At 47.8% G+C, this 144,179-nt stretch overlaps 2 protein-coding genes across 2 annotated transcripts; both read left to right on the top strand.

Moving 5' to 3' along the window:
• Positions 1 to 62,179: 62,179 nt before the first annotated feature.
• Positions 62,180 to 71,787, top strand: LOC119457880 (sodium-dependent proline transporter). The gene is made up of 5 exons (XM_049671425.1): positions 62,180 to 62,439; positions 67,367 to 67,871; positions 68,599 to 69,287; positions 70,790 to 70,840; positions 71,128 to 71,787. Exons 1-5 carry the CDS (start codon positions 62,188 to 62,190, stop codon positions 71,785 to 71,787), a joined length of 2,157 nt encoding a protein of 718 aa, XP_049527382.1. The 5' UTR covers positions 62,180 to 62,187.
• An 11,717-nt stretch (positions 71,788 to 83,504) lies between these two features.
• Positions 83,505 to 136,318, top strand: LOC119457879 (dihydrolipoyllysine-residue succinyltransferase component of 2-oxoglutarate dehydrogenase complex, mitochondrial). Its single transcript, XM_037719639.2, has 18 exons — positions 83,505 to 83,604; positions 87,730 to 87,763; positions 96,895 to 96,937; positions 104,846 to 104,913; positions 105,028 to 105,102; positions 108,065 to 108,120; positions 110,070 to 110,181; positions 112,523 to 112,687; positions 115,906 to 115,961; positions 119,679 to 119,787; positions 121,639 to 121,782; positions 122,720 to 122,829; positions 125,417 to 125,514; positions 126,444 to 126,574; positions 127,525 to 127,592; positions 130,038 to 130,289; positions 131,416 to 131,611; positions 135,874 to 136,318. Exons 1-17 carry the CDS (start codon positions 83,515 to 83,517, stop codon positions 131,548 to 131,550), a joined length of 1,746 nt encoding a protein of 581 aa, XP_037575567.1. The 5' UTR covers positions 83,505 to 83,514; the 3' UTR covers positions 131,551 to 131,611; positions 135,874 to 136,318.
• Positions 136,319 to 144,179: the final 7,861 nt, after the last annotated feature.

Genomic DNA, 144,179 nt, shown 5'->3' with positions numbered 1-144,179 from the left:
TATATACACTAACACAGTGATTTCCCTGAAGCCTTCCGTCTAGTCCGGTGATCTTCAAGTAGTTAAAACCCGCCGTTGTTGCTATTGATGCTACCGTACGGTCACACATTGCGGACAAAATATTTCCTTCGGGCAATGTTCGCCTGCCAATGCCTGCTAGCGTCGAAGCCAGCGTCTTCCGCTGTGATGCGTAGAGAGGGCAGTCGCAAAACAGATGTTGGAGAGTCTCAGACACTTGGCAGCGTTCACAGTTCGGGCTGTCCGTACGGCCAATAAGATGTGTATAGCGTTGAGTGAAGGCGACAGCCATGCGAATCCGGTTAAGCATGCTTGCTTGGCATCGCTTGACTTTAGCCGGGAGGCGAAAAGTCCTGCCACAGTCTATTTCCCGCAGGCGCCTGTACCGATGGTCTGGTTGAGCCAAGAAATGTGCTGTGCAATCTCGCATGACTGTAGTCAACGAAGAGTTTACATCGCTTCGCGAGTAAGGAACCTTTACGTCGACGGCTGTAGTAATAGCGGTTCTTGCTGCCGCATCAGTTAGATCGTTGCTGGCTAAGCCGCAGTGACCAGGAAGGCAAATTGAGTGACTGTTCCTCTGAGCAAGATCAAATATTTGTAGGCTGTCTAACGTCTAGCATGTAGTACGGGCCTCTCCTCGAGAGAGAATCGATAGCTGGCAGAGCTGATCTTGCATCAGAAAGAATAGTCTAAGAGAAGTTTATTTCGACAAAGACATACAATGTGCACTTGGCTTCAAGTACAAGAAAACATTCAACTGCTAACGACACTGACGCATACAATCAAAAGGACACATTATGAAAAAAGGAACACACTAAGGTTGCATACAAGTCGGGCAGGTGTTCTGACCTGCCAGAGGTTAATGTGTTAGTACGGCAACAGCTGCGCGGTAATGCGCCCATTTCGACGCTTTATAAAACGTGTTCCCCGTTTCCGCAGGAACTGGTCTTCGTTTAGAGAGATCAAGTCTACGCACGCGGCGTAGTAACGGGTACGTAGCTCGCTTCGGCTGCCCCTGCAGTGCCGCCGACCCTCGCCGGCGCCGCAACGCAAATGCACCCATGCACCACAAGACAACATCGAAGAGAACTCGGGCTGTGTTCTTGATTGTATGCGTACGTGGAACATTCGCCACAACGCGAACGATAAAATTTTTGCAACTGTGTAGTTAGTTCGAGCGTACTGAATTGACGGCGTCGATTGAAAGCATCTTACAGAGTTCCTAAGGCTACTCTAGTTGTCTTAAGGCTTCTCATCCGAAGGCTGCTTTAACGTTCCTGCGTAGCACTGGGCGCAAGAAGCATGGCAGAGACACATATCGACGGCATCGGTCCTTTAACCGAAAAACCTCAGCCGAACCAACCTTGAGTTGTTATCGTTGATAGCAATATAGCGTGTGGAACATAAGACGCGCGCTGCAGATTTCATTCACGTACGCGCCCCACATCCACCACGGTGAACTTTTCTTCGCCATTAGGATGTGTTGTATCCAAGGAAGTTGTGTCACAAGACGTGCTATACGTTCTTCACGTAGTCTAGAAGCGCGCCCTAACACCACAGTACCATGACGCACATGAGGTGAATTTCGGCGACGAACGCGTCTGCCTGCAACCTCTATGTGTCTTCGTTTTGGCTAGACTCCCTGCACCAGTTCAGAGAGTGCATCACTTTTGTATTCGCTTTTTTTAAAGACGATAGTCTTTCTTGGGGAACTTAAACGCTGTAAATTTGGTCTGTCTGTCTGTCTGTCTTTCAGTTTGTCTGTCAGTCAACCGATTCAGCCACCCGGCCAAAGTTGGACCACTTGCTTACCGCCCACACTACTTAAACTGGTACGGCTGTTCATACTTGTGAACGTTATCGATCACAGAGTAAATATTACGCATATCTGAGGCGCAACATCACTAGGTAAGTATTAGGAGGTGTGTTCCTTTAATAGAAAATACATAGATACGTAACTCTAAAGACCCTAGTTTCTTAAGCTGCGCTGAAAATGCCATGCTATGCGCGCCGACGAACGACGTCTGCCACGAAGGGAGGGAACCCTCTGCACAAGCTCGTGTTTCCCCGACAGCGCGCCGACGAACACATGGCATGCCAGCAGTGATAATGCGGTAAAATGAAATCTGTTCAAACAAACCTCCATTGCATTTATCATGCCAGGACGGAAATGGTACGAGAACAGCATCACGGGTGGCCGCGGATCAGACCAGCACTCATGTAGTACGGCCGGCAGAAGACTATCGTCTTTCGACGACATTTGCAGCGAAGCACGCAGATACGCGGCCATTTTTTTTAACAGCGGAGTTGTATGCCCACCCTCCCATCGATATTGAAGCGAAAGCTTCATTACGCTACCTCGGGCAGCCGTCGGCGACTCAACAGTATTCACCTTGAGAGCTAGACGTCAAAACACGGGAGAGCATTAAGGCGCGTTTATAGTCCGACGTGGCGTGAAGCAGAGGTAGAATACCCGGCCTCTAATCTGAAGGTCGTAAGTTCGAATCCTACTCCAGTCCACCACATTTTCAGGCATGGAGTGGAGTGGTGCCTGACACCTGCAAGAAAAAAAAATATATATCGCCGAGAGCTAGTGGGGCTATACTAGTTCAGGTGCAACCAAACTAGGAAGGCCCACTAAGCTTCATCAAAGTCACTCCCTCACCAGAACAGGAATTGGCCTCCCTGGTGCAGTATTCGGCCACTGCCTCCCTCATGACTCCGACAATTAACCCATGGCCCTCAGTTCCCAGTGGCTGCGGAGCACCTGACCAAGGCGGCGGTCAGACCTGCTACGTGGCAGAGGGTGCTAAGAATCTCTGGGTCAAGACAGGCCGCCAATGGAAACTGAACCTGGCAACGTTCAACACGCGCACCCTCTCGAGTGAGGCTAGCTTAGCAGGACTATTTGAGGAATTATCAGGCATTTCCTGGGATATTATTGGCCTTAGTGAGGTATAGAAGAACTGGTGAGGCTTACACAGTGCTGACTAACGGCCACGTCCTCTGCTACAGAGGTCTTCCAGATAAGAAAGAATCCGGGGTAGGATTTCTAGTGCATAACAACATAGCAGGCAACATTGATGAATTCTACAGCATTAATGAGAGGGTAGCAGTCGTCGTAATAAAGCTGAATAGGAGGTACAAAATGAAGGTAGTACAAGCCTATGCCCCAACCTCTAGTCACGATGATGAAGAAATAGAACAGTTTTATAAAGATGTTGAACTAGCAATTAGAAAGGTGCAAACTCAGTATACTTTAGTCATGGGCGACCTCAATGCTAAAGTGGGGAAAAAGCAGGTTGGTCAGCAAGCAATTGGCAACTACGGCATTAATTCTAGGAATGCAAGAGGAGAGATGTTAGTAGAATTCGCGGAAAGGAATAGACTCCGAATAATGAATACCTTCTTCAGGAAGCGCAGCAACAGGAAGTGGACCAGGAAAAGCCCTAATGGAGAAACAAGGAATGAAATAGATTTCATACTCTCTGCCGATCCAAGCATAGTGCAGGATGTAGAAGTGTTAGGTAAGGTTAAGTGTAGTGACCATAGGTTAGTGAGGTCTAGGATTTCTCTCAATTTGAAGAGAGAGAGTGTGTGAAATTAGTCAAGAGGAAACAGGCCAACCTAGAGGCAGTAAGGGTAAAATCAGACCATTCAGGCTGGTGCTTGCAAACAAATATGCAGCTTTAGAAAAGGAAGATAAAGACAACATAGAGGTAATGAATGAAACCGTAACTAGGTTGATCTAAGAAGCAGCAATTGAAGTGGGAGGTAGGGCACCAAGGCAACCAGTAGGTGAGCTCTCCCAAGAAACAAAGGACCTAATAAAGAAACGACAGAAGATGAAAATGTCCAACTCAAGAGATCAGATAGAATTCGCTGAACTGTCAAAACTAATCAACAAGAAAAAAGTAAGGGATATTCGAAATTATAACGTGAGAAAGATTGAGGAAGCCGTAAAATACGGACGCAGCATTAAATCAGTAAGAAGAAAGCTTGGCATAGGACAAGGCAAGATGTATGCACTGAAAGATAAGCATGGTAATATCATCAGCAACTTCGATGACATAGTAAAAGCAGCAGAAGAATTCTATACTGACCTGCACAGTGCCCAAAAACCAAGCTACTTTCATTTAAAATAGGGATGAACCGGATACAGAGGCTCCTTCTATAACTAGCGCTGAAGTTAGAAGGGCCTTGAAAGACATGACCAGGGGAAAAGCTGCTGGAGAAGATGGAATAACAGTAGATTTAATCAAAGATGGAGGAGATATCATGCTTGAAAAGCTTGCGGCCCTTTATACGCAATGCCTCACAACTTCATGTGTGCCAGAGAGCTGGAAGAACGCCAACATTATGCTAATCCATAAGAAGGGAGACGTTAAAGAACTGAAGAATTATAGACCCATTAGCTTGCTTTCAGTATTGTATAAAATATTCACCAAGATAATTTCCAATAGAATCAGGGCAACACTTGACTTCAGCCAACCAAGAGAGCAGGCTGGTTTCAGTAAGGGATATTCTACGATGGATCATATCCATGTCATAAATCAGGTAATCGAGAAATCTGCGGAGTACAATCAACCTCTCTACATGGCTTTCATAGATTATGAAAAGGCATTTGATTCAGTAGAGATACCAGCAGTCATAGAGGCATTGCGTAATGAAGGAGTACAGGAGGCATACGTGAATATCTTAGCAAACATCTACAAGGATTCCACAGCTACCTTGGTTCTCCTCAAGAAAAGTAAAAAGTTACCTATCAAGAAAGGGGTCAGGCAAGGAGACACAATCTCTCCAATGCTATTCACTGCATGCTTAGAAGAAGTATTCAAGCTCTTAGACTGGGAAGGCTTAGGAGTGAGGATCAACGGCGAATATCTCAGCAACCTTCGGTTTGCAGATGACATTGTCCTATTCAGCAACAATGGAGACGAATTACAACAAATGATTGAGGACCTTAATCGAGAAAGTGTTAGAACTGAATTGAAGATGAATATGCAGAAGACAAATATATTGTTCAATAGCCTGGCAAGGGAACAAGAATTCAAGATCGCCAGTCAGCCTCTAGAGTCTGTAAAGGAGTACGTTTATCTAGGTCAATTACTCACAGGGGACCCTGATCACGAGAAAGAAATTTACAGAAGAATAAAATTGGGTTGGAGTGCATACGGCAGGCATTACCAAATCCTGACTGGAAGCTTACCACTGTCGTTGAAAAGAAAAGTGTACAATTATCGCATTCTACCAGTGCTAACATATGGGGCAGAAACTTGGAGGTTAACAAAGAAGCTCGAGAACAAATTAAGGACCGCACAAAGAGCGATGGAACGAAAAATCTTAGGACTAACGTTAAGAGACAAGAAGAGAGCGGTGTGGATCAGAGAACAAACGGGGATAGCCGATATTCTAGTTGACATTAAGCGGAAGAAATGGAGCTGGGCAGGCCATGTAATACGTAGGATGGACCATTAGGATTACAGAATCGATACCTGCTCGTACGTTCTATCCCTAGCGGGAAAAGGGGTGAACTAGACCAGGCGTGCTGGAGCAGGGAGATCTGTGCATGTCTGTAGTTCAGTAAGTCGTGTCATTGTCATCGTGGTGCATGTGTCCATGCGAGCTTCGTGGCGTAGTGGTTAGCGCCGCGCGTTCGGAAGCGAGGGGTCCCTGGTTCGATTCCGCGCAACGGCCACAACTTTCGGAATTTTTTTTCATAAAAGTAGACGTGGCTACCTACTACTACGACGACGACTACTACTACTACTACATACTACAGAGGAGGGACAGACCCACACCCTAAGGAGCTTCGCCCCTAAAAGTCTACGCACGGGGCGTAGTAACGGGTGCACAGCTCGCCTTGGCTGCCCCTGCAGTGCCGCCGATCCTCGCCGGCGCCCCAACACAAATGCACCCGTGCACCACACGACAACATCGAAGAGAACTCGTGGCTGTGTTCTTGATTGTAGGCGTACGTGGAACATTCGCCACAACATGAACGACCAAGTTTTTGGTACTGTGTAGTTCGAGCGAACTGAAATGACGGCGTCGAGTGAAAGCATGTTACAGAGTCCCTAAGGCTACTCTAGTTGTCTTAAGGCTTCTCATCCGAAGGCTGCTTATACGTTCCTGCGTAGCACTGAGCGCACGCAGCATGGCAGAGACACACATCGACGGCATTGGTCCTTTAACCAAAAAACCTCGGCCGAACCAACCTTGAGTTGTTATCTTTGATAGCAGTATAGCGTGTGGACGATAAGACACGCGCTGCATATTTCATTGACGTACGCGCCCCTCATCCACCACGGTGAACTTTTGTTCGCCATTAGGACATGTTGTATCCAAGGAAGTTGCGTTACAACACGTGCTATACGTTCTTGACGTAGTCTAGAAGCGCGCCCCAACACCACAGTACCATGACGCACATGCAGCGAATTTCGGCGACGAACGCATCTGCCTTTGACCTCTGTGTGTCCTCGTTTTGGCAACACTCTCTGCACCAGTTCAGAGAGTGCATCCCTCTTCGCTTTTATTGCGATAGCAATTATATGGACACTCAAAAGCAGATTTCTGCCGTCGCCGTCGCCGTCGCCGTGAGGTTCCGTATGACGTCAATGGAGATGAAATCGTGACCGCGCGCCGCTGAACGCTGTATGTGCGAGTGAAAGGGAGCGAGGGACGCGCTCTTTCACGGGGAGTGAACGCACGGCGGAGAACAAACGCGCGTTCTGCGCCGTGCTTCCTTAAGGGCTGCAAAAGTAGGCGTCTCTTTCCTCCTTTACAATCACCATATATGTAGAGCAAACGCGCCTTCTTCCGATGCGCGAGAGGCCGTGGGGGGGGGGGGGGGAAGGGGGAGGGAAGGGAGGCGACGTTTAGCTGCGGCACCAAGTGCCTATTTATATCAGAGGCTCCGGCAACAGTCACCAACGCCGCACGCATTTTGAGCGAACGCGGGCAAAACGCCGACGGCGTCGACAACAGTTCTGCGCGTTGCCGGTGCTGCTGCATGTCCAAGTTTATACAGCTGATAAAGCTAACATCATTACTCTGTATAGCTCTCTACAAATTTGCTATCGCAATTGATGCTTCACCTTTCAGGTGAAACTGCGACAACTTTTTTTTAGCAGCGGAGCTGTATGCCTACCCTCCCATAGATATTGAAGCGAAAGCTTCATTACGATACCTCGGGTAGCCGTCGGCGACTCAACAGTATTCAACTTGAGAGCTAGAGGTTAAACCACAGGGAAGCATTAAGGCGCGTTTATAGTCCGACGTTACCGGTGTGCGTGCGTGCGTGCGTGCGTGCGTGCGTGCGTGCGTGCGTGTGTGCGTGTGTGTGTGTGTGTGTGTGTGTGTGTGTGTGTGTGTGTGTGTGTGTGTGTGTGTGTGTGTGTGTGTGTGTGTGTGTGTGTGTGTGTGTGTGTGTGTGTGTGTGTGTGTGTGTGCGCGTGTGTGTGTGTGTGTGCGTGCGTGCATGTGTGTGTGTGTGTGTGTGTGTGCGTGCGTGCGTGCGGGCGAGCGTCATCAGACGCCGGGTGCGTCGAAGCGCATAGCCCGCGCGTCCGGTGAACTATAGCCGCTGTTGTTCTCGCCAACGTGACATAACGTGTGCGCGCGTTCACGCTACGTCGGACTATATTTAGGCCTTTACGGAGCCCTGAAAGGAGACATTGTCGCTGTTGCCCGAGTAGAGTTGGGCCCGGCTGCGAGTTGCAACCAAGTCTCACTACTTCAGTGATGGCCGCAGTGTCTTCATAGGCATAAAAATGATGAACAAACACTGTATTCATTGCAAACATGTCTGTATATCAATGCAAAACCACACCTCGGCCACAGCTCGACAATGGGCGTAGCCAGGGCAGTGAAGGTTTCGCTATCTAAACCGCACCAATTTTTGCCTCGCCGGCACCACAACACAAATGCACCCATGCACCACAAGACACCATTGAAGAGAACTCGCGGCTGTGTTCTTGATTGTAGGCGTACGTGGAACATTCGCCACAACATGAACGACAAAGTTTTTGCAACTGTGTAGTTCGAGCGAACTGAAATGACGGCGTCGAGTGAAAGCATGTTACAGAGTCCCTAAGGCTACTGTAGTTGTCTTAAGGCTTCTCATCCGAAGGCTGCTTTAACGTTCCTGCGTAGCACTGAGTGCAAGCAGCATGGCAGAGACACACATCGACTGCATCGGTCCTTTAACCGAAAAAACCTCGGCCGAACCAACCTTGAGTTGTTATCTTTGATAGCAATATAGAGTGTGGACCATAAGACACGCGCTGCATATTTCATTGACGTACGCTGCCCCTCAGCCACCATTGTACAGTGTAACCGTGGTGAACTTTTGTTCGCCATTAGGACGTGTTGTATCCAAGGAAGTGGTATCACAAGACGTGCTATACGTTTTAAATGCGAATGCATTTCTTAGTCGGAGCATGTCAGGCGTCTGTCGGTGTCCGTGCGCCGGCAGGTGTTATCTCTCTGCTCTCACTCCCTCTCCCATAGCAACAGCTGCGGGCTCGTGCGCTTATCCTCGCCCCTAGCAACCGGAGCAAGTGCTGCGGGCGGAGTAGCGGAGAGAGTGGAGAGGAGGAGCGCGCTCTGGCGTGTGAGGGCGCTCGCATCGCGGGAACTCGGCGGAGCTCCCGCGTGTGTGGAGAGCGTGTAGGAGAGGGTAGGTGCAGTGCTTCGCCGCTCCTTCTCTCGCCATTCGCTCTCTCTCCTCCCTGCGCCCCACTCTCCCATTCGCTCGCTCGCACGTATATATAAATGGAGTGAAGCGCGCGCCTCACTCGCGATCGACCGTTCGCTGGCTGGGCGCCTCTCAAGGCGATGGCACAAGTCGGGGAAGGCGAATGTCTGACGGCAACGGTACCCCTAGCCAGAAGTGTAATACAATCCAACCCGAGCATTACACCTCTCGCTGGAGGTGGCGTCACTGCAGTAGCTTCAACGTCATCATCAACCGGTGGAGAAGAAGCGGAAGACAAGGCTGCGAAGCGATGAGCGCGTGATGCCGAACGCAAGCGAGCTGCCGATACCGAACTCCGTGCTCGGGAAGCCGCTGCGAAACGCCAACGCCGAGCCGAAGATCCGGAAATGTGTTCTCGATACGCCGTTGTGAGACGTCAACGGCGAGCCGAGAACGCTGAAGTTCGTGTTCGAGACGCGGCGGAGAAACGTCAACGGCGAGCCGCCGATCCTCGAGTGAAGCGGCGCGAGGCCGAGTCCAAGCGGAAACGACGACAGGCTGATCCCGCTGCCGCCCGCGCTCACGATCGCGCCACGCAAGCGGCGGCGCGCGCTCGGCAGTGTACGCAGCCGGACGCCCGTTTCAAGCGCGACTTCGAGGACCACAGCTTTGGTCACAGCTGCAAGGTTTGCGATCGATTGTGGTTCGACAACAATCTGAGCGCGATAGGGAACATCAAGAAGGACTGATGGCGAACAGGTGCTGATAAATGTGTAAATAAATGGTTACGGTACAAATCCTCGTCTCGTCATTAATTTACGCCATTAAAATTACTACGCCGTGTACTCTCGGCGCAAGAAATGCATTCGCATTTCCTCACGATTCCCTTCGGGGAGGTGGGGGGTCTTTTTATTGCGATAGCAATTATATGGACACTTCAACCGGATTTCTGCCGTCCGCGTGAGGTTCCCTATAGATAAAATCTTCGCCGTATGCCCGAGCGGAAGCGTGCGGGGACGCGCGCTATCACGGAGAGCAAACGCACTTAATCTCCCACGCGCAAGCAAGGAAGCGGGAAGCCAACGCCGGATGGAGCGGGGGGGGGGGGGGGGCGCACTTCTACTCTGCCAACAACCGCGCTCGTCGCTCGCTCGCACCGTCTCTTATCTCCCCACGGCTCTGACCTTTATGCGCCGTGCATTCGCCGTTCAGTTTCCGTTGAAGCGATAGACCGCACGTACCTTCGCCGCAGCGGCGTATGGGCTTGCTGCCAGCGTTTTGACAGTCGTTATCTGCAGTCATTCAGTGTGATCTATTCATGTTTGTTTGTGCGCGCTCACACCACGCTTGTTCATTCAGTTAGTAATAGTCGGGCCACATTTTCCAACGCACGCTACACATGCAATGATGCCCGGATCGGCAGTGCAGCGCTACAGGTGTCTCCCTTCGCACGCGCTGTCCACGGGAAGCGCTTCTCATCAACACCACCGTTTCACACGCGCCTTCTCGTGGTCATCGATTCTCTCTTCATGTCGGTCTACTTACGCCGCAGCACACCTGCTTACTTAATCAGCTCATGTTTACTACAATTCATATTGCTACCAAAGCCGCTCACCTTACTTCGTATGACATTGCTGTGTTGCTATCGCATGCATTGCTTCGCCCTTAGGGCGAAACTGTGACAATTTTTTTTCCTTTCAGCAACGCCAACGGCTCGTTTCTTTTAAAGACAAAAGACCGTTTATGGTCCCCCCCCCCCCCCCTCCGCTCAGGCTGGTGTGTCCTAAGAAGTTGCACGCAGCTACTCAGCAGGAACGACAGTGCGCTGTAAAACGCTCATGCTGGCAGTGGAACATCAAAAGGGGCCCACGTACCACTACGAAAACGATTGCGCGGAGCACTAGGGTGCGTCGACTTAGTCTCTTTGTCGTTCCAGTGTCTGTGTCGTTTTCTCAACGCTCTACTAAAACCGTCTAAAGAAAACGGCTACGTTTACGAAGCGACAGGCAAGTGGGGCGTCGCAATGGGCATTCAGCGAGCTTCTGTGGGAACAATTTTGCCCTGCTTCTACAGACATTTCATGTGCACCGCTGTCTGGAATCGTTCCACAGGAAACGTCCTGCGGCGGTGGTTAATTTCGCCTATCTCTCTTCGGCACCACTGCAGATGCTTAGCGTCTCACGCTTATGTTCAAGGAGCCGCAAGTTGCCGCATACCGGCAGGCAGCCGTGGCCGCTTACAAGGAAACACCGCTTACAAGAGATGCCAAAGGTCCCGCGTTCCGTGCATTGGGGGCAGGTTAAGGATATCCCCTGGTGGTCGAAATGAATCCGGAGTTCCCCCACTACGGCGTGCCTCATAATCAAATCGTCGTTTTTGGCACATAATACCGCAGAATTTGAGCATCGAGGCAGGAAGTGCTCTGGGTGCGCTGAGGCGAGGGGAGAAGGCGCTACAACCATAACGGTGTCGACGACGCACCGCCAAATGGACGAACGCGCGAAACGCGCCGAGCAGTCGACAATGCTTGCACGCTCCTAATCGTCTCGAAAATAAACGTGCAGCGAAGGTGTCCGCAATGTACTTGGAACTTTCTCAACAGGCACTGCACTCTGCAGGCACCGCAGCGACACTAGCTCAGCGAGGGCAGCCAAATGGAAAAGACCTTGTATATTCGTCGTCGGCTATATATACTCCCCCGCTTCAGACATCAGACGCAACGCTGTGGAGGCTAGAGAGAACTTTTAGAGCGAGGATTCGTTGCCGAGTTGCGGGCACCTTTTCGTGCGTATCTGGCCTCCAACGCCGAATGCATTTAACGAGATGGCGCCATCTAGAAACGGTGTAGCCAATAAGTAGTTTACGAATTTAAAGTTTCAAGCTGTAGAGTTTCGTGCAATAATTACTATAGTGAACTGTGCGCAAAGCTAACAATTTAACAGATAAAGTACCAGGCCAGCACAAACTTACCAAAGAGGGAGAGAGTGAGCTTAATGAAAGCTGAAGATGTCCGCCCATGCTATTTGCAGGGCTCACTACTTCAGACGAAGTATTTGAGATGACATGAAGAGGAAAAGAGAACAGGAGGAGAAGACAAAAGCGAAAAAAAAAGAGTTGGATAAATAAACAAATCTATAAACCCTTCGAAAACTCAGTTTATGCTTTTTCATACACATAAACGCGTCATCGCGCCCGCGCCACCACTCGTCTTACAAACTCATGTTCTCTCACCTGCACATGAAGTTGTCTTCCTTGGCGTCAAACTGGACCCCCAACTTAAGTTTAACTTGCATGCTGACATGGTGTCAAAAAAAATTGCCTTTGGAATAAGAGTACTAATTCTAACACGTTCATATTTTCCACAAAACGTAAGAACTTCACTTTATTACGCATTTATTCATTGTCACTTGCAATACTGCATCTCAGTTTGGGGAAACACATATTGCTCGCACATAATACATCTGCAACATTTACAAAATCAAGCCTTGAGGATCATCAATTTCTCCAGTTACATGTCACATGCAGTACTAATTTTCAGTACCCTAAAATACTACCATTACGTTACATGCTCCAGCTCAAATTGGTTTTACTAATATACCGCACACTAAATCATGAAATCATTTTAGATACATTTAATAGGCCTGCTCTTACCAACACTAACAATACGAGATTTTCCGCTAACAACAATTTTTTACTCCCTCGAATAAACACTAATTATGGAATGTTTACTGCTCTTTTTACGGCCATTAAATACTGGAACAAACTACCCCCCCATATTAAAGCCTGCCGCACAACATTAACATTCAAGAGAGATACGAAGAAATATTACTAACGACACTACTGGCCACAGACTCATTACTATGAGTCTATATTGTATACAGAATTATTTTCCAGTTTTCAATGTTTTTGTATTTATCTAATGTATTGATTCCTTTTATTTATTTTTATTCTGTATCTTCCTTTGCCTTCTTTTTTTTCTCCTTCTCTTTAGTTGTTTTATATTTTTTTTGTCACATAGTCTATATAACACTTGTACTTTGCGTATTGTGAGCATATATTTGTTTCTAATTATCTGTTAAATTAACCTCGTGTTCTTTGATATGTGTCATTCCTATGTTTCCATAACGTGTCAATTTATTTATCTATTCATACGCTGTATGTATTTAATTTGCCTATATTTTGAACTTCAATTATTGTAAGCACCTTTCTTGTATTTGATTATTTGCTTCACTAACTTTGTGTATTCTTATGTCTGTTGCTGTTATGTTGCCATAATGTATTAATTATTGCATTGTTAAATTACTAATAGGAGGTCCCCCTGACAGTTCTTGTAACTCCGGGACCTCCTTCTGTACTAATGATGAATGATGAAAAAAAAGCCTATATGACTAACATAAGCTTAAGGAATGTCTGGGAGACCTGGGGCGGCTTGCACGAACATTTAACAAAAATAAATAATAAAGATCTTAATAACGAGTCATTAAGCGCTCGCTATATCACCGCCGCTTTGCACCTAGCCCTGTGAATGCTCTCACTTTCATCGTATACCTCGATACACCATCTCGGTGTATCCGGCGTCCACCAGTTGCGCGAAAATAGCTAGCATCCATACGTTCCGAGTATCGCGTTTCGATCGCCATGCACTACACATTTCTAGAAAAGTGTCGACAAACTCCTCAGCCATATCGTCGTTACGACCTGCCGTGCGCGATAAACCGGATTTTGTGTCAAAAATGGTCTAACGCCGCCAGAAATGAGTGCACTATTTGGTCATGTAGCGCCACCCAGGTGACATACCAACCGTTTGCGCAAGATACTTCGTCCAGAACTATGGAGGCGAATTCGTCTACTTCGTTCGTCGTCCGCTAAGCATCCTAACTTGACCAATTACGCACTTAATTACAGTTGCAAGGCATTGCGGTGTATACACGGTTTCTCTGGGGTACTCGCCAAAGAATGGTTACGCATTAATTAAGACGATGAAAATGAAGGAATGATAACGCCGATGCGCTTGTGAAAGACAGAGGCACAAGTAGGTAAAGAAATCCACCCAAATCAACTGTTCTCCGGTCAATAATTCGCCTTCCCACTGCAACTGGAGCCAAATGAAATAACGGCGTCTAGTTAGGGCTATGGTTTACGGCCCCCAAAGCTGCTCTGGCCCTCTGCAGGCTTCCCATCCAAAGGCTGCTATAAAATCCCTACGAAGTGCAGAGTGCAAGTAACATTGCAAAGGCACATATCAACTGAATCGGTCCTTTAAGCAAAAAAATGTGGTTGATCCCTCTTATATAGGAATCGGTATAGAACACGAAAGTGAAACGTGTCTTCACAGAAGTAGTGTAATGTTTATTGCACATTGATATATAATGTCTATTGGTGTTTTGTGGCTAAAGCGCCCTTAGGCGTTGATGCACCCACGCTGACGCCTGGTGGCACGTCTCCTCCATCACGACTACCAACGTCGATGACCATGAGCAACCGTCGTGCATATGGAAGCTGCACTACGCTGCACACGCTAGCACAACGCGAAAGACGAAGCACGTAACTGACACACTAATACAACGCGCAAGACAAAGCACGTAACTGAATCGTCACCGAGTCAAATCAGCGCGTACAGCGCGTCGTAATTGCAGCCTCCGCGATCAACTTCAGAAACATTTTCAGAGCTAATTGCGGAGGCCACGCTCCGCTGTGCTGAGTACGGTGAACGCCACCTAGGTGGCGTTGGTAGTGCTTCTTGATGCCAGCGTCCCTTCGAATGCTGGCATCGAGGCGTCGTAGTGCTGAGACCACCGAAGCGTTCACTGTCGGTGCGCGTTAGTGTCATAATGCAGTACTTCTCTTTTCTGCTCGTAGGCGGCGGCACCGCCCCGAGCAAGAGCGCGGGTACACGGAGGAGTGCTAGATATATAAGGCGCGTCTGTGTAGCTCTCTGCAAATGCGTTTGTGGCGCAATGGGTTAAACGCTCGGCGATCTATCGTCGCGGACCGAGAGGTCGTGGGTTCGATTCCCAAACTTTGCTTGTTTGTGGAACTTTTTCTTCTGGTTTCTTTCTTGGTATTATGTTCGTGTACATTGTAAGAACGTGATTCCGTATTTCCGTAGGACGTATTTCCGTCTTGGTGGACCCCGGCATAAAACACTTTCGTGTTAAAAAGATACTGCTGAAACTCCCTAGTGTGACTTGTCAGATAATGCGCAAGCATTATTTCCAGTCGCTCGTCTTACACTGGGGCAGCGAATGATTGATTGAGTGGCCGAGTTAGGCACACCGCGGCTCACTCAGTCAACGATGACGCAATGTGCTGCAAGTACTGCAATGACCTGTTGGAATTACATAATTGGTGAACCTAATAAGTCGGCATTATTCTTATTGGGCGAAATTATTATGACCGTAATTAATCTGAATTAGGGTTAAGTAATGTAATATGAATCAATTTTTATTACCCTTATTAATGTTTATTGGCCTTAAATAATGTAACCTTAATTAACCTTACTTAGGCTTCTGTTATCTTAATTACCCTTAATTAATCCTGATTCACCTTCACTTCATGTTAATAAATGGTCATTCGGATTTAATCATCTTAAGTGCCCTAAATAATCTTGACTATGTTTAATTAATCTAACCTTGATTACGTTTGATTAGACTGATTGATTAGTTTATTATTTATTTATTAGGCTTCCTTAACCCTCATTATTACTAAAGAGTATTGTTTAGGCTTAACTAATTTTATTTTAGATAAGCGTAGTTACCTTAATCACTTTAATACCTCTTCAGTACTCAGTATATATAGTCATAATCGTTAATCTCAGTAGTCATACGTAGTCATAAGACATTCTCATATAGGACTCCATGCATACCTATGGAATACATCGTGTCAGGCTTACAGACAGGCGGACGGACGGATGGACATATTTCTGAGTTAAGTAGCCCTAGAATGCGTACGCATTAAAAGTTCCGAAACAACCAACCCTGGGTTGATATCTTTGCAAGCAATAGCTTGCAAATATTACGCCAAAAGACGCGCTGCATATTTCAATGACGGACGCCCGCGCCTTATCCGGAACTGTGCAATACCAAAGCAGCAAGTTGCTATAGAGTCCCTAGGTTTTCTCAGCAAAAGATATCTAGGGACTTTAGCTGCAACAAAGTGCGGAATAATACAATGCTTTGCATTAATATTGGAATAATGGTGCTGATCATATCAAAGATAGTTCATCAGCGATAGTGGACCTTGCAAGGTGCCCAATCGCAGCTGAGGGACGCGTTCGTCTCTCAAATATGCAGCGCGTCTCATGTCGTGATCAATAACTAATCAATCAGACTAATCAAACGTAATTAAGGTTAAAATATTTGAACCTAATCAGGGTTAATTAACGGTTCTTAATATTACTAAGGCTAATGACGATTGATCAAATTAAATTAGGGCTAATGCGGATTTTAAAATTGTGGGGTTTTACGTGCCAAAACCACCATCTGGTTATGAGGCGCGCCGTAGTGGGGGAGTCCGGATTAATTTTGCCCACCTGGAGCTGTTTAAAGGAACACTAAAGTAAAACAATAAGTCCCCTTGGACTGATAATGTATTCCACGAAAACTCTGCTATCGTTAACTATACTGCAATAGCTCAATGATTAGAAGAGAAAATGAAGGTCAAAATTATTTTTTTTTTTGTTAATATCGCGTGGAAACCCCAACGTCAGCACTTCAGTGCGACGTCACGACTTCTGAAGTAATTTTTCATATTTGGGCCACATTGGCTCAGTAAAAGTTCGCGAAACTTGCCATATTCAGTCTTGGGCTCTTTTAGACTACAATGTAGTCAATCTTTACCGCTAAAGAATTACCCGGGGCCTAGAAGACGCTGTCAAAATCCATGGCGTCACGCTGAGCTGGTGCAGGAACTTCAAGGTTCAAAACTTCAACCCAAATTAAGATTAATTACGGTTATATTAAATTGGCGCAATAAGATTAACTCCGACTTATTAGGTTCACCAATTGGGCAATTGCAACAGGTCATTGCAATACTTGCAGTACATTGCGTCATCCTTGACTCAGTGAGCCGCAGCGCGCGTAACTCGGCCACTCGGCATTCGTTGCCAGAGTGCAAAAGGAGCGACGAGAAACAATGCTTACGCATTATCCGAGAAGTCCCACTAGGGAGTTTCTGTGGTGTTTTCTTGTTTTTTTATTTATTTTCCTTAAAGGACTGATTCAGTAGATATGTGAATCTGAAATGCTGCTGGCACTCCGCGCTTTGCAGTGATTTTATAGCAGCCTTTGGATGAGAAGCCTGCAGAGATCCAGAGCAGCTTTGGGGGCCGTACACCATAGCCTTAACTCGGCGCCGTTCTTTCAATTGGCTCCACTGGCAGTGCAAGCACTTTGCAGAAAAAGTCAATATCAAGCAGACGCAATTTACTATTTTGTTTGCCCATCTGTTCTGTTTATATCAAGTACGATGTATTGCATGTGTGGTAGGTTATATTGTACTCTACGGTCATACAGCAGTTGTACGCGTGCCTACGGGTAGATAAATTAACTTGTCAACAGGAGATCTGAGATGATCATTTTATTGCGATAGCAATTATATGGACACTCAAAAGCAGATTTCTGCCGTCGGCGTCGCCGTCGCCGTCGCCGTCGCCGTGAGGTTCCGTATGACGTCAATGGAGATGAAATCGTGGCCGCGCGCCGCCGAACGCTGTATGTGCGAGTTGAAAAGGGCGCGAGGGACGCGCTCTTTCACGGGAGTGAACGCACGGCGGAGAACAACGCGCGTTCTGCGCCGTGCTTCCTTAAGGGCTGCAGAAGTAGGCGTCTCTTTCCTCCTTTACAATTGATCACCATATATGTAGAGCAAACGCGCCTTCTTCCGATGCGCGAGAGGCCGTGGGGGAGGGGGGGGGAAAGGGGGAGGGGAAGGGAGGCGACGTTTAGCTGCGGCACCCCAAGTGCCTATTTATATCAGAGGCTCCGGCAACAGTCACCAACGCCGCACGCATTTTGTGCGAACGCGGGCAAAACGCCGGACGGCGTCGACAACAGTTCTGCGTGTTGCGGTGCTGCTGCATGTCCAAGTTTATAGAGCTGATAAAGCTACTATCATTACTCCGTATAGCTCTCTACAAATTTGCTATCGCAATTGATGCTTCGCCTTTCAGGTGAAACTGCGACAACTTTTTTTATAGACCAGATGAAACGATGAGGTAGGCAGAAAGAGATCACCCCCCCCCCCCTCCCCTTCGTCTCCCTCTGGAGCGTTAAAGGATAAGTGAGAGTCGGGTGCTTGAGTCGTGACTTGAGTGCTTGAGGCGGGTCGTGTGGACAATCTCAGTGTTACGGCGATGGCGGTCGTCCACAGAATGGGCGGGGGAAATGCGGTAATTCACGGCAGACATTTGTTCTGTGACGGTGTACGGGCCGATGTAGCGATACAGAAACTTCTCACACAGGTCGCGAGTTCAAATGGGGATCCATAAGAACTGCGTCGCCCGGGCGGAACGATACCACACGTCGTTCCTCGTCGAAGCTAAGCTTTCCAGTTGCCTGGGCGGCGTCCGTGTTGGCGCGGGCGACACGACGACAGTATAGTGTCGACTCGTGAAACAAACTCTTCTAGAAGGGACGCCGTACTAAACGGGGCCGCAGAGAAGAAGGTAACGTCGAACACTGAAGTAGAATTCCGCCCATGGACGAGAGAGAAATGGTCTGCATCCAGTTGCGCGTTGAACGGCGGATTTGTACTCAAACGTAACAAAAGGAGAAGGATATCTGAGTTAGTGCGGTTCGGGGCGTATATACATCGAAATCATGTCGCATAAAGTTTGTTGAAAGTGCTTAGTCAGACGATTGGTCTGAGGATGGTACGTAGATGATGTTTTGCGTATGGTACTGGATGAAAGAAACACGTCATCGAGAATGCAGGAGAGAAACGTGTTTGCCACGATCGCTCAAGAGCACACCAGGAGCTCCGTGTCGGAAAAAAAAACTTGGAGGACGCTAAAGCTTCGCCTTTAAAAGTGGAACGCGATAGAATTTGAAGATCCCCGACTTCTTCTCACGCTTCTTTTATTATTTCAGTCTTACAAGATTTAACATAAAAGGCATGCGCTGTCGGTGTTTTGTTTCATGACATTTGTTTGCGGGCTGTCATTCTCAAAATTCAGAGGAATAACTTTGTCAAGAATGTAAGACAAGGTATGAAACTTTAGTGACAGAATGGTGTGGCAATATAATCCGCATATACCGCATGCCATATAGCGAGACGTCGCATACGCATATACCAAAATATAACTTTATTGCAATAGCAATTATATGGACACTCCAAAGCAGATTTCTGCCGTCGGCGTCGCCGTCGCCGTGAGGTTCCGTATGACGTCAACGGCGATGAAATCGTCGCCGCACTCCGGACGCTGTATGTGCAAGTGAAAGGGCGCGAGGGACGCGCGCTTTTACAGGGAGCAAACGCACGTCGGAGAGCAAACGCGCGTTCTGCGCCGTGCTCCCTGAAGGGGTGCAGAATTAAGCGTCTCTTTTCCTCCTTTTCATATTTAGAGAGCAAACGCAACTTTTTCCGTCGCGCGAAAGCCTGTGGGGGGACGGGAGGGCGGCAGGGGAGGCGACGTTTAGCTGCGGCACCAAATACGTATTTATATAAAAACGCCGCGCGCGTTCGGTGCGAACGCAGGCAAAACGTCGATGGCGTCGACAACAGTTCTGCGCGTTGCTGGTGCTGCTGCATAAGCAAGTTTATACAGCTGATAAAGCTACTATCCTTACTCCGTATAGCTCTCTACTAATTTGCTATCGCAATTGGTGCTTCGCCTTTCGGGTGAAACTGCGACAATGTTTTTCTCTAACGGGCAATGCTGCCGACGCCGACACTGGATTTTCTGCGAAACGGGGCCCTTAACGCTATCGCGTTAAAATGATGGAACGTAGGGCGATTTCAGAGGCAGTGCCTGATTGTAGAGAAGCAGTCTTAGCGCAGCGTGTCTTATGGTCGATATCAGTGACAAACCAGTGATTGCCAGTGGGCGTTTTCGAGAGTGGGTCATCCAAATAAGTGCCGACGAACTTAAATTGAGTATACGGGCGCGGAATAGGCTGTAGCAGCCCTGCGGGAGCGGTGGTTGAACGTTCCCGGTGCCCGCAGGGCTCACGAGAAGAGGCTTATTTAGTGACGCTGGCAGAGAGGCCAGGCCAGAAGCAGGGAGACCTGACACGGTCGCAGGTTTTGTGAAAGTCCGAGGGCCCAGCAGTTGCGTCGTCATGAAAGGCTTTTCAGACATTGAGACGGAGGGAACGAGGAAGGACGGGGACCCATCGATTGCCTGAGCGCTGGTAAATGTACCGGTATAAGGCGCCACTGCGAAGCCAGAATCGAGCAAGTTGGCGTCGCAAGCGACTGTCTGGCAAACGCTTTCAGCCACTGAGCTTCTCTATAAGGGAGCGGCAATACAAGTAGTTGCGTTGATGCGAGATAAATTCATTTGGCCTACATGAAGAGAAAGCGTCAATCTGGGCTAAGAAGCTGCTATCCAGAGTAGTCGCATATCGTCTAAGTAGTGGTGGAGAAGCCGTGGACGGAGGCAAAGGAGGCGATGGTAGTGGACAGCGGGAGAGATCATCTGCGACTTGAAGTTTCTTGTCAATTTCATAACTCCTCTAAACGGAGAATCCGGCGTCCGGGGCGACCGGTCAACTTCATTAATGACGACGGCCAACACAGAGCAGGGTGGTCAGTCACGATGGAGATATGGCTGCCGTTTACTTATGGACGGAGTTTTCAAATGGACCAAATGATGGCAAGACATTCATGTTCGGTTATGGTGTAACTTCGTGCTGCAGAAGAAAGGGTGCTTTTGGCGTGCGCTACCACTCGTTCTTCAACTGCGGCATTATGCAGTTAAGAACTGCGTCGACGCCGGGTCCACTGAAATCAGTGTGAACTATGGTCACAGGTGTTCTCATCAATGTGACCCAGGATAAGCTGTTACGTGAGGCCTTGCTTTAATGTTCCAAAAGCTGCGTGGGAGTCATCAGACGACATGAAGGAAGTGCCGGGAGTCAGAAGGCTGTAAAGAGGGGCCGGAATAGTCGTGGAGTCGTGTGACGGAAGTACGACGCTAGGTCACGAAAACTTCGAAGCTCTTTTTGGTTGCATGGTTCGATGCCAAATCGATGCCAATTCGCGCATACCGCCTTTGACTACGTCGGGCCCACTACGAATAGGAAGAGAGTACAATTGCAAGATTACATCATAGGACCCCCACTAGCTGCAACCTTGGGGAAAATGGGGGTTACAACCCTTCCCCTCCACTCCGTTGGTGCACCACTAGTTCTTGTAAACCTAGACAAAACACTGAACGTAAGTGGAGCAACAAAAAAGCGCATCTCTCTAAGTGTTCCAACCTATCGCCTAAACAGACCGTGGAAAGTCCATCAAAGAGTGCTTTACGGAATCGTCTGGAAAGTGTTTATTACGTGTTAGATTTATTCATTTATCGGCAAGTGAAAGCAAGCAACGCGACAAATGTAAAACAAGAATGGAAAAAAAAACAAAAGAACGGTAAAGCAATGTTCCGTAAAAAAAAACACTGCGGTGAACACGCCTCCACGACGGGAAAGCCCCCCGTTCCCAGACAGCCGTCTGGACCGCCTTCAGACACACCGAGGTGCCGCGAAGAACTGGGCCGCCAAGCAAGGCGATGTAAAAAGAAACCAAACCCGATAGACTCCTCCTCTTCCTTATTTCGCCTCAGGCGCCGAAGCCTACAGCACGCCCACTAAAGACAGAGCGTGAGAAGACTAAAGTGAGGGAAGAAAAAGAAGCTCAGGAGGAAAAAAAAAGGTTTCCCGAGAACAAACAAGGCGCAAGAACTGCCAAGTAAAAAATAGGGGGGAGGAGAATGCGACCACCATTTGCTCCCCAAACGACGTCAATAATGGGGAAAATACCACAGAAGCAGTCAGAAAAAAAGGAGCCGATCGTCTCAGCGTTCGCGATAAAGAGAGCGCGAACACACAAAAATATGAAAAAGGTAACTAAGGAAGAAACAGGAAAGAACTGCCTCCTCTTCCCGATTTGGGAGAATAAGGAGGTGGCTGGGATTGAGGGGGCGGTTCGCGAAGCGACAGACAGCGGCGGGAGAGCGTAGAAGAAGCAAAGAGATTGAGAGAGAGCGAGATGGTGCGAGTAGCAAAAGGAAGAAGAAAGAAAAGTAACCAAGGAAATCAGGGACGTTCCCTCAAGAGGCCGTCAGGAGGAGGGAAAATGGGCGGGAGAGGGAGGAGAAGATGAAAGGCTTCCTTCGCCTCGGCCTTCTCCTTGAGGCCGTCTCAAGGACGGCCCAAGGTCGAAGCGGAGACGACGCCGGCTCTGCGAGTCGCCGCCTCGTTTGCTCGGAGTGGATGGCGGTGGCAGCCCGATCGATAGGAAGCCCCTCCGGGTTTCTCCTTCCCAAGCAAAGAGCCTTGGTTTTTTTATGTCTCTGTTTTTCTTTCTTATGATGTTTTCACGCTGCTGCGGCCGCTTTGATGGGGTGGAAATCACCGTCTCCCTGTCTTTTCTTTTTCTTTCTTCCTTACTGTTGGTGGGTTTTTTTCTTCTTCTTTTCTTCTTTTGGTCTCCTTTTCCTTTATTTCGGTCTTGCGCCGTTTGGGGTAATGGTAGGAGACCCGGTAACCTCTATTCGTGGAAACGATTGCCTTCTTTTTTTTCGGCAGCTGCTTCTGTTTTTTATCTGACGCTCTTTCTTGTCTATCTCGTCTTGTAGTTCGATGAAGACAAAGTACGTGCCGATTTCGTACTCTTCGCTTGCTCCACTATCCTCTTCTAACACTTTTCTTTTTGCTGATTGAAAGGAAATGTTCTTCAATGATGTATTCTTCGCAGAATGCCTGAAGCGTAAGATCTCATCAGCTCACATGGGCGTTAAGGGAAAGAATATGTCGAGAAAATCTTTGCCTGTAAAGCTTGCTTTGCTACACGTTTATGAGACTTGTGGCAAAGCCTTATTTAGGCGTAAGATTTGTAGGTTGACATGGCTTGTGATAAAGCGAAAAATCAGGCTCATAAGTGTAACGGGAAAGGCTATTTGACACGCCTTCAAGAAAGAATACCTCTATCGCGAGACATATAAAGATGCGGTTCGGGTAAACCATTCAGTTTGATGAGGAAAGGGTCGTTTCATCATACACCCGTAAGTCACGAACTTGAAGCACCAAGTATTATTCTACTTCCATGGTGAAAAAAGAAAATGAATGAAGAAACCAATAGTGAAACACAATCTTCACGTGTTCAAGGGATAAATTTTATTGAGATCAGCATTGTTGGGCTACTTAACGCAGCAGCGTATGATTTGCGAGCATCCGGATATCTAAACGTTTTCGCCAACCTCTTCAATCATAAACAAATTCTAAAATTTATCCCGGGTGAGCCGGATCGAACCCAAATCACGCTGGCCTCGATGCCATCAGCCAGATGCTTCAGCGAGCTGAGCAACTAATGTGCTGGTTAAGTGCTACTCTTCACTAAACCTCCTTCACTCCAACTTGGGTCACTGTGTACGTGCCACTGGAAGTGTCGCCAGTGAGGGAGAAAAAAAACAGTGTTCGCACGCACCGGCGCACCACGCATCTCGAAGGCAACGTGCGGACTTCTCGAGAGTGCCACTAAATTGCACAGCGTTTTCAAGGGAAGCGCGAGAGAGAAGCCCGGCTGTAGTACACGCCGAATAAATGACGAGTTTCTCAGCGCTCACACGCACCGGCGCGCCATGCATCTCGGAGGGCACGCGCGAGCTTCGCGGGGGCGCCACTGGATGGCGCGGCGAGTCTATGCGGAAGCGCGAGAGAGGAGTCTGGCTGTAGTACACGGCATACGCACCAGCGCGCCACCTGTGCAATCTTGGAGGCCCCGCACACATCGCGCGTACTTGGCGGCGGCGCTGCTGGGTGACGCAACTTGCCCTGAGGGAAGCGCAAGAGGGGGTTCTATGCGCAGTACACGCGTTCTAGATAATGATGCGCGCTTCGTGGTGGCGATACACTGCGTCTCTATACTGCTTCATTGAAAATCGCATTACCGTCGACAGTAATTGTAGGATGGGTTCAGTCGGAATTGATTTACTAATTTGAGATAAATTTCTTGAAACTACGAATTTGACAGTGAACATAGGGAATTGTGTTCACAGAAATCTAGCGCGGTGTTTCGTGCTTTCGCGTTTGCTATGTCAACAAACAGTGCAACTCGTGATAAAAGGTTTGCCTGAAAAGCGTGCTTCGCCACAGATTGAGTGCAAATGTGGCGAAGCCTTCTTTTTTTATATATCGTAAGTAAGCGGGTTGACATAGGCGGTAATTAAGCAAAACAAACAAGGTTACATTAACGAGATGGCAGACAGACAGACAGACAAAGAACTTTAATGGAGGTCCTGAGAAGCTCTGTTGCCCCCTCTCAGGGAGGCGACGAAGCCGCGGGCCGCACCCACGTCGGGACGGGGAGACCAAGCTCCAGCGCCGCATCGTGGGCTCTCTGGACAGCCCAACGAGATGGCAAAGTAGAAAAATACTTAGAATGTTACTGCAGCAGATGAAATACAGGCGTAGAAAGAAGGTGACGACAAAATGTCCATTAATGAGCGGACCCTGGTGGGGCAAAATTGCACCTCATAACAAACGCTAAGCCATAAACCAGAAAAAAAATGAAAGGCTAAACTTAATTCGAAGTGAAAAAACACCGCATATCCACGGGGTGAATGATGATGAGTGGGCGAAGCTCCGGAGGGAATCATCGGTAAACCGTGAATCTTCCGTGTAATTCGCCCAGTCTCGCCGCACCAAATCGAACGATTGACTTCCACCAATGACACGCGCCATATGTGACGTCATTCCTATTTTATAACAGCGCCCTTCATTATAATTGCACCATCTCCCGCTTAAGGGGACGCTAGCACAAACGCGTTAGAAACGTGCAGTACTCTAAGGGGAAGAGGCCACAGCGTCTTACGCAGCCGTTTACACATGCCGGAACGTGCACCGCGTTTGCCGACGCCATCAGCGTTTATGAATACGGGGGTAAGGCGGAGAGGCCACAGCGTCTTACACCAGCTTCTTGCACGGGCCGTAACGCGCTAACACAAACGCATTAGAAACGCGCAGTCTTTCGTTAATGTTGGGTATTTATTGCCATCGTGGTGCACGTGTCTATGTGCGCTTCGTGGCGTAGTGGTTAGCGCCACGCGTTCAGAAGCGAGGGGTCCCTGGTTCGATTCCGCTACGGCCACAACTCTCGGAATTTTTTTTCTCATAAAAGTAGACGTGGCTACCTACTACGACGACTACTACTACTACAGAGGAGGGACAGACCCACACCCTAAGGAGCTTCGCCCCTAAAAACAAACCACCCACGACGGTCGCTCAGTAGTCTTGGCATTTAGCTGCTCAATGTGAGGTCGCGTGTTTGATTACCTACATGGGTGGCTGTATTCCTACTTAGGTGGCGTACGAGAAACAATCCTGTCCCAAATTCGACTGAATTTCAAAGAACCGCAGCCTCCCTACTTCGGCTTCTTTCACGGCCCTTGTTTCGCGATGGGGCGTTAAATCAATCAATCAACCGAGCAATCAATCCTATATATATATATATATATATATATATATATATATGTGTGTGTGTGTGTGTGTGTGTGGACGGACCGACGGACAGATAGATAGACAGACAGATAAATAGATAGATAGATAGATAGATAGATAGATAGATAGATAGATAGATAGATAGTCTACCACTCTCTATCTAGCTATTCTATGCGTGAACTTGTTCATCTACGTTATTCTGTCTCTCATCCATCTTTATCTATCTATCATCATCTATGTTCCCCTTGGTACAACAGGCAGAAAGTGCGAGGCAGTACCTAATCTAAGACGGAACAGTAGGCACTACCTAAGCGTTACAAGACCACGCTTGGCTTTTGAAGTGCCGTAGCAAACACCAACAAGGCGCAACGAGGCTGCATAGTTTCCGTCACGTCTCTAGGTTAACAACTGAGTCGCGGCCCCCGCGTTAGGTTCGCTGAAAGATAAAGAGAAGGGGGGAGAAAGAAAAAGAGCTATGTCTGCTTCGCGAAAGTTAATCATTACGCCGGTCCCCCCCCCCCCCCCCCATCTACTGGGAGTCTCTTGATGCCTCTGGCTAACCTATGAGACGTGGGGAGAGCTTTCTGGAACGCCAGTCATCAAAAGTGAAAGTCGGTACAGCTGCGGATTTAAGAGCTAAAAAGAGGCAAAAACAGACCGAGCGAAAGGCCCTCGGATAAGCCGGAATGGGTGCACGCTGGGGAGATGAGCCCACGGTGAGGGAGGAAAAAGAAGGAGGAGGAGGAGAGTAAATGGGGTGGCCAACCACGCAAACAACGAGCAGGCCCGCATACACACCCTGCAAACAAGCCAACGAAGACGGACTCGCCAGCGAGCTGTGCACAATAAATAAAAAAAAAGACAGAAGACCGAAGACAGAAAATGAAGAAACAGTAAGCGCCTACAAAGCACACAGAATCGTCCGTCGCGGTAGACCATCGCAGAAGTCACCGTATACGAAAAAAGCCCCACGTCGGGAACGTGAGCTGGAACGTTTTGATCTTCCTATTTTTTTATATTTTTTTTCCTGTATCTCCGCACGTCGTCCTATTTCTCTTCCCTGAAGCTACTCCTCCTCTGAGTGCCGTCTTTTCGTACATTTCTTTTTTTTTTCCTAACTCATTGCCTGTCTGTCTTTTTTTTTTTTTATGGTTCCTTACTTCACCTCATACGTTCTCCTTTCGGCGAAGCCCTACGCCGCCTCTTGTGACTTCTTTTTCTCCGGATCACGTACGTACGTACCGTACGTATCTACGTACGTACTTACGTATAGGTGGCGTGGCCCCCTCAGAACTGCGGTGTCCGCGCGACGCCGGCGCTACTTTCACTAATTACTAGAGCGAGAAAAAAAAAAAGCTGCGCTCGTTTATACGGCACACAACATCGCGGAAACGACTCGGCCGCCACCGGCTCCGGCGTCGTTGCAAACAAAATGAAACGGCGAAGTAGAAGAAGAAGAAGAAGAAGGGGACCTCGCCAGGGCCAATCAGAAGAAAGCGCGGCGGATCGCCACATATAAGCGGCCTCCTGTCCAAGGTAAACTCGCAACGCTACCTTTTGAGGCCGAGGTGGGCGGAGAACACGTACTAAGCAGAGAGAGTTAGGTAGGCCAGTGCAGAAAAACACACAAACTCGGTTTCGGGTTGGAGAAAAAGATGGAACGGGAGAACGAGCAAGAAGCAACGATGAGTAGAGAAACGTTCGTTACTTTCTTCTTGGCTACTTTATGGCACCTTTCTTCTTTTCTTTCTTTCGCTATACTTGTTTTTCGTTTTATCTCTCGAACTAGGAGACGTTACCTGGCTCGGCTTTCAGCTCAGGTAGGTGTAGTTAGACGACGCAAATTACTAGGATAAAGAAGGTGGGGGCTGGGAGTTGCTTAGTCGGGGAAAATACGTCCGTACGTGGATTTTGGGCTCGAGCTAAAAAAAAAAGGGGGGGGGGGGAAACAAATAGGGGGCTGACGAGGAGAACTGCGTATGAAACGGCCAGGCGTGCTTCTTCGGTCTAATTTGTTTCTTATCTCCGATCTTTTGCCCAACACTCCCCCGCGCAGCTCTCCTTCTCTCCGCTTCTCGCTTTCTATACACCTCTCTCTCTCTCTCTCGTCTTTCCAAGCTGCTGGCCTGACTCACGAGAACGAAAAAAAAAATTTTTTTGTCGGCGAATTGCGGCCGCCGCCACCGCCGTTGCTACGTGATCGCGAAGAAAGCGAAAACAGCCCCGGCGCAGCTAATGCGAGAGGCCCATAAAGCTTCGCAGCAAGCAGAGGCAAAACAAATTAATCCGGAAAGGAGACAAGAGCGAAACAAGTATCATAACGAGGAGAAAGCTTTTGCGCCGTTAGGGCATAAAAAGAAGAGAATAAGAGAGAGAGACGGTGGCAGCAATTATCACGTTCGCTCGGCTCTTGGGGCAGGCCACAGCTGCCGGATGGCGGAATTATTCGTCCCAACCAGGCAACGGGTTTTTGCTTAGGGTATCTCTACGTACGTTGAGGCAGTGTTGTTGTTTTTTTTTTCGTATACGTATATAGGAAAGGACAAACGGTATTGCAATAACTTGGAAATGCGATGATGTTCATGTTCATTTATTTTATTTGCCAAAATATATTTTCCTTTACTTTTTTCTTTCTTTGCAATGCAAAGAATCAAAGTCTTGTTCCCGCAGTCCCCACTCTGTACTCAGCAGTTTTGGTGCTTACTAGAGCGTAAAAGAGACTTCTCTTCGTTTTTCTCATCGTGATGTGCAGATTTTCATCACTCGCGGCATCTGTGAGTGCCGGAATCGGCGTGTCGTCGTTAGGAAAGTGCCAGCGAAGAATCAACTACGCCGGCAACGTGAGCACGGCGTCCGACCTCACGCTTTCTGAAACATGGTTACAGCGCTCAACGACGAAGGCGCAAATACGAGATGCACCAGGCGCCGGGAAAGGCAATAAATAAACAACAACCACACAGGGCGGACGTGCTTATGCCTTGCTCTTCCCGAGTGCTGTAACTTTGTTTCACGATGCCGGCAACCATGTAGCCAAGCTTTAAGCAACAGTACAGCAATCCTAACGCTGCTTTCTTATTAATACATTGCTCTTAAGTTGCCTTGCGGGCGTTTTCGATGGAGCACTAATGGAAACATCGATGATTGCAGTCAACTGACCAAGTCTTGTGGAAATAATCGGGGAAGAAAGAGGTATTGGCCCAGCGCTTTGCTGTTGACGTTTATAGGCACGTTGTAATTTGCTCGAACCTTTCATGCTGCTTTGCGATACGCTATACTTTTAATGACCAACAGGATATCACCGCTGATGCGAACATCACCCTCGAATTAAAGCAGAGCCCCACCTCACGATTACTGTCGACGGTAATGCGTTAGCATTGAATCAATAGAGCGACACAACGAAGTTCTACGGTCGAAACGAGTTACGCATGAGGCGTGTACTACAGCGAGACTGCTCTTTCGTGGTTTCCTAAGAACAGTGGCGCCATCTAGAGCCACCGCCACGAAGCCTAGGCATGGCCTCCGAAATGCACGGCACGCCGGCGCGCGCGATAGCTGAGAAACGCCTCATATGACAACAGGGCTCCAAAGACTCTCGCGCGTCTTTCTGGACACGCTGCGCCAACTAGTGGCGCTGCCGAGAAGTCCGCGCGTGGCCTCTGAGACGAGAAGCTTGGCACGCCGGTGCCTGCGAACGCTGAGAATGGTTCTCTCACTTGGCCGCACGCTCGGTGGCCCAATTGGGTCACTCAGTGACCCAATTTGGTGAGAGGTTCATTGAAATGCGGCACATACCCGGTGCGTTTGTGGCGCAGCCCGCTAATGTGTCGGGTTGCTGCAGTTCTCGAGGAACCCTTGCGACGTGGGCTTGTTTCCGCTCACATCGGAGAAACTTAAGGGATCTTTTTCGTCACTGTCGAGGCGGCACATTCACAGTGGCCCACACGCCTATAGTTACCCAAGTTGACGTAAAAGACGTTTGTTGGAGACCAGCACAGACCGAATGTCACATACCCCAGTGCTCGAAGTTGGCGTCAAGGAGTTTCTTCGAACAGTGGTTCCTATATCCAGTCCCGAGTCGACAGAGAGCCATGTCGGCGAGAAAGAGGTTCGTTGGAGAGCGGCACGCATGTACAAAGTACTACATACTCATTGACCCAAGTTGGTCCGACGGTTGGTTTCGAATCTTGTTCCCTCAGCACAGCTGTCCGATGCGCTAACCATTCGACCACGGATTATCCAGTGATGAAGGTAGGCGGGAAAATGGTTAGATACAAACATACAAACAGAGAATAGATAGATAGATAGATAGATAGATAGATAGATAGATTAGATAGATAGATAGATAGATAGATAGATAGATAGATAGATAGATAGATAGATAGATAGATAGATAGATAGATAGATAGATAGATAGATAGATAGATAGATAGATAGATAGATAGATAGATAGATAGATAGATAGATAGATAGATAGATAGATAGATAGATAGATAGATAGATAGATAGATAGATAGATAGATAGATAGATAGATCCCGGAAAGTACGTGAAGCACCCAAAGAATGCTAGCGCATTAAAACAAACAAGAGGCGGGTGTTACACAGTGAAAAGCCAGATGAAGATTCCAGTCAGTCAGTCAGTCAGTCAGTCATGTCTTGTCTTGTCTGTCTGTCTGTCAAAGTACAACCACAAGGAGCAGGCAGGGTGCATATTTACGCCTCTAAAACGATAGTCGAGCGTAAGGCCAGAGTCGGGTAAGGCCTTTCATTCGTGCCGTCTACGGGCCGTTATTCCCCGCTCCGCGCGTGGATCTATCAGCGAGAATCAAACTGTTCAGTCACCGCACTGGACAAATTACGATCCCTGTACACATAGCTAAACCAGGGAACACGGGAAAAGACTAGCCAAAAACACAGTTACGGGCTACACATTTGCACACACAAACACACACGCGCGCGCGCGCGCCAACATTCGATTCTACCGCTGTTCCGCGGACGTTGCGCTGGCTGCACGAATGCATATAAGCACGACGCTGCTCGCTCGCTTTGAGATCCAGGGGCTGTTTCTGTAGCATGCGGCAGCGAGCAGCCGGGCCATTTACTAATGAACCGAAATCGGCTCTGTTTCTCAGACGAAATAAAAAGAAAACGGAGCAAGAAAGAAGCTCGTCCCGAAAAAGAAAAGGAGTTCCACGTGCGGAGCCATTTCGTGGCGGCGCCGCCGACGGGCGAAGAAACAGAAAACAAAAAGGAAGAACTAGATGGGACCGAAAGAAAGAGACAACGACGAAGGCTGGCGAGGAGGAGGGGTCGATTTCTCCTTCTAGAAATCAATAAGGCTTGAGGAAAGGAATGAAGAAAGAAAGAAGGTAGGAAAGAGAGAGAGAGGAGGAACTCGCCTCCTTTAGCGCTCCGCCCATTTTCCTGTCCGCCGCCAGCTGCGCCGTACGCAGATATGCGAGAGAATAAAAAAAAAAAAGAATGAAACGAACGGGACGACGTAAGCGTGACAAAAGGAGCGTAACGAATTGCCCGTAAGCAGCGCGAACGGAAACAAGGAGGGAAAGAAAACGAAGAGAAGAATTTAAAAAAAGAAAGAAAGCTCGTTCGCGTCGCCGAGGGCACAGCCTTGGCGACGCCGTTGTATCGGGAGCAAGCAAGCACGGACTGCGCCTGTCGTCTACCGGCCGGGCCTGGGTCGACCGAGTCGCAGAGTCGCGCTCCGTTAGCCCTAAACGTGACATCTCGGCGAATGAGGTGGTGAGGGGGTGGCCAGTGCTACATTGGCCGGAGCGGGCGCACGTGGGCTAAGAACTGCGAGGCTAATAGGCGCAAGGCGCCCTCTCGGTTTCTTTCTTTTTCTTTTCTTTATTTTTGCGGTTGCGACACACAGTGCAGATTCGAGCGAGACGTGGACAGCGAAGTTCGGAGAAAGGGTCGAAGAACGGAAACAACTGCCCCCGTTGAAACGACGGTACACGCCGAAACGACGAAACGGCGGGAAGAGCGAAGTCGAACGATGGGGGTTGGGAGAGGGCGTTGAATAACTGATTAGCGCCGGCGTTTAGCCGCGAAGAAACAAAGAGCAGTGCGGTGAAACTGCTTCGGCGGTGGAAGGATGAAGGGAGATAGCGCGTGCGTTTGTTGGTTGGGGTGCGCGGCTGGTTCTTGCGGGGTCGAAGTGAGCTGAACTGGGACGGCGACAAAAAAATATATATATAATAAGGTCAACCTATAGTAGGAAGCGGGGAAGAGAGGGAGGGGTGGAGAAGGCGAGAAGTGAAGGCAAGGAGTCCAGCGTGGCAGACCGAGACGGAGATAATGGAAGTAAGGCGCCTCATTTAGTAGATGGGCGGGCGCAAATTAGACGCCACGCCGGCGATGCAGAGAAGACGCCGCCGAACCGACCGCCGACGCATTATCCGTCGCCTGTAAGCGCTCGCCTGTTATCTGTGATGCGGCTTGGGGTTCACGTTCTGCGCGCAGGTACAGGTGCCCCCGAGACGTTTCCTTTTTTTTTTCTTCCTTCTTTTTTTTTTTTTTTTTTTTTTGACTGAAGTCGTCGCTGTCACGTGTTCGACCTCTCGGCGTCGGAGACCGCGGAGTTTCCGAACGCGAGACCGTGCTGTATGTTCACTACTTGACACGTAAGTCTCGCCTGCCGAACACCATGTGCGCAATGAAGAGGTTCGTCAAACATGAAAGTATTAGTGCAGAAACAGAATAAGAACGAAGCTTGCGGTACGAAACAGGTGGACACGCGCAACGTCTCGTACGTGACCAGGATGGAAGTTTTGTACCAGTTAGTTCGACATTATAGTGACGGTAAAGCAGCACCATAGACATGGGCAGGAAGGAACATCTTACAACCGGACAGCTGTGTCACACTGCGTGTTTTACGCCTTCCTTTCCATCCATGTGCTTCGCTCTCCTTTATTGTGCCTAAGTGCATGTTGTTGTTTCACGAGGTAACTGCCTCCCTCTTCGCACCAGTGACTTCTTCCTCGACTTGCCCTTACTCCGGTTTCAGAATGATGAACGGCCAAGCTCAATTTACAAAGAGTACACAGCATATGACCTTACATATCCCATAAAGGGCTTTCATGTCCCTTTGCTTTATTGTTTCTACATTTCAAATGAAGGCGTAAATGACTTCCCATTTACTTCAATGTCGCTTTCTTGTCGTGACTAACAAAAAATCGAGCCTCTCGGATCCTCTCGGTGTCTTCGCACAAAGGGCAGCCTGTACGTATTTTATCTGTGTATGAGACATCATGTGTGGCATTTGTGTTTTGTCATTGTAATCGTCGTTCTCTACGCTTTATACGCCTAGGTACTCCGTCCTCTAATCACACGTGGTTGAATGACAAGACGAACCCCACCCCACCAACTGCATTGTCGATTCCGCTTTTACCATGATAGCATTAAGGGCCCCGTGTCGCAGAAAATCCGGCGTTGGCGTCGGTGTCGGCGTCAGTGTCCGCGGCCAAGATAATCGTGCCGAACCAAACCCGACCACACAGGCCCTCCGCGTGGCGCAGAGGCGCTGGTCAAGTAACTGAATTTCTCAAAGTAAAATTTGTCACAAAAATCGTAAAGTACGACTTAACCACAACCAACAGGTATGCGATAGCGTCGGATTGTAATTTGAATATACGAGAAAACTTAAATCGGTTACGCGGAAACTCAAACACAAACCCCTTTTCCAGCTTTCTACCATTCATAAGTGGCGCGCCCCGGTCGGTGTTCCTTGCAAAAACACCATTCAGATGGCGCTCGCCTCCTCGGCAGCGGCGGGCCGAGGCGAAGGTGCAGAAAAACTAAAGTCGCAGTTGCCGGGAAGCTGCACAGTCAGGGATCATTGAATCTTATCGCGTTCCACTCTTAAAGGCGAAGCCTTAAGCATCCTCCAAATGTTCTCTTCCAAATATGACGCCTGTACTTTTTTCCAATGTTTGTCTCCTGGTGCCCGCTGAAAACACAAGCACATGCGCACGCATGCGCACATCAAGGGTTAATGATGTCGGTTGGGAACGGGTAGGAAGGGGCATTACGGCGTCGACGCCCAAGAGGAAGAAGCGCTTAACGCGACGCGCCCCAGAGACCGCGGCCGCGCATGCTGATGCGCGAATGCGCGCCGCTCCAAAACGTCTTATTACCGCCGCTCGCCGCGACCATGCCAAAGCCCCCGCAGGACGATTTCTTTATTCCCTGTTCTTTCATTGTTTCTCGCCCACGCAGTCGGTGGTGCGAGCTCGTTCTCTCGCAGGTCTGCTCCTCGGCATACGCGCGACGGTTCGGTTGCAATAATGTGGCGCGCCGGGAGCACACGGTAGCACCGGGCGCGCTGCGACGGCGCCAGCGTTAATAACGGTCGCCCGCGCGGCTTCCCCTAATTTAATGAAGGCAACCCCGGAGAGAGAAGCCTCCCCCAGTCCCCAAGAGCGGCGCAAGGTGACCACGCCCTGGCCGCAACTGACCCCTTCGACCCCCTCCCCCCTTCCCACCGCACCCCCTTTCTCTCCTCACGGCCAACTCTGTCCTCTCAGTCCACGTGTTCTACCACGTTTGCGAGGTAGACGCCCTCTTGGTCACTATATACCCCGAGCACTTCGTCTCTCGTGCTTCGCGTTTCTCATATCGCGGTGGTTGCGCTTTCCGTTGACTGACCGGTAGCTCGGTTAAATCATAAAGCAGGCGTCATAAAGCAGGCCTTGACATGAGTCATCGAAGGTTCCAGAGTAATCCCTGGTGCCCGCGTGTCTTGGAGAAAGTACTACACAATTCGCGTCGCTCATACAATCAGATTACATAAGCGTCGGTGACAACATGCCTTCCTGCTATGGATTGTAGGTGGTTCTCTTGCTGGACTATGAGGTTGTCCCTTTGCGACCGAAACGGCTAGCGACTTCTCGGACGCCCGTGCGATATAGCACGACGCCAATGAGCTGTCTGAACAATCTATACTCACGTGACTGCTGAAGCTCACTTTCCGTGGTACGACAGAGCGCGAGATGAACTTCGGACGACAGAGTGCGGAGGCTTGTATTGACCGCGTGGTCGTCATCATTCTTCATTCCTGGCTTTCTTGTTGAAATTTTAGACGTAACAGAAGAGACCTCATTGGTTGTGTTCCGCTGAATCAGATTTCGATGCGATTCCTCTTACGGAAATTCGACGATTATGTTGAACATGTATTGTTAGTTCTCGACTCCTGTTCTCCTGACAGCTTTCCACAATATTCTGAAGTGAAAGTCAGCTAAAAACTGCAACCCTTCAGTAATAAGTGTGTAAACTTCAAAAAGTTTCTATTGTGAAATATCTAGCTTTCTTTGTGAGGCTGATGGAGATGGATACTTATGAGGTGAGGCCGTGCGAATAGCTGAACGGCCTCATCTCATAAGTACCCATCAGCAGAGAGAAAATAAGTTAATGAATATGCGCCTAAAACTACGCAGTGTGAGCAGACATTTGAGAGTTACAGAGATTTTCGCTCTGACAAATTTGCTATGTTACAGCGATAGCTGTCGAGCGTAATTTAGCCAAATTTCGTAGCGTCTGTCGCCACTATCACTTTCATGTCATTATAGATACGAACCAAGGTTGCTGTTTTAGCATGTGTGTAATGCTAGAGCGATAATGCTAGAGCGATAGCTCTTAGAGCTAATTTAGCCAAATTTCACAGCTTCTCTCTCCGGCATCACTACTGCGTGTCAAATTTCACGCTTACTTTGCCGAAGGAGTTTTATGTCAGTGGATACCAACGATTTTTTTTTGTTGCGGCATTTTCTGCAGTGTTACAGCGATAGCTCTTAAGCCCACTTTTGCCCAATTTTGTTGTGTCAGTCTCAGTTATCACTACCGCGTTTATGATTATCATGTTTCCTTGGCTGAAAAGTCGTATGTCGTTACATACCAACAAACGCTTTTGTTTTGGAATGTTTTCAACGTTACAGCGATAGCTGTCAAGCCTACTCTAGCCAGATTTTGTGACATTGGTCGCGGGCGTCATTCGGCATTCTGGCGCAGTTCCGCAGTACTGATTTAACATATTCGGCGTCCCTGCGCTTCGAGGTGTCGATTGATTCGGCCACGCCCTGGCGATATGCTAACCTCCAGGTTAGCTCACATAGGGATACAGCCCCGAAAGGCACTGGTCCTGAGATCAATCCTCGGATAAGGATGAAAGTTTCTTCAATGCTGAGCTTTCTTTCTCAGAAACGCACACTTATTTCCTCCGTGACGAATTTCCAAAGCTCGACTCTCAGATGGATGACGTTTCACCTTTACACCATCCTCTTTATCATCATCATGTTTCGGTAGCCAAGGGAGTCATATGACATCGATAACAACGAAGGTTTTGGCATGGCGGCTATGCCACAGCGATAGCCGTTAAGCGTACTTTAGCCAAATTAACATTAAACTTTATCCCACTCGCTCACCTCTTTTCATTCGCGCAACGTTTTGTTGGGGCACTTAAACAACATCGTCGGGCGCCAAACGTTTGTGTCCACGTGTGTTGCTATGGCGCGATAAACTCCCCAAGCAGAAAGCAAACGCGATCTCCGCTCGAGAAGCGGCTGGCGCCGGGTCTCTTTCGGACGGGGCGTGGCTGGCGCGACGTGCGCAATCTTGGGATGGACGTGGAGGTCGTAAAAAAAGGCGCGCGCGGCCCCCAAAGAGGCCTCCGGCCGGCTTAGAAAGGAGGAGGAGTGGGTGGTCGAGTGGGCGAAGGTATACGCACGCCGCCGCAGCTGCCAGGGAGCCCACTATACGACACGCGGCTACGACCCAGGCGAAGCCAGTCGTGCGCGACGCACTTGCGGCCGCGGACGTAGTGCCGGGACACGGCCACTCGAAGCCGCCGAGCGAGGTGGGGGAGCTCCGCGCAGTCAGCCTCGATCGTGGCGCCGCTCCGCAGGCGTTGGAAATAAAACTACGGCGCGCCGTGTGCTGTTCCAAACTGAGAGGCCGAACGAAGGTCGCTTGGAACCAAGTTGCAGGTGTACCTTATAGAAAGCGCAGGGAGAATGCGATTCCCACAAAAACAGAAAGAACGTCACAGTTTCGCCCGAGGAGCGACGCATTGACGGCGATGGCAATGTGCAAGAATGCTTTAGGAAACAAGGTTCGTAGTTTTGTTAGCGGTATATGAATTACAGTACGCATTAATTCACTCAGTGATTATGCACGCCTCGTGTCACGGCCGCCCAAGGACAGACGTAAACAGAGTTCACGCTATGACGGCTAGCACTCGCGCTCACAACGTCGCTCTATAAATAGAAGCGAACGTTACGCGCTGCCGCTCCCGTTACCATTTCAGTGTGGCGAGCGTCGGAAACTCGGCAAATCACGTGATCTGCAGCGCTGGGTGCGCGGGAAAGACTACGCGCGTCAAGGCACCATGGCATGCTTCTCGGCTAGCCCTTGCACCCGCAGCATATCACGTGACGTCCAACACTCGGCGCTCGAGCTACGCATGCGCTCGGCCGTGCGGGTCGCGCAAACGCCATCGCGCGCGGAACGCGCTTCAAGGGTAGACAAACGTGAATGCAAGAAGCTAAGGAACGCGCAACGAGATGTTGAACAGGGATATGATCGCGGTAGCAGTAGCAGATACAAAATACGGCCGTGTAGGTCAGACGGTAAACGCGAGTAAACGATGGGTCAATTGAGCTTAAGATGAAGGGGACTTGGCGAGATCAGGTATATATATATATATATATATATATATATATATATATATATATATATATATATATATATACGTCTTTTCAAATCAGATTTGGTGTTAGTGTGCGCTCGTGGTGCCTTATCCTTGAGCCGCCTTCTCGCGTTCTTCCCAAGTATTCTTGTAGTTGATTAGTTGATCACTTACCATTTTCAGGAGAGAGCCATTCATTTTGACCTCCCTCCATATCTCCATCTGTCTCTTACACACACTCATACACATGGAAATAAAACAAATAGTCAGGTAGTATTCATAACCGGAAATCAAACCTCGACACGGTGCGCATCGGCCGAAGGACCACAGCCGATCAGCCAAAAGCGGCGCATTACAAGCACGAACTAAGCTTTTTAAAAAAAAACGAAAACAAGAACTCACGCAAGCAAGTCTGAATTGAGGCCGGCCTCATCACGTCTTTCGGCGTAATCGCATATGGAAATGAAGCCAGCGCGTTTCACGCGCAGATTCTTATTTCTATCAGCCAGGAGTCAGAGAGCTAGGGGTGGTACACGGCGCGCGCCGTGGGACGGCCCTTGTCGAACACGCCCAAGCACACTGGAGTACCCGCGATGTCATTTCAACTTGGACGACGACGGCAGCAAGAAGAAAAAAAGAACGTAGCCCAGAGAGACGCAAGTAGAAAAGCTGCAGGGTGGAGGGAAGGAGCGAAACGAGCGTATACTTCGAAGGCATCGACGCGGCCGACACGAGACGATGTCTCAATCTGCCGAGATTTGCAAAATACCCGGCCCAACTTACTACGGTGGAAGATTGAGGGGAGTGGGAGGGAGGGGTGTACGACGTTGGACACAGGACTGCCATCGTGTCACGCCAAGCGTAATGGGCCCATCTCACGACTTGGACCCGCCGCCCTGAACGCACGAGCCGGTCGCACGGAAGGTTCCGGTATGAGGATTGGTTTGGTTTCACTCGAGGTCCACTCCTCGTATATTTAGAGCCACGCGCGCATAATTCGAACGCGCGCTAACACGCTGCAAGCGATGCGCGCCTCGCTCGATTGCGGTCGTCCCACGGGGTGTAGAATTATGCCGACGACTCGATTCGGCAATCCTGAAACGCGAGAACAAACTATATATAGGCCTCTGCTGAGCGAATGCGCTCGTGTACCTTATGCGATTATTTTTCGGTCGTTCTCGTTTTACATAATCGATAGGTTCTCGTTATGTTGTCGGCGCAAGATTGAACGGAGTCAACAAAATGAAGAAATGTCGAAAGACATTTTTTGTTGTAACCAGTGATCAGACGGCGATAAGTCCTAGTGCACTTGTTTGAGCTCTTCATTGGTATTTTGATTAGGAGATTAGTTATACCAAGTTTGTGTCACCTACGCCCTGATGTTTGCCGATACGCTACTGACTAACAGCGCTCCTTCAGTGATACATGCCTTAGAGAAGAACGAAGCTGAAAAAAAAATCGAAATGAGGATGGCACTGAAACGAGTGTTAATCAACGTCTTCACTACAACCAATTACCTTTGTCTATTTTCGTTTTTGCTTTGCACTTGTATTGAGAGGGCCTAACATATTTCTCTACATGCAAAAGCGCGCAACCTCCTTAGAATCAGCAGTTCTCTCTTCCCACAGATTTCCGAGCAGATGCATGCGTTAAATCAAAAGTGAGATTTACGACGATTACGATACTCCCTAATGCGAAATTTGAGCGCACGCGTTCTCATTGCACGATATATTGGCTGGCGTGGACAATCTGTCTCGTGCGGCACGACGGAGCGAAGTGGCGGCGCGGCTTCCTCGCTAATCGGGAGATCGCGAGAGGCAGGGCGTGGTTGACGCGTGGGCGGACAGACGGACAGATCTCGGCTCATGCAGCGCTTTGTTTCCATGCACACGACGCGCGCTACTCTGGCGCCATCTCGTAGCCACCGTCACCGTAGAGCCCGTCTCGCGCGGCATTCCGCTTTTCTTCTCACGTTTTCGCCATAGCCTCCTTCTCCTCTTTCCTCGTCGCGCTTCCTTCGCTATCGCCGTCATTCATCCCCCGCTGCGCTCCGCGTTCGTTCTTTCATCCTTCGTGGTGCTCGCTCGCTCGCAGGAACAGGCGCCTATGAACTGCGCTCTAAAAAAATGCTCAATTTCAAAGCTGGGGAAACGGTCGCCCCATTCTCGCAGCACTAACGTCGTCCTCATCTGCCCTCTTGGTTCCGTTTTTTGTCTCTTCGTCCTGTTTTGTAGCCACGTCGTTCGTGCGAGATAGTGGAATGCCACTTTGAGGCACCATACGTGTAACTCTAAATACGCTATAGATGGTCCGACGACGACTACGATAACGATGACTACGAGTATAACGATAATGAGACGACAGTAGGTCTCTGGCAACAGCGACGGTACGACGATGATAGGGTACAACAATTTTGCGAGGCATAACGATGACCCAAGCGGGCACAAGGTTTGACGTGCCACCGAAAATGATGCGTCAACAACGGTGACGTCGGCATAACATTCATGTGGGAAACGATGACGTGGGCACAACGATGACGTGAGCATAGCTATGTGGGCATAACGGTGATATTGGCAGTAACCGATATGAGGGCACAAGAATGGCGGGGGCAAAAGGATGATGCAGGCAGAACAATAACGTGGCTCCAACGATGACATGAGCACTACGATTATATGGGTATAACGATAATAAGGGTTGAGTAACGATGGCGCTGGCAAAAGAGGGACGTGGCCAACTAAGATGACATCGGAACAACGACACTCTGGGTAGAGCGATGATTACCATTTTCGCTTTCTGGCGGCACCGTTTCTGAAACACAATCCTACGGGCAACTGTATACGTGGCAGCCCGATGTGACGTCAGAAGGGGAGCAGCTAATAACGGGAAGGCATAGAGAGGATTCGACGCCTTGAAGGAAGAATACCAAAAAGAAAGAACCGTAACACGCTTCCCCTTGCGCAAGCAATACCCAGAGAAGCGACACCGACGTTCCGCACGGAAATGTATGTCTCGCTATCGAAGCTCGTTTTTCTGTGCCATTTCGTCGAAGTGCGTAGCAGGCCTCGCGAAAGACGGAGTGCTTGACACGCACACACACGCACGCACGCCATTATATCGAGTTGCCCCGGAGTTATTATATACGTATATATGGGACTCGCACGGAACCAATCTTCTTGAGAGAGCTCGCGGGCCCACAATTCAGCGGCCAGTTTTTCTTGCCGGACGAGCGCTGAATAATTCATGACTTCGCCACGATCTGCGACTCCGCGGAGGACGACGGCAAGCCGCTCCTGCGGACAGCGCTGCGACACTTTCATATACCTGAAGTGTTTCTCTTGTTCTCCTCCTCTTTTTTGCTTTATTATTACTTTTTTTTCATCCATCCGACTCCGTCGCAAATTGAGGTCGCGCAATTTTCGAGCCAGTTTATATAGTACATGCGGAGAGACTCGGCACTGTGCGTCCCGTTATTTCCCGGACGCAGCAGCCTTCGCGCCAGTCCGCCCGCCCACCCACCGAGGTCTCGTTTCTTGCACCGGCACGGCGACTTCGATGTACATTGCGAATCGGTTTGACCTCGACACGATTGAAAAAGCGGAGCACGTTGCAGCCGAAAGTGAGCCCAATGCGTTTTTCTGCGTCGCGCTGACGCGCGCGCGCGCCCTCTTTCGGGCCGTTCTGCGACATTGGGGGGCAATCAATTTTCATCAGGCGGGCTTTTCATTAGGAGATTGTGCGTCGTTACGGAGGAAAGCACGTACGCCTAATATGGCTGGAATCAATAAGAGGGCAGTTTATTTTTGCATCGCGCAGAGCCAAGAAAACTGGAAATTAAAAGTAAAGAAAAAAAAACGGGTATCACGCCAATGAAAAGAAACCTTCAAGTTCAAATCAGTTTGGCGGTTTGCGTGCGAAAACAACGATATTAATATGAGGCACATCGTAGTGGAGGACTTTGGATTATAGTTTGGCCAACCGGGGTTCTTAGTTCGACCCCGAAGCAGCTTCAGCTGTACCCAGGACAATGGCCTAACATACGACGATAACGACACGACAGTACGACGTAAGATGGAGGATGACGATCGTCCGTAGAATTGCAACTTCATCCGCAATCAGATAGATAGATAGATAGATAGATAGATAGATAGATAGATAGATAGATAGATAGATAGATAGATAGATAGATAGATAGATAGATAGATAGATAGATAGATAGATAGATAGATAGATAGATAGATAGATAGATAGATAGATAGATAGATAGATAGATAGATAGATAGATAGATAGATAGATAGATAGATAGATAGATAGATAGATAGATAGATAGATAGATAGATAGATAGATAGATAGATGTCTTACTTATATATACTTTATCTCTCTCATATATATCTATCTACAGACCGTAATCTACAACATTTAGAACGGTGGGTCTAGCCCGGAATAGCTGCCTTTAAAAGAGAAAACAAAAAACACAATCTTCGGACACGTAGATTGTTTGCGCTATCGGTGCCCGTTACCGTTGCCGTTATTTTGCTGGAATTATGTTTCAATTCTTTTTTCTCTCGAGGCTTTTTCCTCGAGGTTTTTTCCCTCGAGGTTTTTTTTCCATGGGCTTAACGCTCTGGAACACCTTTTTGTACAATCTGTTGCGAATCTTGGTATAGTTCATGCGCTCACTATAGTGATCGTTGAATCTTTATAAACTTGCAAAAACAGCACAGCAAGACGACAAACAAGGAGCGTGTGGGCGTAACGGAAATTGCCTGTCTTGGTTCGCAACGCATGCGGAGTTTTCGGGTGACCACGCCGCGAATGAGAATTAAAATTCCGCGCAGCAGTTAGTATTCAAAACCGCGCGAAAAGGGACCCTTGCGCGTCGAACGAAATGGGACGACGAAAGGCGAAGCATTCGGAAGCGATATTTCTTTCTTTTACGACCGCACTCCTTTTCCGCTGTAATTTTCTTTTATTCGTTTCCCGAAAGTTCAAGGTGACTTCGTCATCTTCTTCCCTAATACGCTGCAATAGCCACATATGTATTTCCGCGTGTTTATCCCGTGTCCGCGTACCAGGTTTATTTAGCGAAATCTTCAGGTGACTCTAAAATACAGGAAAATATAGATTAAAAGAGGCCATCTTTCTTTTGATCCGGAACGGTGTTTTTTTTTTCGTTTTTTTTTTCGCGGCAGCGGTGGTTAGTACGTGGAGGAACTGAAATTTACTAATTGCTAACTTTATGTTGACAACTTTAGAGTAGCCGTGGGGATTGCGAAATTCAATCTAGCCAGACCATGAAGCCCGCCCATGTGGCAGACATCCCGTGTCTAGCACCAGCGTGTAGAAGCACATCCGTATAATTTGCTGTTTGAGTTAAAACATATTATCACGACACTTTGTCGCGCAGTTTATATGTAGGAACTTAAATAGCCATGCGTCTCACTGCGCATTATGTGCCCTTATAGAGATCGTTCTATATAATCTACTAACAAAGGCGGTTTGCCATGCCTGCTTGCCATGGCTACTGACATGGCTACTTGACATGCCAAACTGCCGCCTTAATACATTTTAGGTTAATATATAGAGATAAATAAAATGCATGAGTTTGAATTGTTGCTGAGTGGTGTACCTTGAAAGATCTGCATGTTATTTCTAAGACAGTGATTTCTATTAGATGAAACCTACATACTACAGAACATGCCTACATGCACTACAGAACATGCCTAGATCTTAAACGACCAATCTCTCGAGAGAGAGCCAATTTAGTTGCTATGTTTGATTCGCGGCTGACTGTCTATGTATATATCTCGAATGTTGTGAATACATCCTACATAAAGCTAGTGATAAGCTCGAGAATGACAACGAACTTTCCAAATTTGTAGGCATGTTTTTTTTTTTTTCTTTATTTTGTTCGAGCGTGGTTAGAATTAGCCTCTTCCGTTGGGAATAGCATTAGCTTTGCTAGTTCCAGCAAAGTTGAGTGTGTTCAGAGGCACTTTGTTCGCTAGCTGCGTGATAGATTTAGGACATCGGAATTACTTTGACTAGGTTTGTGTTCTACGTGCATTCGATGTAACGCCCCTGCATGCACGTCATGAATACCGTGATTACTTTTGTCCATCTAAAGTTGTTTATATATCGAAAGTTGAAGAACCGTATACAACCCAGCAGCATCCTCATATCGTGCCGTGCGGGCAATAAGCGCAGAAACACAGTATCCCACCACGCACACCGGCGCTCGGCCTAGCGATTTTTACTCCAATCTGTTGCGTTTCGTTCGCGAATACCACCTCGGTGCGTTGCACTGTTTATTTTCTTTCTCCTTCTGAAATGGCGCTCGGTTCGCGTGAAAGCGAGCCGCGTTTGTGGGCCGAGCATAAAATGGCACTGATTCAAAAAAAAAAAAATAGAAAGAGAGAAAGAGCGAGCGAAGCTCCTGGAACGGATCAAACGTCGTCGCGCATAGCCGTCGTCTCCTCCTTTTCGTCTCGCAGTCGTCGGTCGCGCCACCTAGCGGGGTTCATTAACGAATTTTCTTTTCGGCCCCGGAAAACAAAACTCGGGAAGGAAGGAAGGAAGGAAGCAAGAACGGAAACAGAAAGAGCAGTGGCTCGCATCCTCTCGCAGCCTTCCTTCGCAATTCCCCGAACCTTTCTGCATTTCCTTTGTTGTTTCCTCGAGAACAAACATAAGCGCGACGTCGCTTGCTACTTCCGCGCCACCTAGCGTATCCCCCTCCCTTCCGCAGCGCCGCCATCCGAAGCACACGTGCGAAGCCTTTTCTCGACGCTCCCGTTGTTGTCGCGAGGATTAAGAGGTGTTTCGCAATTTTTCTCCCAAGAACGAGTGAACCGAAGAAAAGAACAATAGCTGAGCTCCGGGTGTGGCCTTTCTTTTCATTTCGAAGGGCACAGCACCGTACGTTAACGAAGTGCCTCCGTCTCTAACAGCCGTTGCAGGCATTGCAATTTGCGATCTTGGAAGAAGCTTTTCATTATAACCTCGTCGTACTTAGAGCAGTCTACATTTCAAAAGTGTATGTGTGCTAAGCTGTAAGATAAGGGCTGGGTATTGGGGATGTTTGTAGCAGGGGAGGGAGGGGGGAGGGAGGGGGGGGGGGGCGTTGGAAATTGCTGCCGTGTTATGAAGATCATAAGCAAGAGAAGCCCACTCACAGAAAAAGAGATGTCGAGACGAGAGACCTATGGGTGCATGCTCTTTATACTGAACAGTAATAATCTCCTATTTGTTGTAGGGAAGAAAAAAAGATACGGTTGGAATTTGGAATAAACGAAGCTTTTCTCTAAGTGTTTGTACACGTGAAGACACTTGAAAATTTCGGTAGTTGGTGGAATAAAAGTGTTGAAACAGGCTTGCAAATCCTCTTGCAACATACCACTCGACACAGTCAACAATGAAACATTAATCCCAACTTTCTTTCGTTCTTTCTAACCAAGATGCGGAGAAGTCTTGTGACGTATGTGCTTTCTTTTATCACCTGAAGTCTGAGGGTTGTTAAACGTCGGTGAAGTTCCCACAGGTGATGCGCATATATCTTACTCACAGCATGTAAAGCATGTCGGGCAATTGGCTAGGCTGATATATCCCCCTCTCATTCGGGTTTTTTTTTTTTTCCTCGTAATCTCTTAGCTATTCCGCTGCAATAGGTGGAGTCCACATCACACTCCTCTGGAAAGGCTCCTTAAGAGTAACGGAAATAAATCTCGAAGGTCATGCTATTGATTGCTGACAGGCGACAGAAGCGATTACGGGTTGACAGAAACACGTCATTGCCGTCATGTTTTGAACAACACCTATAGGCGGCGTTCATAACATCGGTGGACATGAGATTGCTCCCGGCGTCTTCAGTACTCAAAAGCACTGCCTTCGAGATTGGTTCCTGTTACTCCGGGGGAGCCGTAGCTGGAGGGTGCGATGTGGACGCCACCTATAAAGAAGCCATCAGCAATATAGTGAAACTCTATGCCATCAGCACTCGGCCGATGCCTCTTTACAAAGTACTGACTGAGACCGAGGTATACTATTGTCAAATTCCTTGAAATACCGCTATGTTAGCGTTTTGATCCAACCAGACATGACACCCGCCAAGTTGGCGTAGCGGCTTTGATGTTGCGCTGCTAAGCCCGCGGGGGCGCAGGATCAAATCCCGGCCGCGGCGCCCACATTTCGATGGGAGCGAAATGTAAAAAAACACCCGTGTACCGGGCATGGGTGCACGTTAAGATAACCCAAGGTAATCAAAATTAATCCTCAGTCGCCCACTACGGCGTGCCTCATAACCATGTCGAGGTTTTGGCACGTAAAACCACAGAATTTATTTCAATTTCAATCAGAGATTACAAGATTATCATTATCGTCAATGTCCATGAAAGCGTCCCGAAGCTAAACAGTGTAGAGCTCGGTGTAGGCTCTAAGAGCGGCAGTACGCTGGGGATCGACGACCGATGACTCTTCGTCCGACTGCACCGAAACCTTCGAATCGGCCTCTTCTGTTTCGAATGCGAACATTGCCTGCCTGTGACGCGCCGAACGTCCGAAAAAAAAAAGCGCTCACTGTCGGCGCTCGTTAGTGTTACGATGCAGTACTTCTCTTCACCGCCCCTAGATGGCGGTGCCATTCATGTCAAGAGAGAGCATATTTTACGCGTTCGCGCCGACGTCACATCCGTTACAGGAAGTTGATGGTGGACCCCGGCATAAAACACTTTCGTGTTAAAAAAAAGGGTGCAACTCTCGTCAAACGCGACCGCAAATCTGCGCGAGCGTTCCTAGACGAGCGCCGTTCGGCCAGAAACCCTCGGGGCACGTTGCCCAGCATTGCGCAAGCACGAGAGAAAAAACAGGGGATCGGCCATCTTGCCATATGTTGCCCCGCCTACCGACCGACAGCTTCGAGGGCGAGATACGAAGGCCCGAGCTCGTTCTGTTTACCCGCCGCGCCCGTTCCTTAATCTATAGTCCCGTTATCTTCGAGTATCGGGCAGCGGCCGAAGAGGGAGCCGACGCGCAGTGAAACCTCCCCCCCGTCCCGCTATCTTACGCTTCGGCGCCTGACAGAACCCACATTACCTCTCGAGACGCGAACGCCCAGAAGATAGCGAGCGAGCGCGAGAGAATTGAAAGGCCCTAGAGACGCCATCTGTCGTCTCGAGAGGCAATACTAGCGGGAGCGAGCGCGCGCGCTACGGAAACACCCGTTTCAGAACGGCAGCGCCAGCACTGAGCCTGCAGACCATTCGCCATTCCAGCCACTACGGGAATGATGGTTAGCGCATGGTTTGTCTGATCTCTGTGCTCGTGGCTTTTCACACGTTCTTGTGATGCCATTTCCTACGTTCTATCTTTCCAAGCACTCGAAAGTTTTCTAGGGGCTGCAAGGCAATTATTCTCTGCTCACAACCGTAATCATCGCGAATTGTTGCTTTTATGACGCAACGTGGTTATTAAGATTATGGATTTGCAAAGTTGCAAAGTCGTTTGAAGTAAACAAAAAAAGTGGGAAGCTTATAGGCAAGCGCATGAAGTGACCATCATACACATGCTGGCCGAACCGTCATACTTACAGCTCACGTAGACTGTATAGGGCCAAATTTTCTTCTCGGAAATTTGGCAGGAAAGTGTTACCTGTGCGGACTAATAAACCATAAAGCTGCCTACAAAAACCACTAGAGATAATTGTGGTGCTGCAATTGTCCTGCTACTAGATTTCCTTGATACCAAGTCCGGTTTGGGGCGCCGGCGCTGCTATCCAGGCACCTGTACCTGCTACCGCGAGAACGCTGGGTTGCACAGCCACCGTAAGACTTGACGCGGACAATGAAGACTGACGTTAAGACTAACGTCAACGAAGTCTAATCCTGAATTTTGACGCAATCCCGAGGAATTCGAAACGCACTGCAAGGCAGCTTCCTGCCGTGTGTGACAAAGCAGAGGTCTAGATAGATTTAGTGACACATTTCTCGAAAGCGGATGACAAGAATATGAGTAAACCGCTTCCGTACAGTTCCAGACGCACCGGACTTCGTAACCCGGATGAATATTTTGAGTAATCGTTTCCGAGGTAATTTCGAAAAAGATTTAGGGCAGTGTGCAAATCGTGTACAAGGGGTCTGAGGAGGATAGGACCCTCACACAATACTCTAGTTAAGGTGGCGGAGTATAATGGATGAATGAATGAGCTGAGCAAACGAGCGAGAGGACGCCGTAGGGTAAGTATCCTTAATTTCAACGTCCATATGTATCATTCTTTCTTTTCAACTGCGCACCGAAATCTCAGTGACAAGGGATCGGCTTCTTTTTTTTTCTTTGCCTTCCGCCATGCATCATGTCTGGGTGACGAACCCACAACCTTCTGTTAGCAGCAGGACAGTATGCAGCCGCGGTGAGTGATTTCCTTCATATAATCGTAGGTACTTCCATACGTCAACATGAACGCGGATTAAAATTTCCGTTGTAAGGCTGGACTCTGCTCTTCAACGTAAAGGTATGATAGAGAGGTTCCAGCCTGCCGCTCTGCATATAAACAGGGTCTTCTGAGACACCTTCCAGGATAACCAATAGAAATTCATACTTTAGTTTTGCTGGTTATACTAGCGTTTTCATAGAGACGCTGCTTTGCAATGGTCCCGATGGTTCGGTGTCTTGTCCTAATAGATCTACCGGTTGAAACGCCCCTTCTCTATTGCCCAGGCAGCGGTCGGTGCTGTACAAAGGAACACCAGTCGGGGGATTGCACCACGCGCACTACGGTCTTATCACTGAGCAAGCAATAAGCGTGGAAACACTGAAACACATCCATAATAACTGTTATTCCTGCATACGCCCCGTGTGTCCGAAGGGGCGAAGTACACCAACTACTCCATATCGATCGTGTTTCGGCAGGTTGCAACAGTGTGCGGCTAAATGGTTTTCTGCAAACGGCAGAACCCCACTTGCAATCTTGTCCGTCTCTTGTATCCATTCTTTTCGCGGCTGCATGATGATCCAGTTGAATCGCAGCGTTGAATTTTCTTGCAGTGCTATTTCCATACCAAAAAGAAGAAAAAAAGACTAATTTCCGCACCAGAGTTAGTACACTCGTAGTGGGTGGCCATCACAATTGTGGTCACGTTTTTCTGAGTTCCTTGAAGTGACTACCGAAGTGTAGCTTTCGAAAGTAATTGCCCAACCGTTATTAAAGGCAAACGGCTGTCTAGAGATGTTTCAGCAACGCACTAAGGTCTCAATCCGAGCTAGTTGCCAAGGAAACAAGTGTGTGTGTGTGTGTTCTCTACTCGTTTGTCCTATCCTTTTTTCTGTTACCTTCAAGGATGTTCCAAAGCAGAGTTGAAAGTTCCACAAAAAAAGAAAAAGAATCAATGGTGTATAGATCATAAATCTATTGAACTTTTTGTGCAATTTTTTCTTATTGCGGAATTTAACAACCCGAAAGTGCACTGCCGGTAATGAGGGACGCCTTAGTGGAGGACTCCCGATAAATTTTGACCACCTGGGCTAATTTTAACGTTCACACAAAGCAAGGTACACGAACGTTTTCCATTCCGCCCCCATCGGAATGCGGGGGGCGGGACACGAACCCACAACCGCGTGCTGAGCAGCCCACGCTCAATGCGTTAGTAGCGTATATCTCCTCTGATAGCGGGAAAGAATAATACATTGTAATTCTTCGTTATATGTTCCACATTAAAAAAAACAGTATATGGCATACTTGGATTTGGTTTCCATAACGTTATGATGCGGCATCACCAGTCAAGACGGTGCAGCTCCTTCTAATTCCGGTTTCACATACAGTCGTCCAGGCATCGTACAATACAGAGAACTGCCTTGGCCCCGGTTGTGTTACGCGATCGTTATCTAGGCATTTGGCGGGCAGGAATTGGTGACCAGCCTCAGTTTGGTTACTCTACCGTTATCTGTTCTTCGGGCGGACAGATAGCCCGCCTCAATTCGGTTTCTCAATCGCTATCTCTAGGCATCGGTCAGGATATATAAATGCCTGGTCATCGATTCGGTTATGTGATCGTTATCTAGGCGTCGGACAGGACCGACAACTTCAACTCACCACGATTCGTCTTCGCCATCTCTAGCAACCATCGGTTAGTACATAGGTACAGAGAACAGTAACCTACCTAGGTAACTAGATTAGGTTTCACTAGTACTGTATCTAGACACTGCCCGAACAACGTGGCAGCAGAAGGAACATATGGAAGTGACGGCGAAATGTCGCCCCGTTATCGATCCGAGACACGAAGTGGATATGGTGAGAATAGAAAGTGGGGGAGGATATAGGGTAAGGGTGTTGGCGAGGACCGGAGGTCCGTGCTTGCGGCTGTCACCGTGTCTCTGCGGAGAGAGCCCGGGCCCGCGATAGAGAGAGAGAGAAAGAGAGTTGGAAGGAAGGGAACGGCGCAGGCGGCAGCCAAGACCCGGGGCGCACGAGTCATCGATCTTCGCCCCTCTCTCGCTCGCTACCCCTACGCACTCGCGCGACGTCTTCACGGCGCAGTCTCAAATCTCTCCTCACCCCGTCGTCGTCGACCGCGCAGCCCCGAAGGAGGAGGCTAAGAAAAAGGAGAGTCCGCGTCAGCGCGCCTGGGCTCCGGTCGGAACCGCCCACGGGGGAGAACGTGGCGCGCTCGCGCCTTGGCCAATGGCGGGCCCGGGACCCTTTCGCCTCCGCGCCGTCCCATTGGCCGACGCGGACACCGCGTCTTGAGGGGGAACCCGGGGCGGGCGGACCCGGCACCTTCGGCGATTGGACAAGCTCCTTAATCCCGGTCTCGCCCAGTCTCCCAAGAAGTCTTCCAATCTCGTGTCTTACCGAGGAAAGGAAGTTCGCGCCCCCCCGGTAGCCTGCCGGCTCGACCAATGGGGCAACGCGAAGGAGACGTCTTCACTCCGCCCCGCCACCATTGGAGAGTTAAGGCAAAAGATAAAGAGCATAGCGATGTCGTCACTCGTTCTAAGTGGGGGAAAACCGTTATTCAGCAGAAAAGATGAAGTGAGATATGCCGCTTCTGACTAGAGGCGACGTAGTGCAGAATATGCAGTGCTTTCGCAAGAAAAAGCGCTCGGTGGAGTTCGGCTTGTGGGTGATTGAGACAGTCTGTACGAAAGGATGTGGCTAAATCGAGCAACTTGCAATTTTGTATTACGGGTAAACAATATCCATTTGTGCAGCGCTAGATGACACTACGTAATTCTCCATCATTTGGGAATAATAAACGTGCTCCTAACCTCAGACTTCTGGTCCCGATTAGGTCCAACCATTTCTCCTAGGATATGATGGATGTATAATCACGGGCGTAGGATGGATAACCGGTGGACCAGTAAAGTTGCAGAATGGATACCGAGAGAAGGGAAGCGCAGTCGAGGACGACAGAAAACTAGGTGGGGTGACGAAGTTAAAAAATTTGCAGGCCCAAGTTGGAATCAGCTAGTGCAAGACAGGGGTAATTGGAGATCACAGGAAGAGGCCTTCGTCCTGCAGTGCACATAAATACAGGCTGATGATGATGATGATGATGATGATGATGATTTCTTCTAGACTATCTCGTCAGTATTATGACCAATGTGCGCACGACATCTGATCAAAGACACATTATGCCTCATGACACATTTCGTTGGTGACAAACTCTCTCCCATATCTTGATGTTCAGCGAGAGCGATAGTATGCGACGACGTGCAAGAAAAAGGGAGTTAAAACTTGACGTTCATCGTGTCAACTCCGGAAAGGGTGCTTTGCCGCAGACATTATGTTAGTGCGGTGAAGCCAAAAAAGAAAAGTAATGTATTTTTGTTTTTCTTTGTATCTTTCTTTTTTATCTTCAAAAACCGCTCCTGATTATTAACAAGATACTTACGGTCATTTTTATGAAACTGCTATGCACCTTCTAACATATTTCGTCTGTGTTTCGTTTTTCGGCTATAATGTCCAAAGCTGAACTTGGAGACAAAATAAAATCCACGACTCCGAAAAATGCATCTCGGCCTTAAGCAGGTGCTTCTCCGACGTTGTCTATATCTGTCCTGGGGAGTTTGAACCCCCTTCAAATATGGTATTTCTCGTTCAGTCTGTAAATCATTTTATTCCCGTCGAATCTAAACCTGGTATTCTTAACAGTCCCTCTACTCGATACTCCACCTCTGGCCTGTTAGTGGCGAGGCAATGTCGCTCTCCAATTAAGAACTCATTGCGCTTAAATATCGGTCCCCGGCGATTCCTCTTTGTAACAAAGCAGTCTCAGCGCCTAGTCAAAGGTAGTGTGTGCAGATGTTATGTGCCAGGCAGCTCCTGATTGCATGAATCGACGAGGAGCCTCACTGAAGTGCAATAAAGGGCAGTAAAGAAAAAAGCTGCGCTATACTCTGTGTAGAATAGCTCTTTGTTCTTGAAAGCCACCCGCTACCGCTCTGTAGTTTACGCGGTTTCTTGTGCTCGTCTGTCTTTCTCACTCTCTGTCTCGCCTCCCGCTTTCTTTATATTCTTATCTCCCTACCCATTCCCTCCTGTGTAGGGTAGCCAACGGGAACTACATCTCGTTAAGCTCCCTGCCTCTCTATGCATCCTTTCTCTCCCTCTTTCTATCTCTCTTCGACAGGGCCTTGGGCAGCACTGGGTGAGAAGACAACGTATGTCATGTGCACTTCCGTCCGTCCGTCTTGTCTTGTCTTGTCTTGTCTTGTCCTGTCCGTCCGTCCGTCCGTCCTTCATCCGTCCGTCCGTCTAGAATGTCTGTCTGCGGTGTTAAGAAATAATTCAGGTCGAGGTCAGTTCTTTTTTTTTCAATTCGTATACGATACTCAAGCTCGCACGGCTTTAACCGCCGAGCAAGAGCGGGATCTGCGCAGCGAAGACTACGACAGCCATCTCCAGCCCTAGCCGGTTCGAGCCGGTCCACTGCGACGGACGTGGCGAGCGAAGAGAGGGGGGGCCGCAAGGCAGCAAGCAAAGGCGCGCGCGCGCTTTAGCTCGGGGGCCCCCTTCCTAGACGTTCCCATGGCAACCAGTTGTGCGCGCCTTTGCCTTGCCTTCTTTGCCCTTGTTTTTCATCGCCGCGCTCAAAGCAGCATTCCGTCGGAGGAAAATTGCGCGCGACGACCGGGCCTGCCGCCGTTTCGCCGGCTCGCTCTCAGACACCGCGAGGCAGCAGCAGCGAGAACACAAATAAACGCGCGCTATCCGTAACGCGCTCGCTGTGGAGCTGGATTACGAGAGGACCGAACTTGCGACAGTGATGTTCGCGTCGCACTTATAGGCTTTCTTTTGTTTTTGTTTTTCTCCAAGTCCTATCTCCAGGAAGGGTATCCGCGAGTAGTCAACAACACGTGTCGAAACAGAAGTCTTGTAGACGTTAAGACCCAGACGTCCTGTAGACGTTGTGTTAAATATATCAGTATCCCATACTAGGACAATGAAGAAAATATAGTGAAGAATATATTGAAGGAAGATACAAGGAGAACGCCCTGATCGAGCGCTCTCTAGCCTATAGCACTCTGGGAAAGGGTCCCAATAGAAGCCTTGTAGACGTCAAGAGGTTGACCTTTAGTAGACGTTGTGCTAAATATATCAGTAGCTTATAGAAGGCCCACAAACAGAAAGAGATTATATTGGAGAGAGATACAAACAGGTTCACCTAAGCGAGAGCTCTCTATCCTGGTACTCTGCGTCATGAAAGCGTCATAATAAAGGTCATGTAGACTTAAAATTGCAGACTTCTAGTAGACGCTGCGTGAAACGTATCATTATGTGATAGAAGGTCAACAAAGAGGGCGAATACATTGAAAAAAAATGTAGCAGTTTCGCCCGAAAGGCGAAGCATCAATTGCGATAGCAAATTAGTAGAGAGCTATAAGGAGTAGGGATAGTAGTTTTATTGGCTGCATAAACTTGACACATTCACTTACTAACTGAATTAACAAGCGTGGTGTCAGCGCGCACAAGCCAACATGAATCGATCACACTCGATGACCGCAGACAACCACAGTCAAAATGCTGGCGTGGGGAAGCGCGGCCACCGCAGCGAGCGAAGGTTCGTGCGGTCTATTCGACGGAAACTGAGCGGCGAAAGCACAGCGCATACAAAGGTCAGAGCCGTGTGGAGATCGCTTGCAAGATATATTGCGCGCGACGACACCGACAGCCCGTACCGGCGCAAAGTACAAGAACGCACTTGTTGGCAGAGTAGAAGCCCCCCCCCCCCTCCCTCCCGCGCTGCCTTCCCGCTTTGCTCATTTCGCATGGGAGATTGCGTCGCCAGTTCCCCTTGCAAGATACGCATTTGCCCGGTTGCAAGATACGCTTTTGGTGCCGCAGCACAGCGTCGCCCCCCTCCCTCCCTCCCATACCCCCACGGCATTTCGCGCGGCGGAAGTCGCGTTTGCTCTCGGCCATGCGTTCGCTCTCCGTGAAAGCACGCGTCCCCCGCGCGCCTTCACTCGCACATACGGCACGCGGCGACAATTTTATCGCCCTTAGACTTTATACGGAACCTCACGGCGACGGCGATGGCGACGACGACGGCGACGCCAACGGCAGAAATCCGTTTGAAGTGTCCATATAATTGCTATCGCAATAAAAACGAATTGAGGTTGGCCTGAGTGTGCGTTCTTCAGCTTGGTAATTTGTATGTGGAAAATGCCACGATAGAAGTCATGTAGACTTCAAGGGGCAAACTTCAGTAGAAGTTGTACGAAATATATTAGTCTCTCACAAAAGGCCGACAAAGAGGGAGACTATACATCTGAGGAAGACACGAGGCCGCTGTATGGGGAAATGGAAAAGGGAGGAACGAGAGAGATTGAGCACAATGATGACGGAAGAGTAAACGTTAAGATAGGTAAGCAACATTGTAACATTTCTGGAATTCCCATTTCACTAGGGTGTCGTAAAAAAGGTACATACCAATTTTCACTGCCGATGTGACACTTATTTTGACAGAGGCTGAATAGTTGAAGGCTAACAAAGATACTTCAATGACGGAGCTTGCGCTGTCCCTATATACGGGGTTCGTACAGCTTATATCTCCAATTAATTTGGCGCGTTGTGTGCATGAAATCAGTATAATCGCAGTTTTTTCCCTCTGCATAACTGAGTCATTTGTTTGTCGGTATGCCGCTGACTGTCACAAGAGAATGGCAGCGATTTGGTGGCCCTCTTGTTTTATTTAACTGAGCAAAACACTACGTAGGACACGCGCAAAGCATTTGGCAGATTCGAGTGCAATTGATGTCGACGTAATGGGAAGGATTGATGGCCTGTAGAGAACGGTTGTACGAATAATGTAACTGGTGTGTAGCGTAAGGTTATGTGGAGATTATATGCCGTATAGGGCTTATATTTGGGATAAGCCAGACAGGTCGTTTCTAATGACGAGATATAAGATTGAAAGCAAACTAAAACCCAGTGGCCCCAGTGTACATATCCAGTGTGCATATCCGGCCTACCAAAATGGCAACACACCCAACCGTTCAAAATAAAAAAAAATAAAAAGCGTTGTTTCAATTGGAGATCAATGAAAAGAGAACCCACAATCACGAGTACAGACTGTCGATTACAATTCGTTAGAACAACACGAGCACACGTAATGGGACACGGAAACACATGTCAAGGGCGGTAGACAATTAGATGGATTGATCAGATTAGAAAATTTATTGGCATAAAAGGTAGTCGGCTAAAGCACAGCAGAGGCAAATAGAGATAGCATAGATTCGCCCTTGTCCTGCAGTGGACTAAAGAAAGCCGATGGTAATGACGACAGTATGATGTCGGTAATGACTATGATGATGATAACAGCGACTCGGTGACTCGGTAACAGGTGCTGTTAAAGGTACGTAATATATAGGCCACCGGAACTAAGAAGGCAGCGGTATCGACTGAAACTGATTTACTTTCGTTTTTATTTAATATTGCAAGGAAAGTTAAATATAAACAAAGTCGCATGCATAAAGTAGGTTCATAAACGATCACCACGAACAAACCATCGCCTAGCCAATGTGAGCCTCCTCTGATTTGTTTCGCTTTTCTTTTATTTAATTCTGCTGTTCTGTTTACGAGTGTATGAGTTCGTATATTGCAAGATAAAATGAAGGTTAAGAGTTCGCGCTTCTTTGTACGTGGTTCCTCTTTTGCTTGCACCCCTTCTTCATAGCACTGCGCAGTTTCTCCACAACGAGTCGCTGCCCAACGTGTGCGGCCCTGCGACGCCCGCTCTCCTCCGCCTGCGCTCTCTTCTTTCTTTTTTTTTTTTTTTTTTTTTTTTTTTTTTTTTGTCAGCGCGGCCAGCGAAGACCCTCTCCTTCCCCGGGGACGGCCGCTTCCTTTTCGCCGAACCGCAGGCGTGACCTACTTCCGGGCCTCGAGGAATATCGATCAGCCCGCCGGGCCTCCCAAGCAGATGCGCCCCCCTCCCCCCTCCCACATCCTTTCTTCCTTCCAGCATTCGGGCCAGCAGCAACAGCAGCAGCAAATAGCGGCCGCAGCTGCAGAAGCAGTAAGTAGCAGGAGGGCGCTAGCGACAGCAGCGCCACGGCAGCGGTAGCGGAGAGCGCGGGAACACTCGGTGGATGGCGGCGCGCCGGACTTTGCTGCGCTCATACCTCGTTACCTCGCGTCGGTCTACACAGAGCACAGTCGAACGCCTTTATAACGAAGTGCTTAGAGCCTCATTTGTTATGTAGGTCACTTCGTTGTAGAGGTCGCGCACCGCACCACACGTAGTAGAACCGGGACTGGATTATTACTTCGTTATACAGGTCATTTCGTTGTAGAGGCGTTCGTTGTGGACGCGTTCGAATGTACACGTACTGTATATGATCGCGCGACGTCTTTGTACACTCTAAGGTAGGCTTGATTCGATCCTTTTCAGAATTCAGAACTCAGAAGCGATTGTGTAAAGTGTCCTTTCCTGATATGAAGTCGGATGTATGCGCAACTTTGCATACGGAAGAGGTTTAAGCCCAAACGACGCGAGAGCGATTTCTTGCGCGATGAAGACGAGCGATGGCTTCGAGCGACGAAACGGGCCGTCGCGCGAACAGATCGCTCGTTCTTGTCGCTCGATCGCTCGGTTCTGGAGATCGGGAATTCGTCGCTCGTCGCCCGGAAGTGCTATGCGCGACTAGCCAATAGCGCGAACCCAGAACAAGGATGTACGTCGGTCAAGTAATATTGGTTGTCGCGCGGGAAGAGCAAACGACCGAATTTTGATATGTGAAAGGATAGAAAAACCTACTGCAAGACATTCGGATATATTGTATGCTGCTCTTTACAGCAAGACGCTTCAACTTAAATTATTAAAGCACGTGTCACTACAGTTTCGGCGCATTTTTAGGACCCTCAAAGCTGTCGCGTAGCAAAACAACTCGCACACAGTGGGACGGGAGACGTAGACTTCTCGTCGCAGTTTTATGGAGTAAGCCCGCTGGTTCCGGCTAAACCTCGTGCGGGGTCTTCGCAACAAAAAACGCGACAAGAAAAGACCAACTGAGCAGATAAAACGACAAAAGATAGCGGCCTGCTTCGAAGGCAAGATTCGAAAACCGCAATCAAAGTCGTGTTCCTGGTGTTAGGCCAGGAAATATGGTGAGAGTTCCGAATGGCGTGCATGGATCGAAGGCACCGTTCCTGGGTCCATTCATGGTATAGTAAAACTGACTTCGCAGTAAGGAATTCTGAGGACCATACATTATCACGGACCACCGGGAACAATTGAAACGACCACTATTGAAAATGTAATAAAGCCGGAAATGGCATGTGAAACTCTGCTTGCTAGGGACGGAATAATATGGATAAAGAAAAAGAGAAAAGAGGCAGATGTCTATTAAAATCGTGAAATTCCGCTACCAATTCTATATCTTAAAGCGATAGCTTTCACTGGCGCTTCCCTGCCTTTGCGGTTTCATTGTTATTGGCCTTTTATGTTACCTTGGGGGTTACCTGGAGATGTGGATATATATAAATAAAGAAAATACATTTCCATGGTTGGTTTCGAAACCGCTTCCACTGCATATAGGCCCGATGCTCTAGCCATTAAGCCACGAAGGCTCTTTATTATTATTATTATTATTATTATTATTATTATTATTATTATTATTATTATTATTATTATTATTATTATTATTATTATTATTATTATTATTATATTTTAGTGTTTTGTTTTTGGTTTGTAATGTATGTGTGCGCCAGCACTCAGACCTTAAGGTTGTTCCTGGGCACGTTAAATAAACATGATTGATTGATTGATTGATTGATTGATTGATTGATTGATTGATTGATTGATTGATTGATTGATTGATTGATTGATTATTATTATTATTGTACACACTTCTATTTACATAATAATAGGCACGCTTCGCCTTTTTTTTTTTTTACACATAACAAAGGCGACACAAAACCTCTACGAATTTCCCTCGTTCAAGCCAGCGCTTTAAAACGCTTGGTGCGTTAGGGCCGTGGTATAGAAACGTATATTTTACTCATAAAGATTACTTCAGGAACTCCCTAATTGGACTTGTCAGATGATGGCTGCTGAGCACGAGGTCGCGGGATCGAATCCCGGCCACGGCGACCGCATTTCGATGAGGGCGAAATGCGAAAACACCCGTGTACTTAGATTTAGGTGCACGTTAAAGAACCCCAGGTGGTCCAAATTATTTGCGGAGTCCCCCACTACGGCGTACCTCATAATCATATCTTGGTTTTGCCACGTAAAACCCCATAATTTAATTTTTTTTTCTTGTCAGATGGTGCGTAAACATCCTTTCCATTCTCTCGTCTTGCATGCATACGTATATCCGAACACGTCTGGTCGTATGATGGCGACGTTTGCTCGGTTCTTCTTTGTTTCTTAATTAACCTCAATTAATTAACTAATTAATGTAGGTAATTCGAATCGGGCTTAAGTGATCTGGATCACCTTTAAATAATTTGATTACACATGATCAATTTAAAGTTAATCAATCAAAATTCGATTTTATTAATCTAATTATTCTTGATTAGGCTAGCTAGTTTAGACTGAATTAACTTTTATTAGACTCCCTATTCATCATTACCCTCAAATTATTGTCATTTGAATTACCCTCAATTAGTGCTGATTAGCCTTAATTTATAGTTTCTCAATTTAAATTGTTTAATTAATTTTGGTACCCTTAGATATTATTGGATAAAATTCATTATTGCGTTGTTAATTATACTTAATTACTTGTTGCGGCCACTGTAGCGGCCTGCTTTCTTTCTGCGTGGTACAGTTACTTGCTGTGGCAACTGTACTGTGTGCTTTCTTTTTGCGCTGACTGTTGGGGCAACTGTAGGTGTCCTATATGATTTCCTACGTAAAACCAAATTAAATATCTTAATCTGCTCTCTTTCATAGGCTTTGTTTTTTGTTTGTTTGTGGGGAAACATGGTACGCGTGCGTGCGTGCGTGCGTGCGTGCGTGTGTGTGTGTGTGTGTGTGTGTGTGTGTGTGTGTGTGTGTGTGTGTGTGTGTGTGTGTGTGTGTGTGTGTGTTGTGTGTGTGTGTGTGTGTGTGTGTGTGAGAGAGAGAGAGAGAGAACATCAGAAGAAAATAATTGTGTAGCAGGATAGAGTGGTCGTCGGCTGCATTCAATTGATTGGGCTAAGAAAACTGCACTAGTCGATCTGCTACACTATTCCCATGGTTCAGATCTGGAAAAACAACCTTTGCATCACTCTATGCGACAATATAAATGCTTTTTTTTCTAATATCCATGCCTCATTTAAAATAGTAACTGTGGACAAACCTCCTGTTGCTGTAGCCGCTGTCACACATGTCTAATAAAAGTCTTCAGTTGTTCTTGTCAAGATGTTCGTTAGCCAACTTTTAGCGTAACGTTAACAGGGCTCACTGAAGTACTTTTAGACGTCCGCGGCTACAAAATGTCTTGATCAAGACAGCTACCAGACTTGAATTATCCGTTCAAAACATCTTTTAGACATCAAATAGCTGCTTCCGTGTTTCGTGGGCTGTACCAAGGTTCTCTTTACCGATGAGGAGGAAGTGATATACATCCTCGGCAGTTCCTTTTAAGAGGTGGCCGACCTTGCCCTCCTCTGACCTGCTAGTGTTGACGATCTTGCAGAGCTTCAATATCACCTCAATATACGTCGTGCACGTCTCGCCTGGGACTTGGGCTCTTTTCAGCAGCGTTTGTTCCGCCTGCTTTCACTTCGGGGCTGAGTCCCCAAAACACTCCCTAACTTCGGACACGAACCGACCCCACGTCGGGAGGGTGTCCTCATGGTTGTCAAACCACACAAGCGCCGTGTCGTGCACTAAGAAAAACACGACGTCGGGCAGATGAGTTGCCGCATCCCAATGATAATAGTTGCTCACCCTTATATAGTGTGTGAGCAACTCATCCACGTCCTCGCCAGATTTACCTCCGAATGTGCTAGGCTCTATGAGATTCTGACGCTGCCAGGGACCAGCCATGGCTGAAGAAGTACCGAAGGGGCCGCTGTAACCGGGGCAGGGGCTGCAGCTGCAGTAACTGGTACATTCCGTAATGTAACGCCACAGTTGAGTACCTAGCACCTCCACCACAAAACTGTTACGGATGAGGCGTGTTTATTTACAGATGATGGATGGCAATCTAGGGAAACAGTCCCGGTTTCGTTCTGCGCTCCGCACCAGTGTTCGCAGCATCTGCGCGGAAACTAAGCCAGCCCATCTGGAAATCGCAATCGTCGGCATGTACAAACGAGCGAGCGAGCTGACACGACACCACCACCGTCCGTTTGGGCATCCTAGTCCTAACCGACACCGAAGTCATACGGCCGCTTCGGGGCTACAACGCAGGCTGCGTTGGTAGGGCTCGGTACATATCGTATGTGTATAAACATGGAATCATTCACGAGTCTCTGCCTTCACTAAATTAAAGAATGTAAGTAAAGGGGTCGGAGAATTTGAAACCGAAACCGGTGCCGAGCTCCCCTGAATTACATTGCTTACGAATACAGTCCCTTGCAGAAGCTCCGCCTCCGTAGCTTTCGCTTCGTATTCAAAAAAAGTCCGCGAGTGTAGCATCTCCAACAATAGCCGACAATCGATCTAGTGTACAAACACCCCTAGGCACCCTCCTGTGACCTCGGTGGTCTAGGCGGTCCATGCACCCCCCAACCGACGACCACTCTGAGCTTTTATCATCCCGCTACTCCCTGAAGAGCACCTGAGATTATAATAAGGCGGGCGGCGCGGGATCTCCTTCTATAGCCCCGTTATCCCTTAGGCATCGGAGGGATAAAAGGAGATCCTGCGCCTCATAATAATCTCAGCTGCACTCCAGGAGCCTCCATTTGCCGTTGCTATTTTAACGCGATACCGTTAAGGGCACCGTGTGGCAGAAAATCCGGCGTCGGCAACCGGCGTCGGCGTGCGACGACGGCTCGGTGGCGGATAAAAACGTCCCCAAGCACTCCGACCGCGCAGGCCCTCCACGTGGTGCAAGGTTTTGGTGAACAAAAATTGAATTTCTCACAGTGAAATCCGTCAGGAAAATGATAACGTAAGACTTTACCATTCGGCCTCGGATTCGCCGTCGGATTGTAATTTTAATGTACGAGAAAACCTAATTCTGCTACGAGGGAACTCAAACACAAACCCCTTTTCCAGCATTTCTAGCAGACCTACAGCCGCACGTTTGGGTACTTGCGAAAATGATATCCAGATGGCGCTCGCATCCTAGGCAGGTCAAATTGGGACTTCGCCTGCTAATTCGTTTTGGACACGCGCGGTCGTTGGGGCAATAGCAAACAATTCATAACATAATAAAAAAAAGCTGCTAAGGCCTTCACATTTTAATATCCGACCACTAATATTGCCCCTGGAAAAACGTCTTTCCAGCAATGCATTTCTGTTTAAAAGTTTAAAAAGAGGATCGGTGTAAGCTTGGTCTTTGTAAGCTGGCTTTACACGTTCAGTGTTGCAGTGAATGAAGCCTACTTGCCGCATGCGACCGATGTGATGCGAACGGGTCCCTATAACACTATCGCGTTCTACTCTTAAAGGCGAAGCTTAAGCGTCCTCCAATTTTTTCCCAGCAAGCTTAGTGAAGGTGCTAATACAGATAATCGCGTAGCACGTAAAGGGCGTACCTAGACGAGGGTTGATTCTCAAGGCGCAGATGCGCCTAGATTTGTGGTGTGGCATGCTTCCCCGTCCCTTCTGTGCGGCGGCGCCACAGACCGGTGAGTTTTGGTAAACGCGCCCCCGGCGCCGCACAAGACACGCCTAGTGGGTACAGTGACCTGGTGAGTGTTGTGGTGTTGTAGAAATTGCCAGTAGGTCGTCTAGTGGTGTGTAGTGAATAATGGGCTCGTTTCTATTCGGCCAGACGGCGGAAGCCAGCACCTGTGAAGTCGATGTCCGTTCCGCGCCGTCGTTGTCACCATCATTGCTGGCGTTGTCGTCAGTACAGCTATCGCTGTTCAGGCTTTCCTTTGAGGAACCATCTGCAATGACCTTGGGCGCGTTTATGTTGCCGGTGATTTCTCTTTTCTCGAATTACATAATATTGCCACAACTTTGATCTGTCCTTGCGCTTTATTTCTCCTTGTGTTGTTTAAGCTCCTGCATCTGCAGCACTGAAATTTCGTCTGAGAATGTTTCATTCGCGCTAGTGACGATGATGGCTGGGATTACGATCGTGGTGATGATGACGTTCAATTTTGGCACGTGCCCTCTGCAGGAACCACGCCAAAAACCGGGTAACTGGACTAAAAGTATAAAATAAGCACTGAAGAAACACGCGAACAAAAATTGCTCCAGTAAGGCAATCACGATCCGGCACAGAGAAGTCAGACTAACGGGTCTGAGCCCGTTAGTGATCGAAAAAGGGTGATGAAAGGGTGATCGAAGAACGAACGCCTCCTCTTTATAGGAGGCGTCGGAAGAACTATCTCGTATTCTACTGACGACGACGACGGAGCCGCAGAGGTTGCGCATGCGCCATCTCGTGCTCCATCCGCGCTCGAGACCTGTCGCAACAATTAATTGACGTATTGGCCTCCCGGTGTTCTCGGCGCCTTGGAGCAGCACAACCATCGCCGGAAGTGGCCAAGGACTCAAACCGAGACTCGGCATGGGGGACCGGAAAGAGAAGTGGTCCAGCAACCTGGAGTTCGTGTGCTCCTGCATCGCCTACTCCGTGGGGCTGGGTAACCTATGGCGCTTTCCGTACGTGGCGTACAAGAACGGCGGTTCGGCCTTCCTGCTGCCCTACGTCGTCATCAACCTGCTCATCGGCCGGCCCATCTACTACGTCGAGCTCCTGATGGGACAGTTCTGCGGCCGCGGTCCCCTAGGCGTATTCCGCATGTCGCCCATGTTCCAGGTGAGTCAATGGCGTCGCCAGCAATTGTTTTCGGAGGGCGGGAGCTGGGGGGTCGTGTACGCCCCCCTCCCCCCCGTGGCTACGTCACTGAGGTGAGCCCCTTCGTGGTGTCCTTCCTCTTCACAACCACAATCTCTCTCTCTCTCCGATTGGTGTTAGGCCCTGGTACCCCGTCTTGAATACGACGAAGCAAGGAGGCGAAGGGGAGAATATGGACCGCGTAAAACGTTTTTTATTCGGAGAGGCCACTTTTATAAGTATGGCGTGTGCCTCCGACGCGGGCTTCAGGGACGCCGGCCTACAAACAAAGGAACGCGCCCAGCTAGAAACATGAAGGGAGACAGCCGCAAGTTAGGAGCGAGATAAGATTTCTTTTGTCAGCCAATGCACTGACATTTTTCGCGGATCAGTTTGTTCTCGAGAAAAGCGATGGCGCTTTCGGCGGTGCGCCATGCGTTGCCTCAGCGAAAGCGCACGAATACGAAACCATTACGGCTTCTGCCCCGTTTCCGTGCGATCAGCTGTCACAAATGCAACTGGGTTTTCGCTCACGCACTGTGCTCCATTAATGCTGCAAAATGTGGAGCAGTGAATTGTGAAGATGTGTGCGTTAGTTGGTTGCAAAAACAGTGACTGGCATATTTAGGAATGAGATGAATATGTGTGACCAAGTTCATCGAATTTTGCTATATACCGACAGCCTGTGTTGCCGGCCCTTTTCGGTCCATGACTTTCCTCGTGGATAAAAAAATTCACTCTTCCACCAGCGTTGTATCGCTAACCTCCAAGGAAAAGACTTCAACCCCGCAACGTCGGCAAGAATGAGTACCGCTCGTTAAACAGTGACAATGCCGCTTCCTGGCAAAGTAAGTTTCGCGCACGTTATCTACACACATCTACCCCAACTTGCACGCAAACTTACGCACCCTCTATCGCCAACGTATTAGAAAATTTGAATGGGCGCACACTTGAATCAATGCGCTAAAGCATGGGTGACGGCGACTACACCGACAGCACACGAATGGATCCAAGCTGAATGTTTTGTGACGGTCTACAGAAGTAAGCGAGTTATTAGCGATCATACGTCTTTGTTGCAAACTGCTACAAAGTACAGAACAGTTACCTTCCAAACCTTGTGTGCAGAAAGAACTAATATATTGTAACTGAGCACACCCGCGAGTGATTAGGCAGAAAATAATCAGATAGTGACCGCACCAACAAACTTAACTGAGTCAGAAACGTGACAAGCCACTGCTTCAGAGTATTTGCCAAATAAAGAACGACGAGCAAAACACACTGATCCTAATTCAATTCAGAATCGGAAAGTTTGGATAGCCTGGAATACATTTTTAGCCTCGCTTTCAGAGCAAGCACCATATACGCTGCTCGCACCGTTTGGACAAAGCTTAATGAGCTCCGAAAGCACTTTTACATGTCCTCTGAAGCTGTGGCCAAAGCTTCGTGTCGTTCACCCAGTCAACGTCTACGATATCTCCCGAAATAGGTTTCCTGAGCTGCACCAGGCGTCATGTATACATGTACATCCACTGAATGGACGCGTTACCACGTGATCAAATATGGCAGCGCCCACGGGATCGAGGGTGACGTCAAGCACGCCTCGCTAGATGGCCACTAGGGACGCCTTACTTACAGCATACTGAAATCGAAACTGCAATTCAAAAGAAAAGCCACACACTATACAGTGGGAGTAGGCATAAGGAGGAAAAAGATATCTTGCGGTCCAGTGACAAGCAATAATTATACGAACGTAATGGACTGATATTATTGGAAAGATGGGCAATGTATTCGAGCGCATTTCTAGCGTTTTCCTATCGTTGACCAGTCCCACTCACAATTTCGACGGTTTTATCGGTAAACCCTAAGTTAGTCTCGTAATAACCGACACACCGTGGGCGAACCACCAGTAGGTACCGAGAAGTCACGCTTGTTTTAGGGGCGAAGCTCCTTAGGGCGTGGGTCTGTCCTTCCTCCGATGTAGTATGTAGCCACCTGTAGTTTTATGAAGTGTTCACTAGATGGCGTAAGTGGTAGCCACCTGTAGTTATATGAAGTGTTCACTAGATGGCGTAAGTGTCGATCTTTCTATATATAAGTGTATATAATGTCACTAGATGGCGCTAGTTTTTCGTATAGTTGATGAGAAAACCTACAATGCAGTGCGACGGGTTACCGCTAGGGGCTGTTATAATAAAAGGTGCTCGCTCTTGGCGCGCTTTCTCTTTCGCTCGGAGTCGCCGGATGGAAGACAAGGCTGCGGAGCGGAGAGCACGGAAGGCGGCGGCGGCGCGCGCTCGCAGGCAGAATCCCGCGGTGAGAGGCCGCGGCTTCACGACAGGCCGCGCGGCGGCGGCGCTAAGACCCCGTAGTGCGAGAACGAGAGGCAGAAGCGGCACGGCTGCAGCGCGAAGACTCAGGCATTCGCGAACGCGAAGCAGCGGCGTTATCCAACCGTTATCCCTTCATTTCACGGACCCCAAAGCCGTGGTAATGAAGGGACTCCGCAAACCAAGCATCTAAGAAGAAGCGTCTAAGAAAATAAAACGTATTGTATATATACACACACTGTTTCTCACGCGTTTACTTGATCATATACTGGGCGAATTACTCGGAGTATTCACGGTTTACCGATGATCCCTCCGGAGCTTCGCCCCATCATCATCATTCACCTCGTGGATATGCTGTGATTTTTTCAACTCTGGGGCGTTATAACGTAAAATGATTCCAAACTGTTTTGATTCGAAACTCCTGACGTCAAATTTGCGTAACCATCGACGCAAGCATCGGGCGGTGACCTGCTGCGTTGTCTAACAACCCAATCAAACACTCTCCTCGTTTATAGGAGGTCACCTTTGTTCGCTTTCAAAACCAGTAACATTGTCTACACTCAGCGGTTTTTCTTATCTAATTGACTGGCAAGAGGCGAGGAGTACGCTCTATTGGAGAGCGTTTCGATGGCGCCGAGCCAGCACAGTGAAAATAGATAACCGCATGAAGAGGGTGGAGCCGGCTTCTCCGATTGGTCCGCTACGCCTTACTTAGCTTGCGGTGGCTGGTCGAAAATCGCGGCGGCGTGCAACGGAAGGATAAGAATGCCGCTAAAACGGGTCCTCAGCAAGGAAGAGTTGGCAAAGCGATGTCGTATGCATGCCGAAAGGGCTCGATAACGTTTTACTGCCACGCAAAAAAAAAGGTTTATCATGTGCAAGTAAATACATGCTCACCGGCAGGTGCGAGTAGCGAGGGCCTGAGTGATCGGCGGGCATCCATCTTCTATTCCTTTCGGAACGGGGCAGTCTGTGGCTATTCAGAAAATTTTTCAGTTTTCTTCGGCATATTAATGCATTTCTTTTGCGTGCACGTCACTTTGACGTGGTGAGTTCTCGCGGTTTTGTGAGGTCGCGTGACAGACAGGCGAAGTGGGCGTAGCCAGAAAACATTGAACGAATAGCAGAGGGCTAATGGTGAAAAGGCGTCGAATCAGGAATACTTATTTTTCTTTTGTGCGGTTTAATCATGCGTAATCAGTGTGTACACGTTATATCATATGGGGAGCTATCGCGATTTTCGTGACGTCGCGTGACAGACAGGCGAAGTTGGGAGTGGCCGGAAAATGTTTTGACCAATCGTGGAGGCTGATTGCAGAAATTGGAATCAAAAATGTTTGGAATCATTTTGCGTTATAGCGCCCCTGGTCAGTGACCTATTTTATACTGATGGCGCTTTAATACGTATGATGACCAGGTGGCCGTCCGTCCAAATGTAGAAAGTCTGGCTATAAATACTGCTCGTGCGACTACTGTTCACACAACGAACGGTACATAATTTTCCTCACTGCAAGAAATACGCGCCTTCAAGCGCACAGTTCCTTTATTAAATCGAAACTATCCATGCCTTCCTCCCCGGGTATTGACACGTATGCTCAGTCGGTTTCTCGCCGAGTTGAGTGGGCCGATACAGAAGGCAGTGTAACAGTAAACTGTGATACGTGGGTAACGTGGCGGGGTCACGTGGCGGTCACTGCCTATCGTGCCACTCTCTCTCAGAATGTGTGGCAGCTGGCCATTGCTTCTTACTTCAGGTGGTTAATATAAAATGTCGCTCTACACAGAATCTCAGCGGATTTGACGCTGTCTTTGGGAATGGTTATAACGATGGCTGACAAAAAAAGTGCTTTTAGAACAACAAAGCCTGGCCATACTTTCAACTGAAGGTGTCGCAATAAAAGAAAAAAAATACACATTCACAAGGGAGACACGTAGAACTGCGCTTCTTCTACGTACCCTCCCTTTTGAATGATTTTTTTTTTTTGCACTACACTAGGCAATGAAAAAAAAATCACTAGCTTTTCCCATGTCGAGATAATGGTGGTAAGCAAGCTTGTGAAAAGACGATACTGTCGCAGGCGTGCCGCTTCGTTTGCCCCAAACTCAGGGTCAGCGGCTCTTCGCTGACGTTTGGCCTCAACGTCACGCTCCCGCAACTCATGGTCCGTGGCTCTTCGCTTACGTTTCGCCTGGGCTTCGGAAGCCCTCCCGCTAGAATCAGCACGTCGACGACGAGCCCTTTCGCGAGCGAGTTCGTGGCGCCGTTGCTCAAACGCAGCCTGCACCTCGGCGGAACGCACCACGCGCGGCTTTCCCATCCGGGCGCCGAAACTGATCTGAGGCGAGGGAAGCCCGGCGGAGCGCACTCTAACCTTTTCCACCCCGCGACACTCCTAACGACCCCGATTGTCGCGCGCGTCACGTGATCCGGCGCCGGCGCAGCTTTCCCCGCACCTGCTCTATAATATACGCTGAGAGCAGCCGGGTTTATCGTGACACCCCCACCACCACCGACACTTGTGAGGCAATACAAGCTTCGCTCGAAAGGTTTTACTTCAAGTTTTCCTATACATTCGTTGCAGGGCAATGCGTTCGGCATGATGTGGGCCGCGTTCGTGATGACCCTCTACTACCAGATGATCATCGCGTACGCGGTGCTCTACCTCTACCACTCGTTCAAGACGCCGCTGCCGTGGACCGACTGCTTCGAGGGGTGGGGCGTGGCCCTGGACGGCTGCTTCGCGCGCCTGCGGGTAAAGCACGTGTGTGCCAGCATCCGCAAGAGCGTCGTGCTTGCGGGCCTCAACGACACCGGCGCCGAGTCACCCGTCGTGGTCACTTACGCGGGCAGCAGCGTGCTCCTGTCCCAGAGTGAGTACGACACCCGCTTCGCCGGCTGCGTCGAAGCCAACGCCTCGTCGGTGGACGTCTTCTACAACCGCGTGGTGCTCAACGCGTCGTCGTCCTTCGAGCAGGTCGGCTTCGTCCAGCAAAACCTGGCCATCAGCTACGCCATCTGCTGGACGATCGCGTTCCTCGTCATATTCAAGGGAATCAAGGCGAGTGCTAATTGGAACGCGGAGTTTCGTAGAGAACTCCGTGAATAGGAGCCGGCGTTGCGCTCACGACGAACTCGAGCTCGACAGCGCAACTTCGTAGCCAGCCATTGGGCTACCGCCGCAGGTATCAGAAACGACCACAACGGCTGCGGTTGTCTCCGATACGCTGTTCGCAAATGCTTCCTACACTCAAACAGCATATCCAAGCAGCTCAGGTCTACCCTGTTGCCCTTTAACTTCTTTAGCGGAAACTTGCAATCAGCGCCGAATCATGGCGTGCACCGTACACTCTTGAAAACTGTACTCATAGGAGGAACCATTTTATTACAAAAGTAATTGTCATCACGCCTGTGTTCGTCTGCTTCCTCAACACCGCGCGCTTCGCATACTCTCCTGTAAGAAATTAACGGGACTCTGAGACACGCGTTTTATTCCTCGTTGGCGATTCTCGTTTCGTGGCAAAGTTACGCCCTCCAAGATGCAGAGTTTTTAAGAGCGCGGTAACTCTCTCAACTACACATCCTTCTCGCTTACTCGCTATACAAGTGGTCGGCAAGGTGGTCATCGTGACAGCGACAACCGCGTACGCGCCATGTTAACCTTCACTCTCCTCGCGCAGATGGTCGGCAAGGTGTTCATAGTGACAGCGACAGCCCAATAACCGTTATTCTAACGCTCATCATGCAGATGTTCGGCAAGATTTTCATGGTGACAGCGACAGCCCCATAAGCGTTATTCTAACGCCCATCATGCAGTTGGTCGGCAAGGTGGTCGCGGGGACAGCGACAGCCCAATAAGCGTCATTCTAACGTTCATCACGCAGGTGGTCGGCAAGGTGGTCGTGGTGACAGCGACAGTCCCGTACGTCATCCTGACCGTCATGCTTATCCGCGGCGTCACACTGCCCGGTGCCAGCCTCGGCCTGCGGTACCTTCTGGTGCCGCAGTGGGACGCACTGTTCAGCCCCAGCATGTGGCGCGCTGCCACCGAGCAGACTTTCTACTCGCTGAGCATCGGCACCGGCGGCCTGCTCGTGTACGGCAGCTACCAGCCGTTCCGCGCGGCGGCCGTGGCTTCGAGCACGACGTTCGTCTGCGTCGTCGACCTGCTGACCAGCGCGTTCGCGTCCATTGTCGTGTTCTCGGTGCTGGGAAACATGGCGTACGCGCTGAACATTCCCGTGGCCGATGTGGTCGCCGCGGGTCCTGGGCTCGCCTTCGTCACCTACCCCGAGGCGCTCTCCCTGATCCCGTTCCCGAACCTGTGGTCGGCGCTGTTCTTCGCCATGCTCTTCTTCCTGGGTATCAGCTCGCTGATAGGCTGCTGCGAGTTCCTGACCGACTCCATCCGGGAACTGTTCCCCTCCCTCGCCAGGCAGCGCGCGGTGACCGCCTTCGTGTACTGCTTGTGCTGCTTCCTCATCGGACTGATACTTACCACGCAGGTTGGACCTGCTTGCTTAATAATTTATTTATTTATTTATTTATTTATTATTTATTATTTATTGATTGATTGATTGATTGATTGATTGATTGATTGATTGATTGAGTGAGTGAGTGAGTGAGTGAGTGAGTGAGTGAGTGAGTGAGTGAGTGAGTGAGTGAGTGAGTGAGTGAGTGAGTGAGTGAGTGAGTGAGTGAGTGAGTGAGTGAGTGAGTGAGTGAGTGAGTGAGTGAGTGAGTGAGTGAGTGAGTGGTCAATTGCTAGATCCATTGATTGGCGTCGGTAGGACTGGCATCAACTACGGAGGCGAGCCGCCCTTCCGTTTTGCTTAAGGTATACCACCTGTTTTTCATTCTTATTTGCATTCTTATTTGTTTAACCTCAGTCTTTTATTAATCACCTGCGACAAATGGCGTCGTTGCTCCTCTTCGTGTACATAACTAGAGAGGCGGACGTCCATCCTTTTTATGAAGAATTGCAATGTTCAGAGAGCGGTCGCTGCGAGGCATTCGAATCCTCATACGTGGTCCAACTCATACCTGTTGAGCGTAATCGAACCCACGTCTCAAGGGCTCCTCAAGGACAGCAACCCGCCGCATTTAGCAGGCTACGCCACAAATTCACTGGGTATGCGGCGCCCTTCAATGAACCTGTCGCCAAGTTGGGTCACTGAGTATGCGCCACTGAGTGTGCGGCAAGCGAGGGAGAAATTCCAAGCGTTCGCAGGTGCCGGTGCGCCACGCTTCTAGTCTCGGAGGCCCCGCGCGGACTTCTCGGCGGTGCCACCAGATCGCGCAACGTGTCCGGAAAGAAGCGTGAGAGAAGCCCGGTTGCCGCATGACGAGTTTCTCAGCGTTCGCGCGCACAGGCGCCCCATGCATTTCAGAGGCCACACGCAGGCTTCGCAGCGGCGGCGAGTGTTCTTAGGGAAGCGCGAAAGACAAAAATTATGGGGTTTTACGTGCCAAAACCACGATCTGATTATGAGGCACGCCGTAGTGGGCGACTCCGGAAATTTCGACCCCCTGGGGTTCTTTAACGTCGTACACGGGTGTTTTCGCATTTCGCCCGCATCGAAATGCGGCCGCCGTGGCCGGGATTCTATCCCGCGACCTCGTGCTCAGCAGCCCAACACCATAGCCACTGAGCAACCACGGCGGGTGGCGCGATCGAAAGACAAATCCCGCTGCAGTACAAGCCTCATACATAGTCGTTTCGACGCTGGCAATACGCTGTGTCGCTATATCGATTCAATGCTAAACGCATTGCCGTCGACCATCATCGTGAGATAGGTATCGCCGCTTTTTTTTCTTTTCATTGTAGCGTCAGAGTCAAGTCGGCGTCAAAGAGTTTCATTGAACAGCGGTACCTACCCACTCCCGCATCTACAGTGACTCATTTCGACGTGAAAGATGTTCGTTGAAGAGCGTCACTTACGTACATATTGCCGCATACTCCGTGGCCCTGTTGGTCCGATGAGTTGTTTCGACACTGTTCCCTCAGCACAACAGCCTCATACGCTACCCACTGGACCATGAACGACCAGTAACCCAGGTAGGCGGGAAAACGGTTAGACAGATAGACATACGACAGACACACAGACATACGACAGGGATACACAGACAGGCAGAGACAGACAGACAGAGACAGACGGACAGCCAGCCCTCGGAAAGTGCGTGCGTGAAGTGTGCCTAAGAATGCTAACGCATTAAAACGGAACTGCACGGATCAACACCAGACGCGGGGTGATAGGACAAATCCTGGCGAAACTTTCGAGGCTATTAAACCACCGCATGTAGATAGATGACAGTAGTAACCTTCCTGTACTTGGTCCTCCGCAGGTGGGTCTGTACGTCATCGCCATCCTGGACAACTACCTGGGAGCCCTGATCGTGCTGTTCACCTGCCTGGGCGAGGCGATCATATTCGCCTGGATCTACGGCATGAACCGCATCTGCTTCGACGTCACCTTCATGACGGGCTCCTGTCCCAGCTACTTCGTCCTGATCGCCATCAAGTACTGCGCTCCCGTGGTCCTGGGCAGCTTCCTCGCGTACAGCCTGTACGTGTTTCCGAGAACCACCGTGGGCGAGTACATGCTGCCCCTGTGGGCCGACGCATTCGGCTGGGTGCTGGCGGCGGTTGGACTCGCGCCCTTACTCATAGTCGCCGCGGTCAAGCTCGCGCAGTGCGGGTTCAGCTGGCGTCTTGCCGCTGACCCTGAGCCCGACTGGGGCCCCGCCGAGTCCAAGTACCGGTTGCTGTACCGAGAGAGGCTCTACGACGCGGGCTTCGCCGAACCGCAACGATTCCTCCCGGTGTCCCCATCGGCTGTCCTCGAGGCGACGGCGACTTCCAGAGTGTCTCCAAGCGTCGCCGCGAAGACCAAGACGACTTCTGCGGGCACTGCTAAGCTGGACCACTGGCGGCAACTGCCGCAGTCTTCGACCGGAGACCAGGGCCGGAAGACGGCTGCCACGTCGTCCAAGAGGTGGCCGTGAAGTAGTCCGACTTTGCGGATGACGCAACGCGCAGTGACTTTGCCGAACTGAGAGGTGGCGACGTTTGGCGAGTAGGGCGCGCATCCACTTTGATGATCACAGCGCGATAACACCGTTATAAAGGAAGAAGAAAAGCGTCAATACACTCGCTTGTCTTTTTTGCTTTGTCACGGTGTTTTCGCGATGTGACCATCAGAATACGCGATTGCCCGTGGGCCAACAATAAATGCGCCTTATTTAGTGCGTGTATTAACATTGATGTATACGTCAGAATTTACGCCGATACATATGTGTATGCGGTATTGTCGACGACTGATGTTCGACCTAAACGCCCATTCTTGTTTTACCCAGATGTACCCCTGATAAACAGTATAACATAACGTCATTTCTGTTCTATGCTTCGTCTGTTCAATGGTTCAAAGGACGCCTAGGATGCAAGCGCCAGTTTATTATAGTGGCGTCCTATATGCTTCAACTAATGCTGGTACATTTGACAAACATAAAACATGGATGTCTACTGAACGCGAACACCGTTTTATTGAAGCGAAGCTCTCTGCGGCACTAGTCCAGCGAGACAGCGAGTATTTAGTGGCTTCAATATATTGATGGCGTAAAGAGTAAGTTGCCCTGGTACAAACTTAAGTCGATTGGCTCGACCCCATTCTATCTCAAGCGGGATATATTCGCCTCCACTTGATGCATTTATAAAGACACATCGAAGAGCCATCAGTGGGCATCAAAGGTTTTTTTTTTCTAGGCAAGCCGAATCTTGAAATCCAATATCGCTTTGGAAAACCGCACGATCAATACTTCCCCAAGTTTACTGCTGACGTAGAAAACGGAGTGTTTGATGATATGGCGGCTCGAATTATCTATCGTCCACATGTTTTGGTACAGACAGCGTGACGGCGACGACGATGGAGTTGATGACGGCGCGACAACGGCAACATGACCACGACGATGACAACGCAATCCCGACGGCGTGACGGCGATGGCGCCGTGACGTCAACGGAACGACGACAGCGTGACGAAAATGAGAGCCACACAGTACACAACGTTAGCAAGTGCTTCTCGTACTCGTCCTTCGTACTTTTGCGCTATAGTTAATAATATGCCAAGTCTGGAATGCGCACCAACTAGCTCAACTGGCTTCACCTGCGCTTCCTTTTCCACACGGGTGCCCAACGGGGGCCATAGTTACTCCACCGACCGTTTTCTTTAAAATCATGAAGGACGACAACGACACCGCCGACCACAGCACCTATAGACCTTCGGAACGCTACAATGCTCTCACTCGAGAGCATGTGCGTCTCGAAGAGTTGGCCTTCGGCGACGAGAGCGCTCGGCAACCCTGTGTCCGGCACGCTGACTTCAGCGCGTGGATTGAAGATGACTATCATTAACGAGCCTTACTGGACTTCCTGCACGATATGGAAGCTACGTCATGGTTTAACCTCCTGAGACCCGAACACAACTATGGAACACAATCGCTCTTCAAGGTGGCTTTTGTTGTCTACTGTTATGTTACGAATTTGAAAAAATGTTTTAAATTTTTGTGCCACCCTTAGACGCCAAAAGCTGCGTGTCCATGTCTCCATCTCCTCATGTTTGCTGTGGTAAAAACTGCATTTCATTGCTTAAATTGCTTAAACGCAGAGACGAAGTGTAGTACATTGACATGTTGCGGCCGTGTCCGGTATTTTCAAGCAATCTCAGTGATTTCGAAACACACCTCAAGGCTGCGTTCGGCTGTCTGGGACGACACAGAGGTCTAGATCAATTGAGTGTCGAATTTCTCCAAAGCGGATGGCAAGAATATGGGTAAACCACTTCTTTACAGTTACACATGCACCGTACTTCATAACCAGAATGAATATTCTGTGTAATCACTTCCGAGTGAACTTATGGGAAAAAAAAAGTTGAAGGCAATGTGCAATGTATTGTACAGAAGGTTAAGGCAGCTCACCTCGAAATAAACAATAAGAACGAAAAATCATACGCGAGAAAGTGGAGAGAACTAGCGAACGTTTGCACGGCCAATACTTTGATCTTTATATCAGTCGTGCAGACTCCGTCTCTACCGAACTTCGTCTCTTTTTTTTTCCCCTCCACTTTATCTTGGCATTTTATCCGTGCCGTGACTCATAGTGAACGGCAGACTCGCTACGTGAGCGTACGGCGTCCCGCATGCATTCCAGACGCCCAACTTTCCCCCGACTCGTAGCATTGACTATATATGCGACCTCGAGACAAAAACAGTACAGAAGGGGGGCGGATACACAAAGGAGCCGTCCCGCTCACGAAACAACGACGTGGGACCGGCAAGGCCACAAGTTGCGTGCAGCGGTGTCGCGTGCAGTTGCCCCCTATTACCCTGAATGCTGACGAACGATGGCCAGCTCCCGACCTTACAATGCACGCTTCATATCGATGAGCACACTGATGTTGCTTACGAAAGGTACTTAGGAATTTCGCTTAGCACGGTCATCCCTAGAGCTACGACGCATACTCTGCCTATGAACTAACGCTGCGTGTGCGTCCCACACAACGAAGGGTTCTAACCTTCCTCAGGGGCACTGGTCTCAGTTAGATATTTTTATTTGTTGCGTGTATGTCCTGTATACCTGTGGCGTGCAGTGTGCACGTCATTTCCTTTTCGTCATACCCATTTGGTGTAGCGTGCCAGATTCGTTTAATGAATCTTTTCAGGATACATTAAAAAACTCCTGTCTTTTTTTTTCTTCCTTCACTTAAGAAACGACTGAATAAATTACTTAAGAAACCATAGCGACAGCTGCGTTCATGTGTCAACGAAACCTTGATCTGGAAGACTTGCATAATTCATCTTGTTGACGGCATTCCAAAAGCGCAAAAAGACGGAAGACAATAAAAGCAACACAGATGACAAGAGGGGTACTTCAAACTGGCTTATTTTCACTTTCTTCTTTAGTTTTTAAGTATATAATAGACCAATTCGCTTCAACGACACGTCTCGCTACCCCTTACTGCACAGAACTAGCTCGATGATCGCGTAATCCTCGATGCGAGTCTGCAAGGTTTTTCCCCTCCGCTCCGAGGTACGCCATCCCGTTCCTGGAGTTCTTCGACTCCACCGTTGGGGACGATGGTGCCAGCGGTGAGTGCGTGGCTGGGCGGAGGAGGGGGGTTGTGGGGTTACGAACGAGAAAAGAAAGAGAACTGTGCCACCCCCAACGTCGTTGGGAACGGGATGGGGGTTTGTCGGGGCGAACAAAAAGCGTTCCCCTCGTCTGCCTTGCCGTGGGACAGCTTCGCGGGGATCCACTTACGTTTTTCTCTTTGCATCTCACCCAGTCTTCGTTTTCGTGACTAAGGAGAGAGATGGGGCGGGGGGGGGGGAGAGAGAGAGAGAGAGAAGGACTGGCGCTCTCTCTGCCCCTGAAATACGTGCTTCCCCACCGAGCAGATGTGCACCCCTCGGCGCCCAACCTCCAGGCCCCGCAGCCGCATCCCCTCCCTATCTTGGCGTTGTTCTGTTAGAGAAGGTACAATACAAAGGAAAAGGAGGCGCAATATAATGCCAGGAGGATGGGATCGGGGTCGGTGCAGATGGATGCAATATACGGGACGTCCCGCGACTAGTACTTGACGGTGTCGGGCGAACAGCGGTAATCGGAGGAGCGCAGAGACCGTATCTCGAGCTCTTTTTTTTTTACTTGTTTGTTTTACACACATTATTCTTTATTTGTATTGCGAGTCGTGGTAAGAGAAGCTTTTGTTTCTTGAAAGTTGTGTTCATATTTTCGTTTCCAACTCACAGTTCTCTATGAAGGCAGAAATCCTTTTCTAGGAGGGAGAACAAATCAACGTTACGGTTGTCTTGACGCTAGAGCCGTGTCTTCAAAACGTGACGTGCTCACTTATAGCAAATGTCAACGTGACGACGCAATCACCATCTTTCCCGTAACCTGTGAACTCTTCTCCAAACTACGAGCTCCATTTTTCGGGTGTTTTGCTGAATCCCGAGTTTGCACATATTTTGCGAACACTTGGCGAAGTGGGAAAGTCTGTATGTTCTGAACATGTGTGAAATGCGATATGTGGTAAATCGGCAGTGCCTTGAAACAACGATCACTGGCGACTTGTATCTGCGGATTGGAGCTTAGCACGTGTAGTTCTCCCATTGAACAGTTAACAGTTTTATTTTCGGCTTAGGTGGCTGACCATCTGTGGCCTTCCGCACGAAAATTTGTAATGCTTGATCTCGTTTTGCTTGCGGTGATAAATTGCGATATAAGTGCAAGTTGTTCACAATAATACGTGTTTCTTTTTTCTTTTTATTCACAAATTACATTCCGTTGGTGAAGACTTGCTCCCGAGCATTTGATGATTATGATGATGACGATGATCGCTAATAGCGCCATCCTCTGAATAGAGGCGGGGACAAATAGCCACCTAGCCTGTGTAAGGTACTTAGGGGCTACCGAATGGTAATATAGCATTCTGCCTATTTCTGCTTTGTCCCGTAAAGTTGCCTATGCTGGTGACTACGAAGTCACCATCTCCTCCCTGCTTCTTTTTAAATCTGTTTCGCCAATATTCTAAACGTTTATTTGTTGTCTCGACCACTGGCCAGTTAACACGCTCCGATCACCTTAGAGCCCCGGCAGGTTGACATTGCCTGCGGTGGCATAGCCAGAAATTTCTTTTCTTTTGTTTTTCTTTTGGAGGGGGGTGGCGCATGCACGGAGCAAGCACATTTGTAACCTTTTAGTTCCTTTCTTTCTTATCAGCATATGGTTTGTTGCACGTACTGCATCCACATTTAGTGGCATTTTTTGTAGGTATTTCCATTGTGTTTGTAATCTCGTTTCCTTGGAAAGAAACGGTGAGAAAACTGTTCTAGCTGGCTGGACAACGTCCGCCTAGACGGCATAGATTTGCTGCTACCTAGGGAGCCTACATGCAACGCTGTTTAAAACGGCGCTGCTCGTTGGCTCCCTACTTCTGCCAAGCACCTAGCGGCATCTCGTGGCGGAAAGTGGCAACGCTGGCCAAGCGCGCGCGTGCCGTCTAGCTCACTTTAGCTGCGCTACAAAAACGAACAATGCGGGAGAGCGCGTGAGCGATGAAAGAGGAGGGAGGAGGCGTTGCCCCTTGGAAAAACAAGCCACCACCACAACCGGCACAGGCACGGCTGCGCAAGCAGCCACGTAAGCAGCAGCGGAACCGTGATCAGAGCGTGGGCCACGGGAGACGACACGGCGATGAAAAGCCATAAATTCCGAGCTGTTTGGCAGACAATCGGCGCTAGGAGGAGGAGGAGGGGGAGGCGTGGGTCTCCATTCAAGGCACGCTGGTTGTTCCTCCGGACCCATTTGTATTACAAAGGGACCGGCGACACGCTTGCGTCGCAGGCGTGTAGAGCAAACCCCCTCGCCCACCAGGCTTTATTCTACCTACCCCCTCCCTCCCTCCCTCCTCTCCTTCCTTCGTTGCCACCCCCACGCTCCGCTCGTTCTAGAATCTGAGCCCACGATGGCGGTATTATGCAAGGTCTCCACTCTCTGTTCCGTGCCCGAGACAAAGAACTGTGGAGAAGGCCTCAAACAGAAGCCTCGAGTGTCGTGCAAATTGCAGCGTTAGCATAGATGCAGTCCGACGACGGCAACGCGGCACGATGGAGGCACGATGGCCTCACACGTAATGGGCCCCGTTTCCGGTAGTCGTACGGTTCTTGACCGATACCCCATTGTGGTTACATGTCCATGGGCTTTCAGCTCAACATATATGACGACTACTGTAGCAAGTGCCCGCCAAAACAGTGACAGATGGCAAAGACGCCGACGGAACGACGACGGCTTACGCGTCCGAGGTCCCGGGATCTACTTTTGACTCGGGACAAATCATAGTTCTCTTTTTATCACCAATTTCTTCCGAGGAAACGTGGCGACAAATAAGACGACGATGCCTGTAAAAGGTGCCGTGAAATTCTGATTAAGTACGTGGAAAAGCTCATCGCTGCAAGAGACAGACAGAGAAGATAACTAAAACGCTAAAAAACGACACACATGTTCTTCCTTACGCAGCCTTCGACTGTGCTCTCTGAGCATTCATCCAGCATCAAACAAGCACTCCGAGCTGCCAACAGAACTCAAGTTTTCGCCTAAACGTCTAACAACACTAGTGTGACTTCAACTCAATACAAACACACACAAACACACGTTTTCTCTTTAAGTAAATCAATACTAGCCCGATTTCAATTCAGAAACACACACTTCAAGGCGCCCCCGCAAGCACTGCAATTTTAGAACAAAGAAATGTCCCTCGTCGTTTCAATAACTAGGCCCGGCACTCTGCAGAACCAACCGCTCGCCTCATCTCCCTCAACCCCCCCCCCGCCTCCCGACAACCTCCCGCGGCGAAAAGCACGGCGACAACCACGGGCGTTCCGTTTCCCACAGCGTCGTCTAGGCTCCTGGGAGAACGTCCCACGCCAGACCCTATAGCTGCCTCGTGCTAGCTAGCCGTCCAGGAAAGACCCCGGGGTTGGGACCCGTACGACAAAGAACACGCACCACCTCCTCCTCCGGTAGACGGAACCTTCACGTTTCCCCACCGAAACCCCTCAATTTTTTTTCTCTCTCTCTCTCTCCCCGCTCCACCAGAGTCCCCACTCCCGCATCCCTACTTCCCTGCATAGCATCCCCTCAATCTTCTACCACCGCGCGCGCGCATCTGTCCTCTATCCTAGCCGCGCAAGAGCAGGCCCCCCTTTCCCTTTCCTCCTCGCCACAGCACTTAGGGAGCACGTGGCGGTTGGCGCCTGGAGCTCGGAGAAAGCGTCCCGTGTCAAGGTGGCGGGACGTCTGATCACGCCAGCGTTCCCAACATCCCCCCCCCCCCCCCCCCCGAACCTTGCTCGCCCCGCCGTTGGGCTTCACCGCGTAGCGATGAGTCACGAGGGAAAGACAGACTTAGAGGAAAACGTGGGGAAAGGTTATGGGTGAGCACGACATTAGAAGGAGGCGGTGGGAGCGAGACCCGTTAGTCCAAATGTGAAGACGAGTTTTATTTAGGTACGTTTTTTTGGGCCGAGGTTTGCATAAGTTAACGAAATTGGCCTCTCTGAGCCCGCGCCACAAGCGCGTAGCAGTTGTAGAAATTAAAAACAAAAAAAGTTAGGCAAAGGCCCGGCGCCAAATTAAATATTTGAGAAGCGACGGACTGCAAGAAAGGAATAAGCCAATGAAGGAAGAGAAACCTGATACGTCATTCAGCGGGTCCATTATCGGCTCCAATCGGGGGTCTTTCGTAACGCAGCTTATTTAATCGCAGCCTAAGCACATTGCGAACTTTGATTCAATTTGATAAGACGACATGAGGTGAGATTCTTCCTCTACAGGAAGGTGACACCGGAAACCGCCACGTCTGCGCCACGCGTGGTCGCCAGCTTGATGCGTGTCTTGTGAATGTGTGCGTGTCTGCGAGTGCTTACCTGTGTGGCCGCGTGTCCGTGCGCGTGTTTCCTTGTGTGTCCGTGACAGCATCAACAACAGCAGCAGCATAAAAATTCAATCATGGAGTTTTACGTGCCGAAACCACGATCTGAGGCACACCGTAGTGGGAGACGCCGAAAATTTGGACCACCTGGGGTTCTTTAACGTGCACCTAAATCTAAGTACACGGATGTTTCCGCATTTCGCACCCATCGAAACGCGGCCGCCGTGGCCGGGATACGATCCCGCGACCTCGTGCTCAGCAGCCGAACACCATAGCCACTGAGCAACCACGGCGGGTAGCAGCAGCAGCAGCATACAACGGCACCGTATTCATGGTGGATAATATGTGCATTTGTTTAACATGTACGACGACATAAAACCCACTGCTATCCTTGTAAATTTCCTCTTGCACTATCCAAATGGAGAGTATGTCTGGAGAGAAATTCATTCCGCAATCTGAGCGCGGTAAAAGGTGACACTCTAGAGTAAATGCATTGCACATATTTACTGTATTGAGCAAACGGTATTGTATTGACTAGATTAAACGTATTGAAACGAATGGCGGGCAAATTAATTTTGTGCTTGTGCATAAGTTTGTCCGTGGACTTCGTTGAAGTGAAAGGCTTCGTAAACATAGTCGCGTGTGCGTTCTCTCATTCTCATCCCCTAAAGCATTCCGCGTGCAATCGGTAAACGGTAAACGGCGGGAAAAAAAGGCAAACGGCGCCAACAGCGTCAAGGAACTCTTTTTTCTTTCCTTTTTCTTTTTTTTCTTTTCTTTTTTTTTTTTTTTTTTTTTTTTGGGGGGGGGGGGGGTCATTGCACTACGGAAACAAAGAAGCATGGCCTCCGAAATTGGCGTTCATAACTCTGAGAGCGCCAGTGGCCGAGACGTGGTTGTTGTTGTTTTCTGTTTCTTTATGGGGTGGGGGTGGGGGGGGGGGGGAGGGGGGAGTTACGTTACCAGTACCTCCCCCCACACACACACCCAGGCTTCGCCCCTGGAGAGGGCCGTCACTTGGGTGGGTGGGTGTGACGTGAGCACCGCATATATTAATAATAATATCCCAAATTTGACCTTCTGCCTCTTAGGCAAGTGATGTTTATATTGGTATGTATGGAGGGCAGTCGCTTCCTTGGTGCTTTCATTTACTACTTGCAATTCCAGCTGTACATTTGCATGACCTTTGCGGGAGCCGGGAATTCGAAACCGATAACTCGTTTCACGGGAGCCTTGCTCCGCTGCTGACCATAGCCTTGGCACTCGTTGGCCATACCTGGCCCTTGAGCCAATAATATTTATACGCATCATGCATACGCATCGTATACCGCCGTAATCTGCAGCCTTCATAGAAGAGATTTATTTATTTATTTATTTATTTATTTATTTATTTATTTATTTATTTATTTATTTATTTATTTATTTATTTATTTATTTATTTATTTATTTATTTATTTATAGTGTCGATCCCATCAGGGATCATAACAGAAGGGCATGTACATAGTTGTCTTACAATATAACAATAACAATTAGCACAATATTTAGTTTACATACAATACATTGACAATTAGCAAAGACAAACAATATGGTTGGCCGAAATAATAAAGCAATACATCGTATTAGAAAAAAGAACGAGAGTAATCAAAAAAGGTAGACAATTGACAAAGGTGAACGAAATCGTAGTATTAATTACAAGATATACATTACAGTATGCTTAGGAATAACAAGAGGTAATGAAATAACCTAACAATTAGAAGCGGTAAAGAATGGTAGGCCTTGGTAATACAAGGCAATAAACTTTATGATAAACAACTGGTAAAGAGGTAAAAAATTTAGCATAAATAATCAATGGAACTCAGCAATGGCACTACATGTAAGGTATTAAAGTTGGGTTTACACAACAGGTAATAATCTATAAATAAATTGGGATTTGGTGGAGCTAAAAATATGGAATAACCTTCCAACTGGCATCAAAAGTAATGGTAACACTTCAAAATGCATTAAAGTATCAGCAAAGCGTGTCACTAGACAACCACATCATAAGTCGAACTCTTCAAAGCCGAACAATGTATATGGGCGCCGTGCGTTAGCATTTGGTGGAGCTAAAAATATGGAATAACCTTCCAACTGGCATCAAAAGTAATGGTAACACTTCAAAATGCATAAAAACATATTCTTTCCTTTTTTCTGGAAAATACCCGTTTCTCCAATGTGGCGCTTCCGATACTTTTTGCGAGACTTTACATTGTATGAAGGCTCTTGTCTTCTGTGTTGTGCTAGCGAATCTACACTTCCCTCTTTGTAATTTTGTTTCTACTTACTTTTGTGATGTGACGATGCCTTGCTCTTGACGCAGCGGAGGATCGAACCGCTAACCTCGTTCTCGGCATCGGAGTGACAGCGGCGGTGTGAAGCAGTGTGGAGCACAGTCCTACCACACCAAAGCGCGCACCGGTCGCCTGTAGCGCATAAATCAATCGATCTAAGCAATCGATTTAATCAATCAAACAATCTAATATCAATCGTAACTAATTGTTTTCAAACGAAACTGGGTTGTTTGAGAGGAAAAAAGCATTCCGCTTGACAACGCTGCTCGAGCCAAAAAGCGACATTGATATAGTTACGACATAAATGTGAGGCGAAGTTCTGGCTGTCTTTTTAAGCGCCATTTATTTATTTATTATTTTTTGGTTAGATAAATTTCGTGACAGGGTGACATTATTTTGAAGGCTCAAGTGTCCCGATCGATAGCCTCTAGATAGGAGTCATCTGCACAGTTTTTTTTCTTTATTGCGCAATTAAAGAAGTTGCGTTAGTTATCTTTCTAATTATTGATCTTGGATGACTAAAGTAAATCAGTAGCTCGGAACCCGTCATCAATATTATGTAGCTGAGCGAAGAAACTGTCATTAAATAATGCTCTCTTGTGAAAGCTACGTGAACAAATATTTCGCATTCGAAGGCTGCCGAACGCTGACCCTCCCCCGTCCCCTCCTTGGGATGGGGGGGGGGGGGTCACGTGTTTGGTGCGCCACCCCCTGGCTAGGCCACTGCTACTGGCACGGCCCCGTGAGGAGGAGATACCTTCCGGATTGCCTTCGTTATCTTCATTCCTTCAATGGCAGTGCAACTTCGTGATGCCTGTGGCGCGCTAAATATGCGCCTGCATTCCGCCGTGCATCATCCTTTACGAGGCGAAGCAGCGGTTTCGGCGGCAGGCGTTTGCTGCTATCCATCGGCATTAAACATTCTGAACTGGGCCGCGATTCTGCTGCCATGCCAAATTTCGCTCGATTCACGGGAGGGCAAGGACCCGGCGTGCTCCTCCCTGGCTACACCCCTGCCCTTTTGTAGAAGCACGTAAGCCCGTTCTAAAAGCTTTGAACGCTGAATGATATACATTACCTCTGTCGTTATTGACGCTATGCATCGCCTCAGAGATATTGAACAAAGCGCGCCGCGGTGCTAGCGTTGCCAGCGCAGCGCCCCGTCGACTGTCTCGGAGGCTATGCAATAGTTTCTTTGGCCGCTTTATTTTTCTGCGAAGCAGCTGCTCTGAAGGTTCTGCTTTTCCTGGGAGTACGTTCGCGTCGTGGCGAATGTCTGCGCTAAACTACAACGCTACTGGTCCCAACATAAATGTCTTTGTGTGAGGACAATTACAATATCGCACGTCTCAAGTGCGCACTTCGCGCTCTGCTCTGTCACGCTCTACGCGCGTCCAAAATATGTGCGATTGTTTCTGACGCCGACTAGAGACAGCCTACTTTAAATTGTGGTTTTATGACATATAATTTGGGCGTGCACTTTTTTACTTTTTTAAGATTTTTACCTCGTCGCCATTAGAATGGCCCTCACCCAACTTGCTTTCACCTCACAAAATGACAGAAAATAGTAGAATAATTTCGACGTCCTTTCATCTTTGCTGCCTCAGCACAGTATATAAAACAACTTCCACAATCACTCACCACAATGCCCAGCAGCACGAATGTGAATACGAAGCACAAATTAACGACACAAAACGCGAACGCCATCGCCGAGTAGCGTGCTGATACAGAGCAGACGACACCGATCCCAATCTCACACTTCTTAAACGCAGCCAAAGTGGGTTAACAATTTAAAATATAATACTTTCAAAACAATTATTTACATAATTGTTTAGTTAAAGCTATATTTCGCGTTGCGACAATTACGTACCAACGTTTACGAGCATGCGGCTGCCGCAAAACAGTAGCCTTTAGCAACATGGCGGCGTTCTTTGCCTTTCTGAACAGGGGCTCTCTCCGGGCTATTTATCGGTTAAAAGTAGTGAATGAGAGTCACGACGCGTTAAAGGTAAGAAAGGGCAATGCCCTGTCTCGAACTTTTTGCGCGTGTGCTTGCTGTTAGACTATGTGCTGTCTTTGTAACAGTTGAAACGGCATGGTGTCCTCCTATGAGCAATGACCTTAAGAGGTTCCCAGCAGTGTCCTACTTCGTTTTTTCTAAACTTCGCAAAAACCACGGTAGTTTAATGTGATTCTCAACTAGCGCATTTTGCTCTATGCATTGCCCCTGCTGCGTTGCAAGTAATCCGACACGATGTAATGCCTCCGAAAAGAAGCTGTGCTATGCAAATGTCCTTGCTTCCACTTTCACCACACGGCTAATCAATCGTAGGTAATGTCCAGGTGGATAGCACGCTATTCAACGTATAAGATTTGCGCCAACGTAAACACACACACACAAAAAAGAAGGTTAATACAGCTTTGCTCACATAGCTGGGCGTTTACCCAACTCACCTGCTCGTCTTGAAGCGGGATCAATACTCACACCTGCTATCGACTCCGGTCTACTGCTACAAAGTGCTTAGCGCTATGACGCTTGAAAAGTTTTTGATGATTTCTGTTACTATACCACCAGCCTTACTTGTGGCATCTCCTAATTTACTGTGTAATATATGGCTAAGTGTCCTGAAAACCTGGTTCCTCAGTAACCGATGTGTGTTTAGAATACCGGCGTTCCGTTAGTAAAGTGAAAGGAGCAACCTAATCATGCATGAAATTTAGAGTGATGAGATTTTCGTTTGTTACAGCTCTCGCTACTTTCAGCACCTTCAACTGACTTATTAATTGTATGAAACTAAACTTGACGCTTTTACATGCCCCTGTTCTATCTGTTTTAATGAAACAGCTGTGTGAGACGTGTCAAAAGTCCTGACTCAAGGTTACCTCTGACAGATGTCCTTCAAATGCTTAAGCATTGGTGGTAGGCTTTTTTATTGAAATGCGGCGATCCATCTTTTTCTTTCTGTATCAATCCCTCGTGGTTTCGCCACAGCACACGGTCACATGGTAATGAAGCCTTCCCGCCTGCGTTTAAACGGCGCACGACTAGTTTCTCGGAGGCGTTTACCGCGACACATCCGCTTCCAAGGCGGTTTCAGTTCGTCTCCACGCTGTAATGTTATACCAGCCATCGTGGCGCATTAGCCATAGCGTTCTGGTGCGTAGCACAATTAATGTCACCGGTTCGATACCCGCCCGCGGCGCCCGGAGTTTGATGAACCCGGAATGCGAAAACGCCTGTTTAGTCCGATTTCAATGCACGTTAAAGAACCCCTTTTTGGCGAACGTATTCGAAGCCTTCCAGTATGGCAAGTCTCAAAGCCTAGCTGTTGCTTCGAAAGGTTAAACCACCGGCAAACAAAGAGTCAATCAGTCAACCAGCATTCCGATGTTTCTGTGTCTCTCGTTTGTGGCTCGCAAAGCCACAACAAAGTTTACTGTATTGTTCAAGAGCTGAAAGAAAAGACACCAGTTTCACACCTTAATGCCACCGGCCCTGTTTTGACCGCTAGTCTCCCCTTCTGAAAAACAACACTGTAATCCATCTCGCCAACTCCTTGCAGTGGTGCAGTGAAATGTACAGGTCGCGTCACCCCGCCAGGATAATGAGCTATAAGAGAGGCTCCTCCGTTGCCCACGTGCGATCACCCTCTGCACGAAGCCAACTGAATCCTTCACAGATGGATTAGTAGCACACGATGGGCAAGCCCTCCTCCCTTCTTGGGACACGCTATCGGTTCTCATTACCAATTGGCCGACACGAGCCCTAGCCTTCGCTTCACCACAAAGAATTGGTGAGCAGGAGTACAGTCTTGGTCTGTGTGAATGGCCGACACCCATATTTGTGAAACAGCCTACTGTTGAGTTTAAGCTGTAGCTCAAAACTGCATGCATTCACATTGCATCTAACAGCGAGTGTCCAACCGAGTTGTCATCCATGAGCCGCATGTAGAGTTGAAAACCACACTTGGGCCCATCAACTCTGACCTATATGATGAGAGTTTGTTAATCAGGACGGTGGCAGACCGTGTGGCTGGTCGCCAGCAGGTGCTGGTGGCATCCTTGTGAGCACCATGTTGCATTTTGGGCAAGAGAAGTGCGCGCTGCAGCTCGTACAATGCAGTGGTGGATTCTCGAGTCGGGTCGGTATACTCGGCCGTTCACTTTCAGAGATACTTTCGTGAGATTTTGCACTACAGGCGACAGTGTTATTGGTACAGTGCCAAGCCCCTATTGTAGCAGTGTCAAAAGGGGAAAGCATCTTCGAGAGCGATGACACCAGAACACTGCCCCTAATTTTTTAGGTGTTCGTTGCGTAATTCACGCAGGTGGGCCTCAAAGCACTTCTATGCAGACACCTTTGGGAAGTTCAACCTTTCATTCGACAGAGCTTGAACGGAGCACACTTGACACAGGACATAAGAGCAATGCAGGCGCAAACACATACACGCACTACTTTCAGTGTCAGGCGCCGTATGCGGAAGTTCTGTAGTATGTGCCGATACCCGCCGCAGTGCCCGAGTAGCAACGGCATTCTGCTCGTGAGCACAAGGTCACAGGTGGGATTTCCAGCTGCGTAAGGGCCGCATTTCAATACGAGCGGGATACAAAAACACTAGTGTTTAGGGGTGTGCGAATAGTGATTTTTGAGACCAAATCGAATACTTTTTGAATAGTGCCATAAGCGATTCGAATATCAAATAGTTTTCGAATGAATAGCCATTATCACAATTAATATGAAAGAATGTTTACGTCCCAGTATTCTTAAGGTTAGTAAGTCGTCAGAAGTGTTGTTTAATAAAAGCACAAATAGAGCATTAGGAGCAAACTAGTTTCTTTGCATGCACAGGGCTCTTCACAGAGTACGAATGTTAGCTGTACAACCTGTGAAGTGTGGCTACCTAAGTGGCGTGGCCTGCTCCACTACGCAAGTTCTCATGTTTTATGTCTATACTATGCCCGCGGGGGTGAAAAGAACCGTACTTTTGCCCCAATTGTATGTTTATTTCGGCGCAGTTGATGTTCAGAAATACTCTAAAAGTATTATATTCACATTCACAAATATGGACTATTCGATTCGAAGGCCAAATCGAATCGGACACTCTCCGATTCGTTATTAGAAAATTTTGAATTTGAATTTAAAAGAAACTACAGGCAGTCAGAATTAATCTGCTAATCCACAGCCCTCCACTGCGGTGTCTCTTGTAGGTTTTAAGCCCCGTAATCAATCGGCGCTGTACCAGTGAGCCCAACGTGCAACCCTTTTTAATGTCTAAGCTAATGGCAGTGTGTGGAGCAGCAGTGTGATTGATTGGTTGACTGATTTGCGGGGTTTAATGTCATAAAGTAACACTGGGGCAATGAGAGATGGCGTTAGTGGAGGACTCTGTATTAATTCTGACCTGCTGGGGTTTCTTAGCATGCACATAAATAGAAGTACATGAGCGCTGCTGCGTTATGCAGAAACCGTACTCACAACCGCATGCTAAGAAGCAGAACAACGCAGCCACTGAGCCATTGCGGTGAGTCGTAGCACTGTGACACAATGCATGGTGATGGGTAGTGCTTTCATCTGAGGCACTATGTTTAATTATAACATTTTCCGACTCATTTCCTTGACAAGTTTTAACTGGGTGAGCATGTAAGTATGTCAACCATCTGCCTGTTTGGATTTAACACCAGTTTGTGTGTTTACCATACAACACACAGACATCTCTGATATGCTGTAATCATGATCGGGTTTTTGGTGCCATGTCACTTCATGTTAGAGAGGGTTGTGTTATGCTTGTACATGGCGACACCAGCAGGGGAAGACCATCCATGTACAGCTACGACTGTAACAGCTTTGTTCCATAGCTATGAGTGTAGATGTACATGATGCCGAATCCAACGTAAACGTTATCATTGTCCGCTGTTAACCTGGTTCTACATCTAACTCTTCAATTCCTTGAGCATTGTGCATGCACTAGGGCTACTTTATAGAAGGTCTCCCTCGCAAAAAGCACTGTTGCTCAATCAAAGGGGCTATACAGAATTTTATCACGCTGGTGTCATCTTTGCATCACACGCATGGCTGTTTCCACACTCATTGATCTTTATTATGAGCATTCTTCCCTTTCTCCATTTCTCGCAGATTCATCAGCTGCGACATTTGACCTCATGCACAAGTAAGGCATTTGCTTGTTGTGTTTTTGAAACTTGTTACCATCGTGTGTCAGATTGTTCACTTTATTCAGTATAGCTGTGCTTGTATCAGAATGGATGGGGCACAATTTGCTTGATAATCTAGTAACTAGTGTTAATTATAGGAGATAGTCCCGCAGTTGCAAGTTTGGTCACGTACACTACAACCTATTATGAAGCAATGTGCGGAAGATACATCAACAAAAGCTGCAGTCCAATTCAGTGCAGCTGAAGGGTACTAGTGATGTTAGTTAGTTAGGGAAACTGGGTTTATTGGCACAAAAGCGACTTAGGCTTTGCTGCACCAGTCACGGTACTAGTGATGTGTGTGCAGCTTTCCATTGATTGTACCAGTTGCAGAGTGCTTGGGTGTTCAGCTATAGAACTTGAGGCTATGGAATTTAATCCCAGTCATGACACTCACATTGTAGTGAGAGGGAAACATAGACATTTGTGTAGTGAAATTTAGATGCACATTGCAGAACCTGCGACAGTCAGAATTAACCCGGAGGCCTCCACTGTAACATCGCTGATCACTCAAGTGTTGCTTTTACACAGTAAACATCATCCTTAAAATCGTTACTTCAGGGGAACGTCTTCAGGGAATAGACTGCAATGGACAGACATAACTGTCTGCAATTTGGTTAGTGCCTACTAAGATGTGGGTGTGACTGAGCGTATCAAGGAAGTGATGACTGTGAAATTCCTTTCCAGTACTGAGAAGCATTTCGAAAATGCTGACCATGTGCAGGCTGTTAAACATATGGTACCTAACAGGCATGTTGTTTGATCTGTAGACTTTCTGAGGCCAATCTGCTAGTGTTTGTCTCAACACATGCTCACCATTCTTGAAGTCTGCAAGAATTGTCATCTGCTAAAGACTATTGACTGACGAAAATTGCAGTTCAGTTTTTTTTTTTTTTTTTACACAATAACAACTGAAATTATTTTGCTTGCATGATTTCTTAAGGACAGGTTTTTCAATTAAATTAATGGTGGTGTCCAGCTTCCTGATATTCAGCCTTTAACTAACCGTATGTACATATGCAAAGCGCATCGACTTGGTTGCTTTGAAATATTTCAATGAGGCTGAATGCGGTTGAATGAGTGTCAGTGTTTCCTGCCTTGCTTTGTGGTGCAAATTAGTACGCGAGTAAGCAGTCAAGCAGCTTTGGCAAAGCACAAACTGCAGAACCTCATTTGGTCTTCTACACTTTAATTGTTCTTGCATGTCTCGTTCTTTTTTTTTTTTTTTTTTGACTGTTGCTCCCCTGTTTTCTAGAATCACAACCTTTATTTTGCTCCATTGCACACTTATATTTAGCTGTTGCGACTAATAAGGGCGCCCACGTGGAGCAATATTTGGCTACGATCTGCGAACTTAGATCTGCCCAGCAAGCACCTGACTTCTAATCCGAAGCGTATTGCACGATCAGTGAAAAACGTTATCGCTCACGTGCCTCCATTGCTTTCATTATTCGTCAACCTTGTTTATTAGAGAACGTCGAACTGATTTTTTGACAAGGGCAGTAACAGCAGCTGGTCACGTCAAATTTTTACAAACGAGTGTTGAGCAGAATGTTGACAGGCAGAATAAATGAAAATTGTAAACTTTCACTTATCAAGTACTTCACGCACAGAGAATAATAAGAAAATTGCAGCTACACATAAGACATAGAACGGAAAGAATATGGTCATAGTGTAACGTTTTAGGGGTCATGTCCATTGATTTCTCGTGGTTGTAAACAAGAAAACAAAAATTGAGCCCCTCAGCTCCCCTTATACTTCTCTCAATTTAGGAGCTGTATTTCAGGATCTGAGGCCATGTTAGGTGTTTCATAGATGGCTTTAGCCTCACCCACCTTGACACTGTATGTTGACAGCGTGTGCGTGCTGGTTGGGAACATCTTGTCAAGCAGTGGAACGTTCGAACAGCGTGGCACAGGACAAAGAAATGGAGCACGGGCAAGCATTCGGTTGTTGGTCAGTTCTCAGGCATGTGCCTCCTTTCTCTGTTCTGTGTTGCGCTGTTTGAAAATTCTGCTGCTTGACTTTTGTGTGTTGTTTTTACAAGAACTGCTACTACAATGTACCCATGTGGACAGAAGTAATGGACCCCCTCCCTCCTGTTTTTGCCTCAGCTGGCTAGGATGTCGTGCTTGTTTCTACTTGAGGATGCACTTCAGGCACATCGCTGCACCTTAAACAAGAGTTAACGGCAGCTGTTCCATCAAGTGATGCCCGATGCACCGCAGCTGTGGCCTAGTGGTTGAGCCCCCTCCTCGGCCGCGGGAGGTTGTGGGTTCGATTCCCACCGCTGCCGGGCACCCACCCGGGCACCCACTGGTTCAAATGGGCGCAAGCGTACCCCGGCCTGGCGTTCGGCTTCCTTCAGGGGTGATACGCTTGGGAAAGGAGCCTGCGCCCTAAATTCCCGTCGAAACCCTCGTGAGCACAAAAAAAAAAAAAAAATTGAATGTTGGGCGTTCTGCAATAACTTCAAGAACGTTGGGCGGTTCGTTACATTTTGCACTCAGCAGTAGGCATCCCTACATTTCCTGCTCAAATTAAAGTACAAAAGAAGCAACAAAAATTCCTTCACTCGATGTTGCAAACTGTTGCACTCGGGAAACGGCAAATTGTCCTGCCGTAAAGCAGGTCGCGCTTATCGGCGGAGCTCCTCCTTGAGGGGGTCTTGCGCGAACAATAGGGCAGGTCAGGCGCACCGTCTCGATAAGGTCTATGAGGCCGGATTCTCACCGTAATCAGCGTTATCGGTCGTGGCGTAACATGTCGGACGACTTTTGGGACGCATTATTGCGCGAGAATGCTTTATTCTGATTCCACACTTTCTCTCTCCGCTCGGGCGAGATCCGTGATTCAACGTCAGCACATCTGTATATCGCGCTACTGGAACGTGAAACGCGCGAGAATCATTTACTGAAGGAGCACTGACGTGCCATTTTCTACTTTCCTAGGAGAAATACTGGAAAGCAAGCCTTAGTAGAAATGTTGACAAGCAAGACTAATCTTTCTACAAACCAGTCCATATAATAGACAGTTTTAGTTTAGCGTGTTTACCGTAATAGCGGGCTTACCGGAATAGCGGGATCGAAATGCGCATGCGCTATACGCTGACCGACTCATACCGTTTAGCGTACGCACGCTATTTCTCAGATTTAACGCTGTCGTCTTTGCGTGGTTTACGTAGTTTACGTAAAACATGGTCCCGGTCTCCCGCTTCGAACTGAATTTGGCGTTGTTTTGTAGAATTCACTTCGTTCGTAGCAAATGACTGCGTAAACGGCTTTTGCTTAGTCTCATGCCGCTTCGCCGATAGAGTGTTATTGCTAATGTTGAGGAATTTTCGAGATCGCTTCTCGTTTCGAACGCGCCTAAGCCTAACTATGGCCTAACGAGAAATTTTCTCCGAGATGCGAGCGCCACCTGTCGGTAAAGTCGGGAGATGGACGCGACGTCGGCATATGGTTTCTGAGGTGGGAAGATTTCGGAGGCTATGGTAGACAGCTTGTACTGCTTGTCTGTTTCGCTACAGATCGGCGGACATGGGAAGTAAAAATACAACGTCGCTCCTGGCTTTCATTGCGCTGCCTATCGCATTTTCCGGACGCGCACACACACAGAATTACTTAGGTGCCCTATGTATGCGAAATTCAAGGCTTAATGGAATAGCGTCCCGCATGTAAACTACGCTATCACGCTATACTAAAACTCTCTTTCTGCAAAGTTCGTTTGCGGAACGGTAACGCTACTTCCCTTAACCCCGCTATTATGCTAACGTTAAACTAAAACTGTCTAATGTGGAAAACTGCGCAAAAAAAAACGAAAAAAAAAAAAAAACGACGAGTAACACTAGCGCTGACTTGCAAGGGAATATTTATTTCGCGAAAACAAGTATAAGTACAAAAAAGGCTACGACAGCACAAAGCCAAAAAAGAAAGGTGCCATCTAACATGTAAAAATCAGCGAGAGCAAGGATTGTGTCGAGCCACGTAACGCGATATAAGGGTGACTAATCACCATCAAAACCCAAACACTTCCGGATTACGTCACTTCCGTGCCCTGGTGCCGTTTCATCCAATCACCATCGCAAAAGTGCTGCCCCGGTGCGATTTGCCGAATTCGCCATCAAATGTCACCTGTCTGTCTCTATCTAGAGCTAATGTACGGCTCGCTTTAAAGAGTTTCCTAAAGGGATTCTGTACGATAACTATCTTGTAGTTTGTGTGTGTTGCTGTTTCTCATACTGGTTGTTTTCCGAAATAAACATTTAGTTGCGAGTCAGTGCTAGTGTTAGTCGTATTGTACCCGCCGTGGTTGCTTAGTGGCTTTGGCCTTGCGCCGCTAAGCGCTACGCCACTTCCTGTGACACTTCCGGTGACGGTCTCGCTCGCGAGCTGTTGCGTTTGTCTTGTTTCGCGCAGTCCACGATTTTGCGCGCAGTACACAAGAACACCTGATGAGCGGTACAAGTCAGTGCTACACGGACACTGGGGCAGACGCAAGCGGATCACAGAGCATGATCGCGCGCTGGAACATTGTAGAAAAATGACATAGTTTCGCTCTCTGCGCGCCCGACAGCACGACATGGGAACGAGCAGACGAAACGGAACTACATCTCCCTTGCTACGGTACGAAGTAAAACAAATACACGCAGACATTCGGTTTGTAGGTTCTATTATTTCTCTAAACATTAATTCGTCTATTGAAGCAACAGATTAAACAAATAACTGATGCTGCCGTGAATAATTCTTGAAGTCACGTGTCGCCGTGAGTGACGTCACAGCATTGTCACGTACGTAGGCGCAGTTGTGCGACTGACGTCGACCCTCCGGCTCTTAAAGCTCTTTGCGCGGCGCCTAGGAATGTAATACTTAGCAGACGCGATCAATATCGCGCATTGTATGTTCTACGCTTGTCGGCTCAAAATGGCCAGACCTGGTGAGAGGTCAGGTCTGGCCATTTTGAAGAGAGAGTAAATGAGAACGCTAAATCTTTTATTGCGATAGCAATTATATGGACACTCCAAAGCAGATTTCTGCCGTCGCCGTCGCCGTGAGGTTCCGTATGACGTCAATGGAGATGAAGTCGCCGCGCGCCGCCGAACGCTGTATGTGTGAGTGAAAGGGCGCGAGGGACGCGCGCTTTCACGGGGAGTGAACTCACGGCGGAGAACAAACGCGCGTTCTGCGCCGTGCTCCCTTAAGGGCTGCAGAAGTAGGCGTCTCTTTCCTCCTTTACAATCACCATATATGTAGAGCAAACGCGCCTTCTTCCGACGCGCGAAAGGCCGTGGGGGGGGGGGGAGGGAAGGGAGGGGACGTTTAGCTGCGGCACGAAGTGCCCATTTATATCAGAGGCTCCGGCAACAGTCACCAACGCCGCACGCATTTTGTGCGAACGCGGGCAAAACGCCGACGGCGTCGACAAGTTCTGCGTGTGGCCGGTGCTGCTGCATGTCCAAGTTTATACAGCTGATAAAGCTACTATCATTACTCCGTATAGCTCTCTACAAATTTGCTATCGCAATTGATGCTTCGCCTTTCAGGTGAAACTGCGACCACTTTTTTTGTTAAATCTCCCTTTCGAAACTTGTCATTCATTTGATGGGAAAAGGTTGACTACTGCTGGAGAAAAGTACGGCCAAACATCCACCTTATGAATTTCGCGCCGATTAAAGCAACGCACGTACGTCAGAGTAGCGTCACGGAATTCGAAGTATGTTCTTGTATTAGTTTTTTTTTTTTTTTTTTTTTTTTTTTGTAGCAGGAAAAAGTTCTCAAGCTCAAAACTTGGTAAATTGAGTCGTAGTATACTCCTTTACCGGTAAGGAGATAACTAGACCCAAGTAGCCTTCAGAAATCTGTGACGTCACAGATTATGCGGCAACGTTTTGCCGGCGCCTCCAGCCTTTCGTTTTTTGCTCATGGAGGCAGGAAGGAATTAGGAGAGAGCACGTGATTGCACGTCACAACGGGATCATTAAATCCTACCGTGCGCTGTGAAGCGGCGATCACAGTTGTTGGGCCGATACGTTCGGCTTCAGTCATGTTGCGCGATGCTCTCTCCTAATTATTTTCTTTTTCCTGATCCTTTTGAAATGTTTTTCCGCGCTGTACGTTTTAGTGCTCCCGCCCTGGCAGGCATAGCTATGGACGGGTCGCCTAACAAGTGCGCATCGACTAAGGACTACCTAGAACCAGTAGCGCACCCAGGATCTCTCGGGGGGGTGGGGTGTGACAGTTTGCCTTAGTTTGCCAATACCATTTAAACGGCACTAATTTCAAATTCTTCAAGGGAAATTGTCAAAAAATGCGCTTTTTGCGAGTGTGCAGACGATTGCACGTCCTACATCTTAAGTTGCAGTACTTAAAGCCGCAAGGAAAAAAATGGGTTAAACAAAAGGGGGGTTAACTCGGACTCAGGGGGGGTTACAACCCCCGAACCAAACATTCCAGGCCAATACGCCGAGTCTCAGAGGCCACGTGTTGGGCCGAATACTACAAGGGGAATGGCTCCGCGGCGAGTTCTTTGCCAAGACTGGATGCGGGACATAATTCTAGTTTATTTCCTCGCTCTGTGTTGTTGCGTATTTTCTTCTGGCTTTACCAAGCCTCCTATCACGGTAAACGTTTAGCTATTGCGGAGACGTTAATTGACTAATACTACATGACTTAAGATCCCTCTCGACCAGTGAGTCTCGTTCAGTCAGTCACTGACGTGTGGCCGAGCTACGGCTGAGTTTAGCATGAACGCCGTCCGCACCTGACCGGGTAGAAATGTCAGGACTTGTGTTGTGTGTACGCCTTGCTTCGTCTTCTGTGCGCTCTTATTAGCCACGATAGAAGTGTGTCTAGCATAGAAGGCACGACTTAGCGACCGGAGGAAACGGTCAAAGCGGTTTTGTTTCTGCTAAAGCGAGGGAGGTTCGTTATTGCCGAAAGCTTGGCTTCGTTGCACACATAGTAAGCTACGCTGCGGAGGCCAGAGCGACTTTTCACACATACCTGCATTTGCTGTAGTATTTAAAAAAATATTGTGTTCTGTGGAGGCAGCGGGAAGTTGGACTCAGGCAAATTATTTGACGTCACGTTAACTCCACGCGTTATACTTCCAATACATCCACTAGTTGTGCTGCAGAGAAGACGTTGGGCAAGTGAAAAGCCAGTTCACTGCGAAACGCGCGGAGCGATACACTTCCGCGACCGCACTACTTGCGTAGCATTTAACGGGAGTGTGTGTCTGCTTATCGTTCGCTCGCTTCTTTCGTTAAATGGTATTCCGCGCTTGCTTCTTTGAGTACACGAAGTGACAGATTCGTCACCGTGGTCGCCAGCGCTCCTCCTCGCCTGCTCGCGAGACGAGCTTCGCCTCGGGTCTGCGTGGTCCAGCTTTTCCGCCTTCATTTTTTTTTCTCTCTCTCTCTCTCTCGTTATCGTTTCGTGTTCTCGACGCGCACCCGACGTTAGCGAAGAATTAAGGCTTTGCCGGCAACTTTTTGCCTGATTGATGAGAAAGGCGCGACGACGACGCTATAGCCCGAAGGAGCAGAGACGGACGCCGCAACTTTGTCCGCAACAGCAGCGAGCGCGCGATGCATCGTCCCGGCCTTGTGGTGGGGGGGAGGAAGTTTACTATGGTCGGTCGGTATATAGGGGCTAGCCATCTCGGTTTCGTCTGTTTTGCCCCGGGCGTGGCGGAGGGGGGGCTCGGTTTTGTTGTTCTAATTAGCGTGGCGACGCTAATTTGAAAGGATGATGCAGCGTCTCTCGCCTCCGTCTTCCCTGCGTGCGCCGCCCTGGGGAAGCAGCGCCCCCTAACGAGAATGAATCTGCAGCGCCGTCCGGTGTGTACGCAAAAGGAGGACGCCCGCAAGGAAGCTGCTGTACACACGTCGCTCGGGGGAAACCGCTGCAGTGGCCTCTTGCCAGATTACGTTCCAAGTCATCGTGTCTGGCTGCTTTAGTTCTTTTTTTTTTCGGTAATGTGTGTCACTGCGTTGTTTTTTAACGTCTCGTCGGACCGAGCCTTTTTTTTTTTTTTCCTCCTCCTCGTGACAGCGCCTTTCTTTCCGATCCGTCGTCTCCGGTCTTTGCCCATCCGTCATCGTTAGCTGCGCTTGCGGTCATTTCGCGACTTCGTCTTCGGTCTCTATCCACCTTGCTCTCTCTCTCTCTCTTTCGTGCTCAAACTTGGCTGCGCACTGCGTCGCGCGGTGTCTTGCCAAGTTATGGCGAAGCGTGGGGTAAATATGCCAGGACAGAACGGAAATGCCGTAAGTGCGGTTCCAGCTTCGGTACCGAGCTTCGAGTGCACTTTCGATAACCCCTTGTGGTCAACATGAATTTCGAGACCTACCCCCCCCCCCCCGCACACACACACACACACACACGGAACACACACACGCGCGCAGTGCACACACCGTTAGACAGTTTAGCCTAGCGTACGCAACGACCATGGGAACGGCAGGCCAGTTGCGGTAATCAGTGGTCCATAGAACGTGTAACCCTTACGTTAGTGGTTGTTATCTCTTGCTTTCGTGCTGGCTTTGCAATCGCTAGTTATCAAAATGTGGTCTGCGCGTCGGTCTCTTTTGAAGCGTGCTCGCGAGATCCAGTCGCGAGCGAAAGCGTCAGCGCGTTTGCAAAGTGACGGGGGCATTAGGATGACCGACGTGCAAGCGGCGACTCCGTCATATTGATGAACTTCTTCTATACAACGCTGCACAAGTATCACTGATAAATACGCTAAATCGGGACAAAAGAAAAACGCTTTTTTTTTTTTATTTTTTTAGAGTTGTCAGCATCACGACTCGTACGGAACGCGCGATTGAACGTTATCTTACGAAGAACGCGCTTGGCTACGCGGCGTCCTTGCAGGTTGCTTGCGCAGCAGATGCGCACGCTAAACTAAAGCTGTCTATTACTACAACAACTTCGGCGTGCCTCACAGCCCAGATGTTGGTTTGGGACCATAAACCTATTCGCATATTATTAGCAGCTGTAGCCCTGAAACATGTCAAGCAGTGGCTCTGTTTGACCTTATTGGTGTCGCGTAACTGCATCTCACGTTAACTTCTTTTTCTTCTGCGCAGATGCAAGAACGCCGAAGAGGCAAGTTCACAAGCACACATCACGGTGAGTACTCCTCTGACCGATGCGTCCGCATCATGGCGTTCTCGAGGCCGGCTGTTGGCAATACTCTCCTACCTTGTGTGGTTCTGGCAAATAATGGTCCGCTATATTGCCGCTGAAGAGGGCGAAAGTTATTTCCCTGTATCACTCAAGGTTTTATTAGAGCTATAAGAATAGAGAAATCAGGTCTTCTCAACACATTCTTTTTAACGGCACCGGTTTTCTCACCCCACATCGCCTCCCACCCTCCCCCGTCTTTTATTTTCTCGTAATCGCTGACCAAGTGCGTAGGCTTCACAGCAGATCAAGTTCGCGTGTGGTGAAGCACGCTTTACAGGCTCGCTGTTTTCCCCCCTTTCTGGCTGTTTTCTTTATAACTCCCTCAGCACACCGTTTCTTCTTTTGCGTGTTGACAAGAGTGGCTAGGCTTCGTAGCAAAACACTACAGGGGCTTGGAGGGCTTGAAAAAAAAAAAAGGCAACGCTTTTTAGACAAGTCCACCCCGCCCCCGTCACAAGCAGCGTATGGTGTACGCGCAGTGTCTAGCGTCCGCGAATCAATGAAAGGTGCGCTGGAAGAATTTTTTTTTTTTTTCAATCTCGGCGGATATAGATTCGCGAGATAGGAAAAGAACTCCGGGCTCGCGACGCTTTGCGCGTCGTCCCAGGAACGCATTTGTCACCCGGCGTTCGGCGCGAAGAATTTCACTCGTCTTTCTCTTTGTTTCTTTCTTTGTTTCTTTCTTTCTTTCTTTCTTCATTTTTCGTTCTTATTGCTTCTGTTCAAATCCCGGTTTTCAAGGACTTCCAGAATCAAATCTAGCGAGGGACAAAACGAACAGAAACGCGTAGACTAGACTTGGCCGTGTTCGTAACTTCTGCATCCCCTTCGATCTATCTCTGCCTGCGACGCGATCTCGGCGCTGCCGTCGCCATCTATATGTTTTGTTCCTTATTCTCTCATACCTGCCGTGTGTCGTCGTCGGGTCGGAGATTTTCAGCTCGAGCAGAGGCGCGAGCACTTTAAAGTTTCTCGTTTCGAGATACCTTCGTGCGTTCGCGCTGCTGCTGCAGCGGCGGCGTTCCGGGCGACGAGGCGTTATGAAACGTCGCCGCCGCCCCGGTGGACGAACGAACTACGACGACGAACAATGCCGTAGGCTGCTATACACTCCGGTAGCGCGTTGGCGGAAGGCGTAGAAGATACAAGCACAACGCTGGCCCGGGGGCCGCCGAAAGGCAGAGAAGGGAGGATGGCAAGTGGGAGATCGCGGGGAGCGAAGCGTTGGTTGGAATTCGACGAGCTCGCTGCGTACCTCGGCGTTGGTTGGGGCGGGGGAGGTGGCCGTGTTGCCCGTCTTACAGCGGCCCCTAATAGTGCCCATTGCTGGCGTCTTTCTTTCTTTTTTTCTTTGTCTCTTTCTTTCTCTCTTTCTTTCTTTCTGTATATTTATATTATCTTCTTATTTGATGGTTTTGTTCCCGAAGGCCGTAGCTGAAAAGAAATTGTGTTTGTGGAGGGGGGGGGGGGGGGGGGGGCATTGCCTGGCGAATTCGCGTAGAGAAGATGGAAGAATCGAGGAAGGAAAGTACTTTTTTTCTTCTAGTAATATTATTTTCTTCGTTTTTTTTTTCTTTGTGTAGAGAGAGAAACGAAGCAAGGATCGCCCGCGAAACGACGAGGTTACAAAACGCTTTTTTGAAATATGGCGCTGTTGTCGTCGTAGCTGTATAGGGGACGCTTTTCGACCAGCGTTGCTGACGCCGTTCGCCCACGTACTGCTACCACTTTGGTGCGGAATGTCGTGATTTTTTTCCCCACCTCCCAGAGAACCTACCGTTTACTTCGAGTATTTTTTTTTTTCTTCAACTCCTCGTGGAGAATTTTTTTCGTTCTGGTGAGATGCGAGCCTTTCCGCCGACTTTCGTCGGTTATAGGAAAGTGAAGCGCGAGAAATAGAAATCACGTCTACGTGCTTCGGAGAAAGAATGAAAGAAAAGGAAAGCGCTGGAAAGCAGGTCGTCTCATCATCTTTGGGCTGCGACGTTGCCGTGTAGTCGTGTACGAAGGCGCGGGCACAACTTGTGCGCGCGCGGAATGCGGGGCTTTCGCGTGCTCCTCGGGGTGCACGCTCCGTTCTCGCCTTGCTTCGAGGCACGAGCGTCCGCGAGCGAGCGAGCGCGCTTTTACGTTCGTAGTGTAGACAATTTGCCTTCGAGGGAGCATTCTTCGCAGGGCAGGTATATGTATACCGTATATACGTGATGCGTTATATGCCGCTCCAGCGGCATCTCGTGAATGGTCGCCGCGCTGGCTCTGTGTTGGTTTCTTTTAGTTTGACTGGTCTCCTTTCTATGTCACGGCGAAGCTGTGTGCGGCTAGCCGATTCGCCCGTCTGTCGCCTGTACGCCGAAAACTATCATCATCAGCAATGGCTCGAGCGTCGTCTTCCACAGCTGGCTGCGTTGCCGCTCATCATTCCAGCGTAGAATTTCACTTCTCTTCTGTCATCGTAATGGGGAGGCCGCGTTTATGGGGGCATGAACCATTGTTTAAGGGGGTACAAACCATTCATTGTCTTACATGATGGACAGATTTAATCTTGAAGCAATTTAGTTTTGAAGAATCGCAAGCGGCAATGCCGTCGTTTTCTTCATCGCAGCCGAACGTGTGTGTAACCTAACTGCGAAACACAAAGACGTAACCAATAATTGAGAAATACTTTAATAAATCGTCGGGAATTAACCCAGCGATGAACATCAGCTTCGCTGGTTAACCATCTGTACGGAGTTCTTGGGCGGTGAGTTTTTTTACAATTTTTTCCCCTCTTTCGCACAAGACAACGTGTCGAGCGCAACAGCCCGATGTTCTAAACATTAGGCGGCAATCGCACGCGTGCTCCTATCATGCCAACTCTCATGCCATAGCTCTTTGAGACGAAAGCCTGCGCGCCCGTTTTCGTTAGGTTCTAAAGACGCAGTAACGAAACGGGCGAGTAGTAGTCAACCTTACTGCTGTCTTTGGCGTTGTACATCTCTCGACTTACGCCTTTTCTCACCAGCGCCGCAAACGGCACTGCGTCCGCGACTCACTGTGTGCATTCGTATAAACTTCTGGGCCGCGATTTTGTAAGCCATGCCTTTCCCGATGCCATTCCTTTTCGTGCTTCACCCGCGTTTTTTAACGGGATCAGCCGTCCGTGAATGGTAAATGATAAGAGTGGTATATATGATCGAACGGAAAGCATCGCTACTAAATTACGGCCTTGTTTGCATTTCAGCGTAACTTGCAAACGATTTAGTGCGTAAGGGGCATTGTAGGTAATACTGTCGTGACCTGCGCGGTGCATAGACATTGCATCATATATAACACGTTGCAGTAAAGACACTTGCATTGCATCACATCTGCTCGTTGTTTCTTTCTTTCTTTATCCTCGTTTGCCCCCTTTCTGCGAAAACTATAACTCAACGAAAGTACGTTTCTCAGGCCTTGTGGTTAAAGAAAACGCCGCCGGGTGGCGCTACGAGCGCCATTGCTACTATAGAAAAGTAGGGAAACGACAAGCAATGGAGGCATACAAAAACAAAGTTCCGGATAGCGGTTCATAAAGTTTGGTGAGGGGAATGCTTCATTTTTTTTTTTCTTTTTTGAAGATAGGTAGGACATTAGGCAATGCAATAAGAGCTTGGTGGCGCAACCCGCCGCCCCGTTCCAAAGGGGACGCTCCTATAGCATCCATCCATCCTACCCTACGCTAAATGTTCGCATTAGGATCAAGCATATGTCTGCTGCAGCAAAAGTCCGGAGACGACTCAGCACATTGTAATGGAATGCCAAGGTAAGAGCTGTAAGGTCCGTCCACCTTCCAGGAGCTCTGGGGTTCAAAGCGGGTGGAAGCATTAACCGGTCAGCAGTCGAGATAAGCAAGAGACATTTAGAGTATTAGTTGGCAGAAGCGGGGTCGTTACAGGAATAGGTAACTGTACAATATATAGAAAGATATTTTAATGACGAGATTAAATATCAAGGAGTTATAGGCAAGATGCTAGACTGCAATAGATTAGGTCGAGCAGGCTCGTTGACTATTTGTCGCCGTCCCGTTTCGAAGGGGGATGCTAACAGAAATCGTCTGGCCATCTGCGTGTCCGGTATTCTGCTGTAATAAGTTTTTACGGGTGCGCTAAAACTCTAAAGAGGGGGAGGGAGCACTCCGCGTCACACCATCGCATGAATCGGCGCGCGACCGCATCACGGAGAAGTTTAGCAATAATAGTGGAAACAACACAAAAATGTCCGAAACGAAGGGGGAAAGCGCGTGCTGTGTTATGGAAGTTCTGGTGGGTCGAAGCGAAAGGTGCAACGAAGCACACAAATAGTGATGCCGGTCATATCTGTGACCGCGTGCGCGCGTTTTGCGACGCCATGGCCTCGCGAAACGCGAGCGCTACGCACGATCTCGCATTTTATCGTTCACCGCCCCCCCCCCCCCCCCCTCTTCACCTTCTCGCGGTAACCTTGTGGCTGCGTGTGTTCGCGTCTTCCGTTGAAAGCCTTGTCCGCACGCGTCGTCGCTGGAAAAAGGAAACGCGTCATTGGAAACCGGGAATGCGACGCGAGCGCACCTAACAAAGACACGCGGTGGCTGTGGTAAGAGAAAGAAAAAAAAAGGGGGTGAGGGGGTGGCGGAGGAAAACTGCGATATAAGGAGGGAGATCCGTTCCCACAAGCGCGAAGAGGAAGTAAACTGCCGTAAAAGCCGCCAGGCGGGGGTCTTTTTCGCGTTTTAGGGCAGCGGCGCGGAATCGCTCGCGCCAGTCGGTTCGTCGTGTCGTCGTTAGCCAAAAGAAATAGTTGTTGGTTGTAGCGTACAATTCTACCTATGTGAAAGCGCACGTCGTCGTTGGGCGGGGGAGGGCGAACGAACTCGGTGGTTGCGCTGCTGCTCTTGCGTTTCCGCGTAGTTATATGCGAAGTGTTTAGCGCGCTCCGGGCGCGTCGTCCGTCGCTGCGATGAGCAAACAAAGCAAGCGAGAGGACGAACGACGATGCGGGACAAATTTTTCCGCGGTAGTGGTAGAGTGCTGCTGCCTCGCCACCGACGCTCCGAAACTTTTCGTTTTTTCGAAGGAAATGTCTTCGGTTGGTCCGGGTCGTGCCGGTGTACCGCGTCTATGTGGGTTGTTGGTTGTGTTTCCACTTGCGCGTGTGATGCTCGACGCACGTGCTTTCCGCGCGCTCGTTGTTTCTTTAACGAGAGGAGGGGGGGGGGGGGGGGGAGTTTGGGGAAAAGGTGCCGTAGTCCTGGAAACAGCGGTACTCGCTCGCGCATGTAAACGGGGCGTGCCGGATGTTTTTTTGCTCAATACCGGCGGCAGCTGGCACGCGGTGGATGCGGTAGCGACCTGAAGTTCGAACGATATGTCGTCCGCATATATTAATGCGAAAGCATATGTCTCATGAAGCGGGAAATCCGGCGGCGTCCACGGAGATGACACAAAAAGTCACGTGGTCACGGACATTCGACGGGAGGCGCGCGCTGCGTGGGCGCTGGGTTCCTTGGAGCACCACCAGATGACGCTCAGCTCGCGGCAGCGGTGGTGCCGGCCGTGCGGGGAAAAGAACCAGAAAGCTCACCTTTGCGCATAGTGGACAGAATCGCATCTGTTTTCTTTCTTACTTTATTGTTAAAGGGGCACTAAAGGAACATATTAAGTCGACCTAAATTCACAGATTAAGCTTCTGCAAACACGAATGCGTCATTCGTGGCAACAATGGGACTTTTGTAAGCGAGAAAATGGCAAAACTGAAAAGTCAGAGTGGCGCCACCTGTTGTGGACTGTGGTAACTCTCGTGTGATGATTCACAGAGAGCGGCATAGAGAGAGGTCACGTCGTGATTGCATCAGCTCATCCGTTTTGGTGCAGGCGGTTCAAATTGAGGAGCAGCAGTGGGACCTTTGGTGGCAATTTTCTTCGCAGCGATGTGTTATTTTGACACTCGCAAAATGACAATATGCTTTTAGACAAATAATCTGTCAATCAAGCTCGACTTAATATTATCCTTAAGTGTCCTTTACCTACGACTGCAGTTAAAATCTTAAAACTCGGTTCGCTGTGTCGATCCACCTTTCTGTCCTTTCGGTTACGCCGACAACTATGTCGTCCAGTTGTCATCGTTATGGTGTCGTCATAAACAGACCACCTCCTCCTCCTGAGCATCACCCTCGCCATAGGGCAAAGAAAAAGAAATTATTCGAAAACCACCTTCGATGATTGTCAGTGTGAGCGAATAACCAAACGCTTCAAGAAAGGTATTTGCTTTATTAAAGGAATGGTTTGCTTTACGACATATATTTGTGGAAGTGAGGATGTTTGAGTAGTGTTTGTTCTTTCATTGCGTAATTCTGCCAAGAACAGAGCCATGAACCAGCACATCTCTAGTATAGGTGGACAACAGGCCCGTATCAAATATTTCTGACGCAAACACGCCCTTTGCATTGGTGCCTTTGTTCCAACCTCTGACTACCAACTTTTGACGACCAACTGCCAACCTCCGACCTCTGACCACCAACCACTGACCACAAGAACGGGCAAAAAAGCCAAAGAAAACTGGTCACTTCAAAACAAAGCTTTACCCACAGTCTCTACGCTCCCTTTCATACTAGCAGGCAATGCTATGAAGGCTATAGAGAGAATTCCTCTCTGCTTGCATTTGTGGCCAAGAAATTGGGCATCATATTAATGTGCGCCTCGTGTAATTCGATGCAAGTGTAAGTCTGATGCTTTTATGTAGAAAAATTTGACATAATCATTATGTGAAAGGCTTTGCAGATCTGAATCACTTTAAGACCAAATGTGTGGAGTGGTACATTTCGGCGACCAGCAGCCGCAATGCACTGCTTGCGCTCACAACTGAAACATAGTATTTTGCGTACTAGAAGCACAAAGATGCAGAAGTAATACTTAACTTTATGTGACCTTTCGTCCATGAGGTGGCATGGAAATATGTAAAGTAGTTACTTTGTTGAAAGTGTTGCACATCAAGAATGACTACACTTTGAAACGTGCGCTACTTAACCACTTTGCACTACTGTACTATTTTGAACTACTTCGTGCTACTTCACTACTTTGCACTACTGCACTACTTCCACAGCGTCGCCTGCTTAAGATGAAGCGGAGTACAGGATTTCAACTTGTGCTCCTGTGGAGGTGTAGGTGCGCATTAAAGAACTCCAGGTGGTCTCCCAATAAAATCTCCCAATACTGTGGGCCCTATAATCAGAATCTGGTTTTGGCACATAAAACCCCATCATTCTTTTAGTGGCCCTGTGACGGTGCACATGTTTTTGAGCTTCATCCACTAACCACCGCTATTGCGCTGCTTTGACACTTAATGAATTTGTGCAGGTCATTGCACCCCAGACATACTCCCTGACCGTTGGCATTTGTGCATGAATTTTAAAATCCACAACAGGCAGCACTGACGACTATGTTAAGTGGATCGCAAACAGTGTGTGTGTACGTGTGTGTGTGTGTAAGAGAAGGAGAGAGACATTTACAAGATGTTACATTGTTGAAAATACTGTTGCCTCTGTGTATTTTTCTGACAGTTGTATGTCAGCGAGGGTAATGTGGTAATGCACAAAAGCAGATCGAGGGTAACATTTTCATTAGAACATGCAAGTATTTAATAATTATGGGAGTTGCAGAATTAGTTAGCATTATTTGTGCGCTTCAGAATAATAAAAATTTTGTAGCCAGTCATCTTCTCTTTTTCTGAAATTAGTATAACTCAGAAATCTTTTCTGCAACTTCCTGTCACTAAACAACCTGTTGTGAGAACTGTTGAATCTGTGCAGATCGTTCTCATTTTCTTCTCATGCTTTGTGAAACATTGCTGATCATGTTGCAGATGTCTACCCAGTTCCAGCACCTGGCACGTACACTACCTACGACATATTTCAACGACGTCAGCACTTGGTGAGCATTTCATTCTATGTCACCTATGTGCTTAATGCCAATTTATTTAAAGGCTATCATTGTGCATTGTGTGAGAAAAGAAAGAAAAACGACCAAAATTCACTTCTCTTTTAGGCGACGATTTTCGAGTCGTCAAGTGTCCACAACTTGCAGAGTCATTGAGTGAAGGTGACATACGATGGATCAAAGGTTGGTGGTCTGATTTTTTCGCTTTATATATATATATTCACGATAAGTAAAATACAATTTTCTGCTTGTGTCTTTGAAGCATGAAGCGAATTCGCATCGTGGAAGGTTTCTTGAGCAGCCTTTCACGAGCAAGGAAAGGCAGTGCACAAAATGGCATAATGTGTACTTCACTTGACATGAACCACCCAGGATATGAGTAGAAAGCTAAGAATGAAAAGTTAGCTGAAAAGTTGTCGCAGTTTCACCCGAAAGGCGAAGCATCAATTGCGATAGCAAATTTGTAGAGAGCTATACTGAGTAATGATAGTAGCTATATCAGCTGTATAAACTTGGACATGCAGCAGCACCGGCAACACGCAGAACTGTTGTCGACGCCGTCGGCATTGGTGACTGTTGCCGGAGCCTCTGGGGGCGGCTCGGAGGTTTTCGACGACATCAGAACGGGACACTCGTCGAGCAGCATCGGAAGTCTTTACCACCTTCTCGCCTCACAACGTTTTTATATAAATAGGCACTTGGTGCCTCAGCTAAACGTCGCCTCCCTTCCCTCCCCCTCCCCCCCCCTCCCCCCCCTCCCCCACGGCCTTTCGCACGTCGGAAGAAGGCGCGTTTGCTCTACATATATGGTGATTGCAAAGGAGGAAAGAGACGCCTACTTCTGCAGCCCTTAAGCGAGCACGGCGAGAACGCGCGTTTATTCTCCGCCGTGGTTTCACTCCCCGTGAAAGCGCGCGTCCCTCGTGCCCTTTCACTCGCACATGCAGCGTTCGGCGCACGGCGACGATTTCATCTCCATTGACGTCATACGGAACCTCACAGCGACGACGACGGCAGAAATCTGCTTTGGAGTGTCCATATAATTTCTATCGCAATAAAACATTATCAACAGACTGGCATACTCATGACATGTGCTCACCAGCTATCCCTGGCCGCAGCGAGATGCACGCTGCGCACACACGTACTTCCTTCATTGGTCAGCAGCAATCTCTCCCCTGAGTTGTTCCACTGCTTGCTTGTAAAGTCTTGTGATTTTTGTGCTTTCCTTGGGATGTGCATAATGTCATGGGAGAAGTCCTTTGCCAAACCTGGAGGCACTAGACTGCAGGTCTTAATTAAGCATAGTATTGTCAAATTTATTTCAAAAAGCGTAGTGAGGTTATCTATCCCTATTGCGGGCATCAGTTATTTGTGTCCATTGAAAATTTAGTTTCCTCACATTTCTTGCATCTTTGGAATCGTTAAAAGTGACCAGCCGCAGAACAGATTGAGAACTTTCAGTTCATCGGTGAGTTTTGTCAAGGTTACAGAATGTGAGCTCCATGCGAGTACCTCTCTACAAGAACGTCAGATGTGAGAACATATACTATTACTAGTTTAGTATACTAGAAAAGCACCTATCCAGCCACTTGATCAGTGTGCCTGATGTAAAATATTGTGAAAAGCAGTGAAAGAAGCGAACCCACTTCATGACGACGGATTGAGACCAAGATCGAACACACTGCTGTCTACCTTCCAACTCCCTTTACTAAACCTCTTCACACATGTTATCAAAACTTGCAGTACAGGTCTAATAAGAGGTGTGTCAGGTTGTATGCAACATGCTTTAAATATTGTGTTCGTCGGCACTTTTGCATTTAGTGCACTAGTATCTTGAAATGCGCAATAGGAGATATGCGAAATTCCGTGAGCAGGGTTTCCCACGAAGCTAACTTGCCCTAACCAAGGTGGGCATGTTCCAGCTAGTAGCACTGTTTAACCTGAGACACGCGTTTTCTAAGCTTGGATGGTGCGAGGAAATACGGGCAGCAGTAATGGTGTCTGCAGCCTGTATGCTGGCACTGTTGGCACCGAGCACGCGCGCAGGGGAGAGAGAAACGACTCGACGGCGTGAATCCCAACTGTCAACTGTTTTTTTTTTTTTTTTCTTTTGCTTCAGCTCCCATTAGGGGTTGCTCGCCCTTCCCTCTCCTCACCATCAGTGGAGAGTGGAGAGGCAGACGGCGAGGAGGAACAGGTTCAATGGTGCGCTTGTTGCTTGCTCTTTCCTGCACGTTGTGGCCCTCTGGCGGCCGCTACAGCACATTAATTACGATTCTAACCTAATTGTGGTTAGGGCAAACTAGGTGTATGGACAAGGACAGTTGTGGAATTTTGCATATCCCCTATTGTGCACATAGCGCCTGAATTGGCTATAGTACAAAGTTGAAACATGTAACAGCAGCAGGTCCAAGAGCTTAGCAATAAACTGACAGTTTACCCTATAATTATACAAATATGGTAATTGTAAAGGAGAGAGAGAGAGCCAGCAGTAATAAAAAGTATGGGAATGTCAACAAACTTGTAAACAATAACAAGAGAACTAGATTAGATCTTATAAAAATGTTGCAGTGCATACATTGTTAATACTAAGTAGTAATAGAATAGCAGGAATGTCCGCTGCGGAGAGGCGTCGCAGATGCGCTCTCTCGGAGCCTCACCGGGGTGGTACCACGTGACTAGGCAAGGGTTTATAACGACTGCTTCGCCGGCGCTTGGTCGCTCAGTCTCGCCCGCGCCGGCTAGGCCGTCTGTGCGTGCACTTCAGCGCAAGCGACAGGCTGAATACAGTCATCCAGTAGATATAGCTAGACGGAAGAGCGCGAAACCTCAAGCAAAGGCAAAGTTGGCTGCTGAAACACCGCAGCAAAGGGAGGCCAGCTTGCCAAGCGCGGAAGCGTGCATTAATGAAACACTGTGTGCCTAGTCTTTGCAAAACCAAGCCAAACAGACTTTTCGCTCGTGATAACTAGGTTTACAAGAGTTGAACTTCAGCTAATTTTTCTCTTAGATCAGCAGCTGATGAGATGTCAATGCTCCTGACATGCCCTGTATTGCAGCTTTGCTTGTGCTATGTGCTGTTCCGTTAGATCCAGACGTAAAGATTCGGTGAGAGGTTCATGCGCTGTTGCTTGTTGTTTTCCAGCCGTTGGTGACACTGTAAAAGAAGATGAAGTCATCTGTGAAGTTGAAACTGACAAGGTAATGAGCGCATGTCTGTATTATTGATGGCTGCCGAGTTGTGCCAGAATGATAGCTTTTTAAAATATTGTGGTCAAAGGTGCCTGACTCCTCTTTTCTGCAGCGTAATTTGTTTTTTTATGGGCAATGTTTGATTGCATTAGTTAACTGAACTGTGAAATACATGTGAAATTATAGTCATAATTTAGTCATGAACAGGAGGGACAGAAAGGACCGTTGTTAAGCAACTGCTGAGCAAATCCTAATGAACTTAGTCACACTTATAAAGGTTCACTCAAATTGGAAGCATATCTTTGTTTACACCTTCAGGTTTTAAGAAATTGACGGAATTCGTGAGATTTAGGCAGAAAAAAGCGCCATGTGTACAGCTCTAACATATTGGAAGTTGTTGTGTAGAGAATTGTGACATCTGCTTTTGGGGGAGGGGGGGGGGGGGTGAGGCTGCAGCCTTAAATACAAGCATGATAGTATTCAACTTTTCATTTTCTTTCCGCCGTTCTGGAAATTTCTGTGCGGATTTGAAAGGACTAAATAAAAACTCTCCTTCCAGCAGTCGATAGGATTTACCTTTTGCTTTTCGCTTTGGCAGGTTGCATTGAAACTGATCCATCAATTGCCTAAAGCAGCATTTGTGCTTTTTTACATCTCTTTAAATGCGGAGGGTGAGGGCCATAGCTATTTAAAGGGTTCAGCAGGCACTCGTGTTCAGTCTTTCGCTGCGTTTTTATCTGCCACGTTAGGGTGCGTTCACTTTCGCCTCTGAAAGTGAGGTTTCTTCATTTTCCAGTTTGCTTTAACAAGAAAAGAAGGCAAATTGATACGCACATTGATGGTCACAATTGATTGATTGATTGCTCACAGGTGAATGGCTGAGCACTGTTTGCATCGAACATGCTGCAGTGAGCCTGGCCTTGTAGACTGCAAAAATGCAGTAGTCCTGCAATGTTAGAAGTACTCTCGCAATTGCAAAACAAAATAAGGCAAAATCAGTTCGAGAATTCGCAGGGTGGAGGCACTTTTATGAAAGAATAAATTCTCATGCACCAACCGGTAGCACGAAGATACAAAAGCAAAATGCCTGAAGAAGTCTTGGAAAGAAAGCTTTGCAATTTAGGAAAATGTTTCTCCTGATCCAAGGATCTAAAAAGACTAACACCTTTCGGTGGGTGTTGCTCTACCATCTGAGCTAACCAGGAGGATAGAGGATCGCAGAGTGAGAGACAAATTATCCGGAGGTAGGGATACTGAATATGGCAAATCAGTTTTGCAGAAATATGGACAGTGGTGGAAACTTCGAGAAAGGGAAAACAACGATTTTCATTCAGCCAAGCGTAGCACGAAGCTATAAAGGAAACCCGTATGTCTGATAAAACACATTGCTGAGCTAGTTGGTGCATGATTAATTACCAGAATTGCAACACAGCAAAAGACGAGACACAACAGAAGTTAGCATAGATAGTTAAGTTCCTTCTATTGTCCCTCATCTTTTGCTGCTCCATAATTCTGGAAAATAAACCCATATCTCAGAAAGAAAGCCTCGCGGTTGCAGGAAACTTCATCTGGTCCAGGCATCAAACCCGGGACCAATGCCTTTCACGGGCACGTGCCCTATCACCTAAGCTCACCAGGAGCCTAGCAGATTGCAGAGCAAAATTGAATTAATGAGCTACTATGAAAGTGTGGACACTTTTTTTGGGGGGTTTTCTGTGCATCCTTTGTGGCTGCTCTGAGGTAATTGACAATTCATCCGTTTCGTGAACTTGCGCTTGCAATGAAAAAGGCGCTTTGCATTTGCAGCAAGGGAACAGGAAAAGCCACGAAACAGGAGGACAGCAGCTCCAGTAATAGGCGTTTCGTGACCAGTTATAACTGAGTGTATACATCCATGACTTACATGTCACTGAAGTATAGAGTGTTGCATACAGTTGAGCTGTGCACTGTCTTCGCAGACTTCAGTACCGATTCACGCACCAGCTGCTGGAGTGGTCGCCGAGCTTCTCGTCGAAGACGGAGCGACGATTCAGCCTGGCAAGGACATCATGAAGCTCAAAGTTGGAGCTGGCAAGTGCCCTTTTCGATCCCGTGGTGTTGAGCAGTGTTGCCGGATGTCACAGGGAAGCACAGCCCCATGCCTGTTGCCTTCCAGGACACGTGACTGTTGAGTGTGTCCTGAAAGGTACCAGTCATCAACACACGAGAAAGGCTTTCAGCTATTGCTGCCTGTGTTCGGTGATTCTGTGCCCAGGGCTTTCTTTTTTCTTTTTCTTGACATTTGCTGTTTAGGTGGATCGAACATGGGACTGCTCATGACCGAATAATATCACCTTATCCTATTCATTCTCATAAAACCGTAGGAAATGTTATTTTAGCACATCTTTTTTTTTGTCGCCAACACCATAACTGGCTCACTCAATGTGGACAACTCAATTATTTTAAGCCAGAAGAGCAGCCGTCAGAACAGTGTTTTTATGCTGTCCACTCCCATGCACTGATCAAGCCCAACAGTGCTTAGCTTCAGTCATCGGTCTAGTACTAGCGTATTCAGCATGACGTGGCCAATGGCCAGACAGAGTTCATAAGGCGTAAAAGGGAGAGGGGATAAGCAGAGCAAGCGAGGACACAACATAACATTATTAGGCACATTGTGTTATGCTCCTGTGGCTTTTAAGTAGGGCTTTGAATGCACTTTTCTCATTTAGTAAATTTTGCATGCTGCATAAATGCAGCTGCATTGTCACCGAGAACCAGTGCATTCAGCATGACATAGGCCAGCACCCAGAGAAAAGAGAAAGGTCATTAACAAGGCTCAAAGGGGCAGAGAAGTTGTAGAGTGGGCATAACCGAATGCTAGCTAGGGCAATCAGAAATTATGCCCCTGTGGCATTTAGGCCGAGCAGCTAATGAATTTCCACATTCAGTGCACTTTTGCATTTAGTGCATACCACATTTATCTAATCTCGCATTTACAGTCTTGCCTTTACAACGAACGCCTCTACAACCCCTGGTTCTATTGTTAGCTGTGCGATTTGCGACCTTTACAGCAAAGTGAGATGTACAATGAATGATTTTGGATGCCCCAAGCACTTCGTTATATTGTCGTTTGACTGTCGTGCATTTCACATTTATTGCAAATTCAGGTGCATTTTTGCTGGAGCTGCCAGGCATGTGGCAGAATCTGCAGTGGTCTTTGAAATCTTGTGGAAAACCTTGGGTTGTGTTAACATTATATTGAATACGAAAAACTTTCTTATCTAAGCAATTCACTTAAATATACTTGAGTTTTGTTTTCAGTTGAATTTGGTGGAACTTCTTGTGGAATCTGACAGCAAAGCTGGTGTAATAAAGTCATGCCAGCTTATGTATTTAAAACATATTTGTGGTGGTTCACTCACTAAAGATTTTTGCATGTAACTTTGTCATTTCTATCCAGTAAGAAAGAAGTTAGCTTGTCGATGAAGACGAATGTTTCGGTTTCGAGGTTATCAAACTGCTTTAGTTCTCCAAAAATGGCTCGCCGTGGTCCTTGAAGCGCTTGGAAGGCATACTATAGAGCAACATTGAATTAGCTTTGGCTTGTAAAGCACTTCCTTGAGATTCTATTTTCAGTCATTTGGCGGCAAAACGTTGATTATTAATGGAGGAAATAAAGGGCCAACTTTTCTTTGGTTTCAGTGCAGAAACCTCCGTGCCGCTGTCTATCACAGTTTTCAAATTATTTTCTTCTGTTGCAGCCATTTCCATGCTTGAAAAGTTCCTCAAGCTTGCTGGGTGTACTCTTTGGTTAGTTTAGAATGCTGTGTAGTGATTCTTTACCGATTAGCAATTAACCGGACCTGAGTAGACACCATCAGAACCCACGATGTCGCAACGAACTGTTGCAGGAACCTCAAAGCGGCAGTGCCACCTGTATTTCATTTTCTGTGTCTTTTTCTGGCTTATTGGGTCTCCACTCACGAAAAAAGTTGCCCTTCTGCCCTCACAGAAGCTTTTAAACCCCTTCCATGCCATGGACAAGCTGGGTTTGTGCAGGCTTTTCTAGTAAAAACATCCAAGGACTAGCTCAGCTCTTCGACGGTACTTTTCATTTTCCAGCAATGCCATGGACTAGCTGGTTTTGTATCAGTGCTTTGTTGTGCTTCTGGTAGATGGCAGCACATAAGTGCAAGCAGGAGCGAGTTATCCTGGCGGAGGAAGTAAAACATGCTGGCAACTGGGGTCCTCATAAATAATTTTCCCATTTTTGGACATAATTCGAGATAACAGCGTAAAACGGAAGCGGTTAATTCACTCGTGAAGCTCAATTTAATACTCCAGTGTAATGTCCATTTGAAAGGCCCTGATTGTTTTGTTTATTGCATAGGCATCCTTAAAACTCTGATGAAAAGAATTTTTGTGTTTTAAGGTGGCGGAGAGGCTTCAGCAGCTCCTCCACAAGCAGCGGCAGCAGCACCAGCGGCACCGCCACCACCAGCAGCCGCCGCCGCTTCAGGCGCCGGCGAAGTGCGGACCGTCAAGTGCCCACAGTTGGCGGAGTCGCTGAGCGAGGGAGACATCCGCTGGAGCAAAGGTGCACATCCGGCCTGAGCACAGCACTACTTCTGCATCACTTGTTTTAGCTTCGGTGGTTGCTGGCAGTAAGCTCGAGATCTGTACGCAAGTTTGGTACGATTCGTACTGAAAAAAGCTACACGCCTTTAAGCGCGTGGCCAAATCCGATTTATTTAAACACATGTGAAATGTAGAAATGTTCTCGTCAGACAACCAGTGATTCAATTTGAGTGATATTTGTTGCATTTAGAGAAGCTGTAATTAACCGACCATTGGACGCACCGTGGTATCTTGGTGACAATGGTGTTGCGCTGCGAAGAACGAGGATGCGGGTTGGATTTGCAGCCGTAACTTTATCATGTGGAGCAGAATGCAAAAATGCTCATGTTCTGTGCAACAGGTTCACGGTAACGAACCCCAAGATATCAAAATTTATTCGGAGACCTCCACCGTTAGACAAAAGGGCAAAATAAAAGAAACTGATAAGACATGTGCACAATTTTGTGCTTTGTGTAACAGTTATAGCGCAGTAAACAGAACGATGTCCTACCAAAGAGCCCAGTCGAAGCCTTATTGAGTGCTATGGTGATTGGTCTGGGCTACGTCGAACATAGTGTTTCATTGTAGCGAATTCCTTCTGTCACCACAGTTACAGTCGACGTCCGATTTCCCGGACCCTCAAGGGACCGCGAAAACGTCCGGAAAATCGGGCAGTCCGGAAAAACGAATGCACGTGAAAACGCACCTTTTTGGTAGGTATTTTTCGCTGACGGAGAGGGTCGCGGCCAGAGTACAAGATTCCCATTGCTATTCAGCCAATGCATCGTTTAGGTGGCTCTGAAAAGAGCCGTCTATAAAAAAAAAAAATACGACGTGGCCGGCGCTACCTCATAGGTCAGCACTTAGGCGCAAAGAAGTCGCTTATTTTCTTTTGCACGGTCCGCTTGCCCGCGATCATGTCTGCCTCAATTTCAGTCAACGTCATGTTGCCGCTGTACACCGATGACCATCAGTGCTCGCGTCAACTCTGAGCTCGTTGGCTGTGTAGGAGCTGGCTCTTCGTTCTCGGTGTCGGAGTCGTCGGAATCCTCCGTAACTTGACAAATGATTTCGTCATCGGTCAACTCCGCACATAGCTCGAGGTCTTTGTCAGCGTCGGCGAAGCCCTCAAAGGTTATCCCGGCTGGAATTGACACGCCGGCAGCGCGCAGATCGTCGAAGGCAATGTCCGCAGATGGCAGTTCGTCACACACGCTGTCCACTTGGGGCGAGACGGCCGTCTCGGCGTCGAGTGTGAAGCCCGCGTGGCGAAAACAGTTCCGCAGAGTCTCTTGCGTAACCGCCTTCCACGATTCCGCTAGCATGCCGACGGCAGACCTGAGGTCAACAGCGTAGCTTTTCCCGCTGTCGGAGCAGAGCACCATGTGGCTGAGCACGCGTGATTTGTAATGATGCTTCAAGTTACGAATCGCGCCTTGGTCCATCGGCTGCAGGATTGCTGTGGTGTTCGGCGGCAGAAATTCAATCTGTACAGCCTTTAGGTCCTTGATGCGCGGTGCGGCGGTGCTGCTGGCCACACCTGCGATGCGAGTATGGTGGGTTCGAGGATATGAAAACAACCAAAATGGCGGCGTCGGTGGTGACTTTGGGTCAGCGGTTAACAGTAAAAAGTCCGGGAAATCGGATGGCGAAGGCTATAAGCGTCCGGAATTTCGGACTTTTTAATACATTGACTCTATAGGGAACTTGACGGTGCCACAGATGAGTCCGGGAAATCAGGCATGTCCGGAATTTCGGGCGTCCGGGAAATCGGACGTCGACTGTGACACATGGCGCCACTGTTTTGTTGCAGTTAATTCAGCATATTTTGGGGGGCACTGCTGCATAACATGTGCGCTTCAAATTTACTGTGGACGACAGAAACAAATAGTGCAGTAAAATCTAGTTGACTCTCGTTAATTCAGAAAATCGGATGATTCGGACCCGACCTATGGTCCCAGCAGGCGTATGCATTATTTAATGCAATCAAACTCTTGTTAATTCAGATGCATTTGGTCGCGCATTGGTTAATTCGGACAACTCGAAGCTTGGTGAGCACGGAGCGCCGCAAAAGAGCAGAAATGGCGCTAGCATCCAACCAAAACGAAGCGGCAAAGTTTGCGTTGCCATAGTCATCAGCGGAAATCATACATGAATGACAGCAATGCCGGAACACTTCGGGACTGTTTGTACCTTTAAAGACTTTATTCTTGCGTTTACCACCATACATAACACCACGTTGGTTGCGCACCTTTATAACTGCGTAGTCGCCATCCACGGTCGTGTCGATAGCTGCCACGGTTTCGTCCACAGCCGTTACGGAAAACAGTTGTTTCGTTGTGAAAGCTGCCCAAGGATGAAGAGCACTGGCTATATGGTGATGGACGGACAATCTGTTGACAGCCAGCTCACTGGCAAAAAAAAAATAAAAAATTTTAATTGGGAAGTGTGCATGGTAGTGAAAAGTAAGTCTCAGATAAAGGTGCGTGCCATGGCCGTGCTGAGAAGGAAGTCGTGAGGCCTTCGCCACCGTGAAAGCCAATCAGTCATGAGATGACGAGAATTGCAGCTTCCGCACTGCTCTTGCACAAAATAGAAACAGGATTGTCTCATTCGTTCAGTAAATAAAAGCATGTTGACGTAGTAGGCATTTGTTTATTGTTTTCTTGATACCCTCGATAATTTGGCATTTGGTTGATTCAGACTTTTTTTTTTCTGGTTCCATGAAAGTTGAATGAACGAGGTTTTGCTGCAGTGGCCTGTGACCAGGACATTAAAATAAGTTCTCACGAAGTGCTAACTCTGTGCGAAATTTCAGTGCAAACAAGGCAGCTGTTTAGCTGAACGCTTTAAGAAACGTTTACACCCTTTGGGGCATATCTCGTTCCCAAACGACAATCATCTATCTTGCATGCCTTTCTTTTCTGTAATGCTGCATGCTTGGTATTTCCAGGTACAAACAGTATGCGTGCTATCAGCGTGCAATAACATTCTTGACATGAAAGCAGAGAGCGCAGAGTTTTTAAGGAAGGAAACACAAGCAAGACAAATGACGATTGCTCGGGGACCAGGTGCACCCCAAAGGGTGTACACATTTTTTAGAGTGAAGGCATTATGTATGTCTGGCACTTCTATTTAAATAATGCTCGGCATACACAGCTTCAAGAAACTCAATATATGCCTTTTTGTGTTCTCCAGGTGTCGGCGACACTGTGGCCGAGGACGAAGTGATCTGCGAAGTAGAAACTGACAAGGTACATTGTGGCATGCTGTGTTGGTGTGCTGAGCGCCAACTAGCTGTTTTTTGAACAGCATGTTAAGCCTACGGTAATGGTACTGTGACTGTGTAGGAGTACCATCAAGTTTCATGATTAGAAAACAAACGAAAATGGCAACCTACATGGATCAGCTAAGCTAATGCAACCGTATATTTAATAGTAATCACGCACTAGACTGTCCGAATCGACACTTTTCTGCATTGTATGGACAGTACAGTATATATGGCTGTTTTAAGCTGGGTCCAGGTTTTTTGATCAAATGCTGGAAAGTGGAGATTGCAAGATTCTTTGGTTGATTGTTTAACAAAACTTTCTTTTTGCAACTAGCAGTGCTTTTTCTTTCTTTCTGTCTGTCTTTCTATTTTTCTTAACATCATATTTTATATGCATAACAATATGAATGCAAGCTTTGTTTATCATTACCACCCTGCCCTATTCTTCTTCTGCGCACTGCAAAAATATATGGCTAAAGGGTTCTCTTCTACTAAAGCTTGACTACTGCTTCACTTTAGTGCATCATAACCCTTATTTGAGCAGGCGAATTGGGGAATTCCACTGGTTGATTGACCTGAATCTTTGAGCTAGTGCTCGGATTTCGCAACTGCAAGTCTGCCAATGAAAGACGAGCTGAACCGCGGCAGACTGCCACGGAAATTATGATGTGCATCTCCTTTTGGAAGCAGCATTCACAGTAATTCCTGTCTATTCTGTCTATGTTTTTATAATTGTCAAGGCATCAGTGTAATTTCAGCATGCCTGTCAACTCTCCCGACTTTTCCATAAAGTTTACGCATTTGGGCTCATTCTACAATTTTTCGAGTGTTTATGTCAAGTTTTATGATAAATGAGTTCTGTTCACTATAAAAGTCTTGCCTGTTGGTCTTTGAACCTTGTGTTAGAAGTCTTCTGATGGTGCAAACATGCCAGAGTGATACCTGCTTCAAGCAAGTTTATACGGAAAGTTTCCTGAAGCAGACGAAATTGGCAACAGCAAAGTCCCTGAAGAAGTCACTATAATGTAAAAACTGTCAGTCTCTGCTCTTCGAACTTTACTTGTGCTTGTGTGTTGCATATAAATGTAAATCATTGTTAAAAATTCACTTATTTATTTCTCGCAAATAAATTTGTGCTCAGGGCAAGCTCTAAAAAAATGCATGCTGTCCCCCTCGTTGTGTCTGTGAGATTTTTACTTATCTTAAAGGGGCCCTGAACCACTTTTTATCAAAATGGAGGAAGACATTTGAGGTGAAAAGAGGCTATTTCAGAAATACTTTGCCGCAAAAAGTACTTCCATGCGTTCAGTAGAAGCTGAGTTATTGGCAATCAAACACAGCCTCAGCTGTGCTCCCCCTTCCTTCTTCACTGCCTTGCACTGCGAAGGCTACAGCGGGGGTGCGCAGTTCAAATTTCCAATTTTGGTGCCTACGCCGCACTAAATGTATGCCAAACGCGATTGTCCTCAGAGAGCCGCAGTGCGCTTAGCCACTGGACTCGTGGCGGCACCCCGCGGCGACCGCGGTGTAACTGACCGCAGCGACGAATAGCAGCCGCGTAATGGAATGTGCTTTATTGTCCAATAAAGCACACACAAGAGAGTGAGGATCATCGCTCTGTGAAACGAGGGCGTTTGAGAGAAAGGTGACTCCGCGGTCCGCTTGCGAGCTCCACGCACCGCGTACTACAGCAAAACTTAGCTGAGATGTTCACAGCAGCGTATGCTGACTGTGTTATTTCACAAAGCCCGAGGGGTGGTTTTGGGACCCTTTAATGTTCAGAGGTTGGCAGGTGGGTTGTTTCAGTACCCTACCTCTGTCACCTGTAATGTTTGAAATTCTGATCAAGTCCCACACTGACATGAGATGGAACTATAAAAATATATATGCTCGACATTACTTGTCAATGTTTACATAAAGCGCTAAAGCCGGACACTATCTTTTGCTCAGCTAGCGATAGTAATGTGACATGCCCTTGCATTTCCAGCTAAAGCAGTGTCTCAGTGGCAGCGCGCAAGGAAGAGCACTCTGTCGTGTTGCTAGACGATTTGAAACGACCCATGGAAGAGACAAACGTGGAGCTGTATTTTGCAACAATTATTTTCAGTTTCTGTTCTTTTCTGGTGTTCTAAGATTGGCTCGCCCTGGCCCAGTTTCCCCACTGTCGCTTCAGTTGAACATTCGGCTGAACAGTTAAGAAACAAATGGTCGAAAGAAAAAGTATCCTCGCAAAATATGGCCCCCTAGATCCAAGTCGCCCAGTGGAATACATTATCCTCACTGCAAAACAAAAAAACAAAAAGGACGCAAAACTTGCTCTGGATTGGCAGTATAATTTTCCATCGTATTTCTTACACAAGTGCAAATGATGTACAGTATGGTTCACTAATATAGAGAACACACAGCTGGTAATAATGCCGATATATTTGGAACACTTCAATCTTATTTGGAGAAAAAAATGACTGATAGGACGCATTTTAAGCTAACATCTATGCATTGGATAATAATGTACATTGACAGATAGCTGAGCAATTTGGTTAGGATTCACGGTATGAAAAGGCAGGCATTTGTGTTGTCTTCTTCAGGTGTCTTGTTTTCATGTCTTGTACACCTGCCTTTTAATACCATCAACACCGTTCACTGCGGTAGCACTTTCTGAAACCTCGATTCCTGTGGGTGATGACCCTCTGGTGGGTCGCTTGTCACGTTCCTCTGGAGAGTCATGACCCACCAGTGAGTCACCAGGAAGTTGTGCTCCATTAAAGCTACCCTCAAGGTGCAGAGATGGCACCACCACGCGTCGGACCAGAAGCAACAAGAATTTTTTCCTCTCCGCTGATTTTTAGCAAAGGTGTCGCTTGTGCACTTCAGGAAAGCCCTGCACAGCCACACAGATGCAATAACTGCGTACACCCCAGTGCTGCCTACCTCCAAAGTAAGTTTTTCCCTAACTCATTTTTAAAAATTCCCTGGACTTCCCTTGGTCTGGAGAAATTTTCCCTATTTCCCTAAATGCTGCCCAGATATACGGAATTTTTCCTAGAGTTGGCAGCACTGCGGGACTAACCTGTGACCCATGTCGCAGTCAGCGTGCTACCTGCCATGGCCTCTCACTAGCTATACTGTTGCGCTGCAGAGCTTGAGGTCACAGCTTCAATCCCGGCCATGACACCCCCATTCCAATGGGGGTGAATTACAAGAGTGCTTGTGTAGTGTACATTGGGTGCACATTAAAGAAACCAAGGTGGTCAAAATTATTCCAGAGCCACTTATGATGCCTTTAATAAACCACTGTGCATTTTGGGAACGTTAAAGAGACGCTAAAAAGAAACACTAAATCATTTTAGACTCTTGTGGTATTCTTTCGGAATTCTATTTTCTCTAATTTCGAGGTAGCAGGCAAGCTATTACCATGTAATTAACGAAAATAGAACAGAAAAATTCAAGTTAAAGCTTGAATTTTTTCTATTAAGCAACTTATTAGAGGAGAAATTTAAATTCAAAGTCAAATTTTTTGAATTCTTTTTCTCTTTAATGTCCCTTTAGACCTCACAATGTAGTCTTTTAAGTTATAGTCGAGGTTCCTTCGAGTCACAGCTCGCTGTAATTGGTAGTCAAGTACTTAAATGGGTGTTGCCTTTAGCAGTGGACCGTTCTGCACCCTAATGTACACGCATTGACACACTCGCATTTTATTCAGACATCAGTGCCAATTCACGCTCCGGCCGGTGGAGTCATCGTCGAGATCCTAGCCTCTGATGGAACCACAGTGCAGCCTGGCATGGACATCTTCCGACTGCAGGTTGGAGGTGAGGCGCCATTGTTTCTCATGTTTGCAACAAAAGCTGCTTGACAGCGTTATGTTTGTATCGCAAGGAATTCTCAGTTGCTTTGTGGAGCGTCCTTAATGCATGCTTATAATGTTTCTTTGTTTGTTTGTTTTTCTCAGCCCTTTGGTGAATCTTTATCTGAACACAACATTTCTGTTGTATGAAGTTCTTCTGTATTACTTTGTCATTTATTTCTTGGAAAAACACCTATGTACTTTGATTTGATTGCACATTAAAGAGTGCCCAGGTCGTCCAAATTATTCCTGTACCCCACTGCGGCGTACCTCATAATCAGATCGTAGTTTCGACACGTAAAACCCCATAATTTAATTAATTTGCACTTTTTCTACAGATTATGATTTGTGTCAGTATAATCCAGCCTAACTCATCTGAAGGTCATGAGCAGTCATTGTTAATTGTTGCAGCCTTCCGTTACACGTATTACTCCTCACAAAATACCAGATTACTGGAGACATAGACGTGAGCAGCCACATTAGTGGAGCCATCTTGTGGTGCAGACTTTAACCAGAAGGGACATGCAGCAATTATTACAGTGACCAATCATGTTCTACCTTGGCAGGGCTGTAAAATGTAAACGATACGTAAGCGTTAAAATAAAGTCCTTGCATTTCTAAAATTTTTTTCTGACGAGAACGTCGACGTAGCGAATGAATTTGTAACCCTTTAAGGGCTATGCTCAAGTATGGTACTCGTCTGGCTGCAAATGCACGCTCCTGGATGTGCCCAAGGTAATTTGTGACTATGAAACACCTGTAAACTGCTCACACCATCAACTCAGAAGTTTGGTAACCTAAAACTTTAAACTAGAATTTTATGTAGATTTTGTTTTTATATGGCAGATATTGCAACAAAGCTCATTGACTGTCAGTGCTGTTCGCATCTCCTATTTTTTGACATGGCAAGCAGGTGCAAAAAGTCCATGCATATTTTTTTTCACAATGGAGAAATTTACGAACTTCTTATAAGCGATGATTTAGAGGACTTTGATGTCGATTACAAGGTGCCTTCGAGAGACAATGGCAGCGAGGAAGAGACCTTGTTGCCTGATGAACACTAATTACCCTAATTAAATTTATTGTAAGCATATCACTAATAAATAGCGTTTGAATTCAAAGCCCGCAGATGTTTTACTTAGACGAAAATTGAATTCGTTGCACTTTGGAAAAAAATACTTGGTGACCAAAAGGGGTAATGCATTGTTGTTGGACAAAGAGCCACAAGTTCTTGCTACAGCATATTAGAATTTACAAGAGCTGTTTAAGATGCATGTTAATGAACAAAAGGAATAGATGAACTGAGTGTGTTACATAGCACACTGCTGTAAATACATTGGAAATAAACATTGTTTTGGTTACCTTTGCTAGTCCATGCCTTATTTAAAACCCCATTTGGTGGGGTATTCCAAGTACTGTGTGTAAATAAATTTCGTTAAGGGTAATACGTATATGGACACGGTAAAGCTCCCCAGTGACTACGGTCACAGCAACCTTGGCCAGGTCTTTCCCATTTGCTGTTGTTTACAACTCACATTCGCTCGTACAAAGTTCTTTTATGATTCTTTTATTCCAAATACCTCAAATGACTCAAACCACCTGCCCACCTCTATTGCCTAACTGACCGATGTAATTGCATTTAAAGCTGCAGTTGAATGTTATATGTACTCTTAGCATGCGCATTATTTTGTTCGTGTTCTCTATGCATATTGTTCATATATTGTTGACTGTGTATATTGTTCCCCACTCCATTCTGTAACGCCTTCGGGCCTTGAAGATATTGAAATAAATATATAAATAAATAAATCCCTCTCAGGAGCCGGGGGTGCCCCTGCTGCTGCGCGCCCAGCAGCTGCACCGGCAGCTCCGGCGCCAACACCGGTGACCAGCACGCCACCGCCAGCCGCGTCATCGGGACCAATACCAACAACGCCACCTCCCACGCCAGCAGTGCCCACAGGTTAGGAAAGCAGGGAGCGTAAAAAAAAGAAAATGTTTGTTATGTGCAACATTCAGTATAACACACACGCAGACATCAGCACTAACAATTGGTTGCACCCTCAGGATAGCAGCTTGCTGCATACCTTCTGTTGGGACTTGATTGTGTGTAAGTGCAAGCGCCCAGATAAACTCATATTTGCACCTCGGATGAGCCAGATATGTCGAGCAGCACAGTGACTGTGTTCCCTTCGCAAATGTATTTTAATGTTTTCAGTTTCAGTGTTTCAATTGCTGCTGCCTTGCATATTAAGCTGCATTGAAACAAAAATTCGTGTTTGGGGATTGGGGGGGGGGGGGGGGTGATGTCACCTCAGGCCAGCATTTTAGTTTTCATTGTAGCAGTAGAACACTTCCTGCAATAAAGCATGGCCAGCGATCTTTTATATTCACTTGGGTGCGTCGCATAATTCGCAAGCCCAGAATCTGTAATACAGAATTTAAATTTCGCACATCTCACTCTGCAGCTTGGCTGACTCTGCAGTGTCATATTCTTGTAACTTGAAAACAAAATTCAAAATTCTATGCAGGCCTGTGTGTTTTATGAAAAATTATCAAGATATTTGTATGAATCTAGGGCGGTATTCTCAGACGATCACTTTATTGAGATTTCACATGACTCAGCAATGGACACGTTAGCGTCTATGGCCGACAACTATCTTTGCATAGTGCTCTGGAGGATCACTGTTGTCCATAGATGCTGACAGGTCGGTTGCCGAGTCTAGTGAACATGATCGGTGAGCTAGTGTACTAGTGAACATGATCATCAGAGAACACCGTCCCTGTATTTGAAAGCACTGCTGTCCACACAGCCTGATCGAGCAGGCTGGCAGCCTGGTTAGCAAAACAGAGTAAGCTACTGCGCAAATTTTCAGAAATGTCTGTGCACGCATGTGCAGGACCAATGGCCTCGATTCCAGTGTCCAGCATCCAGCTGCCGGGCCCCGCTGCACAAGCCGCTGGTGCCGCAGCCGCGGCAGCGCCAGTTGGCGCCAGAACCGAACAAAGGGTAAGGGGCTCATTTTCATGGGAAACATGCTCTCTGTGCTCATGCAGAAGTCGCACTGCATAAACTGGCGCCCTGATGGCGCGAGACATCACCACCAAGGAAATAGATCCAAGGCCTAACGCATGTGTAAAACCAGGGCTCGTATAACGTAGAACTTTTCCGATCTGTTTTTGTTCCAAGTCGGCCATTGGCCCTCTGTGATAGGTCGAAATGGCTCGGGCTCTGCCCATTTGGACATGGCGCCTGCCCATACGGGCTGGACTCGAACTGTTCTAACCTATCACGGAAGGCTAATGGCCGATTTGGAATAAAAACAGATTGGAATAGTTTTACATTATACCAGCCCATGTGCACTAATAGCGAAAGTTTAGAACCTATATACATTGGATTTCTTAGGGTTAGGATTTCTGCTAAGCAAATATGACTTCACTACTCCTCGGCTTCAATTTAGCAAGTACATGTGCCCTATAGTTTGTAATTAAAAAGTGCATTAGCATATTTTAGTAAATATCGAAATTATTGTGGAAAATGTTTTTGCTGCTAGTGTCCGCCCAGCCACGTAGCCTACTTTCAAAAATAGTAATGGCCTAGATGCGACTGTTCTTTTAATTGTTTAGTGTGTTCTCCATAAAAAAGCAACACCTGGTAGTTCTGCCAATATTGACTGCAACATCATCGCGTAACCGAATTGGCACCATAATGGACAGTTTTTGCTTGGTTCGCTGTCTTATGTGTCTGTGATATTAAATAATTTTATTCGGTATTCTGAAGCTCGAATTTAGAATGATTAATTGTAAGGATTTATTATAAATAAGGCAAATTTGTTACCTCAAGTGCGCAGCAGCCAACAATTTTTTTTTTTTTTTGACATAGACGGAACTGCAAAAATGTCCGAATAATTGGTCAGTGTGAAAAAAAAATTTTTTTCAGTGGCCAAAAAAATTTTATGGTTTTTTTACAACTCCACTGCATAGAATTTCCTTACAGAATTTTTCTGTGCGTTGTGCTTCATCAAAGTACAGTGAAATTTCGATAATTAAAAATCTCATAATTATAATTGACATAATTAAAACAAAATTATTGACCCCGACAGAGTCCTATGTATTTGGAAAGAGAAAAGCTCCTGCAAATTCGAACTCCAAAAACTGCACAACGGTTATTTTGAAATAAATTTATCGCTTCCATGGACTACCTTTTGGACAAACTAGAGCCAAAGGCCAAGGTTCTATGCGTTGCTAGCTACCTAATGTCAAGTGTTGTAAAAATGATGAGAAAAGACGCACGGGGAGCCAATATTCAACCGGAGCAAGAAGAGCGGCGCGCGCCCTCCTTTTCCAGCAAAGCTTGTATTGCCTCAAGTGTTGGCGGTGGTAGTGTTGGGGATGTCACGCTAAAAAACCCAGCTGCTCCCAGAGTAGGGCAGGTGCGGGGAAAGCTACGGCGGCGCCGGATTACGTGACGCGCGCGACCAGTCAGGGTCATTCGGTGTGTCGTGGGGAGAGAAAGTCCGCCGGGCTACCCTCGCCTCAGATCAGTCTTGGTGCCCGGATGGGAAGGCCACGCATGATGCGTTCCGCCGAGGAGCAGGCTGTGTTTGAGCAATATCGCCGTGAACTCACTCGGGAAAGGGCTCGTCATCGACGTGCCAATTCTAGCGTGAGGGCTTCCAAAGCCCAGGCGAAACATCAGCGAAGAGCTGCCGATCCTGAGTTTAGGGCAAACACTTCGAAGCAGAATGCCTGCGAGAGTGTCATCTTGCCCTCCAGGAACCCGACAATGATGGTGCATGCCTCGTAACTACGGGAAAGCAGTAGGTCAGGTACACACATGACAAGCTTCGCTTACCCCCATTTTCTCGACAGGTGAAGGGCTGGTGATTTTTTTATCCAGCCTAAATAAAATATATCTGTAAGGAGTCCTCAAGCAGTGCACTCGATCACGTGACCTCCAATGTTGGGGATTACGGCGTGCATCAAGCCACAACCCTTCTCGGCTCGCCTTTGCACCCATAGAAAATGGCATGGAAGGTGCGATCTTATTGCACTTGGACTTTACCATCTAGGCCTAACCAGTGCTCACCAGAAATTTCAGTCGAATGTTTTATTTTGGCCATGTAAAGTAGGTGACAGCGCTGAGGTGAAGTCCAAATAATCGAGCAGGTCCAGAAAGTTGGTCGGTGACTGTAGTTAATAAACGAGTCCCGCAGTAGCCCTCTAGACAGGTTTTCTGTATATCTCTCGCTGCTTTTTTTTCTAATATAGGCCAGTGAACTGGTCCTAACCAAACTGTGCACACACTAACTCAGATTAATCCCCTTTTCACCCATTAAACCACTGTATGAAAAATGTTTAGTCATTCTCATAATCGTGCTGTACTGCTGTATCCGCGCGATTGTATATCTTTAAAAAAGCCTTTTGTCTAGGAGTGTGCGAATATTTGAAACTTTCGAATAACGAATTAAATATTCTCATATTCGATTCGGCCTCAAGAACTACTATTCGCACACCCCTACTTTCTTTCTCCCCCCCCCCCCCCTCCAGACTGTCTTTCTGCCTTACTGACCGCCTTCTCCTCCACTCTCGCACAGGTGAAGATGAATCGTATGCGGCAAAGGATCGCACAACGTCTAAAGGATGCACAAAATGTATATGCCATGCTGACAACGTTCAACGAGGTTGACATGACGTGAGTGTTGCATCTTCTATACCGCAGTAGAAGGGGCAGTTATTCAGTCACAGCTCCCATGGTAGTCGTGCTTGTATTTGATTCATTCAGTGGCAGAATGGGAACAGTAAATGCAAGATGTTTGTCGAATCGTTTTCGAGTTTCCGAACAACCGCTTTGATGAGCTGCTGTTACAGAGGCTCATATCTGTTGAAGGCCTACTGCAATTAAATTTTTCAGCAGCGCAAGACGCCTTGCTTAAGATATGTAGATATAGATTAGGCCCCCGTGTAAAATTACCGTATATACTCGTGTAAGGGCTGCACCTTTTTTTTCTGCAATCTTGGCTTAGTGCGGCCCTTGCATGAATCAGGCCAATGACGTTTTGAATTTTTTCCTACAATTTCGCCCTCCAAAGGGGCCCTTACACAAGTATATACTGTAAACGGTATCTACGCTACACAGCATGCCGGCACCATTTCTGAGGCCATGTGCAGCAGACGCAGCTATGCACAACTGTCGTGTGTAGACCAAAAATGCAAAGATCACAGCGAGATCACGGCAAACTAGCTCGATTTTACGTCCTTCTTTTGAGTCGCAATTAACTCTCGCGCTTTGTTCAGGTAAGGGTGAGGTGACTGTTATAATGTAACAATTCTATTCCAATTATATTTCTTTTGCGCTTCGTCAGTGCCACATTTGTGTTCCAGTAAAATTTCTTTTGGGCCTAGTTGGTTCATAATTCTGATTTTAAATTTGCAGTGCCAGTGTGTTTTGTATTTTCCTTTTGTGGTTCGTCTTAGGTGTTTGCGCTGTAAGTTTGAGTTCAGTACACTTATGTTATCACAGGTATCGGTCATTCCTGAACAATGGTTGATAAGGAAGGTACAGAATCGAGCAGATGGAATTCAGCTTTTTATACCGGCCTTGGTTTGCTTTTGTTTGCACAGGAATGTCATCCAGATGAGGAACAAGTACAAGGACACCTTTGCCAAGAAGCACGGCGTCAAGCTGGGCTTCATGTCTCCATTCGTCAAGGCTGCCGCTTTTGCACTACAAGATCAGCCAATCGTTAATGCGGGTGAGCACTGATTGAACGCATGAGTTTGGAGGATAACGTGCAAGGTAGAGGAAGATTTATAAAAGGGTGACTAGAAAAGAGCGCTGTTCTGCAAACAATATCCAAACGGGTTTCTCAGAAAAAATTATTTGCAGTTTTGTAAGAAGAAACCTTTCTGGTCTTATGATTGAACGTGGTTTTCGAACGGTAAAGTCTATTTGTGGTGATAGTTTTAATGCCTTAGCATTAGGAGTGTCAAAGTGGAAAAAAGTGTAGTTTGTGAAGTGTGGGAAGCTGTTTACGTGGTAGAGGTTGAGAGGGGATGGGAGAGCTTAGAAGTGCGTGCGTGCAAGTGTGTGTGTAGGGGGTGGGGGGGGGGGGTGCTACTGACGGTAGTCTGCTCTGGACCACCACCAGTTGCACTTCCCTCCTCGATGTGGCAGGACGTGTCGAGCAAGCTCCTAAATGCTTTATAATGTAGTGAATGCGATTTAAATAATGGATCCCAGATCTCAAAGAAGTGTGACGTAATGCTATCACATTTCTCTTGCATTTGCTGATAAAACGCCACTGAATTTTTCAATGAAGCACAGTGATTGAACATGGCTTTCTTTTTTTTTATGGCAGTTGCTTTAGCAGCAACAAAGCATGTCGGGCAGCTTGCCGATCGTAAAGCAGTGGCAAGTTAATTGCATGCCCATCAATAGACAAATTCCTCACAATTTCTTTCTAGTAGCGGGGCTTCGATTGCACATTGAAAATTGAAATCTGGCCAGGACCTTGCTTTCTCCTTTGTTAAATGAGTGATTTTCAATTGCAATTTGTTGTAAAGTCATTCGACTGCACTAACTTTTGATGGTTGAGTGTGCTTGTCGTACCTTGCTGTGGGTGATAGCCTCGTCATTGAAAACTGTGACTTATCTGCCTGCCTTAGATTTTTGGTGTAAGCACAGTCTGGCTCTTGTTTTCAGTCATCGACGAGCAAGAAATTGTGTACCGTGACTACATCGACATCAGCGTGGCAGTTTCAACACCAAAGGTGCGTTTTGTGCTCTGGATGCTGCTTTTTTGCACTGTTGTTGTTGTTGTGGCTTCAATTCATGGATCATACCCAAGTTTACTTCCTCTTATGCTGCTGTTTGTTCTTTCTTTCTTATTCTTTTTTTTATTTTTTAAGATGCGTTATTGGGTTTGCATATTAAGCATTACAGTCAGTACATGCAAAGAAGCCCACCAAAATGTCATAAGGTTGACATACTGCGATGCAGGATATAATGTTGTGAGAGTAGTCATTCTGGTGAGCCCTTCGCATTATAACCGTATCAGTTGTCTGGCATGCATTGACTCAAAGTTGTAATTTATAATAGCCAAGGCGACAAAGCATCTTTCAAAAACCATTAGCCCTCTTCTCTGGCACCAAGTAGAGCATTTATTCAGGATTCCCTTGTCTTCTTATTATTCTGTTTTTTTTTTGTTTGTTTGTTTTTTGTTTTTGTTTTGTTTTTTTGTTTTTTTTTTTTTTTTTGCCTTTACCCAAGAGGAATCGCAATATCGCACGAATCACAAAAAAGTAACAGTGCAGTCTTGAGCACGCATCTTGTAAATGATTTGCGCAGGAATCTACCTTTCCTTTTTTTTTCTTTCCATCCAGATTTTCTTTTAAGTGTATTCGAGAAACAATACATATGCATATTGTAAAGTAGCAGTTGAGCTGTATTCCAAGGCAAGCAAATGTAAAAAACTCACGCAGAAACTCATCTGGGAATTTTGCGTAAGCATTGTGCCATTTGCTCACCTCTAGACAGCCTGGTGTCATTATCAATGTTATGAAACTTCATCCGACCAGTATAAACCTTTATCAACCCTTATCGGTCGTTATAAACCTTAACGGACTAGAACCAACCCATTGGTTGTTATCAACTTAGCAAACTCGATCGAGCCTTATTTATTTATTTATTTATTTATTTATTTATTTATTTATTTATTTTCACAATACTGCAGCCCCTCCCCTGGTGGGGCTATAGCGGGAGTGGATAATACAATATCCTTATGATGGATATCAACCCTTATTGGTCGATATCCACCTTATCGCAATCGACCCGATACTTATGAACTCTTGTCTGTCCTTATCAATCTTATCGGACTTGATCCAACCCTTAGCAATGCTTATCGATGCTTACTAACCTTATCATAATAGCTGCGACCAATGTAAGCCCTTATTGCTATTTCCAGCTTATCCATCTGCGTCGAACCACTATCAACCGTGATGAGACCCATGTAACTTCTCGTCACTCCTTATCAACTCACTGACTCCTTATCTGTCTGTTTTGCGCAACGTCAAGTTCATGAATCCTCAAAGATCCGTGGCATTTCGATTCGGTGAAGGAATGTCCCAATGGAAAGCGCATCCTGCATCCACTGAAACTCATCAGAAATGGGGCATGTTTGGCATTAAATTTTCGCAAAATCTGCATTTTCCTAATACCCACAATGGTCTAAGATGGCTCTACATGTCCTAGAGATGGCTTTTATTCCACCATAACTAAATCTTACAATGAAGCCTTCATAGAAACTATTCTCCTTCGACATTTGTTTTGTATCGCAGGCACAACACATTCATATGGTTCAGATATATTTACCTTCTGCCAGTGGGTAAAACACTCAGCTTCTGACCATGGGGTCTTAGGTTCCAAACTCACCACCGCCAACGTTTTTTTCCCTTTCGAATGAATTTTTTTATGCATTATCTTTATAGTGATTCGTCTTACGTGACAGATGGACAGTTTTCCTCATTGGGTAGGCATAGAAATGCTTACGCATTTAAAAGTGATTACCAGTCACCATTATAACTTTTACACATTGGAGTTGGCTAGGTCTCACAGTATAGCTTACTTGCCCATTTGCACGACATTTATAGTGCTGCTTGAAAGCTTGGAAGTGACTACTCAGATACCTTTCAGTTTCTGATGTTTTGGCATGGCATTTCTTACAAATGTGGAATCACGAAAGAAGTTTGCAGTTTTTGCTGTATAGTTTTTTTGTGTGTTCTTGGTCTATGTTTGTTGCTATTGTATTCTTTTGCCATTCAGGCTTTCAACTTTTCCTTTCTTTACCCAACTAGTTTCAGATCTGTACATTGGGTTGCTGAAGCTATCACATAAATGTTTTTCCTCTCACTTGTTGTATATTTATGCAGTGCTTAGAGTTATGCTAAGTCACCCTGTATGTGGGCCAGTGGTGCTCACTGCAATATTGTACCTTAGCGGGGCAGGGCTTAGTCAAGCTGCAGTTTACGCAGCTTTTTCTCGTTACCCCGTCTCTCTTCGAGAAATGAATAAAATTTGGTTGATTGATTGATTCATTCATTGAATAGTGCCAGCTTCATTCGTTGTTCACTATGGATGTTGTCAAAGCAACATAACCCCATTTCGTCTTGTCTATCTTTGCACACATTGTTCTAATGGCTTTTCCTTGGTTTTCCCAGGGCCTGGTCGTGCCTGTGATTCGCAGCTGTGAGCGAATGAACTACGCTGACATCGAGAAGGCCATCTTCCAGCTGGGTGAAAAGGCCCGCACGGGCAGCCTGGCCATCGAGGACATGGACGGTGGCACCTTCACCATCAGCAACGGCGGCGTCTTTGGCTCCATGTTTGGCACACCCATCATCAACCCACCCCAATCGGCCATCCTCGGCATGCACGCCATTTTCGAAAGGCCCGTGGCCATCAATGGAAAGGTTGGTTTGGACCTCGCCATTTGTTCATTCACAAAATTAAGGAGTTGGCTGACATAAGATAAGAGTAAGCAAACATCGATGGGAGAAACCTTTCTTGTGCAGTAGTCATAAATTAGGCTAATAATTATCCATTAAGAGGAAGCTTTAGCTCGGGCCCAACTCCGACGCGGCCTATTCAAGTAGACAGTAAAACGCAGAAGCGCTTTTCTGAGATAACCCCTCGACCAATTTTAGTGAAATTTGTTGCATTCGAGAGAGAAATTTGAACTCTAGTGACTGTTGGAAGAGGAATTTCGATTTAAGGCCTGAATTTTGCTGAACGAATTTTCAGGAATTAGAAAGTTTGAAAATAATACAAGCATGAAGTTTACAAATTAATAGCTCTGCATCATGAAAACATATCGCGGTTCTGTAAAGGGCATTCATTAGATAATCGAAAGCGGACGAATTGGATGTGTCAGTTTATATCTTACACGAATTCGTTACGTTGTGTACAAGGGTTCTGCAAAAGCCGTATTTACATAATATAATTTCTTTTGAGATTCATGTGTAACATACCAATTTTGTCCGCTTTAGATGTACTATTAGATGCAATGCACAGAATTGTGATATCATATTTCATTGCAGAGTTACGGTATTGTAAACTTGATAGTTTCGTTTTCTGAAAAATTTGCAATTCCTGCCAAGTTTTAATAAAAAATTTACGACCTAAATCAAAAACTTGAAACCAATAGTCACTAGATTTTAAAGTTTTTCTTGTAATTGCAACAAACATCGTCAAATTTGGTGCAGTGGTTGCCGAGAAAAACAAATTCTCCTTTTACATGCATTTAGATAGGAGCACCACAGCTAAAGCTTCCTCTTAATGCATCAACTCTGAACGTCGACAGTGTGGTTCTTCTTTGCATCTTTGCACCACACTATGAACAGTGTTCTTTGCTGAGTGTCTTTTAGGAACTTGGCCATGTGTATTAGACCTTGTCTTCTGAGAAAATTCAAACCAGTAGATTTTGCTTCAATCCTTTCTGCCTTGTGATGAAACGTGAGAAAAGCACCACTGCCATCTTTGTGAGGTCATGCCCAGCAGCGTTGTCTGTAAAATTCCTGTGTGGACCTGTCATTGCAGGTTGAGATCCGGCCCATGATGTACATTTGCTTGACGTACGACCACCGGCTGATCGACGGCAGGGAAGCTGTAACGTTCCTCAAGAAGGTCAAGTCCGCGGTCGAAGACCCCACTGTGCTTATGCTTGACGTCTAGCACTGGATCTCGGAGCCCGGTGATGCACCACGTATAGAAACCTCTGGATAAAGTTAAATGTGTGAGTAGCGCTCTCTGAGTCTTCATCCATAGTTTCGAGAGGTGTACGCCAGGAACCCATATATGAGGTACTTCGTCATGACAGGGGTGCATGGATTTCGTCTGGATAGAGTGCTCATCATGTCATGTTTGTCGTGTTCATGCCACGTCTTTATATTTGTCACGACTCGGAGTCTGTGCGTTAGCTCCTCCTGAGCAGTGGCATAAGAAGGTGGAGTCTGGTGCCTGGCTTTCGCCAATTGCCGTCGTGAACGAGACAAAGGCCCAATAAAAACGAGCAAAGAGTAGTTATTTAATATAGTGTCTCAGCAACAAAGCAAACTGGCGTTATTAAGTAGCGGCTATGGATATGTTAGAAAAAGTAGGAAAGCGACAATTGCAAAGAACAGGTGTAACAATGCAGCATAAACAAATGAACTATGTATGTCTACTGGTACAAACTAAACTTCTAAACAGTAATTGGGACAGAAAATATTTAGAGTCCGCAGTCCACAGAATCAAAAGCAACATACAGTGAACCGGGCGCATCGACAGTCCGTCCACACCGATGCAGCTCGTAAGTGACCCTCGAAGTCGGCGCCTCGACGTCGGCAGCTGGCTTCCACGGTGGCATTCGGTGTTGGGACGTGATGTTGGCAGCCTATTTGCCCGGGAGTTGCTCGGCGTTCATTTATCGTCCCTGGAGCAGACTGGTGAAGTGTCGGATCGGCTCGGTTTTATAAACCTCTCGAGGCGCCAGCATCCACCTCTAGCCGTCCAGATGCACATGTGAAGCATACACGCGTGCACTGGTTCTCACCGTGGTTCAGACTCCACTGGCGGTCACTTTCACTGGCAGGCAATTTAATCACATACAAAACAATAGCTGCTGACAAAGATGGCTTCACGTAGTCCAGGCGTGCTTCCACCGTAGTTCAGACTCCGCTAGCGATCACCTTCACCAGCGAACAATTTAATCACACACAAAACAACAGTGAAGTATGCAAATTGCTCAATGTGTTCTAGATGTACCAAAGATCACGTTCGCTACCCTTTCGCAAAAGGAGCTCCACGTAGGCTCGTGGCCCATTCTTACAGGAGCGATGCTTAATAGGCGTGTATACTTAGGAGGTGGGTAGGCGGAGAATTAAAGAAATAATGCGACTTTTGTGACAATATTTAAAGGCATGATTACTGCCTTGTATTTCTAGTGTCTATTTATAGTTCCAGGTTGTGCCACAGTGATGCCTGTATAAATAGGATACTTGGTACTGATGGGCTGCATACTGTTTGTCTCGATAAAGTGCACCTAAAGTCATGTTCGTGTGATATCCAAGCTTGGAAGCTGAAAAAAAAGGACATTATAGGAAGCTGACGACCGCACGGCAGGCAGTATGAAGGAAAACGGAAGTTGTAACATTAAAGACAAATTATGTATTACAGGAAGGCAGCGAAATGTGATCAGGGATCAGATGCGAGTAGATCATGATGAAGATGCAATTGAAAGGGGCACTGCGGGAGCTTTTAGGCGGGAGGTCATCTAATTTGCAGAGCATAAAGCAAGTGGCCCCATAGAGGAAGATGATGTTCCAAGGGTATGAAAATGTAATTGAGGCTGGCAGAAAATTAGATAAAGAGATCAGGAAAATCACAAGACTAGACTTAATAGAAAGCTTGACCTCGGAAGCTCTTGTCCAGATTATCTGAACTGATCGGAATGGAGAACTCGTTTGCCTCGGGATCCACTGCACTGAATCTGGTGAGATTTGTGAAAAGAAAAAGTTAAGATTTCACCTACTGTAGGACATCGGATCAAATGGGAATTGGGCGCAAGCATGAACGTGAGTGGATGCCGGTAAATGCGAATGGAAGTGACTATGACTGCAAGGGAGTTTTGGTGAGCAGTATGAGTGAGTATCCACTCATTCTGCTGAGCTATGCTATAGGAAGTTTATTTTTAATTTAGTCAATAAACGTGCTGTTTTGAAGAAGTCTGGAAAAAAGTTAGGCCAGAAATTAGCACCGTTAACTCGAGTATGCAGCAGCACACTTAGAATGTGACGATTATGACATCTCTACAGCTGCGCATGAATGCGTCACGTGGAAACTTGCACGCTCGCATTTATCAAAGTGTTGTTTTTATACGTACCTCGTATCTCTTACAAACTTGCAATTCCGTGCACGCCGTAACGTGCCCTGACGTACTTGGAGTTTTCTGTCAGATGCCTCCAAATTGGTGAAGTCCGCCTGAAATGCTGTAAGGAAACGCATGACCGGTGGTGTGATCGAACCTCTGTCTTCCAGCCCAGTAGTGTAATGATCTAACCATTAGGCAAATATTGCACACGTGCTTCTCTCTTGCCAGAGTCGCTCTTTGAAACACGTCTGGCGTGCGCGTCATGTGCCAGTTTCTCGCTTTCTTCTCGCGTGACAGCTAGCTTCTTTAGACGCTGTGTTAGACGGCACGATTTTCAGAATCTGCGCATATTTTTTTGTCGGATGGATATATAGTATACCTCCAAAGCGGTTGAGGTCCACCTATAATGCTGTCACAGTAATACAGTCAAACCTCGATATAATGAAGTTGTACTTGCAGTGGAAAACTTCGTTATATCAAGAATTTCGTTATATTGAGGTTTCGTTAATTCAGTAGAACTAATATGAGGAAATAAAAATAGTTCATTACATCACGAATTTCGTTAAATCGAGGTTCGTTATATCGAGGTTTGACTGTATGGCAAAATGTTTTTAGAAACGCAAGTATCAAGTTTACAACTCTGTAACGCAGCAGTGAACTACGATATTGCGATTCTCTGAACTGTACCGATTGAGACATCTACAGGGGACAAAAGTGATGCATCACACACCATTATGAAATATACCATTGACCAGTGAGTAGGACTTTTGTCAAACCTTCTTTTGTAAAACAGAAACAATTTACAGAACTGCAATATATACTGTTTGGTGCGTAGTTATGGATTCATAAATTTTGTGCTTCTTCCTTTTTAGATTTTTGGCAATTTGGTAAAAGGGCTGAAAATCGAAATTCTGCTTGCTTATTGTGTCCTGGAGTCGAGCACAAGAGACAGACTCTTGGAGCAGACGAAGAAAATATGAAAGCTACACTATGTACCGATATAGCTGGTAATAGCAGTAAGAGCGCACCAGACCGACAAGGCGGCTGGTGGCGACTCGCTCCTCACAAAGGGCCAATTCTGCCTTTAATCCCTTTTTGGTTCCTCATCGGCAGGAACGAGGCGGGGTGGGTGCTGGCGTCACCCGCATCTAATTCGTGATTCGTCGCGGAGATGGCTCGGCGCTGCATATCGTCACCCACGTCACATTCTTGTTTCGTCGCGGTGATTAGTCGTGGTGCTCAGAAGAATGCAGGGGGGGAGCGCTGGTTACCTCGATGATAGGCACCCAGTCTGGCACAATATTGCTACTATCGGTATAACTCAGCTTTCTCTTTTAAGTGCAACAAATTTTATTCAAATCATTTCAGCGGCTGTGTAACAAGAGCATTTCTGCATTTAACATGTGCTTGAATGGGGAGATTGAAGGTGCCATTGTCCTGGTGTGAACGCAGACATGCTTGCGATAATGATGAGGGCGCATTTCTTGAGCCCAAATTTTGAAACCTTAGGTAAGGAAGGTTTAAGAATTTCTTCTTCTTCCTTACCATAGTAAGGAAGACTTCATTGCAGTTAGGCCAATTCTGAAAGCATCCTTACTGAGGTGCCCTTAGTGGAGGCTTCCTTGGTGCTCTCTTACGGTAAGGCAACCCTGAAGCTACCTTCAGCTTCCTTTGCTATTTTCACTGAACGAGGGCTTCTTCAAAATGCTCGCTCATGATTGGGCTGAATAAAGACATTTGCATGAGACTTACGACTACAAATGCCCTCGAACCCAGACATGTGGAATCCGTTCCTTACCTAACGAAAGGGTTCCTTTAGTGAAGGCATTTAAAAGGATCTTTCAGAATACATTTGCTTCCTCCATGCATCCATCATGGTAAGGAAGCATGAAGGGCTCCTCGTATAAGGTTAGGAAGTGGCCTAAGGAAATGAAGGTTTCAGAATTTGGCCCATAGTGTCAAAAGCACACTGATACCACGCTCCGAAAATGTTTGCAATTGGCAGTTACATGTTCTTGTTCATAATGTTGTGGTTCGTGTTACTGTTGTTATCTTGTGACTGCATGCCTCTACTTGGGCAAGATATTATGAACTGAATGCCAATTTTTTTTTTTTTTTTCTCTTCTCCTCACTCTTTCACATTGCAGGACAGGCCTGGCACACTATGGGGGAATGTACCCGAGAAGCGCACTTCAAAGTCTGAAGATTTTTTATTTAGGTCTTTACAAACGTTTTGCGGAAAGATGTTGTGGAGCTAGACGTAGTAATTTGGAACGGGCACGGCCAACAGCTTCACAGCAGCCCTAGCGTTGCCTTTCGTTCATGTACAGGCCTGCCGCTTCTCTTAATGTTTTTTTTTTTTTTTATCTCATTCATCTAGAAAGCAAAGCACCCTCAATAACACAGAAAGCTACTACTTGCAAGGAGACGGTGTCTTTGTACAATTGTTTACTGACTGCTTTACTAGAATGTTTCGAAAGCAGCGTTGAGAAAGGCTGGAGAAAATGTTTTTGTTTTTACCTTTTATCGAGATCACGCTTGCCGGTTTCAAGATAAAAGGGCATGATTCATTAAACCATGTTACAAAGATCTTGTGTGCTGTGTTTGTCCTTTGTCATTTGAGATACCTAGATTTAAAGGGACAGTAAAAAAAAAACACTGAATCAGTTTGGCTGATTTAGTGTTCTTTAAAATATTTTAATTTCACCCTGATAGGTTGGTTATTAGCAAAGAAAATGAAGGCCAAAGTTGTCTTGTTTTTTTTAAATCTCGCGCCAGAACCTTTACACCAGCATGTCTTCGGGACATCATGGATTTCAAAGCACACATATTTCTGAAGCATAACTGCGAGTCGGCCTAGTTGGAACAGATTCATTTTCTTAAATTTTTCTGCGCAAACAAACAGGGACGAAGAAAAAGGAGACACAAGGACGAGCGCTTTCTAACAACTGATTTTTATTATGGAAGAACCACTGGCTTGAATACCCACAGGTCTGCGCGATCCTGTCAATAGAACACATCAAGAGCGCATAAAATAATGCTTGTCATGAAATGTCGCTACCCGGTCAGCATAAAAAGCAGCAATGATCATAAAACAAGGGTTTCTGGGTTTTAAGTGCCAAAACCAGTTCTGATAATGAGGCACGCCGTAGCGGAGAGCTCGAGATTAATTTTGACCACCTAGGGTTCTTTAACGTGCACTACAACGCAAGCACACAGGCGTTTTTGCATTTCGCCTGCATCGAAATGCGACCAAAAAAATTTCCATTCTCTCTAAACCACAAAAATATACGACACATCTGTCTTTTGTTAACTGCAAAAAAGAACCTGAAAAGAGCGAAATACAATATTTAGGTATTAAACAACACAAACGCTATGATACGCTAATTTTTCCTTCCCGGCATCCAATTACACAGTTGAAATAGAGTTCATCCTAACATTTTACATACAGGTGGGAAGTATGCTTCCCGGCAAAGAGGACACAATATGTAGAAACTGGGGCTGTAAATCCTTTTTTCGCACGAGATGGCATGTTTGCATGCTTTTTTCGTGTTCAGCAGAGATTATCCCAGCTACCGAAAATCTTCTGTGGTTGAAAAAATGCTTACGACTAGCTTGCTAACAATATGTAGCAGGTGGGAAATATACCCCCTGCCTTAGATGATAGAGGGGCAGGGGGGGGGCGCTCTCGATGCCTCCCCCTGTGTACACGCCTGTGGTAGGGAGCATGGGAACTCTCAGAAGTGAGTCAAAACAATGGACGAGCGGTTCCTCCAGTAAGATGAATTGGCCATATAAGGCGTAGGGTAGATAACCGGTGGGTGCCAAGAGAAGGGAAACGCGGTCGAGGACGGCAGAAAACTAGGTGGGATGATGAAGTTAGGAAATTTGCAGACCCAAGTTGGAAGAAGCTAGCGCAAGGCAGGGTTAATTGGGAGTAGAGTGTACTAGAATATGGTTGAGTGGGGCTAGCGGCTGAGGCGGCGCATGCTTTGCAGTGAGGCGCCCGACGTGGAAATACTCCATTGATAGTGCAAGTCCATTCCACCCACCTCGCATTTGAGTTTAGTGCGACTCCCACTCTGCTCGAGCTCAAATGGAAACTGAGCACTAAAATAAAACAGTAAGCTGTCTTTCGCCAGCTTACAAGCCGGCGTCTAGAATTAAGATATCTTTTATCAACCCAAGGTTGGCTCATCCAGGATTTTTAAAGCAAAGCTTTCTTGGCCTTTTCCTGCGACTTTTCCACTGCTGCCGGCCGCTGCCGCCGTCGTCTTGCACGCCGCGTCGGGAGGTGGTTCAGAGCGTGCAGTTACATGGCAGAAGCGTGGCAGAGACGAAAAGCGACGAAAGGCCCCGCTTGCCTCGCTCGCGCACGCGAGATAGAGCTGCCATCGTCTCCTCACCCCCGCAGGCTTTCACTCGCACGTACGATGCGCGGCGACGATGTTATCGCCCCTGGACTTTACACGGAACATCACGGCGACGACAGAAATGCGCTGGAGTGTCCGCATAATTGCTATCGCAATAAAAACAGATTGGAATAGTTTTACGTTGTCAGCCCAGTGTTCATTGCGGCTCTCTGGGTCTGCAGTCTCACATGGTGACCGAAGAGAAAGAAATCGAGCTGGGCAGGCCATATAATGCGTAGGGTAGATAACCGGTGGGTGCCAGAATGGGTGCCAAGAGAAGGGAAACGCGGTCGAGGACGGCAGAAAACTAGGTGGGATGATGAAGATGGGAAATTTGCAGAACCAAGTTGGAAGAAGCTAGCGCAAGGCAGGGTTAATTGGGAGTAGAGTGTACTAGAATATGGTTGAGTGGGGCTAGCGGCTGAGGCGGCGCATGCTTTGCAGTGAGGCGCCCGACGTGGAAATACTCCATTGATAGTGCAAGTCCATTCCACCCACCTCGCATTTGAGTTTAGTGCGACTCCCACTCTGCTCGAGCTCAAATGGAAACTGAGCACTAAAATAAAACAGTAAGCTGTCTTTCGCCAGCTTACAAGCCGGCGTCTAGAATTAAGATATCTTTTATCAACCCAAGGTTGGCTCATCCAGGATTTTTAAAGCAAAGCTTTCTTGGCCTTTTCCTGCGACTTTTCCACTGCTGCCGGCCGCTGCCGCCGTCGTCTTGCACGCCGCGTCGGGAGGTGGTTCAGAGCGTGCAGTTACATGGCAGAAGCGTGGCAGAGACGAAAAGCGACGAAAGGCCCCGCTTGCCTCGCTCGCGCACGCGAGATAGAGCTGCCATCGTCTCCTCACCCCCGCAGGCTTTCACTCGCACGTACGATGCGCGGCGACGATGTTATCGCCCCTGGACTTTACACGGAACATCACGGCGACGACAGAAATGCGCTGGAGTGTCCGCATAATTGCTATCGCAATAAAAACAGATTGGAATAGTTTTACGTTGTCAGCCCAGTGTTCATTGCGGCTCTCTGGGTCTGCAGTCTCACATGGTGACCGAAGAGAAAGAAATCGAGCTGGGCAGGCCATATAATGCGTAGGGTAGATAACCGGTGGGTGCCAGAATGGGTGCCAAGAGAAGGGAAACGCGGTCGAGGACGGCAGAAAACTAGGTGGGATGATGAAGATGGGAAATTTGCAGAACCAAGTTGGAAGAAGCTAGCGCAAGGCAGGGTTAATTGGGAGTAGAGTGTACTAGAATATGGTTGAGTGGAGCGAGCGGCTGAGGCGGCGCATGCTTTGCAGTGAGGCGCCCGACGTGGAAAAATACTGTGGCGGCGCTGCGATCAAAGTGGATTGGGCCGCATCATGGGCCGCATCAAGGTCGCGTTGTTGGAAACTGTTGGCGATTAGGGAGCCTACATGTAAGCGCTGTTTTAGGGTAGTGACAACACCAAAATTTTGACCGCTGTTTACCGCCAAATTTAGTGGGTATAGCCATTTTGATTCCAAATCTCGGTAGAAATCGCGGCGCATTCCTGCTTTTTTTTTTTTTTCATGTTCTGATGTACCCATATTGGCATGCGATCTAATAAATTTCTTTAATTTAGTTTTTCATCAATGCACACACGAACCCTAGCTGCACACATCTTTAATATAGTAGTTGCCTTCTCCTTTTATTTTAGCACATCAAACTTACTTTTTTCCTATAGCATATATAAAGCAACAAGTTATAAGGCACGGTGACGTGTTCGTAGTATTATCTCGCGCCAGGAATGTGAACTGCATTAAGCAACTGCCCCACACCGGACGTCACTATTTGCGAGCAGTGCGGCATCGAGAATCCTGTCCCATCACATGCACCCATGCTCTCCCCGGTGCAAATCATGTCGAGGGGACCATCCTACAACTGAACCGAAGTGCACGCTACGCCAGCGACAACCCTTCAACACAGCCTGGGTGAAAAAAAGCCATCGAGGATGAACAGCGGCAACTGAAGGCCTCCACCAATGCGACTCCTCCATCAGCGATAACCCCTGCTTCTGGAACATCATACAAGAAAGCTGGCCGCGGTCTCGTTCGAAGACGCCGTCCAGATCCCGCCCCAAGACTTGGGCAAACTCCAAGTCCCGTTCCCGATCCCGCTCCCAGTCGTCCTCCGCCCGCAACTAGGTGAAGCGTCAGACTGCCCCGGCATCTCAGGCATCCCCGCAGCCCTGCAAGAAGGCACTACTAAGCAAGCCGGCAACTACAGAAGCTACCCCGGACCGTCAGCAGCCCCGGGCCCCGGAGAACACCAATGCCAAGGCGGCACCTCGGGAGGTAATTAAGTTGCCCGCGGGATCCCCCACATCTCGCTCCCCCCAACCTTCACCCCACAAGCACAACACGTCCCCCTGTACTCCCCTACCGAACACCCACACCGATCCCCTTCTCTATCCGGCTTCACCACTTTTACGGGTACCTCTCCATTCGTGGGAGCCCTGGTATCAAAACACTTAACGTGCAACTCCCACACTATAAACATCGATATCCCACACCAAATTCTTGAAATCATTACACAGGGCAAGAACAGCTGCAGTCTCTTCATACTTAACGTGTACAGTTCTCCCCGCTCTCGCACACACTCATTTCATCGCCTTCTAATAGAATTTGGACGCCTTGGGCGCACCCTTCTCGTGTGCGGTGATTTGAACGCTCCGCATACAGTTTGGGGGTATCCGCAAATCTGAATCCAAAGGAACTCGACTCTGGGATGACATGTGTAACTTGAGATACACCTTACATACAGACCCAGGGCACCCAACACGTTTGGGTAACAGCGTCACACGTGACACGTGCCCTGACCTTACTTTTTCCAAAAATACAGGACCAGTGATTGCACATGGTCCTCTCGATGAACATCAAGGCAGCGACCATTACATCGTGGCCACTACCTTACCACTGTCCCGAGCGGAAAGTGCGCATCACGGACTGGACGCGGTTCAGGGAGTGTCGACAGAATCCTCCTGAAGGTCTGGATCGAGTCCCTTTCTGCTGACCTAGATGCGTGTACGTGCACACTGCATGGTTACCACAACTGCAACCCCAGACGTGTACCCGCACCTACTGCATCTGTGGGAGGCACGTAGGGGGCTCACGCGACGATGGAAACACCAACGCCTCAATCGCAAGCTTCCCCGGCGTATCGCACAAATTTCGCAGGAGGCACAAGAATATGCTGAGACACTCGTCCGAAACAACTGGCGAGGTTTTTGCGAGCGTCTTTCAGGCACCCTAGGCACCGCGAAAACATGGTCAATACTTCGCGCACTCATAGATCCCTCCACTACAAGGACGCAAACAGTTAATCGCCTACACAGCTTAACACACAAGTACCGAGACGATCCGGCTGCTCTTCTTAAAGAGCTAGAAAAACGATTCATCCCCACCGGCACACCTCCACAGTATCCGAATTACCCGCAAGCATAAGAATCTAATGAGGAACTCGACGCGGACATTACAATCGATGAGGTTCGCGTGGTACTTCAAGATCTCCGTCGAAACAGGGTCAGACGGGACCATTCAGGATCGACTGCAGCAGGCCGTCGACATCGTCACCGCTTAAGCACGACAGGGCAGCTTGTCTTGTGCTCCACAAAAGTCCGAGCTTGTTCTCATCCGCGCACGTAGCATTACCCCTCCACCCGAAATCACGGTGCACGTGGATGGCGTTCCTGTCCCCCAGGTGAACCGTGCTCGCATTCTTGGACTACACGTTCAGGCGAACGGGAAGGCGAACTATACTGTATCTCTCTTGTCCCGGCAGACCGAACAGACTTTGGCCATGATTCGGCGGGTCTCCAACAGGCGCTCAGGTATACTGGAACGGGACCTACTGCGCCTGGTGGAGGCCTGTGTGATCAGTCGCATTACTTACCACCTTCTCTTCCACAGACTTACGCAGTCGGAGCAGATACGGGTCGACACGATGCTGCGAAAGGCGACCAAGCTCGCCCACGGCCTCCCACAATACACCGCCACGAAACGTCTGCTAGCCCTATAGGGACGCATAACACTCTCGGTGAGTTATTGGAAGCTCAGTGGGCCAGTCAATGACAACGTCTTTTGCTCACACCCACTGGGCGGCACCTGCTCTCGAGATTGGGACATCCAGTTTTGCACAATTATGATGAGGACGTCGCCATCACTATTCCGACTTAGGTCCGTACAGCCTTAAAGGTGCACCCACTACCACGAAACATGCATCCTGAGCATGACGCGGGACGCCGGCGCGCCCGTGTACGGTACCTGGTGCACATGCTCGGTGACATCCCTGAGACAAAAACCCTATACACGGATGCTGCTCGGTGCCAGAACGGGTATTCCGCGGTATTGCTGGATGGCGCTGAAACATTTATTACGGCCGCCTCCTTGCGGGGTTCTACACCTGGACATGGAGAAGTCCTTGGAGTAGCGCTTGCTGCGCGACACACTCTCCAGATTCCTGGGGAGGTGTGTATCCTAAACCGATTCCCAGCAAGCATGCCGCGCCTTTTTGATGGGATGCGGCTTCTCCAAAGCGGCTCTCCACATCCTACACCAGTCACCAAACACAGACACATCTGCCCCAGAACGCATCCACTTGCTCTGGACTCCTGGCCATGCCTCACTGCCGGGTAATGACCGCGCGGACGCGGTCGCTCGAGAAATTACCCTCCGAGCTGCCCGGCATGACGAGGATCGGAGTACAGATCAGGTGGGCTCCCCACTCACATACAGAGACGTATTAAAAACTATACACGAGCTACACACGTCATGGGTCCGCCGCCGCTGTCGTTCTCGCGAGAGGAAGAGGTGGCACTCCGCCAACTCCAAACACACGATCGTACACATTTCCCAACCTCCTCTCCCTACATAAATTTTACCCTGACCGCTACGCAGACTCTTGCCCGGGCTGTAGCAGCTCCCCCACGGCGTTCCATGTCACGGTGGAGTGCACCGCAAAATTATTCCCTCCCCTGCCAGTCATCCTGCACCCCTTCCGCACCAAAGAGCTGTGGGAGGATGCCCTCCGCGACGGGCCTCCCGAGGTTCGCCGGGCCCTAGTTCAACGGGCCCTTGCTGTCGCTGAGATCGTTCTAGGGACCCCGGACTAGGCGTCCCTCCCACACTCTTACTACCTTTTCTTTTTGTAATAAAATTTTTACTCTCTCTCTCTCTCTCTCTCTGCATTAAGCATTGTCGTTGCCTTCCACTTGTACAAACTATAATTTTCCGGTGTTTTTCGAAATGTGCTGTAATAAAAACTGCGGTTACAAGCCTGTTTAACTAAAACGTAGACGTGCCGTGTACTGCTCTCAGACACGCTATGTGTCTCTGGCTGCTGAGGCCAAAGTTTACTTAAAAATGACAGCAGATCCACGAGGTGAATGATGATGAGTGGGCGAAGCTCCGGAGGGAATCATCGGATCTCCCGCTTAAGGGGACGCTAGCACAAACGCGTTAGAAACGTGCAGTACTCTCTAGTAAGGGGGAGCGGCCACAGCGTCTTACGCAGCCATTTACACATGCCGAAACGTGCACCGCGTTTGCCGACGCCATCACATGACTGCTGAGAGAGTATACCCCCCGTATTCATAAACGCTCCTCGACTTGAACTTGACTTGCCACCGCTTTGGGCAGCGCGTTCGAAACGCGTTGAAGGTAAGGTGGAGAGGCCACAGCGTCTTACACCAGCTTCTTACACGGGCCGTAACGCGCTAGCACAAACGCGTTAGAAACGCGCTAGAAACGCGGCCTTTCGTTAATGTTGGGTATTTATAGCCATCGTGGTGCGTTTGTCCATGTCCGCTTCGTGGCGTAGTGGGCTAACGCCGCGTATTTTTTTTAGGGACTTTAACGCCGCGCGCTCGGAAGCGAGGGGTCCCTGGTTCGATTCCGCGCTACGGACACAACTTCGGAATTTTTTTCTCATTTTTCTCAGACTGGTTACACACTACTACTACTACTACTACGACGGGGACGGAACGGGTGCCGCCATAAGGAGCTTCGCCCCTAAAAAG

This window comes from Dermacentor silvarum, chromosome 7 (assembly GCF_013339745.2).
Source record: "Dermacentor silvarum isolate Dsil-2018 chromosome 7, BIME_Dsil_1.4, whole genome shotgun sequence".
Taxonomy (NCBI): domain Eukaryota; kingdom Metazoa; phylum Arthropoda; class Arachnida; order Ixodida; family Ixodidae; genus Dermacentor; species Dermacentor silvarum.
This window is presented reverse-complemented; position numbering and strand designations above follow the sequence as displayed.

What these genes read in the sequence shown, in the direction of transcription:
- LOC119457880 (XM_049671425.1), top strand. Translation starts at nt 62,188, where the DNA reads ATGGGGGACCGGAAAGAGAAGTGGTCCAGCAACCTGGAGTTCGTGTGC. An exon ending in GCATGTCGCCCATGTTCCAG is followed by an intron (nt 62,440 to 67,366) that starts GTGAGTCAATGG and finishes CATTCGTTGCAG; the next exon opens with GGCAATGCGTTCGGCATGAT. An exon ending in TAATTGGAACGCGGAGTTTC is followed by an intron (nt 67,872 to 68,598) that starts GTAGAGAACTCC and finishes CCCATCATGCAG; the next exon opens with TTGGTCGGCAAGGTGGTCGC.
- LOC119457879 (XM_037719639.2), top strand. Translation starts at nt 83,515, where the DNA reads ATGGCGGCGTTCTTTGCCTTTCTGAACAGGGGCTCTCTCCGGGCTATT. An exon ending in GTGAAGTTGAAACTGACAAG is followed by an intron (nt 108,121 to 110,069) that starts GTAATGAGCGCA and finishes CTGTCTTCGCAG; the next exon opens with ACTTCAGTACCGATTCACGC. An exon ending in TGGCAGTTTCAACACCAAAG is followed by an intron (nt 127,593 to 130,037) that starts GTGCGTTTTGTG and finishes TGGTTTTCCCAG; the next exon opens with GGCCTGGTCGTGCCTGTGAT.